Source organism: Antechinus flavipes, chromosome 4 (assembly GCF_016432865.1).
Source record: "Antechinus flavipes isolate AdamAnt ecotype Samford, QLD, Australia chromosome 4, AdamAnt_v2, whole genome shotgun sequence".
Classification (NCBI taxonomy): Eukaryota; Metazoa; Chordata; class Mammalia; order Dasyuromorphia; family Dasyuridae; genus Antechinus; species Antechinus flavipes.
Window position 1 is genome coordinate 129,668,487 of NC_067401.1, and position 144,179 is coordinate 129,812,665.

The following is a 144,179-nucleotide window of genomic DNA, read 5'->3' on the forward strand; positions in this document are numbered from 1 at the left end:
AGATTGACTAATATGACAGAAAAGGAAAATAACTGCTGAAAAGAATGTGGAAAAATAGTTGGTGGAGTTGTAAGCTGGTCTAATCATTCTGGAGAATGATTTGGAACTATGCCCCAAAGTCTATACTGTACATTCCTTTTGAACCAGCAATATAATCAACCAGTCTGTATCTCATAGAGATCAAAGAAAAAGGAAAAAGACCTATATGTATAAAAATATTTATAGCAGATCTTTTGGAATTGAAAGGGTTGCTTATCAATCAATTGGGAAGTGGCTCAAAAACATGTGAATATAATTGTGATGGAATACCATTGTGCTGAAAGAAATGATGAGAAGTGGTTTCAGAAAAACATGGAGAGACATATGAATAGATGAAAAATTAAGTGGGAAGAACTGGGAGATCTTTGTGCACAGTTGCAGCAATAGTGAAACATTGATCAGCTGTGATTGACTTCCTAATTCTAATCGATGCAATAACTTACTGTAGTTCTAAAGGAATCATTATGAAAAAGCTATCTAGCTTCAAAGGGAGAACTGTTGAATACTGAGTACAGATTGAAGTATTTTTTTCACTTTCTTTATTTTTCTTGTTTGTTTTCTTGCAATATGGCTGATGCAGAACTATGTTTTGCATGACTTCACATGTGTGGTGTATATTATATTGCTTGTCTTCTCAGTGAATGGGTGAGAAGCTGGAGGGAGAGAGAATTTGGAACTCTAAAATAAAAATAAATGAATATGATAAAAAATTTTTTTAAACCTTCAAAATATCTCATTTGATCCTCATAACACCCTCGGAAATAGATATTATTATAATCCTCATTTTACAGATGGAAAAACTGAGATAAAGAATAATAGGCTTATTTGCCCAAGGTTACACAGCTAGTAATAGTCTGAGGCAAGATTTCAAGTTGGGTCATCCTGACTCGAAGTCTTATACTCTATCCACTCCACCTTCTAATTGTTCCTCTTTGCCCTGTGTTCTGGTTTGATCTGGTAGTGAGGGCATGACTATTACAGAACTGGCCCACTGCTGTCCCTCTATGTCTCTAAGATCTAGCCAGTTAGGGCTGAATTCCTTTATTCTGTGTTGGCTTTGGTCTTGTCATCAATGGTACTAGAGCTGAGAGGAGGAGAGAGGAGGATCCAAGACTCCAAGTTAGTTCAATACTCCTTCTTGGGACTAGAGTTGATTAATGGTGCTTAAGATGGTGCTTAAGTATAATCTTATGACTAGAGCCACTGATTTATGGGTCTCAGACAGACTCCATAGCCTCTCCTCTTATCTTTGCTTTTTTAAAAATTAAATTTAAATTTTATTTTCATAAAGATTTTCCTTCTATCTCTTAAACTCTCCTTTCCTCAATTGAGAAAACAAGAAAAGAAAAACCACTTCTCTTGCAATCATGTATAATCAAGCAAAAGAAAATCCTCACATTGGCTATATTAAATATCTAGCTCCTTCCTCCTTTTTCTCTATTATCTATCAATCTATCCATCCATCCATTTAGCTAGTTAGCTATTTCCTTTTCTCCTTCACTCTATCATCTCTCTATCCATTCATCCATCCATCTATATCCTTTCCTCCTTCCATCTATCTATTTATCATCTGTTCATCTCTCATCTCCTTCCTTTATCCCTTCCATCTTTCTCCTTTTCTTTCGGTCTTTCTAGGTATCGATCTGTTTCTCTCTCTATATCTGTTCATTTATTATCTCCTTTCCTCCTTCCAGCTCTCTCTTTCTCTTTCTATATATCCATCTGTTTGTCTTCTATCTCCTTCCCTCCTTCTATCTATCTATCTTTTGAATACACTATCTTTTTGTACTGCTCTTTAATCTCCCAGGGATGGGCTGAGCATCCCAGTCCTGAAGTCTTTGGGGAGAGGTGATGGTATAATGAAGGCAGGAAATAGATTGGGAGTCAGGGAAGCTGATTTCAGAGCCTAACTTTGCTATTTACCTTGTAGTACTGAACAAGCCATTAAAAGCATTCTGGTCTTCTGCTTCATCATCTGCAAAATGGGGAGGTTTGATGGGATGGCTTCAAAGTTCCATTTCAAGTCTAGATAGTATTATCCCATGTCCAACCATTTCATTGTTACAGCAGAGAGCAGAACTCAGATCTCTTGATGTTTTCCCCTCCCCAGTCCTATCCTTTCCCCACTATATCCTTGAGGAATTTGGATTAAGAGCTAGGGGATCAGTTCAGGTTCACCATGTAGAACTCTGATGCTGAAGGCCTGTATCTTCTCAATGAACAAACATTTATTTTTCTCTCCATCCCACATCCCACATCCCTTTCTCCACCAAAACAAAAAAACAAAAACAGCCTCCTCCAAAAAAAGAGAAAAGAAAAGAAAAACAAAACCCTTGTGACAAATATATTTAGTAATATGAATCTTGCCTTGGTCATGTCCCCTCCCCCAAATTTGTGTCATTCTGTACTCTGAGTCTGTCCTCTCTCTAATAGGTGGGCAGCATGTTACCATTAGTTCTCTGGAATTCACATAGTATTTAGGAACCTTACTATGACCTGTATTCTTGATTCCAATCCCTCCTGACTTCTTCAATAGATGGCCCCCATAATAATCCCTCCTTTCATTCTAAACTTAGTTTTTCCAGATCTACAGGGATCATTCTCTGTTGACTATAAACATGCTCTGGTCACTCCCTTCCTGAAAAAAACAAAATAAAGGCCTCTTGCCTGACCTCATCTCCCCTTAAGCTTTCATTCCATATTTCTCCTCTCTCAGCCAACTCCTGGAAAAAAAATCTGTCTGCATTCCATTGTCTTCATTTGCTTTACTCTCACTCATTCTCAACCTCTTACATCTGACTTTGGACCTCACAACTCAAATGCAAATCATCACTTGTAATGACCAAATCTGACAACCTTTTCTTGGTCCTCCTCCTCCCTGACCTCTGGGAAGCATGTGAGACTCTTTATGACCTCCTCCTGGACATTCTCACCTTTTGGGGTTTTCATGAAGCTCCTTTCTCTTGGTTCTCCTCCTCCTCCCAGTTTGATCTCTTCTCAGCCTCCTTTGTTAGATTATCATCCATATCATGAGCTCTATGTCCCATGGCTTTATCTTGGGCACCTTTCTCTTTTTCTCTACTTTCTCTTACTTAGTGACCTTCTTAGCTCCCCTGGGTTCAATGACCATCTCTGTGAAGATTTCTTGGATTTGTATCGAACCTTAGTCTTCCTTCTGAGCTCCACTCCTCTATCACCAACCACTTTTTGAACATTTTGAGCTGGATGTCCCGTGGGCATCTCACACTCAATATGACCCAGACAGAACTCTAACTTTCTCCCCACTTCTTTTCTTAAAACTCCTGGTTTCCTTTAAAACTCAGCTCAAAAGAAGGCCTTGATTTCTCTAATTGCTAGTAATTCCTCCACCAAACTGCCTTGGATTTGTTTTACATATTTATAAGTACACACATATTATCTCCCCATATAGGATATGATCTCCTTCAGTGCAGAGATCTTTATAAATATATATTATAATATATATATATTCACATATACACAGCATATATAGATATAAATATATGCTAGGCAGCTTGATAGGTGCTAGGAATATAAAGATATATATGTGTGTATAATATAGACACACAATACATATATACATATATGTCCACATGCATACCTATATATCTCTTTATAGCCTGCAATATATTTACACACACATTTACTTTTATATATATATGTGTGTATATATAACTATTTCTTTATATATACATATACACACATATATACATATATATGTCTTTATAGCTCTCTCTACACAAACATAAATATATATCTTTATAGATCCCTTTCTCTATGTACACATATATACATATACATTTTTTTAGTTTTCTTTTTCTCTCTATATAATATATACTCACATATACATATATATATTATATATATACATACAACATGTCTTTATGCTATCTCTCTCTCTTTCCCCCTCTCGTTCTCTCTCTCACTCTTTCTGTCTCTCTGTTTCTTTCTCTTTCCCTCTCATTCTCTGTCTCTCTTTCTCTCCCTGTCGCTGTCTCTCTCGCTGTCTCCCTTTCTCTGTCTGTCTGTCTGTCTCTGTCTCTCTCTTTCTCTTTGTGTCCCCAGTACCTATCAAGGTTCTTGGCAAATAGCAGTTACTTAATAAATGATTGAATGATTGAGTCTTAGTTGCTTCATTTGTCATATGGAGATAATTATCCTTGCCTATCTCATAAGCTTGTTGTGCTGACCAAATGAGATAATGTATAATCAATCTTCAACATTTACTGATTTCAAGCATTTATGTGATTTTTATTAGTAACTTCATTTTCATTTTCTTTTTGGTAATCATGGTAGTGGAAAAAATGAAAGGTGACTTGTGGAAGTTTGTGGAATGGCTTGTTTCCTACTAGGGTAGCTTGGCAAATTGACCAACTAGCTGGAGATAGTGAAGCTGTCAATCCCATCTTAGATTGAAGTCTCAAGTTCAAACATCAACTTGCTTCTGTTGATCTCCCATATTTCTAGATTCTTACGGATCTCAAATGGTAAGCAAAGCAGATGTCATGGATGAATTATTTTAAGCTGTTCTTAATCTCCAATTCTGTTTTTCATGATCTCCAATGCTGTTCACGAATTATGAAGGTCAGAAAGTTGGAGATAATTTCAAGATCCCATCAGTCTTGATGTCTTCTGACAACAGTGACTATAGTCCCAGCAGCCTTTCCCTTGGTTTTCAGAGGGTGGCCAAGGTAGAGAGATTTGTAGTAGTATATTATACAGTAAAATGCCCTCATAACGTCATCTGCCACAATGGAAGATTAAAAATGTTTTAGTTTTAAGGATTTTATTTGCTATACAGTATTAATAATACTGTAGATTTCATGTATTATAAAAAGTGAATATTGCCTAGAAAATGTTTTAAAATTGAGATGTAAACACAAAAGATCACAGAATTCTAGGGAATTTTGCCAAAGAGAAGTAATGTTTTACATTGTTTTAGCTGACCCTTTGTGACCCCATTTGGGGTCTTCTTGGCAAAGATACTGGAGTGGTTTGCCATTTCCTTCTCTAGCTCATAATACAGAGGAGGAAACTGAGTGAAATAACTTGCCCAGAGTCACACAACATGTGTGAACTGAGGATAAGGAATCTTCCTGACTTAAAGCCTAGCACTCCATCCATTGTGCCATCTTGCTGCTCTGAAATTCATGCTACCAATTTTATTTTGTGTGCTATATTTTATGGCTTATTTTATGATTAATGTGGTAGAAAAAGTGCATGTAATCTGAATTAATATTTTTGTTAAAAATTAGTGTATTTTCAGCAATCTCTGGCCAAAAAAACTGCAATTTTTGGTGTCTGAGAGAACCTAATCTCCTATTTCCCATAGATTTAATTCCCTTTTTTTGACTTTCATGACATTTTCTAGAAATGTTACCCTTGTGTAACTGTATATAAAAGCACTTTGTGAAGAAAATTGTCCCGAAAAATGAAGTATTTACTGTTTTCCTTGTCTTTTCTCTTCTTCTTCCTTCAGGCCTTTTAATGGCACCATGGGGGTGCTGCTCAATCCTGAGACTGATTCTTATTGGACAGAGAAGTTGCAAGGACATTATTAATTATCACTTTGACTGTTCTTCCTTAGAGATTCACAATCTTATAGAAGGCCAGAGCTACATGTGACTTTAGAGACGATTTATTCTTTTCTTTTCATAGAAGAAACTGAGGTTCTTAAAGGGAATATAGAAAGTGCTGGGTCTCTTAATAGCAGTCTGTGAAACATATTCCAACAGTCACATTTTCTGGAGTCTGGTAGAAAGAATGGGAATTTTGGGAATGGGGCTGCAGGTATCTCTTCTAGGTATTCTGAAACTCTCACTAGATACTTTTTCTATTTGTTACTTCTAAGTCATTGATCAACATCTCAAATGTGCTCTCTGTCCCCAGGAAATAAGGTTAAAGAGTGACATTCCTGTGTAACTAATCGACGATGTACCAGACCAAATTCCAATTCTACTGGCTTCCTTTTCCTTGCCTTCCCTCCCTTGAAGGAGGGGGTTCAGAACCCCCTTTCAACTTGGGGGAGGGGGTTCAGAAATGCCTAATGTAGAAGTCCCTTTGAAAGAAATTAGAGTTTCTAAGAGGCAAAGAAAGGTAAGGAAGGAGGGCATTCCAAATATGGGATAACAGCTTTTCAAAGGCATAGAGCCAGGAGATTGACTGATCAAGAACTGAATAGAAAGGAAGTTGCCCTAAATCCCTCATTTTTTGAAGCCACTTTTGACCTTGTGGTCTTTCCTATGAAAAACAACAGCTGTTTCCTCTTGCTGCCCAAAATGCCAAGAGTGTCTCCTACCCCCACCTAAAGCTGCATCCCAAGGGTTATCAGGGATCTATATCTTTTGTCTTTCTCAGGCGCCAGGAAAGAAAGCAAAGTCCTTTTAGTCTCCACCTTCTCTGGAAATGAGGTGTGAGACAGGATTGTAAACAACCAAAGGAAGGGGGATAGGAATGTAGGGAAAAGTGAGAACGTTTTCTTCTGAAAACTGAAGTTCTTGGATTCAGGACTGGACGTCACCTTAAAGAACATCTAGTCCTGCTCTCTAAATTTATACAATAGCAGAATCTGAGGCTGGGATAGGGGAAGTAGCTTGCCCAGTCATTTAGTGAGTAGAGGAGCAAAGATAGATTTATAATTCTACATCTCCTGGTACCTGCCATGAAATAGGTATTCAATAATCTTGTCAGCTGATCCCCCGAATATTGTGACTTCCTCAAGAGCATGGGCTTTTTGCCTCTTTCTGTATCCCTAGGACTTAGCACAGTGACTAGTATTTATTAAGCACTTAATGTATGTTTACTAATTGACCGAAGGAATGACTCTGAATTTAGGGATATTTTGTTATCTTGAATAACCTTTTACTTTTTACCTGAAATTGGAGTGACTTTCCAGCAAGGGAAGGTGAGAGTTCTACTAAAGCATCTGCTTCTAGCAATGGGGATGTTTGAATTACCCCTGTTCTTTGATCTCTGCCAGGATTCCTTGGCTCTGCCCAAGTCTCTAGGGCTTATCCATAAGCAAGGGGAGCACTGGATGGAGGAAGACATGTGGGAGGGATCAAGCCCTGTAGGGAGCATGATCTTGCATATCCTCATGTACTCTTTAGGGCTCTTCCTATTTCTCTGGACCAGAGCTCTTTGCTTTTGATATTTCTGTTTCTTTCTCTGGTTTCTTTTCTCCTTTGGGAATGTGTTCCATATAAGAATATAAGTCCTTTAAGAGTAGGAATCAATTCACTCTCTATGTATCCCCATAGTCTAACACAATACCTACCACATAGTAGACACTTCATAAATCAGATTGATTGACTGATCAAGGAATTGGCCAATATTCCCAGTCACCACTCCTCCCTGTTGAACTCCTCTTCTTGATGTTTCCTGTGGGTAGGAAGAAGGCACTAACCAGCAACCCAATTTTTTTGTCAAGAAATCAAGGGCCAATAATCATAGCCAACATTTAAGATTTACAAAGCGTTTTATATACAGTCTCAATGGAGCCTCACAACAACCCTGTGAGGTAGGTACTCTAGGTATTATCTAGGTATTATTGTGCTATTTTACAGATGAAGAAACTGAATGAAGCTCAGAGTGGTTAATTGATTTGTCCATCTTTACACAGCAAGTAAGAGGTGGAGGTGGGACTCATTCCAAAGCCAGCTCTTTTCCTGACCCACTCATGAAGCCCAAAACCGCAGAAGGTGTCCAAGTCCTGGAGAGAGGAATCAGTGGATGGAATCCAGGCATCTGCTTTTAGGACTCCAAGAGTGGGAACCTTTCAGCGTGAGAATGCTGTTGGATTGGGTATCAATCTTGTGATTCCTTTACTGAATTTGAGTAGTGAAACTGTCCATTCTTTCCTGATTCCACTACAAGTTGAGCTGAAAGAGATTCCAGAAGTAGAAGGCTAATAAAGACTGCTCTGAGAGGAGTGGCAAGAAATCTCAGGTAAAGTTTTTTTTTAAAAACTTGGAAAAATAAGATTATTAAGTCTACCTCCAAATGGTCAAATTTGGGGGGTTTTGTGCTTCTCCTGGTACCAAGGGAACCTAATGCTCAATTCAGTCCAGACCCCCAGGAATGGGTTATCCCAGCACAGTCTGCTTGGGGCAGTGTCTATTCCTCTTTTTCCAATCCTATTCTATCAACCTTAGACTCAGACCTCCTGTAGCTCAAGCTATATGCCGGGATATCTGAGATAACTGCCCACATCTGCCTGCCAAGATAGGACCTACAGCAGCAATCCCAAACTTGAAGCTACTCCAACCTTGCTCAGGCATCTGTTTAGCAGAGAACTTTGTACAAAGTAGAGATTTAATGTGTTCTTTTGGCTTAATTGGAGCTAAGAAGAGATCAGAGGAATCACATAGCTTGATGCTGAAGATGTCTAGATGGTCCCTTCAAAGGAGTCTTGCCTCCATTACTTTCCTCTCTCTCTGCTCCCAACAAATATTTCACCAGGGTGATAATTTTCCTAATCCCATGCCAGATGAGAACCATAGAAATCAGAGCTGCAGGGCATGTTGGAGGTCCAGGTCAAGAATCCATTGCACTCACCTTTTTTTCTTCTTGCTAACAGGATCAGGAGGGTTGCGATAGCAACCACCAGTAGCAACAGGAGGATGATGCATGGAGCCAGAATACGGATCAATGGGATGGAAATCCTGGGAACAGAAAGAGAGGGATATAGAAAAGGGAGAAGGGAGAGAGAAAGGGGCATAGGAGAGTGAGAGAGATGGGAGATGGGAGAGGGAGAATCCTTTTCTGACCTTCACTATCAGAGTGAGAGACAAGATAGGTCTGCAACCCTCAGGGAGGAAATCTCAGCTCTGGAGCTCACCTGGATCTTGGATTCATATCCCTGGGGCTATAGTGGGAAGTGACCGTCTGGACCACATCTTCTTGGGTTCTTGTCTGAAGAGTCTCTTGGCCCCTTCGAAGGACTGCAGCCCTGGTCCCCACATTTGTGAATGTTGATGGCTTTATCTTTTCCTGGGTGGGAGTGATCACTCCTGGGCGAACTTTTGCTCCCTGCTGGACCCTTCTTGTAAAGAGAGGCTGAAGGGAGGGTTTGGGGGACACATAACTCCCAATTCCTATAAGAGAAAAGAGAAAGCAGAATCCTGTCTTTGGGCCAATAAGCATTAGAAGATGCTACAAATGGAAAAAAAAAGATATTTTAATCTCATCCTTTCCCTTATCATCTTCTCTGTACTATTTCAAACAGGAGTTGGCCCAGATGGGCTCAAAGAAGCCCAAAATCCAACCCATTCTGAATGGTCCACATTTCAAGAACATCTGACCACATCTGGACAGAAGTACTTGAGTTCTTCTATCCATATCACTCCTGTTTATGATCCAGGATAATAAGTTACTTCTCATTCTTATCTTCCAAATATGCTGCATCAACACACACTGCATATGTACATAGAATTTCTGCCTCTAGAGTCCCATTGTCCTCTTATACCCAATCACTCCACTGATTGGGAACTGTGCAACTGAGCTCCATCTCCTGTACCAGGAACAAATCATAGGTTCCTACAGTCATAGATTTAGAGATAGAAAAGACCTTAGAGATCAGCTGGTTCAACCTCCATTATATCATAGAAGAGGAAATTGATATCTAAAAAGGGATATGACTTGCTCAACCCAGCCCCTCTGACTCCAAACCCTGTACTATGACCCCAGACCTTTGCGTTGTTCACCCATAACTAGGGGAATGTTGGTAAATGTTTAACCACAGTTCTCTGAAAAAATTGCACAGAAGATACATTTAAAGTTTAATATGCAATATTAACATTTATCTCACTACTTTCCCAAGTCTATAAATGTAAAAAACAATAAATCATCCCTTGAACTGTAGTATTTCCCTAATTTTGAGGTATAAATACTCCCACTGAAAAATTGAACAATAGGGTCTTGAGCTAATACAATTCAGTACATCATTGCACACCTCCTCATTCAATATCCTTTGATTTTATGTTAATGGACACACTGATCAGGATCATACAGAAAAGGAAGATGGGGGCTAATAACAGGCAGCATCCCTTTCTACTTATCCTGCCCCCTATCGACAGGAACAGGGGCACAGTGCACTGCCTTACTGATACAACACTTCTCTAGCATAGAAGTCAGTCCCCATCCCACCCCAACCCTAACCCTCCAAATCAATCACTCACTCAGCTCTGGAGACCGAGTTTCCCAAACCTTTACCCCTTGTTGGTCACTCCTTGTAGAGGGAGGCTGAAGGGAGGGGTTTAGGGAGTCAGAACTCTCGAGCCCTATAAAGAGAAAGAAGAAAGCAGAATCCTGTCTTGGACTGATAATGATTGACCATCACAACAGATATGGAGAGCTCAGGATTCCAAATGAAACTTTCTATATGAGGAAGTCCCAGCTCCTCCATCTCTCAGTCAAGGGCAGTCAATCTCTTGTGCTCATTGGAAGGGAATAAAGACACCTCTCAGTTTTCCTTGATAGAGAGGGAATCCTAGCGGTGAAGCCGATAATCCTCAAATACCAGGTCATTGATTCATAGATTTATATCTGCAAGGGGTTTAACCCTTTTATTTTATAGAGGGGCATCTTGAAGTCCAGAAAGTTTAAATTATTTATCTGAGGTCACACAGGTAGTTAAATGGAACAAGAAGTTTACAATCCAGATTCTCAACATCCAAGTCTAGTTTTCTCCACTACAACACCACCCTTAATCTCTGCCAGTGTCCCATTTGATTCCTGGAAGCTTTTCACTTGTTACCCAGGCTTAAAACCTTGAATCATTTATGATTTCTTGCTCTTCTTCTCTATATCCCAATCAGCCACCAAGTCCTTGATTTTGTTCTTTCAAAATACACATGTAAAAACATCCATTCCTTTCTCTTTATTCTGCCAGAAATCATCCTCATTTGTGTTCTTATGTTAATAATATAAACTCATATCTCAAATGTTAAAAATTAGAAAAGGTTGGAGAATCATTGGATTTATATCCAGAAAGACCATCTAAGCTAACCTAGGTCAATCCCTACAGATGAGAAAATTGGGGCCTGAAGTGGTTAAGAAAGTTGTTTAAGATGTATATAAACATTACTATCTATGCATTTATAGATACATTTATAGATTATAGATGAGGAAACTTGCTTAGGCTCATACAGATTGCTCATTCTGCTGCTTATTCCATACTTGCCTTTCCATCCATCACTATGATTGCTTCATTAACTTGCTGGTCTCTGAGGATCCAGTCTGTATCACCTCCTGTAATCTATCCTGCCCATAGCTGTATAATCTTTGTGATCTTCTTATGATTTCCATTGGATAATGTCATTCTCTTGTTCAAAAATCTTCCATTGTCCTCTCATTTCTTATTCAGTTGTAATGTCATCCCCATCCCAACCAAAACTGATGCATGGACTTCTCAGTTGACCATAGCTCTGCCAAGCTAACATGTGACATCTATTGGAAATCTAGGTATGTTTTGTCCTATACAAAAAAGAAGCCTCATTTCTTCTGACCTCTGACCAGCCCTACCTAATTTCCCTTACAGTTTTAGCTCTAAGCCTCTGTATGACCCCTGCCCCCTTCCCCCGTGAAATCAATGAGGAGGCAATTGGCAGTTAGGTGGCCCTGTATCCACACAGTTCTGGGTCTAGACTCAGGAAGATTTGAGTTCCAATTTGACTTCATATATTCATTAGCTGTAAGAGCCTGGGCAAGTAACTTAACTGTAAATCAGAGATCAACCTATCACCCATCTCTCAGCATTGTTGTGAGGCTTAATATGTGTATGTGTTAAATATTAAGCATTTATGAAGTGCTTAGCACAATGCAGAATAAATAGTAATTTAATAAAGGCTTATTCCCTTCCTTTTATAGGTGATGAAAAAGTATCCTGTAAGTATATTTGAGTTATAACTGTATGTTCTCAGATGAGTCATTTAATAACCCCTTGAGATCTTAGAGAGGGAACTTTAGAGAAAATTAAGCCATAAAGTCCCTTAAAACTAAAAAATTCAAAAAAATTATGACCCCTATCTCAAATTCTTCCCTCTCTCATATCCCTCAGGGGCCCTGGCTTCAAGTATCCAAGGCTATTCATGACTCCATCCCCACAACTCTAAATGACTCTTGTCAATCCACAATCTTCTCAATGGCTCAGACTACTCAAACAAACTTTTTAGGATCCTCAGCTCCAAACCAAAAAACCTCATTATGCTTGGGGTGGTGGTAGAAAGCTGAGAACTGCAAGAATAGTGGGTCTGTGGTGTCCTGAGGAGAGTAGAGGGGGCTTTATTTCTGGGGACCTTGTGTGGAATACAAAGAGCACTCTTACTCTTATAAAAGATCATTACCTCCTTCCTTTACAGTTGGGGAAATTGAAGTACACAGAGAGTACAACATACTTGCTCAAGGTCATCTTGGTGAGGAAAGTTCAAAACTGCACCAAATCCATCACTCTCAGAATACATTATTCCTTTTCTCTGATCATCCCCATAGCATCCTTCCCACCCCAGCTCATCTTAGACTCAGTCCTCTCAGTTTGGAAAGAGAAAAGATTACCTGAAAAAACAATCACTGTCACCTCAAAAGTCTCATCAGGTCCAAAAATGGAAATCCCGCACTGATATTTCCCTGCGTCCTTCTGGGTGACTTTCCTCATGATCACAGTGAATGTTCCATTTTGGGGATCATCCTTGATGGACATTTCACCATTTGTCTCTTCTTTCCCTGCCTCTGTGCTGATGACAATGGCACAGAGATTAAAAATTAATCCATTGTCTTTGCACCAGTATTTTTTCCTTTCCCGATGCTTATCCTCATAGGAGCACTGCACAGACAGAGAGCTTCCCTCTGGCCCACTGACTTCCTTCGGACCCACCATGGCTCCATAACCTGAAATCAAGTAGAGTCAAGTTGGCAATTCCTGCAGTTACTCAGGCTTAGCTCCTGCAGGGAAGAAGGAATGAGGTCTTTTCCCTCAGCATTTCTCTGATTCTTCTTCTTAATACTCTCTGAAGGCCCCCAGTTTCCTGGAGTCAGGAATAGGGGCTTCATTGTCACAACTGGGAGAATAAAAGATGTCAGACAAAGAAAGCAATGGACTCAATTAATTGTAAAACAGAGCCTGGTAACTTGTCCAAGATCCTGAGCTCAGGTAACCTTCTGTAAGGACTGAGCATCTCTCCTCAGGAAACCACTAGGACCAGTCCTCCCTTGCCATCTCAAGATGGAAAAGGGAAAATGGATATTGTTGGTTTGGGAGCTTTTGGGTGAGGAGAGGAAGGCTGCCGGTAGGTTGATCAGACTTGGCCTGAAAGGTTGGTAATAGGGGAGGAAGATACAATGCCCAAACACAAACTCTGGATGGGCTGGGGTATCTTGCAGATCTACAGCCCAAACCCCCAAATCCTGGTCCCTCCTATCATGTCAGGGGCTTTCTGGGAAAATCCATTCTATTCTTACCTGGAACAATGATCCACCCCCAGAGTAGCAGAAATCTCATTGTCTGTTCTAGGGCTGACTCAGAAGGGATGGGCAAGGAGATTCTTTGTCCTGGGCTTATAGAGAAGGGTTTGTTGGAGCTAGGTGAGACTCTTGCTGATTCTCAAAGTGTTAGTGGGAGAGTGAGATCACAGCAGTCAGTTTTCCCTTTTATCTGTTTCCCACAGAAGCATCATTTCCTCCAAAACCCCCCCTGGCCCCATATGGTAAAGCACACACCCATTTCACTTTCCAAAGAGTGAGAAGGAATGTGGAAAAGGATTGTGCTTGCCCATATGGGGGGGAGGGATTTCTATCCGCTGATTCTTCAGGTTTCTTTTCTGTGACTGTCCATAGATCTACCCTCTGTCCTAGAACTCACAGAAACCAGGAGCTCCCCTCTTTACTCCCTTGTTGCCCCCCTCCCAACCCTGCAACTGGGAAAATACCAAACCTTTTTTCCCCTGCATTTGCTAGCCCTAAATAGCTACCACACAGTCTGCAACTAGCCCTGACTCTTGACTGCTCAATTCCAGCACAGCCTCATATCCATCTCCATTCAAGTTCAAGGGCCCTGATTGAATAGTATATGAAAATGACCACGGGGTGGCAGTAGAAGGTTGATAAAAAGACCCTAAGTAGCCTCTGTCTTGTTTCTGGGCTGGTTTTAAATTATGGGGAGGGGAAGAAGAGAAGAGAAGGGTGATGAGAAATGTGGATTTTTGTTTTTGCATTTTGTCCAGGAAAACCATAAACCAATTTCCCCTATTATTTCCCAGAGACACTATTCCAGTCCTTTTACTCTTTCTTTGATCTTTTCCTCTCTTTCCTCACCTCCACTTAAAGCATTTACTTGTTCCCCTTCTTGGGAATGAGGAACTGAAATGGAAAAACTCTTGAATTTTTTCTGTTCCTCCAAATTTCTCTCTTTGCCTTTTCTCCAGTCTTGGACAAACTGGCCTACCAATTGCTCTTGTACATGACCTTTCATTTCCAATCTCTGTCTTTGCATAAGCTGCCTCAAATTAACAAATGTTTATTAAATGCTCACTATATGTCTTATGGGACTGCTAAGTCATGGAGTAGGTAGACCATGGGGCTAGACGTCAGTAAGATCTGAGTTCAAATCTAGATTTGACACTTACTAGCTTTGTGAGCCTGGGCAAGTCATTTACCTTCTACTTGTCTCAGTTCCTCATCTGTAAAATGGTGGCATACTGGAGAAGGAAATGGCAAGCCATTCCACTGTTTTTGCCAAGAAAATCCCATGGACAAAATGGGGTTGCATAGAGTAGGATATAACTGAACGAACAATGCAATGAGCCGTATCTTCCAAATACAGGAGAAAAAAAAAAGATTCTATCATTAAGGAGCTTACATTCTAATGGAAGTACAGGATAAAAAAAATCATCATTCCCCATCCCTCTTAAGTTAATTATCACTTTATTTTTCTTGTTTTTTATACGACATAGCAAATGCAGAAATGTTTTCATGAATATATATATATACACACACACACTTACATATATGTGTGTGTAATATCATATTTCTTGCTTTCTCAAAAAATAGAGGAAGGGTGGGGGAATAGAGAAGAGAAAAATGCAAATAAATATTTAAAACAAAATTTAAGTCTCAATAATTCAGTAATTTTCTAAACTCACATGGGACCCTTGGAAGGTCCAGAGAATGCCAGAAATCAGGATCAATGGGGCTCAGAAAGGGACTTTCCAGTATAATGAGGTCCCTAACACTATACAGAGATATGATAAAGGACTCTCAATATTCAGTGCCCTCAACCTTAGAGATCCAAGTATATTAATGTAGTGACAATCCCTAGAGATAGATCCTGATTGAAGGTCCTTAGTCTCCTTCTCTATCCTTCCATATGCATATGGGTCACCCACTAAAACTCTGCTTCCTCTTTCTGCAACTTGAGTTCATTAACTTGGTCAGGACACAGATGACATATTCTTTTGTCCTTTTTTTTTTTTTTTTTTTTTTGCTGAGGCAATTGGGGTTAAGTGACTTGCTCAGGGTCACACAGTCAGGAAGTGCTAAGTGTATAGTGTCAGATTTGATCTCAGGTCCTCCTGACTTTAGGACTGGTGCTCTATCCACTGCACCACCTAGCTGCCCTCTCTTTTGCCCATTTCTTATAATAGTGAGGTTTATCTGATGCCTGTTCCCTTATTCCTTCCATTTCTTTTTACCCCTCTGCCTCCAAGTATCTCAATGATGAGAAGTAATAAGTTTCATTCTTTTATTTTCCCTTTCTACATTATTCTGCTACTGACTAAGAAATAGACGGGTGGATCAGTGGTATTGTTTAGGTACAAATTACATTATAATAAATGACTATACAAATCCAGTATATGATAAATCCAAAGATCCAAGCTTTTGGAATAAAATCTCATTATTTGAGAAAAACTGGAAAATAGGATGATAGAAACTAGGCATAGACCAACATCTCTCACTGTATACCAAGATAAGGTTAAAATGGGTACATGATTTATATATAAGGAGTGATATCATAAACAAATCAAGAGAGCATGGAATAGTTTGTCAGATTTATGGATAAGGTAAGAATTAGGACCAAAGAAAATATATAGAGCATTTCAAAATGTAAAATAGATAATTTTGATTAAATAAAATTAAAAGGTTTTTGCACAAACAAAATCAATGCAACCAAAATTATAAGGAAAACAAAAAACCAGGAAAAATGTTGCAAAAAAATTTTCTCTTAAAGGTCTCACTTTTCAAATATATAGAGAAGTAAGTCAAATTTATAAATTTTTATATTTTTAATATAAACAAAAGTCAAATTTATAAAATATTTTGTGTTGTTATAAAAACACAAATCATTCCCCAATTGATAAATGTTCAAAGGATATTAACAGGTAGTTTTCAAACAAAGAAATTAATGCTATCTACAATTCACATGAAAAAATGCTCTAAATCATTTATTGATCAGAGAAATTGAAACAACTTTGAGGCACTACTTTATACCCATTAAAGTGGCTAATATGGCAAAAAAAAAAAAAGGATGTTGAAGGGGATATGGGAAAACTGGGACACTAATACATTATTGGTGGATTAGTGAGCTGATCTGACCATTCTAGAAAGCCATTTGAAACTATGTGCAAAAGACTACAAAACTCTGTAGTTTTATACACTACTAGGTCTATATCTCAAAGACATTCAGAAAAGGGAAAAAGCATCCATTTGTAATATATATCTGTTCATGGGCTTATTCAATACTGGTCCTCTATACAAATAGCTTTAAATAATGACTGTAAACAAATTTTAGAGTGTCATATATATTAGCAGCTCTTTCTGTAGTGCCTAAAAATTGGAAATCAAGAAGCAGAGCCAAGATGATGGAGTAAAGGCAGGGACTCACTTAAGATTTCCCCAAAACTCTTCCAAATATCTTGGGGTCCAGATCCAGTAAATACTGAAAGTGTGAATGAGAACTAGGAGCCAGGCAGAAGATATGCTTTGCAATTTCCATTTATTAATCTGAGTATCAGCATTTATATACTTTTTAGATTAGTGTTACAAAATTACTAGCTTCTAGGGCATTTTTGTATCCACCTTAATGGTCAATACCAAGATGCTTATCAACACAGAATTGTAAATGTAATAGTTGTGATGCTTATCAACATCAACAGAATTGTAAATAGTTGTGATATTTATCAATACAGAGCAGAAATGATTATACTAATGTATTTACCTCAAGCATTTTGATTCATTATATAGTTAAAATGCCTTGTTCCTGTTGCAAACACTCTCAAGATTATCCTGAATTTACTAAGTATGTCTTTACAATTGTTAAAGAGATGGGGAGCAGATATAGTTTGAATAGTTTGCCCTAATAGAGACTAGGTCTCAAGTAATCCCTGGACCACACTCTTGGTGTTTGTGGACTTATTCCATACTGGCCCTCTACACAAATAGCTTTAAATAATGACTCTAAACAAATTCTAGAGTGTTAGGACCCAGAAAAAGATGGCATGAAAACAATTTTCCAGCCTAGGACAATTTGGAAAGTTGTCAGGAAAAGTCTGTTACACCAGGGTGAGGGATGGAATGCAATTCAACATAGGCCATGACAGAACAGCCCAGGCCTGAGCAATTGAATCCATGGCAACAGTGGCAGTTTCCAGATCTCTCAGCTCAAAGACACCAAAAGAAACTTGGAAGATTGACAGGAAAGGTTTGTTTCACCTACATGAGACTGGAGCACAGAATGCACCAGGACAGCCCCAGCAAATCAGGAGTAAGCCTTGGGAGCCATTGAATCAGTAGCAGCATGAGCAAATTAGCTTCTGGAGCTCTCAGCTTACAGATGGTAAAGAGATTGAATACCTGGTCACAAGGATGTTACAGGGTTTTCTTTGCTAGCATTGAGTCAAGACTGTTGCTTTGCCTATTTTGAATCAGATCCCAGTTTGAAGTGTTAGTCCCAGCTTGTAGCTACAGTGAAGCAGAGATCCACCTCACAGTTCTAGGACAGAAAAGAGTGCTTGTGGTCATTCAAAAACCAGAGTATTTGCCAGAAAAGTAGTAAACACATCTCTTCTTAGATCATACACTTTAGAAGAACTGAAAACTTACAGGGCCCTAGAAGTATCTCTGAAAACAACTGCACAAAATCCCTGAAACTTAGGTCAGTGTGCTTGCCATCATGGAAGCAAAGTCCTACTTTAACATCAAATTAGAAGTGAAGTAATGGGCTGGAAAAAAAAAAAAAAGAGCAAACAACAGAAAAAGATTCTGAACATAGAAAGTTACTATGATGACAAGGAAGATCAAAACTCATACTCAAGAGGATAATAAAGTCAAACCTCCTACATCCAAAGCTTCCAAGAAAAATATGAAGTAGTCTCAATCCATGGAAGAACTCAAAAAGAAATTTGAAAATTAAGTAAGAGATGTAGAGGAAAAATTGGAAAGAGAAATGAGAGTGCGGCAAGAAAATCATGAAAAACAAGTCAACAGCTTGGTAAAGAAGACATAAAAATACTGAAGAAAAAAACTTTTAAAAATAGACTAGGCCCAATGTTAAAGGAAATAGATAAAGCTATGAAAAAAACCTTTTTATAAACTTAATTGTTTTATTGTTTTTCTGGTTATACATATATATTAATGTTGTGTTCAGCTTTCTAGAGCCCCCAAGGCTCAACCCAAGTTGAGGTGACAAAACATACTGTGCTTTCTAGACCCCCCATGCTGGGATGATTAAAATATACCATCTTAGTGGAGGAGTGATGAGGTGAGACTCCTAAGGATGGTTAAAATATGGAGTTCATTTATTCCAAGTTCTCTCACCCTTATATATCCTTCTACCTTTATATAACCAAAACAACACTGAACATGAGCTAAGTATTTACTGTGGTGGGACCACATAAACAACTTGCTATTGTATGTAGATTGCCACCTGGTATCACTCTTTACCACCTGGTATCAATTACAACACAGGTTGTCACCACCCTCTGACTTCTCAGGAAAGCTGAAAGCCCTTAGGGAAGATGGGGAGCTGAACCAGACATTGTTAGCAGTTTCCCTTTGGGCTGAAGGGTCTTCCCCACTGACTGGGACCTGCTACATATTAACGTTTAAAATACACATTTCTTTGTTAATCATCTTGGGAGAGAAAAATCAGAACAAAAGGGAAAAACTATGAGAGAGAAAAAACAGAAAAAAGTGAACTTAGCATGTGTTGATTTACATTCAAATTCTCTAGTTCTCTTTCTGAATGTACATAGAGAAGTCTTAAAAAAGCGGAATTGGCCAAATAGAAAAATATCCAATTAAAAAACAACTCCTTTAAAAGTAAAATAGACAAAAGGATAAAGAAGTATGAAAACTCACAGAAGAAAATAATTTAACAAATAGAATTGCGCAAATAGAAATTAATAACCTTATGAGAAATCAAGAAACAATAAAGTAAAAGCAAAAGAATAAAAAAAATAGAAGACACTGTGAAATATCTCATTAGGGAAAAAAAAACAATCAACATGGAAAATATATCCAGTTTAAAAATTATTGGACTACCTGAAAGCCATAATCAAAAGAAGAGCCTAGATATCATCTTTCAAGAAATTGTCAAGGAAAACTGCTTTAATACTCTAGAACCAGAGGGTAAAATGGAAGCTGAAATAAACTACTAATCACTTCCTGAAAGAGATCCCAAAATGAAAACTCCCAGGAATTTTATATCCAATCTCAGTGTTCTGAAGTCAAGAGAAAATATTGCAAACAGTCAGAAAGAAACATTTCAAGTATTCACAGTTAGAATAACACAAGATTTAATAGCTTCTATGTTAAAGGATTGAAAGGCTTGGAATATGTTATTCTGAAGGGGAAAGGAGGTAGAATTACAATCAAGAGTCTCCTACCCAGCAAAAAAAAAAAATTCTTTGCATGGGAAGATGAAAATTCAATGAAAGAAGAAATTATTAAGCATTCTTGATGAAAGACTAGAGCTTCAAAGAAAATTTGATTTTCAAATATAAAACTCAAGAGAAGTATAAAAAGGTAAACAGGAAATAGAAATCATTAAGGTTAAAACGATTTACCTTCCTACATGGGAATATGATATTTGTAACTCATAAGAACGTTCTCATTACTAAGCCAATTAGAAGAAGTATATATAGACTGAGGGTACACATGTTAGTTGAATGTGAAGGGATGATAGCTAATAAAATAAAATTAAGGCATGAGGGAGGAATCTACTTGGAGAAGAGGAAAAGGAGAGGTGGAATGGAGTAAATTATCATACTAAAAGAGTCAAGGGGGTAGAGGCAGCTAGTTGGTTCAGTGGATAGAGCATCAGCCCTGAAGTCAGGAGGACCTGAGTTCAAATCTGGTCTCAGACCCTTAACACTTCCTAGCTATGTGACCCTGGATAAGTCACTTAACCCCAATTACCCCAGTGAAAAACAATTAAATAAATAAAGAGTCAAGGAAGCTTTTACAATGGAAGGGAAGAGTGGGGAGATAAGAGAGAATGAGTAATGAATTCTCATCAGACTTTACTGAAAGAGGGAATAACATATACACTCATTTGGGTATAAAAATCCAGAGGAGGAAAGAGGATAAGGGAAGGGAGGGCAGATTCGGGGAGAGTTAGAAGCAAGACACTTTTGAGAAAAGACAGGATCAAAGGAGGGACAGTATAGAATAAATAAGGGAGAAATACAGTTTGCAAGAATAATTGTGAAAAAAATTGAAGCAAGTTTCTCTGATAAAGGCCTCATTTCTCAAACATATAGAGAAAAGTCAAATTTATATAAAAAACTGATAAATGATGAAAAGATAAGGTCAGTCTTCGAATGAAGTAATCATAGCTTTCTATAACCATATGAAAAATGCCCTAACTCACTATTGATTGGAGAAATACAAATTAAAACAATTCTGAAATATTATCACATACCTACTAGATTGGCTAATCAGACAGGAAAGAAAAGTGACAGATGTTGAAGGGGATATGAAAAGAATGAGATATTAATGCATTGATGGAATTGTGAATGGATTTGACCATTTTGTAGAAAAATTTGAAACTATATCCAAGGTCTATAAAATAGTCTTGTGAGACAAGGGATCCCTTTCATAGTGCCTGTGGTCTGTTGGGTGGCTTTTGGGGAGTTCCAGGATGGAAAAATTACCTTACTGTAGTTTCTCATTAGATTTCTTGATCAAAATTATTCAGTCTGGTACGAATTCCAAGTTTTTGCTAAAGTGGACAGCCTGCTTCTTTTTCATTCCATTTTGGCCAGAAGTTTTTGGGAGCACAACTTTCTCAAAAGCTATGAGAAGTCACAGAGTTAATTTTTTCAACAAGGCCTATGGTGATTTCCACAGGAGAACCTGTGAACATTGAAAATATTTATAAGGTCATTTTGAAGGTAGAAAACAGCTGGGAAAACCAGCTCAAAGAGTGTGCTAAAATGACCAGTGCTGTTGGGGCCTGATCTGGGCAGTTAGTAGAGCTGGCTCACATTAGAAAGGATCCCCCTAGACATTTTGCAAAACACCAGGCTTCCTGTAGTATCAATAAACATTTATCAAATGAGTACTAACTGCCTGGAGTCACAGAAAAACTACATACAGAAAAGGTACATATATATTAAAGATGCTATTACTTGTAGACCAGTGGAATTTATATCCTAGGTGGCTGTAGCTTCAGAGGAAGAAGTACTAGATACTCAAGTTCATGAAATGTATAACCCTTCTTCTAGAAAGAGAGGAGGGTCCATCTAGCTCAGAAGGTATAGAGCTGAGTGCCTGAGCTACCAACCATGATTACAACATATTCAATGAAGATAGCTAGCTTCAATTAGGAGGTCCCCACCTCCTGGTTGACAGGAAGCTTCTTCATGGGCTTCAATAGACATGGGGTGCTACTGGGCCCCTGTGACCAAGACACAGGAATTTCATTACCATCTACCTGAACCTGCTCTACCTTGAGGGAAAAGTCCTGGAAGAATCTAAGGCTGTCTATCTGCCCCATCCCATGAATGGGATGAAGCCATGGAAAGCAATATTCTTAGGACATCAAGGATGAGGATTGAATTCTTCTCTAACTGCCCATGCCCTCTGCACCATTGCCTTTAGATGTATGCTCTCCATAGCCAGGAAGGACACAGTGGTTCTTGGGATTAATTCCTGATCATAGTTGTAGCTTGCTCACAGCAAGAAACCAAGCTAGACACAGTGAATGGGGGACAGAAGGGCACTGCCCAGTACAATACTCTACTTCCAACCCAGGCAAGGTAGGGAAATGAGGTAAGAGACAGAGAGACAAAGAGATGGAGAAGAGGTAATGAGAAAAGAAAAGATAAGAAAGAAGAGAAAGAAAATGAAAAAAGAGAAGAAAGGAAAAGAAAGGAAAGAGAAACCTTGAACCTACTGCCTATTAGAAGATGCATTCCAACAAGCACTGTGGACTTTTTTTTATTTTTTATTATAGCTTTTAATTTACAAAATATATGCATGGGTGATTTTTCAGCATTGAATCCTTTTGTTCCAACTTTTCCCCTCCTTCCCCGCATCCCTTCCCCCAGACGGCAGGTTGACCAATAATGTTAAATATGTTAAAGTATAAGTTAAATACAATATATGTGTACATGTCTGTACAGTTATTTTGCTGTACAAAAAGAATTGGACTTTGAAATAGTGTACAATTAGCCTATGAAGGAAATCAAAAATGCAGGTGGACGACAATAGAGGGATTGGGAATTCTATGTAGTGGTTCATAGTCGTCTCCCAGAGTTCTTTTGCTGGGTGTAGCTGGTTCAATTCATTCCTGCTCTATTGGAACTGATTTGGTTCATCTCATTGTTGAAGATGGTGTGGACTTTTTTTTTAAAGGACTTGTAATTTCATTGCTATGGAGAGCTCCTAGATAAAGGAACTTCTATCAACAAAGATCAGTATTTTCTTTGCAATTTATAATCCCAGACAGTTGCCTAAAACATCAAGAAACCATGTGTTGCTCCTGTCATTCGGAAAGTCTATGTCAGATTCTGGATTTGAACTCAGGTCTTTGTGATTTTATGGTCAGCTCTCTACTATACCATGACTCTTAGAATTGTAGGTTTTAATAGAAATTTATTTTCTATTTCTATTTCTAAAAAGTTTTACCAGTTTGCTAAAGATTCATTTGGGTCTTTTCTGTCTCTGGGTAAGAAGCATCTTACCATCTCCTTTATGAAATGGAGTTAGAGGGAGGCAGCTATGTAGCACAATGAATAGAACATCAATTCTTGGAGAAGTAGGACCTGAGTTCAAATCTGACCTCAGATACTTACAACCAATGTGACTCTGGATAAGTAACTTACCTTCATTTGTTGCCCCCTCCCCTATACATAGAGTAACTATGTCAAGACCTTACATTGTACAGCAACTAATAATTTCACTGCCTACTTAAAATTGTTGCTCCAGAGGGTCACCATAATAAGCTCTATAATACTTTAATTCTTCCTCGTCTTCCTTTGTCGCTGGACTACTTGAGAACCTCAACAGGAAAGTTCAAGATGTTGAACACATTAGTATAGGATGTAGCACCCATCTCATCATCCAAAAACTCTTTCATTTTTATGGCGATTTTCCCATATTATATGTGTTTCATGTGTTATCTCATAATTTTTTACATGTATTATCTTATTCTATCCCCAGAATAACTCCTGAAGAATAAGTCTTAACACTGCCATTTCCTGATTAAGATTAGAGAAGTTAAAATGTGGTTGCCCAGGACTTTTTTTTTTTCCAGATGCTATGCTGGGATCAATTAGAGAAAGAGAGAGACACAAAGCGAGACTGACAGAGACACAAACTTAGAGAAGGATGAAGCAGCAGCAGCAGCAGGAGAGCAGAAGCAGAAGATAAGAAGAAGAAGAGGAGGAGGAGGAGGAGGAGGAGAAGGAGGAAAAGGATGAGGAAGAGGAGGAGGAGGAAGAGGAGAAGGAGGAGGAAGAGAAAAAGGAAAAGGAGAAGACAAGAGCAGGAAGGAGGAGGAGGAAAAAGAAGAGAAGAAGAAAAAAGGGAAAGAGGGAAAGGAGAGAGGGAGGGAGAGAGAAAAGGAGGAGGAGGAGGAAGATGTTGAGAAGGTAGAGGCAGAGGCAGGATAGGTGACATAAATTTTGCTTTAGAAATTTCCCCAACTAATGGGACACAAGGGACTCTTAGAAATTAGCTTATTGAAGAAGCAGCCACTCTTTTTTGTGGCCTACAAAATTAAGCTGAGCAGACTCTTTGGGGCTCTCAGCTCTTGAGGACTTGCTTTTCTTGTAGTCCTTTGTTACACTTTGGAAGAAGCCACAGGGGAATAGTCAAAGAATGAGTTCTGAAGAGGTTAGGGCCCTAAAGAATCTGCTCATCTTAATGTTATGGATCACAAGAAAGAGTGGCTGATTCTTCAATCAGTTAATCACTAGGAATTCCCTGTGCCATTTGGTTTGGTGGAACTTTTCTTTTTAACCAGAAACTAACAATGGCCAACATGTCAACATCAGGTAGACTGGGTATTTTAAATTTATGTAGGAGAGTCCCTGATCAATTCCCCCTTATAGGCAAAATATAAATGAAGCAAATTCAAAATAATTTGGTAAGGGGAGAGACTAATAATTGAAGGATCAGAAAAGAGATTATAGAGGTGTGGGCATTTAAAAAAAATTCTTTGACGAAACCTCCGAATTCTAAAAGGTGAAAGTTGAAAAGGTTAAGATATTCCAAGCATGAAAGATGGTAAGTGCAAAGTCATAGAGATGAGAGATGGAACTTGTGGATGAAGATCAGCAAAATGCAGCCTCAGAAACGTACTAGTTGTGAGACCCTGGGCAAGTCAGTTAACCCTGTTTGCCTCAGTTTTTTCTTCTGTAAATTGAGCTGGAGAAGGAAATGCAAACTATCTCTGCCAAGAAAACCTCATATGGGATCATGAAGAGTCAGATATAATTGAACAACAACAAAACCATAAGGTTTGCAAAGTACTTTACAAGTAATTTCTCATTTAATCCTCATAATAACCCTGGGGAGTAGGTATGATTATTACTCTCATTTTACAGATGAGAGAACTGAGGTAGATAGAGGTTAAAAAGACTTGCCCAGGGTCATATGACTAATAAGTTCCTTTCTGACTCAAAATCTAGTATACATTTTGACACCTAGTTTATTTCTAATTGAGTTAATCAAACACCTGGCCCCACTTTAAATAACTACCTCAATCAGGTAAGAATTGAATCGAATCAATGAATCAATCATTAGAAATCCCTGAAAGCTATTCAATGAAATGGAATGACAGTTCAGGAAATATAATTGGATTGGCTGGAGAAACTTGTTCAATCTTTTGATCTTTTATAAAAGAGCAATCCAGTTTGGAACCCAGTTTTGAGAAACTGTCAAAGCAAAGGGGAGCCATTTCAATCAAGTCCCTTCTTAGGAAATTCTCTTAGGGGAAAGGCAATGAGCTTCAATCCCTTTCTCCTCTTCCCCCTTCTTTCATTCAGTGACCTGATGATCTTAAGAAAGTCAGAATATTTGGATTTCTCATCAGTATCTTAGCAGCATTCCCAGAATATAAATAACTTTCAGTAATACTTGCATTTTTGCTTGAGAACAAACAATTGACATTGAGAAAAGGCAATTTCAGGACTCTATAGGAACCCAGTAGAAAACTACATCGTATGAGATTGTGAGACGATGGCAGAATTAGGCAGGAAATTACCTGTCTCTTCCAAATTTCCCTCCAAATAACTTAAAACAATGCTTCAAAATGAATTTTAAAGTGGCAGAAGTATTAAAAAGTCAGGATAAGTAAGTCATCCAGACTAGCTTTTTAAGCTGTGGTTTGTAATCCTATATGAGGTCATGTAACTGAATGGAAGTCATGAAATTCACTTATCAGCATATGCTAAATTTGTATATCTATTTTATATGCCTATATACTTGGGGTAAATTTCTTGGGTGAAAAGGAGTCACAAGTGGAAAAAGATAAAGAAATCCTATCCAGACTAAGACAACTTGGAATGATGCTAAGGAAAGATCTGATTTACTGAGGTGGCTTACTGAAGCCAAATGCAGATACCACCTATCAGTAAACAGCAAGTATTGGGGACAGTTGTAATGATGGCAGCCAGAGCTTTGAGAACTTTTTGTCTGACTAACAGTGGAGGGATCTGGAAGATGATCTTGGAGGAAGATCCTGGGGAAGAACCTGCTAGCAATAGCTAAGAGACCCAGACATGTTGACTGGATTGTGGCTATGGGAGATGAATAAGTATATTCTGTTGAACTGGGAAATATGGGGACCCTGCTCAACATTTCAGCATAGAGAGGACTGAATGCAGTCACTCACAGAAGAACAGTCTTCGGTTCTTGTTTCAAGGCAGAAACATGAACTGATGGTAGGGGTAAAGGAGAACTGAGTCTGGTAGTAGATTTCTGGGATTGTGAGGGAATGAGAACATTGCAGCAGTAATGGAGAGAGTGGGGCTAGTAGTGGCTCAAGGATGGAGAGGAATGTCTGAGATCACTCATAAACCAAGACAGAAGTTGGAAGAGCAATGACCACACCTGGCCTTGGATCATAGCACGTTGGATGAAACAAAAATTTAGAGCCCGCAGATGGAACTCTAAAAACAGCATCACAAAACACACATGCACAAGAGAAAAGACATTATCCCCTACATCCCAAGAGTAGAATTTGACCCAGAGTAGATTGTTAAAAAAGCAAATAACAGAAAAAGAACCTGACCTTGGATAATTACTATAATGATAAAGAAGATAATGGTTTAAAACCCAGAAGACAACAGAGTCAAAACAGCTACTTGTAAAACTTCAAAAAATGGCCACAAGCCCAAGAGTAATTTTTAGAAGAGCTTAAAAATTTGACAAAACAAAATCAAAAGAATGAAAAAAAGAAGAACACATGAACTATTTCATTAGGGGAAAAAACTGACCAGGAAAACAAATTAAACAGAGATCATAAGAATTCTTGGACTACCTGAAAGTTATTATCAAAAAAAAAAAAGAGTTTGGATATTATACTTCAAAAAATTATTGAGGAAAATTGTCCTGAAATTTTATAACTAGAAAACAAAATAGAAATAAAAAATCTACCAATTGCTGCCTGAAAGAGATCCAAAATGAAAATTCATGGGTAAATTATAGATGTTTCAAAGTTCCTAAGTTAAGGAGAAAATATTATGAACAACTAGAAAGAAACAATTCAAATATTGTGGAGCTGCAGACTGGATAACCCAGGATTTAGCAGCTCCCACATTAAAAGACCAAAGGATGTGAAATTCTATATTTAAAGAGCAAAGAAACTGAATTTACAAACAAGAATAACCTCCTCAGCAAAGTTGAATGTAATCCAACAAGGGCAAAATGGATTAGACTAGAACTGAACAGAAAATTTGACTTTCAAATATGAGAATTGGGAGAAGCATAAGAAGGTAAACATTAAAGACTAATCATGGGGCAGCTAGGTGGTGCAATGGATAGAGCACCAGCCCTGAAGTCAGGAGGACCTGAGTTCAAATCGGCTTCAGACACTTAATACTTCCTAGCTGTGTGACCCTAGGCAAGTCACTTAACCCTAATTGCCTCACCAAAAAAAAAAAAAAAAAAAAAGACTAATCATAAGGAATTTAATAAGATTAAACTGTTTGCTATATTTTATAGGGAAATTATATTTATAATTCTTAAGAATATAACCATGATTAGGATAGTTAGAATGATTATTCATAGATAGAGAGTTGATTATGATGGGATAATCCTAAGAAATAAAATTGTGTGGTGAGAGATAAAATAGAGCAAATTATCTCATACAAAAGAAGTATGAATAGAAAATATTTTTTATTTGGGGGAGGATGGAGTGGAGAGCAAGCAATGAGGGAACTTTATTCTCTTCAGAAATGGGTTAAAGAGGAAATAATATATACATCTAGTTGAATATCAAAGTCTTTTTAACTTACAGGCAAATAGGAGAGCATAAAAAGAGGATGAGGGAGAGGGACTTAGTAGGGTTAGGGAAGCAGTGTAAAATACACTTAAAATTATTTTATTATTATTTTTTAAATAATTATAACTTTTATTGACAGAACCCACGCCTGGATAATTTTTTAGAACATTATCTCTTGCACTCACTTCTGTTCCGACTTTTCCCTCCCTCCCTTCACTCCCTCCCTCAGATGGCAAGCAGTCCTTTACATGTTAAATATGTCACAGTATATCCTAGATACAATATATGTATGCAGAACTGAACAGTTCTCTTGTTGCACAGGAAGAATTGGATGCAAAAGGTAAAAAGAACCTGGGAAGAAAAACTAAAATGCAAACAGTTTACATTCATTTCCCAGCGTTCTTTCTTTGGGTGTAGCTGCTTCTGACCATCCTTGATCAATTGAAACTGAGTTAGATCTTCTCTTTGTCAAAGAAATCCACTTCCATCAGAACACATCCTCATACAGTATCGTTGTTGAAGTATATGGTGATCTCCTGGTTCTGCTCATTTCACTTAGCATGGGTTCATGTAAGTCTCTCCAAGCCTCTCTGTATTCATCCTGCTGGCCATAAAATACACTTCTTAGAAAGGATAGGGTCAAAAAAAGAGAGAAAAGAACAGTGAGGAAAAATAGGATGAAGAAAAATACATGGCACAATTATCACAAACTTATTTTGGTCATTCCCAAGGTCCAGAACTAGGAGTGGTTAGTAGAAGTGACAAAGAAATGTATGAAAACTTCTTAACAATTAGAGCTATCCAAAAGTAAAATGAGTTGTCTTGGAAGAGAGAAAATTCCATGTTAATGAGAATATTCAAACTGGGGAAGAATGACCTTCATTCAAGTTGATCATCCTTCCTTCTGGAAGAGGACCAATAACATCACTAGAGTAATGTTTTGACTTGCTACTGAATTGGACTTAAGTGAGACAGGATTGCAGCAACTCAGGGAAGAGAGGCTTCCCGTTCAGATGGATCTTTGAGGTCTCTTCTATCAAGTATTTTGTGTAATGCAAACCACAGTTTGGGGGATTTATCTTTATCTTCCCATATCATTCTCCACAGATTCCTGCCCAGTTTCTCCTTTTTAAAACATCTGGCTTTTGTGAGTTTAGGGATACTAATTCAGGTGGTGTGTGCTGCTGAGTGTTTTAAACTGAATCTCAGGAGGGAAAATGTACTTTTAAGTCTGGACAGTCAACAAAACAATGATCCGTAATTTGTAGTAGTGATGCTCACAACGAAATTTTACACTCCTGCTGGTCCCAAATGTATTGCATTTGCCCACGTGCTAAGGATTCCATTCCTGTTGATTTTATTTACCTCCACGATATCTTCCATGCAAATTCTCCATTCCTTTCCCTATGACGCGACCCCAGTTTAGTGTCTCTGTGAGTTAACATCCTTGGGGGACCCTCCCCAACTTTCCTGTCATATATTTTGGACGTCTTCCCAGATACTACATTCCTTTCCTTCCTAGACACACACATACACACACACACACACACACACACGTCAGCTGCTGGCGTCCTTTCTGCCCACCCTCTCCCCAGAATATTATTCTATCCCTCCCTTCACAACCCTGCCCCACCCCCCTCCACACATCCACCTGCTCTAAGGATGCTTCTCCACCTTCAGAGTATCAGCACATATATGCTTTGCAGACCTTTGCTAACATTCGCTCCACTCACACCTCAATGCACACATTCTCCAGTCCCCCGGGGCTTTCTTTTCAAGTCCTCCTCCACGTCCTCTCTTTCATTTTTTTTTTTTTCACCAAGAATTACACATCGTTCTCTCCCCCACTCTCTCTCCATAAGCACCCTTCTCTTCCCCCGCTCCGTCTCCGCACAAACATACATAACAAGTAGCGGCCTTGATAAAATTAGATTCTATTTTCAGGTCAGCCTGACCCAAGTGGGTTGAGGATAGGCTTGAAGAAATTGGGTTTTCTGGGGCCAGCTGTGAGGGGGAGGTGGGCGAAGAGTATGGTGAGGAAGGAACTGCAGGGGTCTGGATGAGGTGTGAGTGTATTGAGGGATAGAGGGTAGAGGATACGGGTGAGAGGCTCTTTCGGAGAAGAGCAGGGAGGAAAGATGGGGCGAGCTAGAGGGGCGGCGCCACACTCTGTGGGGGATCAGATCTGTCTCCTACTGTTCCGTTCAGCTCTTTCTCCTCCTCCACCCACACGCTACCCGACGGCGGCAGCGCAGGGAGGAGCCAGGGAAGGCGGAGCGAGAGGCTGGAACGGCCTGGGCAAAAGAGCAGCCCCAGCTTTTGGACAGCAGCCCCCAGCGCCTGGATCCTGGACCCCGACCCCGCTTGGCAGAGCTCTAAAACTGAGGGTAGGTAGAATTCTCCGGTGGGAGAACTAAGGAAGGAGGGAGAGGTCCAGGGCACTGGAGAAGAGGAGAGGGTCTGCGGAGAGTAGATCGTATGGGCCAGCAGCTCCCGATCCTCACACATTCCCGGCTTCATAGAGAGCTTGCCTCTCAAAGAGCTCCTTGCTTGGAGAGGGGGCCAACGGGGCGCTCAGACCCTTTCCGCTCTGGACCCCAAGGAACCCTGTTTCTTTCCTTTAAAACATACTCCATTCTCTCAATCTTTTTTTCCTTCCCTCCCCTTCCCCCCCTTCCTTCCCGCCGCCCCTGCATCCATCCTTCCCAGGCCCTCCCCTTTGGCAATCTCCAGGACCCTTCTCCTCCTTCCTACAACCTCTTCCCGGCTACAGGTTTTCTTTTTCATTCCCCCAATTCCAAAGAGCTCTGGACTTTCTAATATCACCCAGGGAAGGAGTCAGGCGGGATGAGAACTTTGGGAAGAGGGGTGCAGAGGAAGATACACACATACCTGAAATCCATCTCTGGTTGCTATGATTAGAGGTTGGGGGGGGGGAGAGTATCAGAAGGTACCATTCCCTCCTCCTTTCCAGCATCCCCAAGAAGGGATATGACTGCCACTCCATTCTTGAGGGCTATTAGTGGTAGAATCCTAGGTTGGGTGACTCATTGGTTTGATTTACAATTTTCTTGTTTTGTATTTTGCCTTCATCCTAGAGCTTGGAAGATTGGTAAAATGAGGGAAGGGAAAAGAAAGGGAAGGTAGGAATGTCATGATGAACATACAATAATTACTTGTTGATTTGTGACTGGTTGATAGAGGGCAGAGGGTACATTCAAGGGTATCTTAGGGAGATGGCAGAAGGAAGGACAGTGTCTCCATAGGGAAAAACACTGAATGGTCAGTTAGGAAACTAATTAACTTGTCTGAGCCGAAGCCTACCATAAAGAAACACAATACATTTTCATCCACAGAAGAAAAATCTAAGAGCCATGGAATGTTAATGTTGGATGGGGGCCATCAAAGGGAGTTTCTTCATTTTACAAAGAAGGAAACTGATGACCTTAGAGAAGAGATTTGCCTAAAGTCACATCAAGCCCAAGATCTTTAGTCTGAGCTATCTCTTTGATCCATGTCCTAGGGCTTAATGAGAACTAAACTTGAATATAGACACTTTTTAGTTATTGGCCGAATGAATCCTGGGGCAGAACCTCCTTCCCTCTTCTCTTCCCCATGTTAGGCAGTAGAAGAAGAAGCCTCATTTTAACCAGAAAGTTTCCTTTGGGAGGACAAGCATGCCAGTGCTGTCTGAAGATTCAGGTGAGTTTCTCTCCCAGTTGCCCATGGGATTGGGGTGGAAAGAAATCAGGCAGTGAGAAAATTAAATAATAGTGGAACCTATTAAAACCTTTAAACCTTCCAGCTTTAAAGATCTTAAGGATCCCCTTGGGCAGGAAGGCACCGTGGATAGAAAGCCAGGATGAGTCATAAAGACATCTTCTAGATTGCAAACTGGCCTCAGACATTTATTAGCTATGGGACCCTAAGTCACTTGATCCTGTTTGCCTCAGTTTCCTTATTTGTCAAGTATGTGGAGCAAATACCACTGGAGTATCTTTGCCAAGAAAATCCCAAATGGGGTCACAAAAAGTTGAAAATGACTGAAACAGAATGTTCCCAGATTTAAGTTTAGATCAGAACACTGTTGAGGGAAATATAAGTTAGAAAATATTTACGAGCTTAATTGGGGAAAGAGCCTCATACAAGGTGTTTTACACTGACTTGGTATAGATGAATTTGGGACTCACCTCGACCTACACTGAATCTCCCCAGTCTTATTGGTTAGATTGTGCATTTATTTTTCTTTGTAGGTGTCTCAGTCCCAGTTAAATAGAGTTGGGTGTTAGTTAAATGGAGATTTAGCATAAAAAGAATAGAACTAATTCTTGATATATCTTAACTAGTGTATGATTGTCCAAAATCTTTTTGCAATCTGAAGTCTTTTATGTTACATTTAAAATTTTCATTTCTAGTAAAAGGAAAAATGGAGGTTACCCTGAAAAATTAATAATAGAGATTAGAGTCAGAGGTTCAAATCCTGTCTCTGCTAATTATTAAATCTTCTCTCTTCTCCTGTATTTCAGTTTCCTTATGTATAAAATGAAAGGATTAGACTAGATGACCTTCAAGATAGGGGCAGCTAGATGGTGCAGTGGATACAGCACCACCCCTGAACTTTGGAGGAGCTGAGTTCAAATCTAGCCTCAGTCATTTGATACTTCTTAGCTCTGTGGCCTTGGGCAAATCACTTAACCTCTATTGTCCAGCAAAAGGAAAAAAAAAAGAAACAAAGTACTTTCCTTATAATTCTGAACTTTGTAGGAAAGGAAGTTCCCATTTTAGTTTTCATTTTCTACCTGTCTCTTTGTTTTTTCTTCCTTTTTCCTCAGGGTTGCATGAAACCCTGGCCCTATTGACCTCTCAGCTCAGACCAGACTCCAACCATAAAGAAGAAATGGGGTTCTTGAGAGATGTCTTTAGTGAGAAAAGCCTCAGTTACTTAATGAAGGTAAACTTTTGTTTCATTCCCACTACTTGTTTTTTTTTTTATGCATATTATAAGTCTTTGAGGGCAGAGCTATTTCATTTTTTCCCCTTAAGCAAATTTTAATAATCTTTTTATTATTTTTTCAATCATTGAAAATACACCTTCCCCAATTGAGAAACAAGAACAAAATTCTTGTTACAAGCATATTTCATTTTTGTATCCCCAGTGCATGCCACATAGAAGGTGCTTTAATAAATTCTTGTTCTTTTTTTTCAATAGTTTTATTTTTCCTATTATATGTAAAGATAGTTTTCAACATTCATTTTTATAAGATTTTGTGTTCTAGATTTTTTCTTCCTTCCTTCTTCCCTTCCTCCTCAAGACAGTAAATAATCTGATACAGATTATACATGTATAATCAATAAATTCTTGTTCAATTAAATTTCATGTGGTCCAGTTGGAATATCCAGATGTTTTTGGCTCCCTGGGCACTTCTAAAGGTCATTCATTCATTCCTCTGTATTCAGGAAGCTCTGTTCTTCCCCGGGCTCAGAAAGAGTTCTGTTATAGAGTGACTAACCTTGTGCAACATGCTTTGGGGCCCAGACTACAGTTTGTTCTCCCCAAATCCTTATTTTTTTGGTGAGGGTGGAGGGCTTGGGGAGCTAATTGGGTTTGTATTCACTCTCCAGAACCCTCACTTGTCATTTCAGATTCATGAGAAACTTCGCTATTATGAGAGACAGAGCCCAACTCCTGTTCTGCACAGTGCCATGGCTCTTGCAGAGGATGTAAGTGTCCCCTCTCTGGTAGATTCCTGCTCTCTGCATTGGAAGTTATCTTTACCTAGAAGGCATTCACCCTGGAAACTAAAAAGCACAGAATGTTTCTCCCCTTTGTTTCTCTACTGAACCTCTCACTGTCTAATGGAGAGAGAGCCCTGCTTGTGAGTCCTCCTAACCTCCCATACTCTGTCTTTGCCTTTCTATTTGTCCTTGGACAAAACACTCATCCTTTCTGCACCTCATTTCAGAAATGAAAGGATTCTACTAGATGATCCCTAAGATGTTATGTAATCATAATAGTTGGAGACTTTATGGAAATTGGATTTTAAAGTCCTGTTTCTTCCACTAGCTTGCTCAAAACAATGGGGAAATCACTTAATCTCTTCCCAATTTTTCCCTCTAAAGTAGAGAGGTTGGATAAGATCTTTCAGCTTTAAGTTTGACCCATTAACTTTTATTAGTAAGTTCTTAACTGGGGAGCTGTGATCTAGAACAGGGCTCTCCCATGTCTACATCCCAGAGCCTGGGATGTTTATAAAGCCTAGAATTGATCCCCCACTTCCTGAGCAAAGAATGTAATAAGTCTCTTTTGTTGTACAACTGGTTTGGGGGTGGACCATGGGTCAAAAGTCCCAAGAGCATTTATTTTGACCAAAAAAACTGCTTAGAAACAATTGGAAAAACCTATCATTAGTTGGAAATTTTTTTTAGCATTCAGCTAATTCCCTTTTTCCTGTGGTGTTCTCTCTGTGTTTAGGTTATAGAAGAGCTACAAGCTGCATCAGTCCACAGTGATGAGAGGGAGTTGCTCCAGCTGCTATCTACTCCCCATCTCAGGGTACTGACCCCTTACCCAGATAATTTTTTTTCTTAATGGCATTAATATATTTTCTTTTAACACAACAAACACCTTCCTCCCCTCTTATTCCTATTCATTCTCCCATATTCTTATCTCATCTTTTCCCTTTTTCTCTTATCTCTCATGCTCCCTTCCTCCCATTTCTCCTCCTCTCCTCATTCCCCATCCTTCCATCTCTCCTCATCTCTTTTAGCCCCAACTTGTCCTCTTCTTAACTCTACTCTTTCTCCTCTCAAATCTAAGAAACATTTTTTAGAAAATACTTTCCCTGTAAATTTATTGACTGGCAACAAAAAGAAAGGATCAACTAGTCAACAGCATTTATTAAACACTTACTATATTCAAGGCTGGGCAGCTCGATGATGTGGTGAATAGAGCACCAAGCTTGGAGTTAGGAGCATCTAAGTTCACATCTAGCTTCGGACATTTACAGGTTTTGTGATGTGATCACTTCACCTCTGTTTGCCTCAGTTCTCATCTATAAAATGGGGATATACTAGAGAAGGAAATGGAAAATCACTCTTGTATCTTGTGTATGGGCACATGAAGATCCAGGCACAATTGAAATGACTGAACAACAACAGCAATGTACAAGGCACTGAGGATACAAAAATGAAAGATGAAATCATCCCTGTATGCATTTAAAAACCTGGCATTTGACTGAAGCTGTGTTGTTTCCTCTGATGCCTTTATTTACATTCTTGTCATTATTGTGCTTTGGTAGAAGTTTCTTCACTGAAAGTTTCCTACACTGATGGAATTACAGATTTGGTTGAAAAAAAATTGTGTTTATTGTTCTGTATACTGGCTTTGTGATCTTGTATAAGCCATTTAAGTTCTCAGTGCTTTAGGCAAGTCTCTCAAGGCTCTAAGTTAAACAGGGGTACCAACTTGCATTAGTAGAAGGATTGTTCTCATTTGGGAATTCTCTGTACCAGAGAAAACACAAGTCTCCAATCTTTAACTGTTCTGTTGGTTGTATTTTCTTTGTTCCTTGTCATTTCATAGAAATATTCCTTTATATTCTTCATTTCCATCATGACTTATGGTATAATAATATCCTGTTTTATCTATATACCATAATTTGTTCAGCCATTCACTAATTGCTGGGCACATATTTTGTTTCTCTTAAAAAAAGTCACAGCTCATTCAACTCATGTATTTTTTGCGTGATGTTTATGTCATATGGGGAGAATGGGCCACAGCCATGCCCTGAAGGGCTACCCTTGCTACAAAGTCGGGGACATTTCTGCTGGGAACATCCCTAGGAAGCCTTTCCATGGTGGTGGTTTTCTGATGAGTCTATGAGTAGTGGCTGCCACGGGGCCATTGTCTCTCTCCTCGGGGTCCTAGCCCTCAGTTTTCCTTGGTCCCCTGCAGGCTGTGCTCATGGTACATGATACTGTTGCTCAGAAGAATTTTGACCCTGTTCTTCCCCCTCTGCCTGAGAATATCGAGGAGGATTTTAATGAGGAGTCTGTGAAAATTGTCCGTCTTGTGAAAAACAAAGAACCTCTGGTATGTATATTGCACTTCCCCCAGCTATCCCCTCATTACACTCTCCCCTAAGCCTTCTTTCCCCATCCTTTAATAGATCCTCTTCCTATCACTCTTTTCCCTTTTCCCATCCTTTCATCATCTTTTTTCCATCTTCTCATATCCCATTTTCCCATATTCCTATCCCCGTTCTCTCTTCCCTTCGTCTCCAATTCTCTGCCTCCCCTTCCATTTCCTCAGCTTCCTCTCTTCTCATTCTTCCTTCTCATTTTCCCATTCTTCTCTTCTCATCTTCCACTCATTCTCCCATTTCCCTTCTCTCATTCTTCCTTTTAATCCCTTCCTTTTAATTCCTCCCTCTACTCATCTCTCATTCTCCCATTCATCTCTTCTTCCCATTCCCCTCCTCTCATTCTCCCATCCCCTTCCTCTCATTCCTCTATCCTTTCCTCCTATCAACCCCCCCATCTTCCTCTCCTATTCTTGTCTCTCCATCCTCCTCTCCTATCACCCTTCAACCCCCCCCTACTCTTATTTCTCACTTAATTCCTTTTAGTCCTCATCTATCCTTCCCCTCATTCCTCCCTTCTGGCTTCCTCTTCTCCCTTCTTCCATCCTTCTTTATCCCTTCCTTCTCTCTTCATTCTCATCCACTCTCTTAGTAAATTGGGGAATAATTTTTCTATTCCCTTCTTTGAAACATCAGAAGACACGTTACTCACCAATCTCCCACTCTCCCTCAACCCTTCAAACACATTTGAAAATATAGAGCCCTGATTATCCCTCTCTAATTCTGCTGATGTGATTGTTGATTCTGGCTAAAATTTGTTCTCCTGCTAAAAATTTAGGGGTGAGATTTAGGGGTGGGAGTGGGTTCTAGCTTCAGTTCAGGTCTGGTGCCTGACTTGATGATTTTAGAGAAACCATTTAGCTAGAGAGATGGAGATCGCTCCTGTTTCAGTTTTTTTCCCCTGAAAAATGAGTATAATATCTCACAGGCATGAGAAACAAAATAACAGGTATGAAAACATCAACCAGGGGTCTTTAAACTGTAATCCATAAACCTTAAAAAAGTGTTGAAAAAATTGTTGATAATTTTGTTTCATTATAATTGATGTCCTTTGTAATCCTATGGATTTTATTATATGTATTTAAAAAGCTTATGCTGAGAAGGGATCCACAGGCACCAGAATTTCTGGCTTAACCTTAAGATTTAATTTAATTCATTCTACCAATACTTTGCACTGAGAAAAACTTAATAAGTATCTGACTGACTGTATAAATGCAAGATAGTGATAGTGGTATTCTAATTTTTCTCATTGACTTTTCCTGTTGAGGGATATCTTATGTAAGGGAGAACTCTTTCTCCTCTCTGTGTTGGAGAATCTTTTCCCTCCCCCATCCTCAACCCCAATTCAATTTGCCTACCCTTCCCTGGAATCAGAAGAAAGGGCATTCAGGGATCTGGACTTTGATATTTTCACCTCAGTGATTTGTCTTCTCTCTGGGGGTCTGATTTAGGGTGCTACCATCAGGAGGGATGAACACTCAGGGGCAGTCATTGTGGCCAGAATTATGAGAGGGGGTGCAGCCGATCGGAGTGGTAAGTGATGGAGTCATTCTCCTTAAATGCTATACTGTCCCCTAAACTTCCCAGGGGAGACATATACCAGCAGTCTCAGGAGCATAGGTTTCCTGTCCTGTTGAAGGAAACTTCAGTTTTCTCTAAGGCATGAGTCCTTAATCTGGGTTCCACTGGCTCTCAGGGTTATATGGATAGATTTCACTAAGTTTGTAAACCTGGATAGGGAAAAACAACACTTTTATTTTACTAGAATTGTTTTCCTTTGCAATCTTACATATTTTATTTTATGCATTTAAAAACATGATATTGAGTAGTCTATCAGCTTCACCAGATACCAGTGGGCTCCATGACCCAAAAAAAGGCGAGGTATACATGGAGTACTTATCAAAAGTCCAAAAAGAAAAAAGAAATTTATTTTAGGTAAAGTAAGCATAGACCACAAAGAACTTTGAGGATGAGGGGGCAATTTCTATTTAGTAACTAGAACAAAGGACAATCTGTCATCCCAGCCCCTGAGAGCATGGGGATCCTAGCTTCAAAGGTTTTTAAAACTTGGTGACATTTTTTATTTTTACTGACATAGAGGCAAAGAGATGGGTGTGTATTAAGATATCTTTAAAAATATCCTTTTCAGCCTTCTCACAGGCTGGCTCCCAAAGCACTTCTTAACCTTTGCCTCTTAATTTCCTTCAGAGCTCAGGGTATTTGTCACCTTCTTTAGAAAGCCTTTTCTGACTTGCCTTCTTGTTAAGACTTTATTCTTCTCCCCTCCCCCCCTCCACTCCACTCCAATTACATTATCTTTATTTATTAGTTTGCTTGTACCCTTCTAGTAGAATGTAAGCTTTTTGAAGGCAGGGATATTTTCATTTGATCTTTGTGCAAAGACAGTGCTTTATAGTTTTTTAAGTTAAAACACTATGATTTTATTGATGTAGAGAAATCCCTGTGTGGAAACCTCTTCCACTAGTGTGGCTCAGCAATTCCTCTGGCACTTGGATAGTGATGTGTAAATTACTTGGGAAAAGTAAAACATTTAAATGAGTGGTTCTCAACCTTTTTATTCTCAAGTCCCCTTTATACTCTTAAAATTATTGAGGACCCTCCAGAGAGCTTTTGTTTATATAGGTATATATATATATATATATATAGTCATATAGATAGGTATAAATATAGGCATAGATATCTCTCTATAATCTCTATAGCTATATGTAGCTATTTATATGGGTACAGATATACACACATATATTATAATGTATTATATATTTATTTTTTAACTTATATACAATGATGTGATTGATTTAGAAACCAGATGATGGTGGGAACCAAAAGTTGGGGTTTGGTCATGTGAAGAATTCACAATGGCCATTCTCTTTGGCAAAAGGTAGATTTATTTAGAGCAGTAGGTTACAGACAAAAAAAAGGGGATAAAATAGACATCAGGAATGGTAAATAGGAAATAGAGTTGGGTGAGCAGAGAAAGGCGTTTTAATAATTAGTGAAGGAAAGGGCAAGTTTCCTAGTGGAATTTGCCATTTACCAGGAGAAAGGAAACACTCCATGAGGTTGAGACATGCCCTTAGCTGGCAATTTTAGTACCCCAAAAGAGCTAGCTAGCAATAAGAAGGAAAGTGGGGTCAGAAGAGACACCACAAAGCATGGTGGAGTTAAGACAGACACTATAAGGTATGGTGGGGTTAGGAGAGAGCACATGGCATGGGGGAAGGGTAAAGGGAAAGACAGTATTGGAATAGGGAAGATTCATCCTCAGGGATTTCTGACAGGACATGGCAAGGTAAGGCTGCCCACAACCCCGCTAGAAGGTGAGCTCAGGAATTTGACATAACGTGGATTTTTGAGTGGATGACCTCCCCAAAGGGTTATGATTTTCTTCAATTATTTCAAGACATTATTGTGAAAAAGATTTCTAAACTGCCCATGGGTTCAATAATATATATATAAAAAAATGACAACAAAACCCTGACTTATGCAATCAGCCCTATTTCAATAAGCGGTTTCATCCAGTCAGGGGCAGCAGATGTTCAGCCTCATGTGCCAGTAGGGATACAAACTCATGACCTTTGCTGTCATAGAGTGAAACTCTATAAAAATGTTGCTTGCTGCAAGTAATTCTCTTACTACTGTATTCTTTTTTTTTCACATTAAATATATCTTTATTTATTTTTTAAAATAACTTTTTATTGATAGAACGCATGCCAGGGTAATTTTTTACAGCATTATCCCTTGCATTCACTTCTGTTCCGATTTTTCCCCTCCCTCCCTCCACCCCTTCCCCCAGATGGCAAGCAGTCCTTTACATGTTGAATGGGTTACAGTATATCCTAGATACAATATATGTGTGCAGAACCGAACAGTTTTCTTGTTGCACAGGGAGAATTGAATTCAGAAGGTATAAATAACCTGGGAAGAAAAACAAAAATACAAGCAGTTTATATTCATTTCCCAGTGTTCTTTCTCTGGGTGTAGCTGCTTCTGTCCATCTTTGATCAATTAAGGCTCTCTTTATCAAAGAGATCCACTTCCATCAGAATAAATCTTCAAACAGTATCGTTGTTGAGGTATATAATGATCTCCTGGTTCTGTTCATTTCACTTAGCATCAATTCATGTAAGTCTCGCCAGTCCTCTCTGTATTCATCCTGCTGGTCATTCCTTACAGAACAATAATATTCCATAACATTCATATGCCACAATTTACCCAGCCATTCTCCAATTGATGGGCATCCATTCATTTTCCAGTTTCTAGCCACTACAAACAGGGCTGCCACAAACATTTTGGCACATACAGGTCCCTTTCCTATACTACTGTATTCTTAAAATTATGCTTGAGGCACTGAGAGATTAAGCAACTTAAATGCTTAGAACAACATCCGACACTTAATTGGTGTTTAATAAATGTTTATTGATTGACTTGCCCAGGATTACAGTTAGTCACATTATGTTTGAGGCACAATCCTAGATTTTCTTCACTTCTACACTGGTCCTCTATCGATCTTATAATAGGTGCTTAATAAATGCTTGTCAGTGAATGAACCTTCTACTTGTATCTCTAAACTTGCTCCCTTCCTTTGAGTTGAGAGTGTGTGTGTGTGTGTGTGTGTGTGTGTATGTGTGTGTGTGTGTGTGTAAGCATGGAATTTATTTGTAAATAAGAAATAGAATAATTGTTATTTTTCAAAACATTAAAGGTGACGTTATTACAAGTGCTTCATGGGACAAGGCAGTGTCACTGGTGGTTTGATTAAGGAGGTGGAAAATGAGGAATCACAACTCCTCCTCCTTCATCCATTACTTCCTCTGTCTTTTTCCAGGTTTGGTACATGTTGGGGATGAGCTGAGGGAAGTCAATGGGATTGTGGTCCTGCATAAGCGGCCTGATGAAATCAGTCAAATTCTGGTAAGTGTTTCTTTGGGGTTTGGAGGGTGTTTCATCTTGATGACTTTCTGGGAACCCAAGGGGCTCAAGGTGAATATTTTAGCTTTCCTATTTATAGTCAGTCAACAGTAAATAAGCATTTATCAGGTTCCTGCTGTGCTCCAGGCATTGTGCTAAGTGTGAGGTATACAAAGAAAGAAGGGCAAAAACCAGTCCCTGCCCTAGAGGAGCTTACAGTTTAAGAGGGAAACAACATTGTAAAGGGCTATGTACAAACAAGATATATATGGCATGAATTGGAGGTAAGGGAGTATTTATAGGATACAGTCTATGTAAAAGGGGGGGCAAGCATCTTACTTAGCTAGGGGACTGGAGGAGAATTTGGATTCAGATCTTATAGATTTCTTATTCCTCATTCCCCCCTCATCCAATCTTATATCTCATCATCACATCCAGCCTTAGTAACTCCCATTTTAATAGGAGAGATGTTACTGTGAACTCTTTGACGAAAGCTAACTGCTGCCCAAACTGACATAGGATTATTTCATCTTCAAAGCATCCCTGTGAAATAGAAGGACAGTTATTGCTGTTTTTCTTAAGTCTTATTTTTTTTCCAACCACATGTTGGGATGTTCATTTAAAATTTTTTTGAGTTTTAAATTCTCACCTTCCTTTCCATTCATTAGGAAGGCAAACAATTTGTAAAAGAAATCACAGACCAACGCCTCTCCCCCCCCCAAAAAAAAAACAACCCAAAACCCAAAACCAAACCCTTCAAAAACTTTTTTTAAAAGTATGGTTTGATCTGTATTAAGACTTTAATAATTTTTTCTCTGAAGGTCATTTTTCATCATAACCCCTGTGGAATTGTCTTGGTTCATTACATTCCTGAGAATAGCCAAGTCATTCACCATTGATTATCTTATGGTATTACTGTTACTGTGTACAATGTTCTCCTGGTACTGCTCATTTTACTTTGCATCAGTTCATGTAAGTCTTTCCAGATTTTTCTGAGAGCATCCTGATCATCATTTATTATAATACAGTATTATCCATTATGATCATATATTACAATTTGTTCGGCCATTTCCAATTAATGAGCATCTCCTCCAATTCCAATTCTTCTCTATTACAAAAAAGAACTACTATAAATATTTTTGTAAATACAGATCTTTCTCCTTTTCCTTTCATCTCTTTGGGGTACAATCATAATTGTTCTATTGCTAGGTCAAAGAGTATGCACAACTTTCTAGCCCTTGGGAATGGCTCTAAATTATTCCCCAGAATGGTTGGATCAATTAACAACCCCACCAGCAATGCAATAATATCCTATTTTCCCCACATCCCCTTCAACATTTGAAGGACAGGTACTATTATCTCCATTTTATAGTTCCACAAGTGAGGTGTGGGGAAAATTCCCCCAGATTTCTAGCTAAGTGACTCCCTGGAGAACGTAAAAGAATGAGGAAGGCAGCATGATATATTGCAAGAGTATCATCCTGGGAATCAAAACACTTGTTTCTAGTAACTGTGTAAACTTGAACAAATAATTTAACTTCCTTGGAGCTCAGTTTCCTCATTTGTAAAAAGAGGGAGTCTGACTAAATGGTCTCTGAGATCTCTTTCATCACTAGGTCATTGCCCTTCTGTCCCTCCTGGACTTTTCATGTCAATGATGTGAAAGTTAGAAAGATTTTGGAGATATCTGGTTGGAAAGCTTGGTATTTGAAGGGATCTTGGACTTGATGGACCCTTTACAAAGGTCTCTATCTCCCTTCCCCAACTCCTAGAAACTTATCTATTTCCCTTGGGGAAAGTGACCTAATTTACCCAATTTAAATTTAGACTTGGAAGGCATCTATTATGAAATCATCTGATCTAACTCCCTTGGGTCACAGATGAGAAAACTGAGACCCAGAGGAATGACATACAACCAAGGTCACAAAAGTAGTGCCTGTTTCATCTTTTGCTTCCCAGGTCTAACCCAAAATAGTAAGATACTTTAATAAATGCTTGTTGATTGAATGAAATAGCAAAGACAGGATTTGAATCTAGATGATCCAACTTTACTCACAACCAGTGCCCTCATTCTAGCTGTGACTCTTAACCTGAGACTCAGTTCTCCCATCTGGAAAATTGGTGTAAAAAAACCTTTCAAGGTTGTTATGAAGATCAAGTTAATAGTTGTAAAATGTTCAGCATGGTACCTATGACAGAGTATGGAATCCCTCCCCCCCATCTCTCTCTCTCCCTTCCTTCCTTCCTTTCCTTTCTTTTTCAAGTTGAGTTTTTAGGAATGGAAAAAATGGAAATGAACTCCATTTAAGAAGAAAACCTATTTCCATATACTTTTCAGGCCCAGTCCCAAGGATCCATCACTTTGAAAATCATTCCAGCTGTCAAAGAAGAAGATCGATTAAAAGATAGCAAGGTATAAACTGTCCCCTGAGGTGGGGATTGAGGTTTGGGGGTAAAATGGCCTTTCAACAAATGGCAGAGGAAGTGAGAGAGATCCTGAGCTAACTAGTAGCATGTGCTAGTGTCTCTATCACTGTTACCTCACCCAAGCCCTTACTGGTTAGCGTATCATAGAAGGTGACTTGACTTTGTTACCAGTGGGGTGAAACCACCTTGGCCACTGAGGTAAATGAGATTTTCACTTGGAAACAGTGCATAATTTCATTTTTCCCTCAGGATCTCTACATAGGGGAGGAAACATATCAGAGTAAAATGTAAGACTGACTACAGCATCAGATAGTTGAGATGAGACAGGACAAAGCTGCTAAAATGCAGTATTTCAAATGAATGTTAGAGATACATTCCTGAAAGCTTGAGAGGATTTTCAAATCCAACCTTTCAGACCTACTTCCTGTGTGACTGTGGGCAAGTTTTATCTTATCTCAGTCTCACTTTTCCAATCTGTAAAATGGGGATGATAATAGCACTTACCTCCCAGAGTTATGATATAATGTGTGTCAAGTGCTTAACAAACCTTTAAGTGCTTTCTCCATTAATAGCCATAATGATAATAGTAATAACTATAACAATAAAAATAATAATCATTATTATTAATAACCAAGAAATGATTATATTCCAGCAGTTATATTTCTTATTTGTTTATTTATGTGGTAGCTTGGGGCCACAAGTGGCACAGTAGATAAGTGTTTTGGACCTGGAATCAGGAAGACTCCTTTTTGTAAGTTAAAATCTGGCCTCAGTTACTTACAAGCTGGGCAAGTCACTTCATCCAGTTTGCCTCAGTTTCCTCGTCTGTAAAATGATCTGCAGAAGAAAATGGTGAGCTACTCCAGTATCTTTAGCAAGGAAACCCTAAAAGAAGACACAAAGAAGGGGCAGCTAGTTGATGTAGTGAATAGAGCACCAGTCCTGAAGTCAGGAGGACCTGAGTTCAAATCTGGCCTCAGATACTTAACACTTCCAGCTGTGTGACTCTGGGCAAGTCACTTAACCAGAATTCCTCAGCCAAAAAAAAAAAAAAAAAAAAGTCACAGAGAGTCAGACATGACTTAACAACTGAACTGGCTATTAGTATATCAGAAATAATTTCTGAACTTGACAAAGTGATCATTTGTGCTTGGGATTACTTTTTTGCTTTCATAGCTACTAATTGCCTTTTTAAAATATCCTCTTTTGGTATTCTGAAAATCCTTAATGAAGACTGCTGTCATTTCTTTAAAAAAGAAAAGAAAACTAATATTTATGTTGGCACATTCTTTTTACTGTTCTCTCAGTTGGTGAAATTAATCTATGACTGAACTGAACAATAACTGATGCCCACAAGAGAAGAAAGAACAGTCAGCAAATTCATACATTGTGTTTCTGCTTAATTTTCTATTCTCAAAGCTAATCCATCTCTTCTAGTGAATATTAATTACAATTTGGTCTTAAGCCGGAATATATGCGTATTTTTCAAGATTGGAAAATATTGTTTACAAGAGAAATTGTCATGTAAATCTCAGGAGCCCGGCCATTAAAAACAAAACAAAACAAAAACCAGAGTGGTAAGTAATGAAGACAAGGCAGTAATCTCCTTGAGGATCCCCTCGATCCTTTTACTTCTGTTTAATCCAAAAGTGTCCCTTTATTATTATAAAAGCCAGAGCTATTTGACATTACAGCCAAATGCAAGTTTTTTCAGGACCATTTAGACAAGAGATTGTGTAGATGTTGATTTTTCTCTCCCAAAGGCTGATCATCCAGGTAGTTGTATCTTTCTCTTTCTTCCTCCCCTTGCTTCACCTTGGTTATGAAGGAGGTTTCTCTTGACAGAAGGGTCTGGGACCCTCACTCCAAAATGCTTTTCCTTTTTCAGGTATTCATGAGGGCTCTTTTCCACTACAACCCCAGGGAGGACAAAGCTATCCCCTGTCAGGAGGCAGGGTTACCCTTTCAGAGACGACATATCCTTGAAGTGGTGAGCCAAGATGACCCCACATGGTGGCAGGCGAAGCGTGTGGGGGACACCAACCTCCGTGCCGGTCTCATTCCCTCCAAGCAGTTCCAAGAAAGGTGGGTCTATATTATCAGTCATCTGGGACCTAGCAGAGTTGGGGGGAGGGAGGCTGTGACTGTAACATGCAAGAGTGGGTAAAAACACAGGGCTTACAGAAAAACCCCAGTTTGAATTCCTCCCTTGATAGTCCTGGCCATGTAAGTATCAAGAGCATTAGCTAGTCACTTAAATGTTCTGAGCTGTGGCTTCTTCCTCTATGAGAATAATGTTATCTTTGGTACTTCCCTCCCTCTCCCCCATTACCTTTATTCATTTTATATACATCGTATATATGTATGGTACTGTATGTACACAATTTATCTATTCTGATTGCATGGAAGCTTGGTGAAGATGGGGTACATTTCATCTTATCTTTTTGTCATTGTATTCCTGATTCCCGGCACAGTTGCTGAAACACAGTAAATGCTTAATAAATGCTTGTTGGCTGCTTAGTTAAGGGCGCTGTACACACACAAGCCATTTAACCTGTTAGCCTTGACTCACTGGAGAAGAAAATGGGCAAATGACTCCAGTATACTTGCCAAGAAAAACCCATGGACAGTATCAGCATGCTATGGTCTATGGCTGGGCTTCTTCAAATTTTTCCACTTGTGACCCTTTTTTTTTGCCTAAGAAATTTTTATGTAACCCTGGATATATAAAGTAGGTATACAAATCAAACATTTGTTGATAATAAATCATAATTTAGTGATCATAAATTTAGTTATGAGACCCTATATGGGATCATGAACCACAGTTTAAGAACTAATGTCAATAGGATCATGAAGAATTGGACACAACTGAACAAATCCAAGAGTGGGAGGTGGCTGGTCCGGATGACTTCTAAGATCTCTTCTAGTTCTAAAGACTAAGAGATTTTGATACTTGAGATATAATCAGATATAATCATGATATAATCAGTCTGGGTGCTCTCTCTATTGATGTAGATTGTGGCTCTCCTTCAATTTAATAAGATTTTCTCTGTAGATCTTGGATGCCAGATACATTGTCTGTTGTCAGGACTATTCTAGGAAAATAATAAATTGTGTTCTTTTGACCCATAATTTCTCCCTTCCTTCCTTCTTTCTTTCCCCCTTCCTTCTTTTCTTTCTCCTTCCCTCCCTCCTTTTCTCCTTCCTTCTTTCCCCTCTCTCTCTTTTTAAAGAGGTGAGAATAATCTAACCTCATTTACTTAAAAAAAAAAAAAAAAGATAATCAAGGTAAGTGATTTGCCTAAGGTCACACAACTAGCAAGTTTTGAATAGGCTGAATTTGAACTCACATCCTAACTCCAAGACTGGTGCTCTGCTGACCAGCAGTAACTTTTAAAAATATTCTTTAGATATACTATGATCGCTTCCTCTTTCTGCATTTGAATATTTCCCCTCTGTAAAGTGAGCATATTAAACAAGATAGTTTCTAAGGTTCTTTTTAGCTATTCTAGCCAGTGACTTATTTAATTCTTTGTAGCTGCTTCCTAGCTGTGTGACTCTTGGGCAAGTCACTTAATCTGTATTTGTTTCAGTTTCCTCATTCGTTAAATGCAGATAATAGCACCTACTTCCCATAACTGTTGTGAAGAACAAATGAAATAAGTGTAAAGTGCTTAGCATAGTGCTTGGCAAGTAGTAAGTGCTATTTAAATCATTATTATTATCTACTGCATATGGAGCAAAGGAATGCTGGACAAGATTTAGAGGATGAGGAAGTTTGAATCTTATCTCAGATACTTATTAGTGACCATTAACCTCTCTGTCTCAATTTCCTTATCTGTAAAATAGGGATAATAGTAACATCTACCTCAGGGTATAGGAACTGGTATCTGGTGGAACCGTTTGTAATTCCTGCTGATAAGCACGAGCTTTGGTTGATCTTTTGAGTTTAGAGTTCTGAGCTGCAGTAGGATTAAAGCTAATCAGGGGTCTGAACTAATTCTTGCCCTAATATGGTATGAGGGCCCCCCCACTTCCCTTCTGCCCACCCCCCTAAAAAAAGCACAAGGCAGCCTAAGGAGGAGTGAACTGAGCCAGGTTAAAATTGGAACATGTCAAAACTTCCAAGCAGATCAGTACTGGGGGCTGTGGGCGGTTGTTGCACTTCCAGCCAGGGAAAGATAGGAGATCCAGTCTCGAAATAGTAACAACAGTATTTATGTAACAGGATTATTGTGATGATCAAATGAGCTAATATTTATTAAATGCTCTTCAAGTCTTAAAGAGCTATTAATATTAAAGTTATTAGTAATATTAATTAAAATTAAATTACCTAAAGAGTTAGTAATATTATTATTATTATTTGGGATATACCTGATTCCTGTTGAAGAATGATTTCCTGATTAATGGATGGGTTCCTTAGCATCCACTCCTGGAACACTTAGCTAGGATAAGATAACCAAGTAATAGGCCACAAAAGGAGCACTTGATTACCCCCCACCCCCCCAATTCTCTCTGCCCTGCCTCTATCAGCATTCTAAACAACTCTCTTGAAAATTGTCTTTTGATGGTCCAAGGAAGGTCGATTAGAGTTCACTCCACAACAAAGGCAGGTAGCAGGTGTTTGCCACCTGGTCTTCAGCTCCTTAGGGCTTTTCTTTCCACTGTCCCTCAATCCCAGGTAACCTTTTCATCTTTTCTATAGGCGCTTGACCTACAGAAGAGCCATGGGTACTTTGCAGAGCCCAAGGAGCATCAAAAAGCCATCGTGTAAGTTGGGTTTGCTGGGAGAATCTGACCAGAGAATGCTTCTGCCCCAGGGGGAGACACCCTTGGGGTTTAGGTCCAGGGGAGGGAGCCCAATTTAATGAAATGGCAAGAGCTTTGGACCCGGAATTAGGCAATTTTTCCACCAGCTGGATCAATCAACAAGTATTTCTAACACACCTTTTATGTGTTAGTGATTATGACACTGGCTGGGGATATAAGTATGAAGAATGAAATTCTTATTCTCAAAGAACTTATACTCATAATGGATGAGTGTACAAATGCCAACTCTGACACTTCTTGGCTTTGTGACCAATTAGTCATATCATGTTTCTGAGTCTTAGTTTTCTCATTTCTAAAATGGGCATGATGATACTTGCATGACCTTTAAGAGGTTGTTAAAGCTGAAACTCTGCAAAGGTATGAGTTACTATATGAACTGGAGAAGAAAGCAGGAAGTAGATAATAAATCCCCCCAATTTGATTTTCACACAATGGGAAAATCAGTGGATTTGGGGTTAGGAGATGTGGGTGCTTGGTTTTAGCTATTCACTCAGCTAATTTTATAAACTTAGACATTTCTCTCCCCTGTAGCAGAGGGAAGAAAAGATTAGATCTGTAGTATGAAAGACTTGAGTTGCCTCAGATACTTACTAGCTCTGAGATTATTGTCAGGTGTTTTAATTTTTTCTGTCTCAGTTTTTTCAACTGTAGAATGGGAATAATAATGGCATTTACCTCCCGGCATTGTTGTGAGGATAAAATAAAATAATTTTAGAGAGATTTTCAAGCCTTAAAGTCTTATAGAAATACTATCATCCTCATCACCATCAATCATTATCAAATTATAGGATTGGACCAGATGGGTTTTAAGTTTCCTTCTAACATTCTATGATTGGATGATTTTAGATTTCCCGGCTCTCTTCCTATGAGGTTTTGGTGGGAAGTACAGGAAAGGATTGGAAGGGAGGAGAAGGAGGAAGTAATTTACAATTGACTAGAAATCTGGTGTTTGTGAGGGTCCCTAGATAAAAGTTGATAGAAATGTGAAGATAGGAGCTAAGTGCTTTAAAAATACTATTTCATTTGTTTATTATCCCCGATCTATAGCTGGGCACTAGTGACTTATTGAAAGAAAGGTTGTCTCTTTTTTTTTTTTTTTTTTTTTTTATAATAAATTTTATTTTATTTAATAATAACTTCGCATTGACAGAATCCATGCCAGGATAATTTCTACACGACATTATCCCTTGCAATCACTTATGTTTCGTTTTTTCCCCTCCCTCCCTCCTCCCCCCCCCCCCCCCCAGGATGGCAAGCAGTCCTATATATGCTAAACATGTTGCAGTATATCCTAGATACAATACATATTTGCAGAACCAAACAGTTCTCTTGTTGCACAGGGAGAATTGGATTCAGAAGGTAAAAATAACTCGGGAAGAAAATCAAAAATGCAAATAGTTTACATTCATTTCCCAGTATTCCTTCTTTGGGTGTAGCTGTTTCTGTCCATCATTTCTCCAATGAAACTCAGTTAAGTCTCTTTGTCAGAGAAATCCACTTCCATCAGAATACATCCTCATACAATATCGTTGTCGAAGTGTATAATGATCTCCTGGTTCTGCTCATCTCACTTAGCATCAGTCCATGTAGGTCTCTCCAAGCCTCTCTGTATTCATCCTGCTGGTCATTCCTTACAGAGCAATAATATTCCATAACATTCATATACCACAATTTACCCAGCCATTCTCCAATTGATGGGCATCCATTCATTTTCCAGTTTCTAGCCACTACAAACAGGGCTGCTACAAACATTTTGGCACATACAGGTCCCCTTCCCTTTTTTAGTATCTCTTTGGGGTATAAGCCCAATAGAAACACTGTTGGATCAAAGGGTATGCACAGTTTGATAACTTTTTGGGCATAATTCCAGATCGCTCTCCAGAATGGCTGGATTCGTTCACAACTCCACCAACAATGCATCAATGTCCCCGTTTTCCCGCATCCCCTCCAACATTCATCATTGTTTTTTCCTGTCATCTTAGCCAATCTGACAGGAGTGTAGTGATATCTCAGAGTTGTCTTAATTTGCATTTCTCTGATCAATAGTGATTTGGAACACTCTTTCATGTGAGTGGTAATAGTTTCAATTTCTTCATCTGAAAATTGTCTGTTCATATCCTTTGACCATTTATCAATTGGAGAATGGCTTGATTTTTTATAAATTTGAGTCAGTTCTCTATATATTTTGGAAATGAGGCCTTTATCAGAACCTTTAATTGTAAAGATGTTTTCCCAGTTAGTTACTTCCCTACTAATCTTGTTTGCATTCGTTCTGTTTGTACAAAGGCTTTTTAATTTGATATAATCAAAATTTTCTATTTTGTGATTGGTAATGGTCTCTAGTTCATCTTTGGTCACAAATTTCTTTCTCCTCCACAAGTCTGAGAGATAAACTATCCTATGTTCCTCTAATTTATTTATAATCTCGTTCTTTATGCCTAGGTCATGGACCCATTTTGATCTTATCTTGGTATGTGGTGTTAAGTGTGGGTCCTTGCCTAATTTCTGCCATACTAATTTCCAGTTATCCCAGCAGTTTTTATCAAATAATGAAATCTTATCCCAAAATTTAGAATCTTTGGGTTTGTCAAACACTAGATTGCTATAGTTGACTATTCTGTCTTGTGAACCTAACCTTTTCCACTGATCAACTAATCTATTTCTAAGCCAATACCAGATGGTTTTGGTGACTGCTGCTTTATAATATAATTTTAGATCAGGTACAGCTAGACCACCTTCATTTGATTTTTTTTTCATTAATTCCCTTGAGATTCTCGACTTTTTATTGTTCCATATGAATTTTGTTGTTATTTTTTCTAAATCATTAAAATATTTTCTTGGAAGTCTGATTGGTATAGCACTAAATAAATAGATTAGTTTAGGGAGTATTGTCATCTTTATTATATTTGCTCGGCCTATCCAAGAGCACTTAATATTTTTCCAATTATTTAAGTCTGACTTTATTTGTGTGAAAACTTTTTTGTAATTTTGCTCATATAATTCCTGACTTTCCTTTGGTAGGAAAGGTTGTCTCAAAAGCATTAAGCTATCAAAGCTTTTGAATTAACCAATATAGAAATGCTGTATGGGGCTTAAAGTAAACAGCCAACAGGTTTATCACAGTCACATGAGAGCAGTAAAATTTCTACCTGGCTTTCTTCTGGGTCATTTACCAGAAGGCCTCATTTAATTTCCCTCAGTTGAAGAAACTAAAACAGAAGTTAAGGGACTTGCCTAGAGTCTCGCCGCTAGTAAGTATGTAAGGTTGAATTTGAACTCAACTCTTCCTGACTCCAATGCTTTATCCATTATCTGACCTAGTTGAGAGGGGAGAGTAAAAAAGGAGGTGTGTTTTATTATTTCCTTTTACCCCTGAATGAACATTGCCTTAGCCATTTAAGACTCCCTGGGTGTTGGGGATGGGTTGGTGTGATCCTCACTTGTTATATAGCAAACACACTTACTTTCTGATCTGTTGGCATCTGAATTGGTGACAAGTTCAGAATGGAAACAGGTGCTCTGAAGTCAGTAGTAATTCCAGTCCCTGAGGAAGGAGGCAATATGATCTCTTTTCCTTCTTCAGCCACCAAAGAGCAGATCTCCTTCAAGTTTTTGCTTGTTTTTAAGGCCAGCATTGAAGCCAACTGCAAAGTGTTCCTGGTTAAAAGCTGTCCCCAGGAAATTACCGACAAACAAAAGGTGCCCATGAATAAATTAGCTTCAATCAGGCTGCTTAAGATGCATGTAATGAAGTTGGTTTCCTCTGGGTTTTTAATGAGCCAAACACAGGCAAACTAATTAAACCAAAGCTGCTGGGTTTAATAATCCATTTCAGTTCAGGTCACTGGTTTGCTGGGGCAGAGGAAAAGGGGACATATGGAGAGTTCCTCAGACACCCAGGGAAGCTGATGCCCCTCAGCTGTGGGCTGTCTTCTCCACATTTCTGCTTTCTAACTCTGCTTTATCTGTCTTTTGTGCAAACGGAAGATGATCAGTCTTGTGATAAAGGTAGGCTCTGTGTTTGTTTTGGTGGAAGGGAGAGCTAAACTCTGGCCTCCTCTGTGTTCCCCTCAAATGTCTGACAGCTGTTCACAAATTATGTGATATTAAAAAAAAAAAAACACCTCCAATCACTATCCTGTGCTTGCTTCGTATTCTCTTCTGCTATTCACACATTTTTCTCTGGAGAAACAGCATCACTGGATTCATGTCTGACTCTGAGTTCTGCTTGGTACATGTATGACTTTGGACAAGCTCTTACTTGTAAAATAGAGATTTAGACTACGTTTTTCAGTAACCTTCCTGCTTTAGATTCTTTGGCACTGGAAGCTCCTCTAATTTCCTAGCAAGCAGAAGGTTGCCTCAACCTATCTAAATGCACTGATGTCCCTCCTGTTCCCCTGCCCTATCTCCCAAAATCCTAAAATGTTCTCTTGGATAATTAGAAGGGATCAGGAAGGAGTGTTAAATAGAAGACTTATATTTCCCTCTGTATTAAAATTCTTCTTTAAACCTGACTTGATTCCTTAATTCTGCCAAATGGGGGAGACTAGGAAGTGTTCTGTAACTCAGATAGGGGATGATTAAGCTAGCTACTGATGACCTCTTGAAATATAGATCGTCTCAAAAGCCTTAGTATAGCATTAAGCTATTAAAGCTTTTGGATAACCAATTTAGAAATGCTGTTTGGAGCCTAAAGTCAGAAAAATCAACAGGTTCACCACAGTCACGTGAGAGCAATTCAGGCTGCCAGCCCAGCAAGATTTCTACCTGGCTTCCTTCTGGGTCATCTGCCAGAGGGCCTCATTTAATTTCCCTCAGGTCCTGAGCAAATGAGCAGAGTTGGAGTGATTTTTTTGTTGTTGTCCAACTTTCAGCCCCTACAAACCCTTCTGGGATATGAATTTGTCCCTCCCACTGCAGGGGAGATGCATCCTCTCCTGGATCTGGATCTCATTTCCTTGTTCTTTTTTCTCTCTTTGATTTACAGAGAACTGTGACTGTGAGGGTTACTACAATGGACATTACATTGGTAAGGACCCCATGCCTCTTGTTCATGACCCAGGTGTAGCCATTGCCTCATATAATCAGTCCAAAAGGGAGCAAAAGCAGAGCTACCAGATGAATCTGGGAGACTCCCTTCCTTTCTCTGATACCTCAGATGATGAGCTGTATGACAGACTCTCCCTGCTTGAGTTCTCATAATTGAGTTCTGAGTTGGTAATTTTGTATGGCCCTCAAATTATGATATAAATATCTAAATGCCCCTTGGCAAAAAAAAAAAAAAAAAAAAAGGTTTCCCACCCTGATCTAGACTTTAAGATGTAGGAATTACTTGAAGGAATTTGGGATGGACCAATGTTTAGTTACTTGAAGCAGAGAAAATCAAGCTGATGCTTGTTAACTGTTTTAAAAGAATTGGAAGTTGTCTCTGGGAAGAGAGATTAGATTTGGTGGATTTAGCCTCAGGGAGCAGAACTAGGAGGGAGATGCAAAGAGGTAAATAAACACAGAGATTAAGGGGAACAAAAGTCCCAGCCATTACTGCTGTCCAGAGTTAAAATGGACTCCAATTTTGGGAGGTTATAGATTTTCCTTCCTTGTAAATTGTTAAACCAAGGGCTTCTAACCTAAGGTCCATAGATAGATTTTAGAGAATTCATGGATTTGAAGGAAAAAAATTTACATCTTTATTTTCACAATTTTCTAATTAAAATTGAGTATTTCCTTTAATTATTAAAAATGTAATCATTAAATTTTGAAAAAGATTTCATGGGTTTCACTGGGATTCCACAAGGTCCATTACACACAAAAAGTGAAGGACCTCTGAGCTAGCTTTCTTCTGAGATCCTTGTGATCTCAGACCCAGGCCCCATGGGTGTAAGAAGAACAATCAATCAACATACATTTTAAAGTGCCAGCTACTGTGGTAGGCACTGGAGATAAAGAAAAAGGAAAAAAAAAAAAACAACACCTGTTTTCAAGAAGCACGTAAGCTTTGGAAACAACATATGCACATTTATATAAATACAAAATCTGTATAATGTCACCATAAAGTAATTACACACGGGCAGGAGGTACCAGCAAAGGTGTCTTGTAGGAGCTATATTTTGGTAGAAACTAAGAATTTTAAGAGGTAGAAGTAGGGATGTATGTATTTTAGGGATAGGGCCCATGAGAAGGTTTAGAGCAGGAGGTGGAATTTATTGTAAGTGAGGGGAGCAATACATAGTCTGGAAAGGAAAGCTGGAGCTGGATTGTAAAGGGCTTTAAATGCTAAACAGAAGAGTCTGTAAATTAAGCTATGGGGAAAACTATAAGGAGGTGCTGGGACTTTCTGGGCTGGGAAATGACATGACCAGCTTTGGACATAGAGGTGATCCATGTCTTGATGGTTATATGAAGAATGTTTTAGAGAGGGGAGTGATGTTTGAAGTTGGGAGACAAGTTAGGTGGATATTACAGTCACCCAGAAAAAAAGAATATAGATCTTTACTAGGGTGTTGAGCTAGTTGAACAGAGAGAAGAGGACAGGCTCTGAGAGATGTTATGGAGGTAGAATCACTACTACGTGGCAGCTGATTGGATATGAGGTATGAGGGAGAGGGAGAAATCAAGTATAAATGATCCTCAGCTTGGTGTGGGGAGGAGGTGATATAGGAGGTTTGAGAAAAGAAGAGATTTGGAAAGGCTGGTGGGGAATCTGTTAGACAAATAGGGAAGCGTAAAAGGATTTCCATGCAGTAGGGAGATAAGATAATATAAATTTATGAAGGACAAGTCAGCACAATTAAATAATTTCCTCCAGCATTGCTCCAGCCCAAGAAGAGGGGCTAAGATAAAAGGGGAGGTTTTTAAATTGATCATAGAAACTCCCATTCCAAGTGGGATTCCAAGAAAAGAGATTGGGATGATTCTATCCAGTGGGAAATAATCTCTTTGGAGTCTCCTCATTCATTTTCACACTTTAGCATAGTAAGCAAGTTGGTATCTTTTGCCCTAAGATTGTTTTCCACAGGAAAGGCTGATGGGTGTTGGCTAGGAGAATTCCTTCTGGGTTGGATTCAAATTAGTGTAATATTCTCCTCTGACTTCTCAGCCGGGCTCCGGAGGAGCTTCAGGTTGAGCCGCAAAGAAAGACCTAGCAGTCAAAACGAAGGCAAGGTACCAGAGCCTCCTGAGCTCCTGACATATGAAGAAGTGACCAAATACCAGCATCAGCCTGGAGAGAGACACCGACTCGTGGTCCTAATTGGTGAGTGATTTTCATTAGAGGATGGGAAGATTGGGTTTCAAGAAAGGGGGCTGGGCCTTTTGTTAACTTCATGTTCATTTTCTGCAGGTTCTGTGGGTGCCAGACTGAATGAGCTAAAACAGAAGGTGGTGGCTGAGAATCCCCAACAATATGGCGTGGCTGTTCCACGTAAGGGGGTGTTTGTGGGTGGCTTCTCTGTCCTGGTTCTGGAACAGCCTTGCTTGATTGCTACCTGACTTACATGTTATCTGAATGACAGGAGATACCAAAGTCAAGTACATTCAAAATATATGACAATTCCAGAAAATCCATGGAAATTCAATGTGGAAAAACATTGTCTTTTGTATGCAATGGTTGTCTCAAAGATGCTGGGTTGTCTCAAACAGAAGTTGGAAGACTGTCAGGATATTGTAGAGTAGGGGATTTCCTACATTAGCAATAGTATTTTATTTTTCAAAATACATTCATCTTTATAAGACTTCATGTTCCAAATTTTCTTCCCCCCTCCCTTATCTCCTTCCTCCCCAAGACAGCAAGCAATCTGATATAGATGAAGTATGTTCGATCCTTTTAAACATGGGTTCCTGCATCAGCAAAAAGGTTCTTAGACCTTCTCCCACATACTTACATTGGGTACAACATTCTCTTAAGATGCAGGCTTAACAAAACTGTACTATATTTAGTGGTTTGCAAGCTCCACTTGAGTCAATATTAGGAATATTGTGTTCAGTTCTGTACAACACATTTAAGTAAAGACCCTGATAAATTAGGAAGAAGGTAGACAAGATGGCCTTCAATCCACCCCACATAAGGATCCGTCAAAGAACGTGGGGATATTTAACCTGTGGAAAAGAGGACTTGGAGAGCACATAATAATTCTCTCTTAAGTACTTGACACATGCTTAAGTGGAAGAGAAATTAGTAGTATTCTACATGATCCCAAAGGAGCAATATGTGAAAGTTTCATAGAGGCAAATTTAGGATTATTCTTTTTTTTTTCTTTTTTGCTGAGGCAATTGGAGTTTAAATGACTTGCCCAGGGTCACACAACTAGAAAATATTAAGTGTCTGAGAGCAGATTTGAACTCAGGTCCTCCTGACTTCAGGACTGTTGCTCTATCCACTGTACCAGCTAGGTGCCTTGCCTGGTAGTAATATAAAAGCTTATAAAAATGTGTTTTCCTTTCCCTTTCCCTCTAACTTTTTTAATACATAAGGAAACAGGATCATAGAGATTAAGTGAATTGCCCTGGACCACTCAGGTGAAAAGAGACTGAGATGAGATTCCAACTCAGGTCCTTTGACTTCAAATCTAGTTTTCTTTCCTTTAATGGCACCACACCATATATTAAATTGATTAGGTGTTCCCCAGTCCATGGACACCAGTTTTGGACTACTATAAAAAATTCAGCTTTTCTTCCTTTTCCTTTTTCTCTCCTCTCCCTCCCTCCCTTCCTCCCTCTCTCTCTTCTTTCCTTCCCTCTCTTCCTTCCTTCCTTCCCTCCTTCCTCCCTTCCTCCCTCCCTCTCTTCCTTCGTCCCTTCCTTCCTTCCTTCCTTCCTTCCTTCCTTCCTTCCTTCCTTCCTTCCTTCCTTCCTCTCTCCTTCCTTCTCATCCTTCCTTCCTTTTTTCTTTTTATTATCATCATAATAAAGATGGTGTATGTTCACTTAAGTGGCTGCCTTACCATGTTTTAATATGGCATAGAGGATTGTAGAAGGTCATGGGTAAGTAGCTAGCAAGATGGAACTTCCAGTTAGACCCAGAAGATTATTTTGCAGTCATTATTTTGTTTCTCCTTTATATCATGGATTGTATTCTTTATTATGTGATTTGGTTATACCTAAGAGTTAGATTTTTTGAGCCAGAGGAACATATCCTACAATTCTAATGAAAGACAATGGGAAAGAATCCTCATTTTTTATAGTAATTTTCTTTAGAACTAGTTTGCTAGAAAGTATCTAGTTCTTAATTCTTAGGGGTTGATGGATAGATTTCAAGGGATCCATGAAGATGGACAGGAAAAATCCTATCTTTCTTTCAACATAATTGGTTCTCTTGATAATGTTTTATTTTAAGTATTTATATTCATCTAGATTGTGGGGGTTGCTCCAAGTTTTAGAAAGGATTAGGGAGCTGGGTCCCTAAAACTCTCACTCCATGATCTCTCACTTTGTGTTTTAGATACAACCAGGACCCGGAAGAGTCATGAAAAAGAAGGAGTGGAATATAATTTTGTTTCTAAACAAGCATTTGAGGCTGATTTGCACCATAACAAGTAGGTTGGTGGGTCTGCCGAATAGTCTGCCAAATAGATATGTGTGTGGTGGGTATGTGTGTATGTGTTCGTATTTCTGTCCTGCACTCCCACATCCCCTGCAAATTGAAAGTATTTCTTGAAAGGAAACCAAGAGAGTAGTGGAAGAGAGGTCAGTTTTGAATGGACTTCCTTAGTTTTCTTTGACTATATCAGAGATCCCAGGAAGTAAATATCTTTCCCCTTTAATGTTTTAGATTCCTGGAGCATGGAGAATACAAAGAAAATCTCTATGGTACCAGCCTGGAGGCGATTCAGTCTGTTATAGCCCAAAACAAAGTTTGTTTGGTGGATGTGGAACCTGAAGTGAGTTATGGGACCAGTCTTTTAACAACTTTTTATTCCTGCCATTTTTTTTTTTTTAATGGAGACCTGTTTTATGGACTTGGCAGTTCAGGAATTACAAACTAGCACCCATGGAGTGTGTGATTAACCAGAGGGTGGGGAAAACAGGCTGCATTCTATCTTCTCTGCTACAGGGGGTCTTGTCTCTAACACAATTGCCCCTCCTTTAACCCCCTTCTCTACTCCTACTGCAATAGAAGCTCCCCCACTCTTCTGAGTCAGGTGTGAGGTGGCTTAGGACAGTTAAATCCTGAATTAATTGCTACCCTCGGCAGCTTCACAGGTGATGGAGTTTCCTATCTCAGTGCTGTACCTACATCTTTTTGTGACTCTGACAGGTGCCCGAGAGAGGGTGGGTTCTGCAATTGAGACAGTGCAGGTAACATCCTTCCTGCCCACTTTTTATTTTGAAAGGGGCAGAGAGAGTTACACAGGAAGAGTAGATATGGATATGGATAGATTAGAACCCAGATCCCATTATCTTTTCCTGCAAACTCCCTCCTCTTCCAAAATTTCAGTAGGCTCTCATGATTGTCATTTTCAACTGCTCATCCCAATGCCATATCCACAGATCCAGTCAGTTGCCATATCTTTTTTCCTTCTCCTCCACACCTCTCACATCGATTTCCTCTATTCATATAATTAACACTATAGATCAGGTCCTTTTCCCCTATCCTGTGTTATTGCAGAAGTCTCTGATTGATCTCTTATTGCAACAAGCCTTTCCCCTTTCCAATTCATCCTTCTTCACACAACTGAAAAGGGATGTCCCCTAAATGCAAGGCTGACCATATCACTACCCTACTGCTAATTCTAATATCGCCCCCCCACCCCATTACCCCTCAGATTAAGGCAGCTAAGATGGCACCATAATGCATAGTGAATTAAGAAAGCTTCATCTTCCTGAGTTCAAATCTTGCCTCAGACACTTACTAGCTGTGTGATCCTGACCAAGTAATTTAACCCTGTTTGTCTCAGTTTCCCCATCTATAAAATGAGATGGAGAAAGAAATAGCAAACTATTCCAGTATCTTTCCCAAATAGGATCATGAAGAATCAGACACAACTAACTAACAACAATATGAAGAATCAGACTTTAAGGATTAAATATTGTGTGACTTACCCCAAATCACACAAGTAATAAGAAGCATAGCTAGAATGTGAATGCATACTGGAAGATAAATTCTAGGCGGGTCCTTTACTAGATTGCTGACACATCTCCTCACCCTCTCTGAGGGTACACTTTGTGTCAGTGGTCCCAAGTTCAAAATTTGTTAGTTATGGATCCTGGATCAGGAAAAGTGAAGGAAAAGAAAGAAAAAGGAAAGACAGAAGGTGCTTCAGAAGCATGGCTAATACCAAACCTCTGCCACCTAATGGTTTTGCCATCACATTTTTTTTAAAGATGTTAACCCAGTCTCTCTTTTACACTCTCCCCCTTCTCATAGGAACACGTATCTTCCCTAACAGATTTCAATAGGAAAGTAGAATCCATCTTACTTTACAAATTTCCTGAGACATGTTTATTGTATAAAGCTGGGGATGCTGATAAAGTAGGAGGAATCTGTCCTTTAGGGGACTGGCCAAAAGAATTAATAAAAAGTCTAAGTTATAGGTTATATTAAAGACATAGATTTATTATTATTAGGCACCCATAGATTTTAGCCCTTTCTGCCAAAAGATTTACAAAGAGAGACCATTAGTTTTGGTGAATAAATAAGATTCATTTATATTTAATACCATCATTTGTAGAGAAACCATAACTAGTTATATAGCTTTCATCAGTTCTTATACTTAAATTAAAAACTGCCTATTCTCCTAGAGGTCTTATTTAATCTTTCCATTTGCCGTACAAAAAATTGTAAATTTTTTGAAGGCAGAGACTGTTCCATTTTTGGGTTGGTTTGTGTCTTTAGCACTGGTGCATTGCAAGTGTTCAATAACTGCTTATGGATTTTATCCATTCATCCATCCATCCACCTATTTATTACATCTAAAAATCTAAATTTTTTAATAGTTGTTCATTTCCATAATGTTATTGCTGTATACATCTTTTTCTTGGTTCTGCTCACTTCAATTCATCAATTCATATATCTTTCTAGATTTCTCTGAAACTATTTTTTGTTATTTCTTAAGGCACAGTAGTATCCTATTATATTCACATACCATAATTTGTTCAGCCATTCCCTAATTGATGGATTTACCCTTACTTTCTACTTCTTAGCTAATACAAAAAGAACTGCTATAAATATTTTTTGTACACATAGGTAGTTTTCTTTTTTTATTAATCACTTTGAGGCATGAGTTTGATAGTGATATCCAGGGAATAGTCTAGTAAATTTTGGCTATAAGTTTTCATTGTTTTGCAGAATGTCTAGACTAATTCATAGGTCTAATAACAGTACTTTAATGTGCCTGTTTTCCCACATATTTGAACATGTGTCATTTTCCTTTTTGGTGGGGGATTGATTTTTAGCAAGACTTGTCCTCTTGGAAAAGCAGAAAATAAAATGTCATCCAGGGTTGATCATGATGATAACACTATGATGATAATTGATAATAGTTAACATTTATGTAATACTTTGTTGGATTTTTTCATCTTGTGACAAGTCCTACATTAGTGGGGTACAGTTTATTAAGTTTTGTATTCACATACATTTCAATATTTTAGAGATTCTGTGATCTCCCTAATGTGAGTGTTTCTTCCCATCTGTGCCTGCCTTATCCTATGTGTCCACATCCTCCCTTAAATATTAGCAGCTAAGTGAATATTTAAAGCTAGTCTGATGACTGTTTTTTAAAGCATGTTCTGTCCTCCTTTCTATCACTCTGCCACTGTTACTGGGGTTTAGGAAATATAGGATTGAGGGATATTTTGTATTTTCTTTTATTCCATGAATTGCCATGGCCAAAGAATCCATCACCAAGTATCCCAGCCTACAGATACTGAACTTCTCTCTACTTGGTTGGACTGGTCCAGTTATAGTTGCCTCCAGGACCATCCTCAAAAACCTTTCTGGTTTGGTAGTACCTCCCAAAGCTTGTGTTTTACTGTCACTGCCTTTAAGAACACATGGTCAACTCAATATCACAATGAGGCATAAGGGTAGGCCACATACAAATAAAAATAAACATCAAGGGATTTATTCCATGGGGGACTGTGAAGAGACATAGGGAGAGGGTTAATTCATCTTTAAATTACCAGCATTAATAATAGCTCTCATTTATAAAGTGCTTTTAAGTTTACGAAACATTTTACATTTATCTCAATTTACATTTTACATAAATAATCTCATTTTACACTACCAGGGTAGTATGACATAGGTGTCATGATGTTCCCAGTTTTACATGTGAAAAAACCAAGGCATAAAAATAGATTAAGTGACATGCCCAGGATCACACACTTAAGCTTTTTGAGGATTGGTTTTATTGTCTATAAAATGAGGAACTGGGACTTAAATGACATGGCCCCTTCCATCTATGATTCTGTAATTATTGGTATTTTGTCACCTGTGATTTAGACATTCATCAGGTCTTTCAGAGAATATATTCTAAAAAATAGACATGGGGGTGGTTGATGGTATACTAGCTCTGGAGTCAGAAGAAAACTTGAGTTCAAATTTGATCTCAGACAATTATTAGCTGTGTGACCCTAGGCAAGTCACTTAACCTAAAAACCCAGATATAGGACCAAAATCAATGAAAATTCTTCAAAAGCCTCCAACAAAAGCAGGCTTTTTGTTCTTTTAGTTCTCTGATTTTGAAAGTCCTATTGCTGAGGGAAAAGAGGTTTGAAGGGGACTAGAAATGTCATTGTCAGGGAGCTACTGACATGACCACTGAGTTGAATGACATCTTTGTCTTGGTGCTTCTGCCAAAATGGTATGATTAAAAAATCCTGCTTTGTAATCATAGCCCTTCCCCCTTTTCCCATTTCCATTTCCCAGGCAATAAAACAGTTGAGGACTCCCGAGTTTAAACCCTACATTATATTTGTAAAACCTTGCATCCAAGAAGGGAAGAGGAACTCATCAATGTCACCAGCTTCTGAAGAAACTTCAGGTCCTCTTGTAAGTTAACCCTTTTGTATTCTCTCTTCTGGAGGTCAAAGTTTTCCTGAGTGATCTTATGTTGAAAAATATCCCAGAGGTCCCCTGGAAAGGAAAGAAAGTTGCTTTTTACACAAGACCCCTGTCTTCAGTATGCCTCAGTTTGCTCAAAATGATTATAATAACACCTAATTCCCTTTCCCTAAATTCCTAATTTCTTATTGTTGGAATATAAAGAGATTCTTTACAAAGTGTTCTTTGAGAGAAGCTGAGAAATACTGACTTGTTCCATCAGAGAAAGTTAAAGGCTTGCTGCTCAGGGCCTCTCCAAGAAAAGGATGAAACTTTTGATTTTGAACTTCTTTACTTTGCCTTAAAGTAAGCTTCTTGGTTTCCATGCTGAGAGGGAACAACAACTTTCTGTTATTATGTGAGTGTGTGTATATATGACTTTTTCCTGTTTTTCTAGCTCAGATACTTGAGCTTTTTTTTGGCTGAAGTAGTTGGTGTTAAGTGACTTGCCCAGGGTCACACACAGCCAGGAAGTGGTAAATGTCTGAACCCAGATTTGAACTCAGGTCCTCCTGACTTCAGGGCTGGGCCTCTATCCATTGAGCCACCTAGCTGCCCCCAGCTAGCTAGCATTTTATATAGCACTTTAAAGTTTGCAAAACACTACACAAATATTATTTTGATTTATTCCTCAAAACCACCCTAAAAGGTAGAGGCTATTATGTTACAGATCAGAAAATTGAAGCAGACAAGGGTTAAGTGGCTTGCTCTGGATCCTTCAATAATAAATTTCTAAGGTGGGATTTGAACTCGGATCCAGGTCCACTGCTCTGGACACATAGGATACGCTGCACCACCTCAGTGCCTCTGCACCAGACTGCCTTCTTTTAAGTCTTGGGTAGATGACTTCTTTGGGGGGCTTATTTTCATCCTTTTAAAAAAAGGGTTAGGACTAGATGACCTCTCAGATCCCTTCTAATTTTTAAATTTTAGGAGGATTTTTAGATTCCCAGAATATAACAAGCTATAAATGAATGTGCTGAACTCTATACCAAAGTCAAATGTAGATTCTATTCTGAATCAATACTTCAACAAACTTTCAATTCTACACTGACAGTCTTCCCCATAGGATATTGTAGGATATTATAGGTCTTCCTCATAGGTCCCTGTCTACCCCACAAATACATACATATGATGTAGGCTTCTTGAGAAGGAGGATGGTGGCTTTGTTTTGTTTATTTTTTCCTTTCTTTATATACATAGTGCTTGATACATTTCCTTATATTCAGTAAGTCCTTAATAAATGCTAGTTGACTATCTCTTATTTCCTCTCTGTCTCTCTCTGTGTCTATCTCTTTTTGTCCGTTTCTCTCTTTCCACTCTGTGTCTATGTCTGTCTTCTCTGTGTGTCTCTGTCTCTCTGTCTCTGCTTTCTTTCTATGTGTCTCTCTGTCCCCCTCTCTCTTTCTCTATCTTTGTCTTTTTCTGTGTATCTCTGTCTCTATCTCTGTCTCTCTCTTTTTCTCACTGTCTCTATTTCTTTCTCTGTCTCTTTGTCTCTGTCTATGTCCTTTTCTTTTTCTCTGTCTCTGTCACTCTCTGTCTCTTTATATGTGTGTGTCTCATCTTTCTCCGGCCGCCCCTCCCCCCCATCCAACTGGGACCAGAATAAAGTCCTCAGCTTTCTAAAATAATCTACAGCATCAAACTGAAGTAATAGTCCAAGAATTGAAACTGGAAAAGGAACCATTTAGCCCAAGCCCCTTATTTTACAGAGAAAGAAACTAATAACCAAAGAGAAATGAATAACTCATTTCAGGTTTTTTAGGTAATAAGAGGAATGGGATTTAAACACAGCCATACTTGTGTTCTTCTTCCTTTTGCTATATTTGGCTGAAATCCCTCTTTTATCCAGATGCTAACATAACCTTTGCTGAGAAGCCTAATGCTTTGGCAGAATTTTCACTGAAGAGATTTAAGCATCGTTTCTGAAAAATCAACACTGAAGAGATTTAAGCATCGTTTCTGAAAAATCAATCAACAAACATTTGCTATGTAGCTTCTACTTTGTGTTAAACCATTGTATTGGGCTTTGGGGATAGATTAGAACTATAACCTCAGACTCCAAAGTCTCAAACCAACCCCTGCTCAAACAGAGTTTATCACTTCTTGGGGGGAAAGGAACAAGATATACAATCAAAAGAAAACAAAAAATTCAGAGTAAATGCAAGTTATTAAATAATTCCTTCATAGATTTGTGGTTGGAGTGCTGCCATAGTCAGGAGCTGCCCAGTTTTAGTAATGGTGATAACTGACTTTTATGTAGCACTTTTAAGTTGTTAATCAATAATTAAAACTCCATGTGATATAGATAATAATTTGATTTATTACACAACAAAGATTCAAGGGACCATATAGAGATTATCTCATTTGAGATCTCAACAATCCTGTGAGGTAGTTATTATTTTAGAGGTAAGGAAATTGAGTGTCAGAGAAATTATCCAAGGTCATTTAGCTGGTAAGTATCAGGGGAAAGCTTTCAAAAAAGATTTCTTCACTATAGTTTCAATATTCCACCCACTACACCATTCCTTGCTTCCTAGCTTAAATAGAACATCTCTGTTCTAGCTTAAGAGATCTGGTCATTAACTTCAATCCTATTCACCTAAAATGCTTTTTTTTTAAGTTGTCTCCCCCAACCCCCATCAATATTTACCGAGTGGGATTATCCTTTTACTTACTACCCAAGGAGAAAATTAGAAATCTGATTCCTGAAGCACTTGAAGGTCTGATATTCAGAGAAATTGGCATTTGCATGGAGAAATGTGGTCTCCTACTGCCCCAAAGAAAAGAAACCTGGCTCAGGGTCTTCTATGTATCAGACCGAAAACCTACATTTTTCTTGGTGCAGAGGTTTCTCAGAATCTCATTTAGAGATGCTAGAGCCTCTGTGGCTAAAGGACCAAGCCTGGAATTGGAAAGATCTGAGTGCAGATCTAACTTCAGACTAAGCTATCAGATCCGGTCAAGTCATTTAACGTTGTCTGCCTTAGTTTCCCCAAAATGATTATAATAACACCTACCTCCCAGGATTATTAGAATCAAATGAGATAATATTTGTAAAGTACTTAGGGTAAACCTGGCACATAGTGAGATCTTAATACTCATTCCCTTTCCCTTCTCTTCCCTGGCATTCCCTAGGCATTGTGCTAAATGCTAGGATTACAAAGAAAGGCAAAAACAGTCTTCCCCCTCTGTGCTGATGATCAAATGAGAACAGATTTATAAAAGCACTTAGCATAATTCCTGGCACATAAGTTTTCTGCATAGTTACTTTCTAAAGCTTTTTTTAAAGTTCATCATTTTTGATAGGTTAAATATTCCCTTTAAAATTTTATTTGCTTGGAAGCCTTTCTTTATGGGTCTGTCTCTGTCTCTCTCCCTCCTCCTTCCCTGTCTTTTTTTTTCCATCTCTCTCCTCTCTCTCTCTCTCTCTCATTACTTCAGAGTACAATCACACAATTAGTTATTATATTTTTCCTTTATGAAAATGCTAATGCTTTTCTTATTTGGGATTCTGCCTATTTCTTCTCTTAAATTTTAAATAATAAATCCTACTGAATGAATTTATTAGATATCATTGACCCTCCTTTCACATGTGAGTGAGTGGAGATTGTCAGAGATTTGTGCAAGGGAATAGATAATATCTTTGGAAATCAGATGGAGAAATCTAGATTAAAATCCCCTGTATTAGCTGCTAAAAAATGTTCACCTACTCATGGATCCCAGCAGACAGAAGACATGTGATATGATGGAAATAGGCCTCAAGGATAAAAATATACAAAACAGAATTGCAACCTAAGGTAATCATTGGAGGTAACTGAACAATGACAATACTCAAGAGAAAGGAACAAGAGTTTCACAAAAACCAAAGAATCTGCTGACAGGATATTTTATGATTTTATAAAAAAAATAAAAGTTGACTTTTTCAGAAGAAAATAAAATGTGGCTTTGAAGTTTGCTTGTGGGTTCAATGTCACGGCCCCCTCATCTTACCTCAGCTCTTTTTTTCTTAAAAGAGGTGAAACTGTATTATTGGATAGAGACCTGTGTTCAAGTCTTGCCTCTGATCCTAACTGTGTGACCACAGTTGACTCACTTAATTTTTCGATGCTCTTAAGCAACTTCCTATAAAGAGGAGGTATCAATCTTTGTTGTCTGAGGGAGTTTTCTTATGTTGGAATAAGGGATTTTAAATTCTATCACTGACATTTCAAGTTGTGTGATGATCAAGTAACTTATCTGCTCTCAGCTTTAGTTTTTTTAACTGAAAAATAGTATCCCTCTATTGTCCCACTACTAAAATCCCCTTCTAATGCTAAATCATGACTGGGGATGGCTCTAGATTCAAGAAGGCTACCCTAGCACAGTCCAAGCTCTGCCAAGATGTGTCAAGATTTAAAAGTGGGTATGAATAAATGTAGAAGGTCTCATACTGGAATTGGCTAGAGCACAGGGTGGGGTAGGAAGAGTAGGGGAGGATGGGGGAATGCAATGAAATCTTCAGCCACAACCACATTGGAAGACCAGTAGTGGCTTCTGAGATAATTGAAGTCATAATTGAAGTTTGTTATTCTCCTAATAAACTAAACTAAGTCATATATAATTGAATCAATCCACTAATCAAGAAGCATTTCTTAATAATCTACTATGGGCTAAGCACCATACTAAGCCCTGGGAAAGCGAAATTAAAATAATCCCTTCTTGAGCTCACTTTCTTGAAGACAAGACAACAGATGAATAGATAATAGCTATCATATGGAAGCTAGCAGTTGTGTGGGGTAGGTATTATTGTGCTGATGATCAAATGAGAACAGATTTATAAAAGCCCTTAGCATAGTTCCTGGCACATAGTCGGCACTATATGCTTATTCCTCCTCCCCAGCTCCCATCCCTGATGAGCAGGGGACATGGGTAATAACTTATCTATTTTCTTTTCCATCGGTCTGCCATGTTACAGAGGAAATCAAAAAGGGTTTGTAGAGCCATTTTGTCTTTTCCTTTGTTTCATGGATTGCCATGGCCAAGGAATTTGTCCCCAAGTGGCTAGCCTATAGATGATGAACTTCTCTCTACTTAGCTGGGATGGTCCTCAGAGAGCAGTTATGAATTGTCTTTAGGACTATCCTCAAAGCCTTTCTAGCATGATAGTACTTTCCAGAGCATGTGTTTCCTTGGCAATGCCTTTGAGATATATCAATTTAATACCAGAATGAGACACATATAAAATCAAATGATTTTAAGAGGTTTTTGTTGTGGCCGTTGAAGTCTGTGAGGGGAAAGAATTCATCTGAGTTTTCTTTTCCAACCTCCACCTTGATATGGGCAGCACCAATCTTTCCTAGTTCTCTCCTTCAGGGACCACTTTTTTTGTCAAAAAACCCTTGGCTCCATCTCTGAGGGAAATGATTTTTCTTTCAGATTTTCCAGGGGAAGACAATTGAAAGAAGGGATGTTTGAGGCCACTAACTCAGCAAAACCAGTATCCACATGGCTCACCCTTCCCCTCTACTAGAAACTGCCAAGTTAATCTTGTCTAGAACTGGCCTAGATCCATCTTTTCTTTCTCTGATTTTGGGAAGCTATAAAAAACATAAATCAATCCTTTTTTTTCTTCTATAAAACTCTGAGCCCCCATTATGGGAAAGTCCCAGTCATTATAAAAATCTATCCACTTCTCTCCTGGATACTTTACCACCTGTTACCTCTCTCTCTGTGCCAGAATTGAGTAGGATACACACACACACACACACACACACACACTCTTCAGTGGTTAAATACTTTATATCAGAGAAACCACAAAAGAGGAAACAAAATAAACTCTTTAGAAACAGTGATTGGGAAACAAGCTTAATTCTCTCCCTGGAGGGAATAGGAATAAAACAAAGGATAGGAAAGTACTGATTTACCAGTTCTGTTCTTTCCACCTTTTCCATATTACCTCTGCAAAGTTTTTGTCTTAGTATCTGGGCTTCCTTTCCCCTTAGCTTGTTCTGTTAAGTCCTGTGGTTCATTTCTCCAAAAAGTTGTTCCACATATACTGCAGTTAACCATCTTGGCAGATGGGCTAACCCAGGTTGAGGGTAATAATTGGCAGTTCTCACACCTGTGGGTGAGTTAGAGTTCTGTCTGCCTCAAACACGTGAAGACTTCTCCCTAGGAGAATAGGCGGATGAGAACAATTTGCTTGGACAGCCATCTGGGATAGTTGTCCATGGAAGTGACTGAGGCAGACTCAGTCCTGAGAGCTAAGGCAGACTCAGTCCTGAGAGCTTGGTCAGACATCAGAGATGCCAAGGTCGTCCAGTCTATGCCAGGCTATCCCCCTTTGCCTTGGCTTTTGTCCGGAGACTGGACTTGGGTGACTGGAAGAAAGAGCAAAGCTGATGACTTTTGCAGCTCTGCTTCACTTAAATCCAATTCACGCACAAGACATCACCTGTGATGTCTCTGGTCCTCTTCAGAAATGAAGACAAACCACAGGGACAAAATACCCCAACTCTCATGAGCACTTAGGCTTACATAGTTGTTCCATCTGACTGAGCTGTTTGTCTCTTGCTTTCATCCTTGCTTCTACTAACTTATTTTGGATCTTACCACTCTTGCAAGATGGCTTCTCTTCCTTCCCGTAGGATGTCATCCAGGCAAATCTTTAGTTGTCCAGAGGCTCAAGCTGATAAACATGAGAGAAATTCTCTGTCAGTGGTTCTCATTCTGTTCCATTGGTAAGATGCACACAAGGTTCACTAGTGGAAAGAACTAGGGAAAAAGGTTGAATCTTGAAGAAAATCAAGGATTCTAGGGAGATGTTAACATTTTGGGTAAACAGGATAGCCAGAGCAAAGCAGCATTGTGTGGGAAGAATAGGAAATAGATCCATATGGCTAGACTATAGAATGTGAGGGGGAAATTAATATGTAAGGAGACTAAGAAGGTTGGAAGATGCCATATTGTAATGATCTTTGAATGCCAAAATTTCTCAGAGAAATTTACATTTGATCTTAGAAGGAACAGAGAAACCAATGAAATTTATTGAGTCAAGAGGTGACATGGTCAGACCTTCCCTTTAGGAAATTCACTGGGGTAATGGAGATTAGATTGGAATGGGAAAAGACTTGAGGCAGGAAATCTCCATAGAATGATATGTTTTTTCCCTCTCAAATATATGCAAAGAGAGTTTTCAACATTCACCTTTGCAAAACCTTGTGTTCCAAATTTTTCTTTCTTCCCCTCTCCCTCCTCCCCAAGACAGCAAACTATCCAATGGTTAAACATGTGCAATTCTCATAAAAGGCAATGGTCCAGGTAAGGAGTGATGTTGGATGATAACTGCATACATGGAGAGATGCTGAAGACACAGAAGAAACAAAATTTGGGAACTGAGTGGATTTGTGGGGCAGAAAGGGATGGGTCCAGGATGATACTGAGGTTGTAAATCTGAGTAACTAAAATGATGGCAGTACTCTCATCAGCACCCAAGATTAGAAGAACTTTTTTAAAGTAATGAGTTCTATTTAAGTTGTATTGAATTTGAAATGTCAATGGAACATCCAGTTTGAAATGGTGAAGTGTGTTTGGAGCTCAGGAGTGAGGTTAAGGCTGCATATATAGATATCATATGTTTAAATAATTGAATTGAGCCCATGAAAGCTGTGAAATTCTTTTCTACCTACTAGGAAGCTGCTGTCCTACAAGGGAAGGAGGTAGATTTTACCCTAAATTCATGAGTGCTGATAGGTTCAACTGTTTTGAATCTTTATCCTTCAGATATGTATCTTCCTACCAGTATTGCCTGTGTGACTTTGGGCAAAGAGACAACTTTCCTCTCTGTTTCTTAGTTCCCCATCTGTAAAATGGCAAAGATAGGGATCGATAGAAAAGAGAATTCCAGTTCTAACTTCAGCCAGGAAATTAGATTCTTGAAACATACATACTAAAATAATTAGAACAGTTTCTTTGACAAGCTGTGGCCCTTCCCTCTCAGACTTGAGGAGTGAGTGACTCTCCATGTCTTTATTAAAAAGGAGCTGTAAAAGTCAAAGACTTGGTTATAAGTTTATTCTGATATTTCTCCTCTGATTTTGGTGTCTGAATGTATGTCACTTCTAGGGACAGGATCTATACCTATGATTTCACTGGCCTAGGGAATTTTCTGATAAGGAAAACCCTTCTACTAATGCTCATTGGAACATTCTTTGCAGCTTATCTTAGATCCAAGGGACCTTAATCCTTTTCTTACAGACCCACTGGGCAGTATGGTGGAGCCTATGGATCCCTTCTCAGAAAAATGTTTCTAAGTACAAAGTATTACAAAAGAAATCTATGATATTGAAATGTAGTTATCAAAATATTTTAAAAATAAGTTTAGAGTTCCCAGGTTAAGAACACCTCTAGAAAGTTGCCATGATTATTGAGAGGTTACATGACTTCTTCTGAGTCACACTGCAATTATGTGTCAAAGATAGGATTTGAATTCAGATCTTCCTGACTTTTAGCTCAATTAACTACTACACTAGGCTGTCTCTATGTGTAAACTATTGTTGAGTGATTTTTCAGTCATGTCCGACTTTTAGTGATCCCACTTCCCTTTCTAGCAAATGAGCTGGAAATATGAAGAATATATATAAGGAAAGCAGATATTACTTATTATTGCCAATAAGTATCCAAAGTCAGAAAAAGGAGTCTTCCTGACTCTAGGGTTGGCACTATAAGCACCATGGCATTGCCTACCTGCCTCTAGGTGTGCAGGATAGTTTACTAGGAGTTTATTTTGTAGCACATCTTATTTTCTGTTTTCTCAATGATCAGTCAGGAAATACAGAGGCTTTTATTAAGCATCAGTTATTGTCCTTACGGATAGGGTTACAAAGACAAAAAGAAAGCACTGGTGGTATGGATATGATCTTGAGTCTTAGAGCCATATTCTGGGTATTGAAAACTTAAGTGACTTATCCAAGAAAATCACACCTATTGTGTACATGCATCAGAGGCAGGACTTTGACTCTGCTTTTATAGCTCCAAGAGTAGCTCCCTTTTCCCCAGGCAATTATGTATTTCCTAAGGTCAAAACTTTAAAGAGCTATTTTGCCTCTTTAATAATGCAACAAATTTAAAGATCCTAATTATTAGAATATTCTAATAAGGCAATAGAAGTCACTTAACCTCTGTATATCCAAATTTCCTCATCTCTAAAATGAGGGGATTGGATTCCATGGCCTTATAAATCCTTGTAGAGGGTGTTACTGGTACTTCATGCTAATTTTAAATGTGAGAAAACTCAGGCTTCAAGATTGGAAGTTTTGATTAGGTATGAAGGATCCTAGGTATGAATTCTCCTACTTAGCCTGATTTCATGACAAATATTTAGATGTCTAAGAGTTCTGGCATTTGTTCTTTCATCCCTTTCTCTGTCTCGTGGAGGTATCAGGGTCCCTGAGTTTTAGAGGTTTATTTGTGCAGGGGCATCCAAATGAACCCAGAAGCCCTTAATTTGGCATAATTGGGTATCCAATTATGTGATCTGCTTCACATTTATTCCTAATGACCCTTCTTTAGTTGTTTCAAACCAGCACAATTCTCTGTGACCCCATTTAAGAGGTGTTGGCAAAGATGGTAGAGTGGTTTGCCATTTCCATCTCCAGTTCATTTTATAAATGAGGGAACTGAGGCAAACAGGATTAAATAATTTGCACAGGGTAACAGCTAATAAGTATCTGAACTCAGGTCTCAGTGTCTGACTCGAAACCACTGATGCTCTATCTATCTCACCATCTAGCTGTCCCTTATGATTCCAGGACAAATATCATAGATTTAAGACTGGAAAGGACTTTCAGTGTCATTTTAACCAATGCCATCTCGTTACATACCAGGAAACTTTGAAGCCCTGAGATGTTCACACAGTCTAAGATATTAAATGTAAGAGCTGGGCTTCAGACAGGTTCTCAGATTCTTCTACACCTTCCCCCTAAGTCCAGTTCCATTTTATCCCATCCATATCTTGCTTATATATAATTGTTTGCAAGCTCTCTTCCCTCAGATTGTGAGCTCTTTGAAAGCAGGCACTTTTTATTTTTGTTTCTCTTTGTATCGCTATCACTTAGCACAGTACCTGACTATATTAAGAAGGGATTCACTGCTAGTGGACTGACTAATTTGGGTTAAGAAACTTTGTGAGGATTTAGCTTTTTAATTTTTATTATAAACACTAACCACCCATATTCGTGAATTCTTGAGCTTAGTCATTTTCATCCTTTCTAGGGCTTGAAGAAAACTTAGAAATCATCTACTCCAGCACTTTATAAAGGAACACAGCTAAAGGTCCTCAAAGTTCTAGTAACATGATTGCAACTTTAAAAATAGGAGGGGAACACTGTGGGGCACTGAGTCCTTACGGGCTTTGTGTGGTTGATTTTCCCATTTCTAAAAGTGCTAGGTGGTGCAATAGACTGGGAATCATGAAGACCCGAGTTCAAATGTGGCCTTGGCTACTTTTTTTGCCATCAGACCCTGAACAAATCCCTTAGTTTCTTCAACTGTACAATGGGATTAATAATATCTATTTCCCAGGGTTGTGAAGACAAAATTAGATGGTTATAAAACATTAAAGCACTACATGGATGCTAGCAGTGATCATTACTAAAGTTTTTTTCCCTGTTCTGCCATAATGGCTCCTTTCTTTGCAGAGTGAAGAGCAACAGGACATGCTCTCCTCAGCAGCCTTCATAGATCAGCATTATGGCCATTTGGTGGATGCAGTCTTGGTGAATGAAGATCTCCAGAGTACATACAATGAACTGAAAGGGGTCTTAGAGAAGCTGAGCAAAGCCTCTTACTGGGTTCCAGTCAACTGGGTCAGGTAATTCCATCTTGCATCGATGTCTGCCATCATCAACCTTGTACAGAAGAAGTTTATAAGTGGGAAATAATCTTTTTAAAAAATTCAAACCTGGCCCCCTTTGGATCAGGGCAATCATTGGAGATGAAGGTGTTCTAAGAACAACATGTTTTTGATCCTGAAAATATCAAAGACAAAAGTTGATACTGATGCTTTGTACCAAAGTTCAGTAGCTATTCTAATTAAGTTGGAAACCTTAATTAAATTAATTAAATTTGATATTGGATGTTTAAGCCTGACAATAAGGTCAGCCTTCATTTATTCAACACCATCAAGAAAAGAGGTGTTTCTAATGAATGAATTTTCCACATAATTAAAAAGAGGCATCCCTCCTGCCCTTTCAACAAGAAAAACTATCAGAATCATGTTGAATGAATGTCTTAATAAAAGGTATTACACATTTCCCTATTTTACTAAACCATATAGAAAGTAAAGTATTTCTCATGAGTGAATTTTCCACATAATTAAAGAGTCATCCTTCTGTCCTTTCAACAAGAAAAACTATCAGAATCATATTGAATGAAATGTCTTAACAGCTATTTTACATTTTTCCTATCCTACTAAATCATGTAAAGAAATTGCATGGAATAATTAATGTATATAGAGGATGACCTGGGAGAAAGGACCTGGGTTGTTTCTGATACAGGGGCAAGACATATAACCTCCAAGTCCTTGAGGCAAGGATTCTCTAAGATTTTAAATTGCAGAAAAGGTAAGAGAGCTGCATGAGAAGAAGTCCTTTCACCTGAGAATTCCCTTTACCAATGAAATGTCAAGAACAGGAAGAATCTATGGTTATTGATGCCCAGCAATGAGGGTGCTTTATGCCCACTTCTTTTCTCATGGCTTAGTATTTGAGTGGAGCTCTTTGCCCAATTCTAATCGGACTCAGTCATGATTTTTGAAATTATAGTTTTTTCCTCCCCTCCTCCTCTAAAGTTGGCAGTTATGTCGAAAGTACAAATAAGAGTCAAGATGATTCCAATGGAGTTGTCGTAGGCCCAATGAAATACATGCTGAATTTAAGATAGAGGGACCTGGACTGAGATCATTCCTTCTATTACTAGTTTGGGCAAATCAGTATGGACTTTTAGGTGGTGGTGAGAGTAGATGAATTCCAACATTCCTTCTGACTCTGTATGATTCTGCATAAAACACGTCAACTAATCTTGAGTATATGAACTTTCTTTTGACTTTTCAGAAGCATTTCCCCCCATATTTCTGAGTTCTTGACTATGAATTTATAAAATTGTGGGTGCCAAAAAATAAATGAAATACTGCTGGATTCTTCTCAATAATATTGAGACTGAAAAAAAGAGCTGGAAACCAAAACAAAAGCAAACATTTTTGACCCTTCCAGAAGACTTCAACTGGCTAATAAAAGTAAAATAAATCAGAGTGGGAAAGGTAATTATCCTAATTTAGCCCCTTTGTTTTTTTCTTAATAGAGGGGTTTTCTATATTGTTTGTGCTCTTCTAAGAATACTTTACAAAACCTCTCAGTTCAGCCACACACACCCCCCTTCTCCCCCAGTTTCATCACTTATTGTGTGTGGATATATGATAGTGTGCTGCATTTGTACATCTATCTCTTTGAGCTAGGTTTTGTAAGCTGCTGTCCCATTTGTTCTCTCTCCAACATGCTTAAGAGTAATACCTTATTCTGACAATTTTCCAGGAAAAAAAAAGATTTCCTGAAGTTTCCATTCATTCAATGAGAAGAAAATGCTGCATTGGATTTCTAGTTCTTTAATTCTATTGCTACCATGGTGGTGATTCTGATATACATACATATATACATATATGTATGTCTCATATATGTGTGTGTGTCTCAGATCTGAAAATAACTGTTATTTAAACAAATAAATCCCAAATAATTTTCTGATATATTCTCAATTAAAAAAAAAAAACTGTTTCATTGATGTTTTTTGTCAGAATGCCATATAGACCTCAGATCCTAAAATAGTTGTTACTGGTTTGATTTTTTTATTTTTTTTACCACAAGTTATTTTCTGCTATATTCTCAATTTTAATAATGTTTTATTGATGTTAAGAGTGCCATCACTTTTTCCTAATTCCTTTCATCCCAGTGATAGAACTTTCTATTGTAATAGATGTGGACTTGACCAAAACAAACCTACCCACTGATTGTTTCAGGCAGTGTATGCCTCCTCCTTGAACCTATAGGCTGACATCTACCTTTCTAAAAGAGGAGCAAACGTGTGTTTCATCACCAGTCCTCAGGAGTCAGGGCTGGTTGTTACATTGATCTGAATTTTGGTGTCTTGTAGTGTTTTGTCCCTTTATGTGTGTGTATTACTTTCTTGGTTCTTCTTCCTTCAACCTCATTCTCTTTATCTTTACACAATTAAATTAACTGACCTTTGTTTTTGAGAAGTATGCATTAATACACACAAACACTGTATTAAATGTAGTATCTGTTTTGTTGCCTATGAAATGTTAAGGTTTTTTTTTTTTCCGCTAGCATTTTATAAAAAAAAAATTCTAAAATAGCATAGTCTCTTTTTTTAAGCCTGGTTATTTTTTAAAAAAAATTTATTTAAACAATTTATTGTACACTTTTAAAAATACAGAAACAAATATAAATACATTTACAACTCTTTATACTTAAAAAATAAATTTCTACATATAATATGGGACCATACCAATTTATTAGGTTTTCTTCTATACTTTTTCTTTATTCTTTATATTTATGTAAATATTTTTCCTTTCAGTATATATACTATTCTGTTGTTATTTCCTTGGCTTTGTGTTACCTTCATATAATGTCTTTTCAAATTTCTTCATGTTTCTCATACTGGTTAATTTTTCATGGCAGTGTATTATTCAATTGCATACCAGAATTTGTCCTGCTGTTCACCAACAGCTGAACATTTACTTTGTTTCTAGGTCTTTGCAACTACAAATAAAGTAGCTTGATTTTTTAAAAGTCTTCTTGACAACAGTTTGAGTATTATTAGATATGCGAATGAGAAAACACTGGATGAGTTCGTTGGGTCTGGCAGAAGAGTGTCATGTGAAGACAGAGCACCCTACGATCTCATGCCTCACTTGTTGAAGATAGACTTGAGATCAGGGGCCAAGCTAAATCCTTCTTTATAACTAGAAAGTATATTTAAATTCTGGGCTTCTAAAGGAACACAGGGCAACTGCCCCATACTCAAGCTCACTAAAGCATTCTCACATTCATCCAGTTTACTTCTTTGAAACATTTTAAGAGGTACTGCTTAAATGTTTCTTGAATTAAATTGAATTTGGACAGCTCTCAATTATGTGAAGCAGAATTGAGGATTCCAAATTAAACAAGGTGCTACTCTATTTTGTTTTGAAATGTTTGGTTGTGACTTAATAGACCCTGAACAAGTCAGCTTTGCAAACTGCAACTGTTTTTTAACTTTTTTTTCCCTCATGAAGGCAAAGTGAGTGTGGAGAAAGCTGAATTTGGAACCAGAGGATTTGTGGACAAATATGGGCTCTGCCAACTTTGTATGACCTTGGGCAAATATCCATTCTGGACCTCAGTTTCTTAACCCAAAAGCAGGTTAAGATGAATTCCCAAGGTCCCCACTAATCTTACGTTCCTAGAATCCTACAAGGAGAACAACAGAAAAAAGGCCTCTCTACCCAGGGAGGTAGCCTCGTGCTCTGAGTAGGAGACTTAGGTGTGAACCCCTTGGCAGAAACTTTCTGTCTGTGGAACACATCATTCAAATAAGTCACTTCACTTGTCTCAGCCCGAGCTTTCTCTAGAAGGAAACAATAGTAACCCCTTTACTTCAGATTGAGAGGATCAAAAAAAATATATATCATAAGCAAAGTGAATATCTGCTACGTGAATGTTAGCTATTTCACAAGTGTGCTAAACCAGCTCTGGGTACCGACAATTACATTTTCAGAGTGTCTGATACTTTGGATATCAGCAAATGCTACAAATCAGAACTTGATTTATTTATCATCTGGATTTAAGAAGGTGATAAAGAAAATGTTAAGAATGCAGATTAAATTTATGTCCTGGGCATATTTTTTTTTCCTTCTCAAGAGCAGATTGTTAAATATTTACTAGCATTTCATTGATTGTTGTTATATCCTCAGTGGAGGTGGAGAATATGATTTTAAGAGAGTTGGCTGGGCTCACTGAAAGGTTAACGGATTAGACCCTGACCACAGGAGCTATGTCACCAGCTAGACATGAGTCCAGCTAATTCCAAGGATGGCCAGCTCTTGATCCACTCTACCAGAGCTGTCAAACAGGAGACCACCTGCCCACGTGGCCCACAACACTGGACCAAATTCAGATTGAAATGGAATTGGACAATATTTAACAAAATAAATAAAAATACATCAGAGTATAGAAAGTACATCAGAACATAAATGTTAACATATGCTATTCTAAGTCATTATGTGCCATGGGATTCTTATGTATAATTGAGTAGCCTGTTTCTATTTGCCATTAAGTCATTATAATTATACTTGGCTGTCAACCCAGGGAGACAGGCAATGAAATCTTGAGAATGGGGTTGGGGAATGGGGAGGAGGTTTACCTTGTTGATCTTGTTGCTTAGCAGCCCCCTTATCCACAACACTCAATTTAACATAAGAAAATGACCCCAATTCATCATACTGTACTGTGTCAGTGGTCACAGATCATGCATTGTGGCTACGATGCTAAAATACAGACATGTTTGAAGACATTAGTTTCAAATCCAATTTTTCTATGACCAGTTTAGCCTCATCATAGCCTTGAGAGCATGAGTGGGTGATTATACTCCCAGAAATAGTATCTCTTAGAAATATCTTTAATAACCATGGGGCTTTTTTTAGGGATAAGTACAGTGGCCATTCTCAAAAGATGTAGTTCAGAGCCAACAAACAAGGAAGAATATTTCTGCATCACATAGAATCAATGACATTCAAAAGACAGAGAATAATTTGTATATCCTATAAATAAATACAGGGATGTCAAACCATCCCTTCACTCTAAAAGTCAGGTGTGCTGACTCATATAGTCAGCAATAAAATCTATGCACTGTGGTCTCAATGTGCTTTGATACATTTTCATCATAAAGGAGTATTTCACTGTTACTGCAGGCAGATGCAAGCAGACATACTTGTTCTGTATATTTTAAATGAGATTCTTTTTTCAATTGTGCAAATTAACAGAATTTTTCTAAGAATGGCATCTGTTCCACGTGTTGGTTTTTTAACCTTGATTTTGTCACGAGTTTTTTTTTGGGGGGGCCGTAGAAATCAACTTGTAGCTTGATGATCACCTTTTTCTTTTTCTTTTTGATCTATGTCTAAAAGAGTGATACAGTCTGAATGTGAAATGTCTTTTGTTTAAAACAAACAATAAAAATGTACTTGCATCTTTTTTTCTGGTGGCAGGTTGCATTTCTGTCTCTAGATGCAGAGTTGTAGATGTAAGTTATTGTAGCTTCCGAAGGTCTAATCATTCATCCATTTGGGAATTCCATGATAATCCAAGTTGACGAGATCACCGCACCTTTTCTGGGTTTTTTCCCATGTAGACTTTTCTTTTCATTATGAAGAAAAAAAAGACGGGGAGAGGGGGGAGAGAGAGACTCTTCAATTACATAGAAAAATTATTTAGGGAATGGTGGCCTTGAAATAAAGATGACTTGGGTACACAGCCCACTTCTAACACTTATGTGTATGACCATAACAAAGTCACGTATTCTCTTTGAATCTTGGTTTCCTTTTTTTGTAGAACTTATATTTCCCAGGGTTGTTGTGAGACTTGAATGATAGATTTCTCGAATCCATCTATCTCATAGCTACCTACCTAAATTTTATTTCTATGTCAAATGTGAGATATATACATATACCTATATATGTAAGTGTGTATGTGTGTGTATCACTTTGCAAATCAAAGCACTAGGAAAATGTCATCCTTGATTTGTCTCTTTCTACCTGATATATAATCATTGCTAATAATGAAAGAACACTAAAAAAAATAGTGAAAGAACACTGATCCTGGATACAGATGGTCTGGGTTTAAATTCTGCCTTATAACTCATGTGACCTGTGTCAACTTAATCATTTTTAGGCCTCACTTTCCATAGATGTAAAAAAGGTAAAATTTCCTACAAAATGAAGGAAAGTTGGTCTAGATGACAACTAAACCCTATAGGACCTCCTACAATAAAAACTTCACAAACTGTCAAGTTGATGGTATCTTGGCACTCCCAGAGATCTAACATTTAGTCAGCATAATTGAAAGAATGATAGAATTTCGAGAAGAGGAATTCATTCATGTCTCCTCTTTGCACATTTCCCCGAAACATATCTTCTTGCTTTCTTAAGTCTCTATGATTTATGGAGCTTATTACTTATAATTGGATTTTAAAATAAAGAGGAAAGGGACAGGGACATACCTAGTCTTTTTTGTAGAGAAGGTATCTTGTGGTATTTTTTATATATCGTCTGGAATTCTTGAAGGAAAAAGGCAGAAATAGTTATGTCAATAAACTAGCATTTTACAGCATGATTTGATACTGGTACAGAAATTGGACACACTGTGGTCCTAATTCCTAGGTGGGTATGACTTTCCTGACTTCTTCCAAGTGCCAGCTAAAATTCCACCTTCTACAAAGAAGCCTTTCCCAATCCTTCTTAATTCTAGTGCCTTCTCTCTGTTGAATATTTCTCATTTATCCTTTCTGTATCTTGTTTGTATAGAGTTGTATAGTTGTTTGCATATTGTTCTCCTCTTCCCCCATCCTCTACTGCTAATTAGACTGTGAGCTCCTCAAGAGCAAGGATTGTCTTTTACCTGTTTTTACCTTGAGTTTAGTATAGTACCTGGCACACAGGAAGTACTTACCAAATTGTTTTTAAATGGAAAATACTTTGTGGTATTTCTCATGTAGCATGGTGTCATGGCATTGATAATCGTGACATGACATGATAAGATGTACCACTGATTATCAGAGGGTTTGCTTTGCAAATTATAAAGCACTTTATTAAGGGCTGAAATTTATGATTGTGCTATTAAACAACAGGAAAAATACTAACCAATAAGCCTAAAGCTACATTCATCTCTCTGGTTTGCTCACACCTTCTATTTTACCTTACTAAGTTAGAAGCATCAAGGTTAAGTGGTGAAGAAAGCTTCTGTTATTTGAAACTATCTGAAGCCATCCCAAAAAGTCCTTAGAGATGACTGGTTTTATTCTTTTTTTTTCTCCTTTTTATTTCCCTGACTGTTAAGCTCAGCTACATGGGAATTCTATTGAAGCTTCTCCTCACTTGGAACCTAGAAGAAATCTGTATAATAAATTTTCTACAATGTATAACCCTTCTCCCCACATGCCTGCCAGTCTATCTCTGATGCCCTTCGGTCATAGTGAGGTTTACGATCTCCAATCCTCCGAAGAATTCCTTGATTCTCCACAGTGATTCTCACTAATTCCCTGTTGCGAGTCTCTCTATTTAAGCTGAAAAAGAAGAAAAAACAAACAAACCACAAAATACCAAAACCAGTGCAAAGTGACAACCAAAAATTTCTTATTGGGTTAGACTGAGGTATCAGGAGTGCAAAAGTTTGAAATTTCTGGGTGCGATGATCTTAGAAGGATTCACCTGCCATTTCTTGTGATCTCTTCATACTTATTGGATTAGAAAGATTGCTAAAAAGATGTATGCCATGATACCTTGCAGTCAGATGATAGGGAAATTCTCTTCTTGGAAAACTATCAGCCAGCAACTGAGTGACTCAAGGAGTTACAATGGAAGGAGTGCTGGTTCTGAGTCAGAAATCCTGGCCTCTAAACCACATACAATAAATAGAAGTAGAAAGCAAAGGTTCAAACTCCTGGCGCCTTTCCGCCTTCACCTTTTTGGTAAACAAACTGGCACAAGTCGAGTGATTGCCTAGAAATGCAAACCTCGGATGGGTACCTTAATGAAATACTGAGCTGCCCAATTCTCTAGCAAGCCCAGTGGTGGACACACCAGAATGTTATTCACAGCTTGGAGAAAATTGCATTTCCCGGTCTGTTCAGAAAACTCTCTGGTTTGTATGGTGCCCATGAAAGAAAATAAAAGGAAACCTTTGCTTTGGCTATTCTGGTCAGACCTAGGTTTACACTCTACTCTGATACCATCTGTATGTGGCTTTCGGAACTTAGCCTCCCTGACCTCAGTTTCTCCATCTGTAAAATGAGGAAATTATATGAGATTAACTTCTGAGGTCCTTGTAGGCCTTAAATCCATATCCTATGAATCTTCTATTAGATTTTAAGGAAACAACATTACCTACTCTGTATGAGGAAGAAACAGTCTTATTTCTGTCCTCAAGGAGGTTATAATTTAAAGAGATGACTATACAAACAAGTGCCCAAAGAGTCATCTTGCTGTTCTGTGTCTTTGAGCATCCTGCCTCATCTTCAAACCCTTCTCCTCAGAACCCCTACCTTCCTTCAGAGCTCATCTCAGCACCCCAACCCTCACAAGGTGCTTCCTGATTCCCTCCCACTCCTACTCTCTTTCCTCAAAATTACCTTTGATATATATTTTTAGATACATGTTATATACATGTTCATACATGTTTTGCCTCCTTCAGTAGAAAATAAGCTCCTTGAAAGTAGGGCCTGTTTCATGTATAGTTTGGGTTCACGCATAATAGGTACTTAGTTAATGTTCATTGACTAATACTAGGCAGAACATATTAAAGGAACTAAATGCTGCAGGGAAATTTGAGGAAGGGGAGATTTGTTTCTTGGAAGGGGAGGGGGGATGGGAGGAGGTACAATGGGATTGGTGATTAGGGAAGGCTTCCTTAGCACCTAAGGTAGACCTTGAAGAGGCAGCGGAGGTAGAGAGATGGTGAGAAGTAAAGCTGATGGCAGTCAGCAGATTCAGTAACATGAGAGGGTTGGACGATATGGTCTGTTAGCTTCCAGAACTCTACTACTTTCTATCCATGTACACTAGATAAACTGCTGAGCCTGGGATCAAAATCTAACCTCGGATACTTAACTAGCTGTATGACTCTGGGCAAGTCACTTAACCCTATTTGAATCAGTTTCCTCATCTGTAAAATGTGGAGAAGGAAATTGCAAACCATTCTAGAATCTCTGCCAAGAAAACCCCAAACGAGGTGTCAAAGAGTCAGGCACATACAGGCAGACCTGCATGAACTTGGGAAGTAGCTTAGCTTTTCATGGGTCTCAGTTGCCTTCTCTGTAAAATCAAGGTCAACAGAAATTGGACTAGATGAGATGGCGTCTGAAGTCCCCTCCAGCTCTGAACCATAGAACTGAGTTCTATTTCAACAGGGAGAAAAGTGAAGGAAGGAAATTCCAAGCACAAGAGAGGTGCCTGCCAATAAGTTGAAAGGAGTGTGGGGTGTAAAATCAAGGTCTCCCACATGCAAAGGTGTACTGGGAAGTATTTAATATTAATAGGCTCTCTCAAAATGTACATAATACATTTAATCTGACTTGTTAATATTTTTCTCTATCACTTAAGTCTAGACAATCAAGCAAAACAATAAATTGAGCCCTGATTAGTAGTAATGTTTGCCTATTTCTAAAGTGTAAATGCTTAGCCCCCAAATTTAACAATCAGTTCAGCTCTGTATATAACTGCTGAAATGCCATACTGAAATAGAGATGGAATCAATCTCTTTCCTAAACAGCAAAGAGTCTTAGTTAAATCTGTGCATTAGGAAGCTTGTTTTGGCAGTGGTGGGTGTTAAGAGACTAGAAGCAGGAAAACTCAGCGTTAACCATCCTGGCATTTACAGAAAAGTCTCATGGCAATGTCGGAAGGGAAAGTGAGAATAATACCTTTTGGAAAAGTATTCGTTCCAGCAATCCACCGAGGGACGACCACGCTGAGCATCGGCAATTTTTTGACACAGTTGCTTGTTTTCATATTCGATTTTATTGAATCTTTTTTGTTCACCCTGGTAATAAAAATGTCGTCATGATGGGTATGTTGTTTCTGCACAGGGGCTGAACTATATTCAGGAGGGACACATTATTCCTCTAGCAACAGTGGTGGGAATTTAAGAGAAAGGCCCCTCTCATTTGATAGAGGAAGAAATAGGGCTGGTTGAGGGGGAAATGAAAATTGGGAGATGTGGAGTTTTTAGAAAGGGAAGAATTTCAGGTAGAGATTAAGATGTTCATTAAGATGCTTTGGGATTGAGTAACATGATTGGCAAAGTTCTGCGTAAATGGTTCCCTTGAAGAGTTTAATATCTATCTCAGCTGACATAAAAGAGATTCTGAAAGTAGTCAAATTACCACATACCTGTAGTTTGCTTAGTTTTAAAATATGGTGTGTATGTGCCACTGGAGGTTTGGTATCAACTGTAGGCTTAGCTAGAGAAAAAGGATAAAATAAATGAGTTGTTGTATCATAATTGTAATTACAAAATTTGAATAAACACACTAAACTCTTAAGTTAGCTACCTGCATACTTTACCTTTTCTCTTTATAAAAAACTTTATCTCAATTTTACATACACATATACACATATATGTGTGTGATTTAAAATTTTATTTCCCCACAATTACATGTTAAACAATTTTTTAAACCATTTGTGGGTTTTTTTTTTTAAGTTTAGAGTTCCAAATTCTATCCTTCCCTCTCCTCCCTGAGACAATAAACAATAGATTAGACATATGCAATAACCGTGTAAAGCATTTCCATATTAATAATTTGGTACAAGAAGATTCAGATCAATTATATTTAGAAGATCAGACAGATTTAGTTTGGTTTGATTTCCTAAAGCAGCATTAGATTGCCTTGCTGTGACAGAAAATGTTAAGATCTATAAAAAGAAACCCTCAAACAGAAAAACTTCTTTCTGGTGTTTGTAAAACTGACTTTTATAATACTTCTACACCACACAAATCTAGAAATAAAGTCACTGACATCTTATTTTCTCTCTTTTTTATTTCCTTTCATTGAGTATTTCAGGCTCCTCCATTTCTATGAAATGGACATTTTAGACATTCTCAGGAAGGACTGGCTAATAGCCTCCATTGCATTTTTTAAAAAATAAAAATCATTAATAACATTTTTCTTTTTTATTATGAGTTTAACAATCATCAAGAAACATGAACATACAAGTAGGAACAAAAATAATTCTACATGAAATTATGTACTCTGTTAAAGAGTTTTTTTAAAAGTACCTATTAAATTTAACATGGCAATAATAAAACTTACTCCCCTTCTGAACTTTTTTTGCTTTCTTTTGTATATTTTTAATGCTTTTCTTTTTTCTTTTTTTGCATCTCTATAATTACCCACTTGTTGCTATGTGTTTTCTCTTCCACTCCCCTACCCTTTCCCAAGTTCATTCTTTTAGAAAAAAGTCCAGGCAAATAAAATCAATTCATAAGTCACATCTGAGAAGCCCTGTGGCATTCTGAAGTCATGAACTGCTTTATTTATTTATTTATTTTTAGCATCACCCCCAATTAGGAAAGCCTTTTTTAGCATCTTCACGATGAGAATACTCTCTGACTCAGGATATTTACTAACACCTTCTGATCCCCACACATACCTACTTCCACTCTGTTCTTATGAGCTTCATGGTGCCCGATATCCAATTTCTTCTTAAAGGCTGTAGTTTGTCTGTGATTAGCAACAATTGCAGGATATGCTAAGTATTCTAAGGAGTTGTTCATTGTCTCTTTCTTAATTCAGAAATGAGGCACCTACTTATTAACTCTGAGGTCTACTCAGCTTTACCCATTAATGACTGTCATAGTCAACCTGTTGTGACATCAGTGAAAAGCACAACCAAGTTGCTAAGAAAGAGGGCTGCAAAACCCACAGAGCAAGTTTGTGTTGGCTTGGGGTAATAGCATTCCCTAACCTATCTCTCTGAACTGCAGTTACCTGCCCTTTGAAATGGAGATGATAACAATTACACAATTTTGATGCTCACTTCACAGGTAATTCAAGAGATAATAAATGTTAAAACTTTCTTTGTAAAGTTCCCTGCAGAACTTTATGCCATAGTAATAATGAGTGGTGAGCTGTTTTTCTTTACTGCTAATTGTTACAAAGTATGAATAAGAGATCCCACATGGTTTCAGATTTTTAAAAATCTGTATTATTTAGGTGGAGAAAGGGAAGGGAAAAAAAAGTATCTTCCTTTGTGGTTAAGAAGGGAACAGGGCCTTTAAAAAAGAAAACTTTTTAATCATTATAATCTTTTATAAAATCCTTAGTAATCTGGAACACAACAAACCAGAATTCTCTCTGTTTTCATCTACTTAGAATCAAGGGCAATATAAGGAGAGTATTTAATGCTTCCAATATTGGGGAAAATAGTATTGATATTAAAGATAGTTTAGCTTGTTAGATATTCACCCTGTTTGGCTGTAGGGTATGTAGGGGGAGATTAGTAAAAATAGAAAGGGGATGGGAGGGACAAAGAAGTCAGTACTTAGATTATATCTATCTATGTATCTATGTAGCTATCTATCTATCTATGTATTTATCATCTGGCCTCAGATATTTACTAGCTGTGTGGCAAGTAATCTTTCCTCTATTTGATTGTTTTCTCATTTTGTAATACAGGGATAATAAATAGCATCTATCTTCCAAGGTAGCTGTGAGGATCAAATGATATATTTATAAATGCCCTTTGCACTGTGTCTGACACATAATAGGTATTATATAAATGTTAAATATCTTCTTCTTCATCATCATTATTATTATTTGATTTGTCATTTTTATGGGCAGCAGTCAGCAATCTTGGGAGATAGACTAAGGTTCTAGGTTTATCTCTGCTGCCTTTAAGTCATGTCACCTTGGATACAAGTTCCTCTCCTTTTAAAATGAGTTGATGGGAGGAGGGAAGAGATGGACAAGATGACATCTAAGGGAGCCCTGCCAACCAATTATGTGTATTTAAGAGTCTTATCTGTTGTTTAAGAGTTTTGTTGCTAAATTTGAGCTAATTTTGTTGTTGAGCTAAATTTAAGCCAAATTTATATTATCCATTTCTACTAGTAATTTCAGGCAGAATGGATTAGAGATGCTGGTGTAAAATGAGAAACAAATTTAAATGCTTTTTAAAATTGTCACTTTCATGATCTTAAATACCTTTCTAACCCTGAATACCATGATCCTGTGATTTGTTAAGGTCCATTCTGATCTGAAGATCTATTTCTTTTTCAGATATTCAATTTCGTTGAGTGACTCCAGTTACACTTTTCAAAGACTGATGGTCGCTGTGGATGTAGCTTCCAAGGCAAGGGGAGGGAGTACCAATGTTACCTTCAGACACATCGGGCCAAGTCATCAACATTCATTGATTGTTCTATTAAGTGATTTTCTATAAAGTTGTGACATATTCTTTTCTGTCGTTCTGTGCCCTAACCTTGCACTGGTCAGTTCCCTCTTCTCAGGATTTTTAACATTTTTTTTTTTTTTTAAAGTGGACCTGGGATAGAACAAGAGTTCTATCAAATGCTATGCCTGGTCACCAATTTCCTTCCAGGAGTTAGCAATTTTCTGCCACCCTCTTTTTTTGGGACGGAACCATAGATATTGAAACTCTACCGATATTTTATTCTGGTGCCTTACTCTCTCTGTTCATAACCTCCAATTTATCCTATTATAGCTTGTTTATAGAGAGCTGTTTGCATCTTGCCTCCTCCTAAATTATGCGTGCTTCAAGAACAGAAACTGCTTCCTTAATATCCCCAGCTTTTAACACAAAGTCTAGTACATAATAGGTGTTAATAAACATTAATTAAATGACTGACTTACTAGATGATCATTTTCTTTCCTCCAGGTGTTAGCAATTTATGTTCTCCTTTCCTTTTGGGGCAGAATCACAGGTATTAGGAAATCTATCAATACATATATTGATTACTCTCCTCCCTTCCATAGATTTTCTTTCTTTTCCTTCTCTCAGTCCCTCTCCCCTCCCTCCCTCCCTTCCTTCTTTCTTTCCTTCCTTCTTCCCCTATTATCACAATGTCCTCCCTACAGGAATTAGCCATTTATCTTTTTCTCCCCCCTTTTTTTATAGGACCTCAAGTTTTCAGAAATGTATTAATGACACACATAGTCCAGTATCCTCTCTAGAGAAGTTGACATTTTACCTTTTTTTCCCTCTTTTGTTTCCCCTATAGGCAGTTCCTACATAGTCCACTGTGCTTTCCAGGGGAAGTTAGCAATTTACCTTTTCCTGGAGGGAGGGCAGACATTTATTAGAAATCTATTAAATCAGATCAGCTTCTGGTCCGTAATTGACGACCTTAGAGTTGCCCCTCCCCCTTTATTGAGAAGTTACGTAACTTGCTCAAGGTCAAAAGTCAGAGAGCAGAACTAGAACTCAGACCGTCCTATTTCCGAGAGAGCCACTTCGGGAAGCCTGCCTAGACCGCCCCCTCCCCCCCAGAACCTATCCACAAAGCCGAACCCCCAAAGCTCGAGTGTGGGTCCGATGGCATAGTCGGGACCTTCGACAGTTCGACCAGTCCGCCCTCCACGCTGGATCGCCCGCAGGCCGGCCGCCAGGCTGCCGGCTCCCTACTCCGGCGCCAGGTCCTCTGGGCTCTGGTGGCGGCTGCCGTTGCCGCCGCCGCGGGCCCAGAGCTGGGACACGCCCAGAGGGCGGCCCCAGCCGTACCTCGCCGGAGGTGGATGAGCTCCCTGCTGAGCCACCGCCTCGCTCGTCTTGGATGGTCAGGGGCGTACAGCTTTGGGGCCTGGGCTCGCGCTTTCGTCTCCGCCTCGTTTTCCAACCCTGACCCTGACCCCACCTCCGAGCCCGCCCCCGAACCGGACATGGACGGGCCCTACGGGCTGTCTGTGCGGGATTTGAACGATCTGCTATCCGAGGGCGGCTGCTACAGTCTCCCGAGCGAGTCCTGCAACGAGGTGCTCCCCAGGATCTACGTGGGCAACGCGTGAGTCACGAAGTGGGGTGGGGGCTTGGGCCCAACCGACCCCACCCCCCTACACAACCGGGGCATTCTCCTCCCCCTGTTCCCCCGTGAGGCTGCATCCTCTCTGGGGGAGGGGAGAAGCCCAGCCCTTAGCCCCGTATGGTCTAGTGCGTTTCTCATCCCCCTCCCCCCCCCCAAAAAAAAAAATCTCAAGAAAGGTCAAGTTCACTGCCACCCCTCGGGCTGTAAAAGTCAAGTTTATTGACATCCCTCTAGGCTGGAAAGGTCAAGTGCTTTGCCAGCCCGGGTCTGGGAAGTAAGGGTGGGTCTGTACTGGGCCGGGCAAGGTCGGGTGGAGGGAATGTGAGCTGGGAGCTGGCAGGGGTCCTGCCGTCTCGAAGCCGGGGTGGGGCAGGTCCTTTTTTGGGAGAGAGGTGCAGGTTGGCATTTTTACTAACAGGTGACCTAGAGAGTCCGCTTCTTGGTTTGTCATGTGATAATTGCTGCCAGGATCGGCAGTGAAAGTCACGACAAATTTCTGAAATTCTTGCCCCAGCTCCTGTGGGGACTGATGTCATAGACAGAATTAGAACTTTGCCTGCCGGAGTACTCTAAAAAAGAGACTATGGAAGGGCGCCTCAGAGCTGGGCCAGTGGGCTGCCCTGGACCCACCTTTCCTCCCAGCCAGGAGGGTTTTTTTGGGGGGGAGTGGAGGAATGAGGGCGGGAGGAGTGGAGTAGATTCCACTCTCTCCCTTCTTTTTTCTACTCCCACCACACACAATAAGATAGAAATAATGGAGTGAAAGAAACTACAGAGTTTATGGAGTTTGAGCAAAGTAAAGCAGTAGGAAGGAAAGAAACAAAACAGTTGTCAAGCATCTACCAGTATCACTAGCTAATGTTTACAAGGGGCAGCTACCCTTTATGTAAATGATCTGAGATGACTCAGGTGCTATTTCCCTCTCCTCTCTCTCCCCATTTTACTGATGAGGAAACTAAGGCTGAGAGAGTCTCAAGATCACACAGCTAATAAGTGTCTTGGTCAGGATTTGAATTCAGGTTTTCCTGACTCCCCAGTCCAGCACTAGAAACACTGCCATTTAAATTAGATTGGCAGGCATATGAAGGTCTCTTGGTGGTTCCTCTCTGGGGAGAAGGAAGAGAGTGGAGACAAAAGCACCTGGTAGGAATCTTTTCTACAGAGCTACTCAAGTTAGTTTTCAACAAACATTTAAGCTTTTTACATTTGTACAAGACATTTCTAAGTGTTAGAGCTACCAAGACTGATATTTCATAAACCCCTTTTCATCTCATGAGAAAGTATCTTAATTTCAAGATCAAAGAGAATAAAGGGGAAATGGGGAAAGTGCCATGAGAAATCTGAGGAGGAAGAGGTCATTTTCATGTGGGGGAAGATTTTTTTTTTGGAGGGGGGAGGGAATTAGGTTATCTAATAAGTTGGGTCTTGAGGAGAAAGAACGCCCAACAGCTAGAGATGGGGAAGTCATGCAGGGTACTGAGGAAGAGAAGAAAGGATGAAAAGGGATGGTGGAAACAGTGGTCCAGTTTGGGAAGAGTGAAGGAGAAATAGAATGGAGGAATAGAATGGTCTGCAAAGGCCCAGAGATGGGTGACGTATTCTCACAAGTGAGGAACTGGAAGAAAACCAGTGGGATTCGTGAAAGGATAATGAAAAAGGAGGGTTTAGGCAATGAGAGGAAAGGTACTAGGCCAAGAGAACTGAGATTGATCTTATAGAAGTCAGCCAAGATTTTTTGAGTAGTAGAAAAATATAATGAAGTCAATAATTTAGGAAGACTTAATCTGGAAGTAGTATTATAAAATGTACTAAAGAATGAGATGCTAGAGGAAAGCCCATTTCGAAGGCAAAACAGTCCAGGAGTGAAGGAATAGGGACCTAAAACTATAAGGTACTAGAAATGAGAGAGATGGTAGCATTGCAACAGAAAAATGGACAGGATTTGGTGACTGAATGAATGGGTGAAATAAGGAAAAGATCAGGAAGTGAGCGTTTATGAGTCAGTAGAATGAGGGCCTCAGTTTCCTCATCTGCAAAATGAGCAAAAACTCAAAGACCTCTGAATCTCCTTTCATCTATAACTACTTGTATGATGAAAGGTTAGGACACATCTGCTATCAACTGAACTTTGTTATTGCCCATCATTTTCTTTGCATCCTTTGTTATTTTTCCTTTATTGAGATGTAATTGTTGCTTAGAAATACTATGTGTTTGCTTCAACAAATGAGTCCCTTCTGATCACTTTTAAAAAACCCATTGAGATTATAGAATATATGAAGGTGGGGAGTAATTTGTAAAAAAAACCTAGAAAAATAGATTGTGACTAGCTTTATAAAAGGGGTTTTTAAATGATAATTTTGTTCAGTTGTGAGCAACTCTTCATGACCTCATTTGGGATTTTCTTGGCAAAGATAATGGAATAGTTTGCCTTTCCTAATTTTATAGATAAGGAAACTGAGGCAAGCAGGGTTAAGTAACTTGGCTAGGATCACACAGCTAGTAAGTATCTGAGGCTAGATTTGAACTCAAGGAAATAAGTCTTCCTAACTCTAGGCCCAGCACATTATCCATTGCACCCCCTAGCTATTCCTAAAATGACAATTAGAAAAATTTTAAAGTTAATCTTAGGAAAAGCAATAGGGAGTTACTGTTGTTTAATGAATCATGGTCAGCATTAGGAATTCACATAGAAAAAGTGAGTTTATGCTCTCAAGGAGATCTCATTAATTGAAGTCAACTTTATATTAAAAAGGTCAGCTTTAGGACTCATGGCAAGACCCCAGATCCACAAGATGGACCAGAAGAACAGACTGTCAGTACTTGGACAGGAATGGAGTGTCCATGGTTAGGTAGATGATAAAGTCTGATGGTCTTCCATCTTACTGAAAAACTATTAATGACAAATCCTAGTGGTGTAAAAAGCCATGTTGTTCCTCATAGATCATTGAATCCATGAAAATAAGCGAGATCACTGCTTAGAACATGGAGAAGAGGGTCAGGGACAGAACTTTAAGGAATCACTCGAATTTAAGGGCTGATAGAAGATGAGGAAGAAATGAGAGGATTGTGAGAAAGATGAAGCAAGTCTTGAGACTGTGTTGCGTTGGAAACTAAGGGAGAAGAGAAGATTAGCTACTAGGAGAGGATGGCCTATAGCACTAGATCCTGCAAAGGATATAGATGGCCTTGTATTTAGTGATAGGCAATTATTAGTGACCTTGGGGGAAAGTTTCGGTGGAGTGTTGGGGAGAAGACAAAGTATAAGGATTTGGATGATACAAAAGTGGAGGAAACAGATGTAAATTACTCTCAACATTTATCAGTGAGGGAGAGGAGAGAGAACTGTAATTGAAGGGGAAGTTGAGCCAAAGGAAGTTGTTTTTGTTTTTAAGAATATAGATTTGAGCATATATTTTAGGCTGAATGGAAGGAATCCATAGAAAAGATGATGTAAACAGTATGTTACAAAGAGAAGAGGATCAATAGAGCCAGGTCACAGAGGAGATAGGAGGGAAGGAATCCAAAGTTTATTTTCATCAAGGAAAAATTTCACCCTTTGTCTAGAAACTGGAAAGGAGAGAACCACAGTATTCTTAAGTGGGTGGTACCCACAGCCTATACTGGGATGGTAACATTGGGAATAGAAAGGAGGGGATGTCTTGAAAAAATACTGCTGAGAGGTGGAATCAACAGATTGAATGTGGGAGGTAAAGGAGAAGGAAGAATAATTCCAAGACTATGAACACAGGAAGTTGGGTAAATGCCAGTTCCATTGGACAAAAATAGGGAAATCAGGAGGAGGAATAGGTTTTGGGGACAAGGGAATACATCTATCAATTGATTAATATTTATTAAGCACTCTGCACTAGAGCATCAAAGAAAGGCAAAAATAATCTTTGCCTTCAAGAAGCTTAAAATTCTGATGGGGGAAATACACATGTAAACAAATCAGTACATACAGTATATATGGAAGGTAGCCTTAGAGGGGGGAAGACTAGCAAGTGGGGGATATATTATGGTTGAGTCATTAGCCACATGTCCAGACGGAGATGTCATATATATGTATTTGAAGATATGGATCTGGAGCTTAGGAGATAAGCCTAGAGATTTTGAGAGCCATCTATTTAGGAGGGATCATGATAGAAGTCCTAGAAATGAAGAGGACTGCCAAGAGAAAGAATAGACCGAAATTGGAGGAACACCTGCCTTTAGAAAAAGAGACATAGGAGAAATGACTAGCATACTAGGAAGGGAACTGGAAGAGTATAGGGCTATAAAAGGAGAGGAAGGAGTGGGATTCAAGTATTACATGCTGTAGAGGGGTCTAGAAGAATACTGGGAAATGGCCACTGGATTCAGGTCTTTGGAGACCTGTTCACCTCAGAGTACTCTACATAGGGAGAGAGGAGGGTAGAAGAGTTAAGAGTATTGGACTTAGCATCAGAGAGATCTAGCTTCTCCATTTTTGTGGAATACAAGGAAGTTGGACTCAAGGGAATCTTAAGGTTCCTCCCAGATCATGGCTAAGTCACTTAACTTTCTGAGCCTTTAGCTAGAAAAGGAGTGGGAGTTTGGAGAGGAGGAAATTGTATCTCTACCCCAGTTTACAGTAACAATAATAGTTAAGATTTATAGAGATTTATTAAGGTTGGTAAGGTTTTTTAAATGTATCTCTTTTGAATCTCACAGTAAGCCTAAGGCAGAGCTATTATTGTCTTCATTTTACAGATGAGGAAACTGAGCCCCAGAGAAGTTAAATGACTTTACCCAGAGTGATCTAACAAATGAATGTCTGAGGAACAGAAATCAGACCTTCTTAATTCCAAGTCGAGCAGTTCATGAGAAATGTCAGGTGCTATTGTTGCTTCCAAAAAATGGTGAAGACTGGAAGCCAAGGTGCAAGGTGTTGAAGAGAGAGGATAGGTGGAATGGAAGCATTGGGTGTAGACTATTTTTCTTTTTAAAAAATTTATTGATAATCTTTAGTTTTTACACAGTTTTCATTTCTGAGTATCTCTCTCCATTTTCCCTTATCATTCCTGTAACAAAACATAAGAAGAGGAGAAAAAGTAGCTCAGTAATACTAACCAAAATATCAACTGATGAGCACTTTTTCAAGAAATTTTAGGGGTAAAGGGGAAAGAGAGAAGAGAGAGGAGAGAGGAAAAAGGGAAGAGAGGAAGATAGGGAGTTGAGAGCATGAAGGGGGGTGGAGGAAAGGAGAGAGACAGAGAAAGGAGAGTTGGAGATAGAGATTTAAAAAACATTTATTATGTTCAAAGTACTGTATTAACCACTGCAGATACAAATACAAAAAATAAGACATTCTCTGCTCCCAAATGCTCCCATTTTAATAGGAGCAGATAATTTGTAAAGGAATTTTAGTTGCAAGTAAGGTAAAGTATTTGTTTCTTCAGAATAACTGGCAAAAGACATGAGAGGTAGCTGCTGAGTTTTATTAACAAACAGAGGCAGAATGGAACCTGTGAAAGCACCCTCTCCTTCTTTTTCACTCCTGGGCTTGTGCAAGCTGTCATATTAATGATTCATTCTCCGGTCCTCCTTGCCTTGCAGGTCTGTGGCACAGGACATCTCCAAGTTACAACAACTGGGTATCACACACGTGCTGAATGCTGCTGAGGGGAAGTCTTTCATGCATGTGAACACCAGTGCCCAATTCTATGAAGGTACCGACATCACTTATCTTGGCATCAGAGCTAACGACACCGAAGAGTTCAACCTCAGTGTTTTCTTTGAGAGGGCAGCAGAGTTTATTGACAGCGCTCTGATCCAGAATGGTAAGTTCCACTTCAGCAGCATCATTACTGTTTCATGTATAGGTAATGATCTGGTAACAAGTGGGCCCCAAACCTCCAAGACCAATGAACTTTATCTGTAACTTAGAATTTAAGATTCTAGTCATCACCATCGCTTAAGTAATGCATTGCCCAAAGACTCAGTGTACAAGGTGAGACACGGCATTGGATATGACCAGTGTGGACATTTAGTTTGTTTGACTATGCATATTGGTTACAGAGCTTTTTTTTTTTTTTTTTCTTTTAAACTGGGGAAGGAGAGATAGGTAGAGAAAATAAATGGCTGAAAACTGAAAAAAAAATTAATGAAAAAATAATGGACTGGTTCAGAGATGTTCTCAGTGACTGCCTGCTGGTATAATTGCAGAAACTCTTTAAGCCCTCCAGGGTCTCCAGAAAAAGCACAGCAGTCATAGTGACAGATAAGCAACAGTGCCTCAGGGAAGTCCCTAGGTGGCCAGAGTGCAAAAAGGTCACCTAATCCTGCTCAGCCATTCTCAATTTACTGTTGTGGTTTATTTGTGTTGCTGCTTTTTTCTTGTTTTTTCATCATTGCCCTCAAATCACTTTTCTCCTTATGATCTTCTCTAATATAGTATAATAAGCTTAACAACTACTTAAGAAATTTTCAGCCCTATTCCAATTCCAAGGCAATTTAATGAGCGTTTATTAAATAGCTTTTATGAGCTAGGCACAGTGCTACACTTGGAGGGATGAAAAGACAAAAGGCAAAGTATCCCTATCTTCAAAGAGCTTGCTTTCTGGGACTGGGGGAAAATACACCATTAATACTATGCACAAATTTGGAAGAGGGGCACCTGAATTGGGTCAGGAAAAACCATGTATAAAGTTATTTTTGGAAGGAAACTAGGGATTCTAATAGGTGGATGTGAATGTAAGAGTGCATCCAGGTATGGAAGGCCGCCACTGAGAGAATTAGGGCTAGGTATGAAGATACTAATCAATCCAACTCATGGGAACTGAAGTGGTCACTGAGAGAGTGTAGACAAAGACAGAGGGACTTGGGGCAGAACCTTAAGATGTAGCTACAGTTTGGGACCATAGTATGGATGATAAGTTTCTTAATTTGTAAAATAAGAGATATAAACTCGATAGACCTAGGGTTCCCTCCAGTTCTAAATTTTAAACATCCTTGTCTTTTTCCAATCTTAAAACAATTAGTTCCATGTTTGATTCTAATGTTGTTTCTTGATTGCATATATAAGATCCTTATATGGGCTGGTAGTCCTATTTCTTTTAAAACTTGCCACATTTTGTTGTGAACCACACAGTTAAAGATTTTGTTTAGTCAAGGAGGCAAAAATAGATATATTTGTGGCTCTCCTTTCCTTTCTCTATAATCCAATGAATGATGGAAATTTGGTCTATAATTCCTCTGCTTCTTTGAAAATCAGTCTGCTCTTCTGGTCATTCTTGGTTCATATATTGAAGAATTTTAAGTATAACTTTTTGATATGTGAAATGAGCACAATTGTTTAGTAATTTGAATATCTCTTAGTGTTTTGCTTCTTTAGATTGGGACATAAACTGATCTTTTCCGATCTACTGGCCACTGTTGAGTTTTCTAACTTTGCTAGTATATTGAGTGCAGCACTTTAATAGTATCATCTTTTAGGATTTTTTATATGCAGATTAAGCAAGCCATTGTTGTGCCTAGAGACAGTGTTAACACTAAATATAAGTAACTCCATAGATTGCTTGGAGACTTTGAAAACCAGATAACCATTTTCTACTGTTTTTGGTATAGTTGAAAGGACATTGGTTTCAAGGGGCCAGCACACAGGCCTGCTGCTTCCTTATTGAGTAACCTTGGGTTCATCATTTCACTTATGTGACCCTCTGTTTCTTCATCCATGAAATGGAGGCAGCTGGACTGGTACTACATCATTGAATCCCAACAACTGGGGTGGTTGAGGCTGGTGGATCCCTTGAGTTCTGGAGTTCTGAGATAACTTGGGCCATGCTGATTTGGTGTCTGCATTAAATCAGCACCAGTATGGTGAGCTCCCTAGGTCAGGGGTCCACCAGGCTGCCCAAGGGTGGTGAATCAACCTTGGTTGGAAATGGAGCAGGTCAGTAATGGGGTTGGGCTGGAGTGGCCACTATACTTTCAGCCTGGAATAGGGAGATCCTGTGTAAAAAAAAAAAATGTTATAATAAAAATACTGACACTACACACCTTACAAGGTACTTAAGAGAATCAAATGAAATAATGGATATGAGAGGAGGGCAGTATAGTGCAGTGAGAAGAGTTTCTGGCATTAGAGTTAGAAGGCAAAAGTTTAAATTCTGGTGCTATCTCTTATTACTTGTGTGACCCTGAACGAGGGTCTTCATTTATTTGTAAAATGAACAGTTGGATTAGAAAGACTATAAGGCCCCTTTCTGTTCTAAATCTCTGCCAAGAGCCAAAGAATGGCATGGATATTGGTCTGTCTCTCCTTTCTATATTGATGGCATTTTGGGCTGGAAAGTTGCTCCTGAACAAAGGAACCAAGATGAGTCCCAGGACTAGTTCACCTCTGTGGCACTGAAATTAGGGGCAAGAAATTCAGTTCTTGATTAGTTTGCTTGGGAAGGAAGTCATTTGGCTTGATATTTCCTTGAAGCAATTGTCTGGGAACTACTTTGGATTTATGTTTCAATTTAGAGAAAGGGAATATGCACGCTTTTGAGCCGCTTCCCTCTTTTCCTGGATTTGTGGATAAAGCTCTTGGAATATGTACATATTTTTGGTAATTACATTCAACATGAGTTTTCTTGGTAATTTTGTGTATTTTATTTTATGCTTTTAAAAATATTATTGTGGGAAGAAAGGGTCTCTTAAGCTTTACCAAACCCAGGGTAGTTAGGTAGTGCAGTGGATAGAGCACCAGTCCTGAAGTCAGGAGGACCCGAGTTCAAATCTGATCTCAGACTTGAGATCACTACCTGGCTGTGTGATCCTGGGCAAGTCACTTAACCCTGATTGCTCAGGAAAAAAAAAAAAAAGCTTTACTAAACTATGACACAAATCAAGGTGAAAAAGCTTTTCATTTATCCCTAGAAACAAGTAGTGCTGGGTTCAGGGTTAAGTACTGTTGGGTAGGATGTCTAATCCACTCTTGAAAACCCATTGAGGGGGGATTGTTTTGAATTCAGATCTAGATCTCTTTCCCATTTGAAAATGGCTGGGTATGGAAACATCATCCTGGAGTCACCTAGAGGATAAATAGAATTATACAAACGAGTTCTGTTCTGATCCCTGTCTGAACAGAAATTGCAGCCCATGGTTGAAGTGGGGCCAGGAAATAGGCAGTGTTTGTTTTTTCCATGTACACACTGACAGAAAAAGAGCAAACTATGCCATGCACAGTTTGATTTTTGAAATATATTAATTAGTGTCATTAATGAGTAAATGACATTTTATTTTATTTGGTGAATGGAGGCAAAATTTAGAACTTTCAAGTTAGGCAAAGTATAAATCCCCTAAAGAGATTTTACCTTATGACTTACAAAAGCAATCTGAAATGAGTGAAATGGGAATGGAGGTTAATGGCAAAATTCCCCTCCCCAGAGAAAAATGCTGCAAAATACATCTTAGCAAAAAGATGCTCAGAAATATTTGTCTTTTTGTTTGGTGTTTTGATTAGTGCAAAGAATCCTAGTGGTGTGAAACTACATTTCACCAATGCAGATAGGCAGGCAGCTTGGTCTTAGAGGACTGCCTGGGGTACCTAGGTTAAGGCCTTTCTTGTGTTCCAGAAGCCAGTGAGAGTCTAAGTAAACTAAAAACCTAGGTATTCCTGACTCTGAGAACCAGATCTTTATTTATTTACTGGCTCTGAGGCTTCAGGGTGAGCTCCTTCAGCTGAGCAGTGTTCCCTGGGACTTGGCCTGGATATTAAAGACTAGTCAGCTGCATTTAAATCAGGAAAATCTCTTGCCAGATGAGCGTGAGTGGTCACTGATCATGAGGGGGTGGATCTCTGGTCCTATTTGGTTTCTATCCCATGACCTAGATAAGTCCTGTTGGTGTGTTGGGTTTTGTTTTTTTTTTTTATAATTTTTTCAACAAAGGTGAGGTGTTTGTTTTTTCCATGTACACACTGACAGAAAAAGAGCAAACTATGCCATGCACAGTTTCATTTTTGAAATATATTAATTTTAACAGTGGTTTCAGTACTGCCTCTGTGTATCTTTGTGTATCTATGATCCTTTTCTGAACTTTTCAACTCTATTCAGCTGTATTTTTTACATATTTCACTGATAGTTTTCTGCCTTTTTTTTGCATTGCTATCATTCTCCCCCCAATAACCTTTCACCACCCTGTCCTCCTCCAATAAAAGCTCTCAATTGAAAAATAAGCACAGTCAAAGTTTATATTGTATTGATCTTGACCCAAAATGTATGCCTTCCTCTGTACCTCTGGTCCCTCACCCCTCTGCCAAGTGGTGGGAAGGCCCTCCTCATCGGAGGCCTTTGGAATTGTTTTCTCTGAAATCAGTTCCTTTTGTCATTTCTTCTGGTGCCGTAACATTCCATTCCTGAATTTGATTCCATGCCGATGTGGTTCTCCTTCTTCCTTGCAGGCAGGGTGCTTGTCCATTGCCGAGAAGGTTATAGCCGCTCTCCTACTTTGGTCATCGCGTATCTCATGCTTCGCCAAAGGATGGATGTCCGAACTGCACTGAGCCTTGTGAGACGCAACCGAGAGATTGGCCCCAATGATGGCTTCCTGACCCAACTCTGCCAGCTGAATGAGAGACTAATTGAGGAAGGAAAGTTGTAGCCCACTGAAAATCCGAGACTAGTCTGCCAGGGGTCTTGGTCGGGGAGTTATTGAGTGAATCCCAAAAAAGCTGCCCCACCAAGTTAGGTTATACAACAAGCACCTTTCCAGCTACTCATTTAAGTACCTTCCAGTGAGTCTTTCTGAAAAGAGGTCCTCTGCCCCAGGGGTATCTGCAGGAGGCTTCAGGGGAGGGAGCTGCTGCTTTAGAAGTTATTTCTGGTAGCTTGAGTATTCATTACTCTGTGTGAATTGTAATACTTTCCCTTTCCCCAGAGGTGGGATGCTAACTTGACAGACTGGTGACGTTTATTTTCACCTCAGGAGGGTGCCTTTCTCCAGAGTCTTGCCCTCAGCATTTTCAAGCCCTGGATAAGCCCTTCCACCAAGGCATTGGTGGCTCCTTACAGTAGGTGCCCTTCCCCTGCTCTTTACCCCCAGGCCTGTGCATTCACATATCAGCCAAACCCATCTTTACTCTCTTATCTGGGACGCAAAACCAGGTTGTACTCCCCTGCCCACTTTGGTTCAGAGGGCCCCAGGACGCCAGTGATTGAGGGATTCCCACAAAAAAACCCCATAATTCAAAGGACCCTAGAGGAAAAGAAACTGGAGGAGTAGAAATCATTAAAAAAGAAGAGAAAATCAAGGAGATTTGTTGTCTTTTTTCTATAATGTTTATGCTAATTCTTGGAATGTCTGAATCCAGAATTTGTTTCATTGGAATCCGACGTTCCTGGCATGATTTATATTAGTGCTCCCAGGCTCAGCCTCTATAAAAATGTTTGGAGAGTTTTGCAGCAGGTGATGGGGATGTCAGACATCTGGATGCTCTTTTTGGCTTGGTTTCTGTTCAGAGTTTAGAGGGAGGACAGCAGCCAGTTATAGAAGATGTGCATGCGTCTGTCATCTTTACGGAGCGTGACAGCAGGAAGAGATTGCTGAAGTTCATTATAACAAGGGCTTATTCCCCTCTTGCTCTCAGGGAGTTTTGGAAAGTTCTTCATGCTTGATAATTTGATCTTTAAGATTACCAGAACCTTTCAAGCAGCCACCAGAAATAAAATTTACTGTAGTGTCTTAAGGGGAGCCTTAATTAACAAGCAGATTACATTTCTCTCCTTGTCTCCCCAACCTCAAGAAAAAAAATCACATTTTCTCATTTTTTTAAGCATCATAGTGGCGGTGGAGAAGGAGCTGGGGAATGGTCACATTACACACACACTCCCCCTCATACATTGGTGCTAGAATGAATGAAAGGGATATGACCTCACTTAAATGGCTGGTTTAGGAATTAACCTGTGTAGTATACTAATCTTTCTTCTTGGAGGTCTAGAACATCTGTTCCATTCCTGATAAACAGCGATGTGACTTCTGTGTGTTCTTTGGATTTGTCAAACCAAGTCAGGCTTTGAGGTTGCTTCCTTTGGAATGGCATCCCAGTCACGAACTCGGCATTAATTACACCGGCATTGATCCCTCAATGCTCTTTGTCCTTGTTGCCTGAGCATTTGACTAAGGAAGACCTGCTGTGGGTGAGAAGAGGGGGATGGCTCCAGGAGCCAGATGGCGCGCTCCCAAGCCATATGGAGCTTCTAGTCGCCAAGCACTCTCAGTAGGGTCACCCCGCCAGGTGTGCCAGAAACATTCCCCGAAGCATATGGCAGGGAACTTCTTTGGATTTGTGTTTCAGTTTAGAAGAGGTAAATTGTGCCTTGTTTCAAATTTCACAGTGGAACTTTCTGTTTCTAGAAGTGTTCAAGAGGAGGGAAGGACTTTGAGCTCATCTTTAGATGGTCTGCTTTATCTAATGGTGGAATATCATCTAATCATTAGCTCACTGAATGCGCTAATACATGGAATTTAGGAATATACTGTAACTTTGAGTTTGCAACAGCTGGGACTGCTTTGGAGAAAGGAGGATTAATAAATAGGTATATGTGTGCTTGTACACATATATACACACATGCATGTGCATGTACACACTCATATATAAAGGTATATACACATTTACGCACCTGCATATGTATATATAAAGGTATAATACAATGATACATATATACACACATCCCATGCATGTATATATATAACCAGAAAAAAATTATCTAAAATCTCAAAGAACCATTCTACAATTCAGGTGGGAATGCAAAGGATTCCAAGAGTATTTGCCAACAGCTGTGCTGCCTGGGGCTTGGCGTACATTCCATTCTGTTCTATTCTATCCTATTCAGTTCATTTTCATTTGATCCAGTTGTAGGACCAGCTGAGTTGTGCAGTGTACAGAGCCCTGGGTAGGTTGGAAGTCGGGGGCATCTGGAGAATTGGAGTTCCAAATCCAGCCTCAGATGCTTCCTAGCTGTGTGATTGTGGAATATCACAACTTTGATCAGCCTGTACAATGAAAGGAGATTAGACTCCTTTGAGATTAGAGATTAGAAGATTAGACCTCTTTGAGGTCCTTTCTCTTAATCTATGATAGATGATTTAACAAGCATTTACTAAGTGCTTTTATATATTAGGGAGCAGTGGGGCTACAAAAGACTAACAGAATTGTCCCTGTTGGAAAGAACTTTCATTATCTCATTTACCCATATATTCTTATGTGCAAGACACTTGATTTTGTTTTTTTTTAAGGTCACAAATTACATGCTAACCCATGTTGATCTGACTTCCAGAATGCTCTCTGCCATAGACCACAAGGGATGAGGGGTGGGGATGGGGAGAAGAGTAACACCTCTCTTTTCCGCTTTCTAGATGGCTCAGAGGTTAAAGCTCTGGGCTGGGAGATGGGAAATCCTGATTTCAAATCCACCCTCACTTAGTCACTGTGTGACTCTGGGCTAGTCATTTAACCTCTGCCTTAATCCACTGGAGAAAGAAATGACACACCTTGCAAAAAAAAAAAAAAAAAAAAAAAAAAACAACGCACCCCCTCACCCCCAAGAAAAGAGAGTGAACAACAGTGTTTGGCTTTTAAGCTCTCAAAACCGTTCCTGACAACAGCTTTGTGTGGTAGGTGACAAACAGCCTCAGACACTGATGTAGCCCTTTATGGTTACTGAAGCTTTTAATAGCTATTATCTCACTTGAAAATTGGGTGGTGAGTACTGAGAGTTGTGAACAGCCATGGGATCAGAAGAACCTGACTATCCCACCAGCATGATCCTGGGCAAATTACTCATCTATCCCAAGAACTCTTGACTACTTCCTGAGAAAGATTTTAGAAGTGAAATTTCATCAGGACTCCCATACAAATGACACTACAGGTTCAGTAAATTATAATGTAATAATTCATTAGTCATGTGGCATGGGGGGAAGGGAGAGAACGGGGGAAGAGAGAGTGGGGAGGAAGGGAAAGGGGGAGAGAGAGAGAGAGAGGAGAGAATAAAGAGAGAAGAGTATTGGATTTGCTGCCAGAAAGTCCTGGATTAAATGCTGCCTCTGAGATGCTTACTAGTCATGTAACCATAAGGATCACTTCAGTTCTTGTTACTCCAGGCAAATCAAGGAGTAAACAGGAAGGGGTAAACTACAAGTCTGTGGTAATTGGGTTTCTGGGGGTCCTGATCACAGGGTGTGGAGGACTTTATTTACAAGTGATTTTTATAAACTGAACCTGTCATGCTAGTGATACAGGATAGCAGTGAATAGACATCAGATTCACTCTCCAGCATAGACTGAGCCAGATTAAATATAATTGGGAAATAATTTAACAAATTGAATAAAAATGCAATATAACACATACTATTAATTTGTGGCTTTTTAGCAGGGGCCTGCAGGATCTGTTTTCTATTTGAGTTTGACACTACTGGTATAAGAACGCCTTACCTTAATTTAGACCTGCAACTTGGAATCTTAGAAATTTTGCTGACAAAGTGTGAAGGTAGGTAACTTGCCGATGGTTACACAGCTGGTATATATCAGAAGTAGAAGTTGAATGCAGGGTCTCCACCTTCCAAAGCTGGCTTTCTGTCAACTGGGTCACCCTGCTTCCTTTTGCAAAGGATCATCAGACTCAAATGCTTTAAAAGATCCGAGGCTTATCAGCAGAATGACTCTCACTGCCAGTGTGGACACGATGGATTACTATGGCCAGAAAAAATTTGGTCCCTCGACCAGTCTTCTATTGATAATCCTCTTGACGCTTAGTGAGGCTGGACCTCAGAAGGATGGATACATGGTTCTTTGCCAGGGCCACATTTGAAGCCTTTGCAGTCCAGTAGGATCTTTCAGAGCATATTCTTTGCTGATGAATCTACTAGATCTAGAGGCTTCTGGAGGAGAGAGTGGGCATCAGATGCAAAGTAGAACCTATCAATACTCTTATCCCAGCTGTTGCACTTGAAAGCAGGGGTTACAGGATGTAGGGAGGAGCAAGGGAGGGGGGGGTGGCAGTCTATAAATTTTGATTAGCAAAAGAAAATCTTATTTCCATATAATTGGTTTCCTTTGCAATGTCTATTTGATGCATTTAAAAGCATGATTTGGAATCATTTATGAGATTTGCCAGATTGCAAAAAAAGTTCCATAATTCAAAAAAGATTGAGAAAACCCTAAAGATAGATTATTTTGTTAAGACTGTCTTTTCAGAGTGACTTGTTTTTCATTTGTTCCCTTATTCAAATAGATGACAAAAGCTAGCATTTATATAGCAATTTAAAGTTTGCAAAGTATTTTACATGTTGATCTTCACAATCTTGTGAAATAGGTGCTATTATCCTCATTTTACAGAAGAGGAATTAAATGATTTGCCCAGGATCACATGGCCAGTATGTGTCCAACTCCAGTCTTTTCTCTTGGACATCATCCTAGCTCTCAGGGCTGGATTAGAATGTTTTAAGGTGATTTCCAACCTTAATAATATATGATAAACAAATGCAGAAAGATAAGGTCACTCTTTAGGAAGTAATTGCACATGAAATCAGGGGCTCTCTTCCTTTCTCTTCCCTCTCCTCCCCAATTTAAGTTGCTGCCCAAAGCAAGCTTCACACACCATTTGTTCTTTTAAAAATTTTGCTGCATTTGAGCAGTATTTCCAGAGCAGGAGCCACATAAATGAAACATTCGACTGGCCCCACTGAATAAGCTGTGACTGTCCTAACCCTTGACTTGGTTTCCAGCTATTACGATGTTACTTACGTGAATTTGGGGAAAACTGGGTATTCCAACCCCAGGTTATTGACTAGCTGTGTAATCAAGGGTAAATCACTCCTCTCAGTTTGTTTTCTATAACAAGAAAATTAGACTAGATGGTCCCTAAGGGTCCCTCTCAGCTCTGATATTTGATGATCACTCCTTGTAATAGCTTAAGGGAAAAAAAAACCCAGACAAGAAGAGATTAAACTTGTGTCAGTGTGTCTTTAACTTTTCATTCTCACAAGCCAATATCCATTGTCATATTCTGTTCATTTCACTTCATCATTTCTAGCATAGGTAACAACTACCCTAATCTAGGTGTCTCATCAAATGAATCCAAACTTTCTCCCCTAGACTATCATACAGTATCATACAAAGTCATTTCCCAATCCATCTGCCAGACAATTATCAAATTAGATATCCCTAAAATATAGATCTCACCATAATACTCTACTAGAGAAGTCTTGGTGACTTACTGCTGCCTTTAAAATACAGATTCTATCATTTGGCATTTAATTCCCTTTATAATCTCTTCCTCTCTTATTTTATTTATCCATCACTTGTCCATTCTGTCTTTCAGCAAAACTAGCCAACTGATTTGTTCAAACTTGTTCTGTTTTCTCTTTGTCTTTCTGCAAGCTGTTCTTGCCTAGATGCTCACCTTTTTCGCCACTGCTTTTTGGAACTACTATGGAACTCTCCTTCAAGGATTGATTCAAATGCTATCACCTTCAAGAAGTCTTCTCTGATTCAGTTTTTGTCCTTCATTCCCAAAAGAAAAGACTATGTAGGTTTTTTTGCACATATCTGATATTTTCTCATCTGTGTAAATATATCTGCTTAGATGTAAACTCCATGCCGTCATGGGCTTCCTCACATGTTGAATGATTCATTGATTATATAAAGGACATAAATGAGAACATTTTAACAAATTTAACAAATGCCTCTTTAACAAATGCCTTGAACATTAGGTAGATATTCCAGGGAGTGTATATGTGTATGTATATATGTATGTGTGTGTTTGTGTCTGTGTCTGTCTGTGTGTGTGTGTGCGTATCCCAGGTACCTCATTAAGATTCTAAACTGGTAACCAAAAGTATATAATATGTATGATAAGTACATATATCTTATAACAAAAATAACTGGATTTTTATTCTACGAGAAGAAAACCAGTGTTGGTTTCACAGATGCTTTGGACAGAAAATCTTAAAAGAAACATTCAATTCAGGATTCTAGTTGGGGTGAATTTGTGTGTGTGTGTGTGTGTGTGTGTGTGTGTGTGTGATTCACATGAAAAATGGTTTTTTACTCCTTTTATTATGATTTCTTTTCAATTTGGTTGGTTAATATGTGCTCTTCAAACTGCTTTTCATCAATATTCTCCTTTTGTGTTACTGCCACCTATTGGTTAGCCTCAAAGAGTTAGTTACTATTATTTAAGAAATCTTTGGATAGTGTCAAATTTTTATACTTCTCACTCCCCAATCTTATTTTAAAAATGGCTTCTTCTTAATACTCAGACTGCTATTGACAGATACTCTAATCTAGCATATAATTATCTGAGAACAGTTTTCATTTTAATGCTCTATGAGAGAAATGATCTGTTACTGCAGTCTTTTTGTTTGGTTGTTTGTTTTATGGATGCTTTTTGTTTTTCACAGTATATATTCTTCTCTTGCATTGAACCCTCTTGTAACAAGGAAAAACCGATTCAGCAAAATTAATGGACACATCAACTGCACCTGCAAAGGTATGCTACATTCTGTATCAGTAGTTCCTCACCTTTCTTCCATAAAGATGTGTCTTAAAGTCCCTTTTGGACTTCAGATAGAATGTCTATGTGAAAACATTAGATATAAGCTAAACTGGTAGAAGAGATAACGTCTTCTAGGCTTAACCCTGTCTCTTATGTTTCCCTTGTCTCCTCTTTCCCAAGAATTAAGTTTGAAATGGGGATCCCTGTACCCCAGATCTCTTTGATTACTGTTGGGGAAATAAATCAGTTGTATAATGTTGAGGTTATTATCCTACATCTGGTATAATGATCATTCAGGACCAGAACCAATGTTTAATTCAACATTCCTTTTGCTAAAATCATATTCCAATATTCTCAAGGAGAAAGAATTCTCAAAGCTTCAAAGCAATTTAGAGGATAAAAATAAATAAAAATTTCTGGCAAGAAGATTTATTTTTCAAAAGGCAATCAGCAAAGAGGTTCCCCAGGAAAGGAGTTCATTATACCCCTCTGCTATCTTAAGGCTTTCTGAACTCTGCCTCAAATAGCCATATTCTAGTGGGTAAATACCCAAAAGAAGCCTCCTTCTCTTCTTGAGGGCCTTGGTGTATACTATATTGACAATAAAATGTCCATTGGACCAGATGAGTCCATGGTGACAGAGACCCTAGATTAGATGGTGGTCTGTTTGAGGAAAAAGAAAATCCAAGGTCCAACGTAATCAAGTTTGGGGGAATAGAATAGATGGGAGAAAACTTAGAGTTTTACATGCACAAGCTTGGAATAAGCTACTGACTCTCACTCCTCTCCAATCTAAAAAGGAAGTCCAAAGGCTTACTCTTTTAGAGAATCCACATTCCCCACTTGGGCATCTTAATGGAACTCATTTACTGAGTCACATTCAAGTCTACCTCTTTCAAGCAGGGTCTAGGATAGACTATATCCCAGCAAGAACAGTATATCTGGTATCTCTTCCCTTGGGCTTTTATGACTGTGGGAAACTCCTTCACTCCATCCCCCCTTTTTCGGAAGTCTCCATCCTTAAGAGCTTAGCCATATGGAGCCTTTATAGGCACCAAGAAGTGTACAAAATAAGTAATCATTAGGCTTTTGGAGCTTCAAGTTCCCCCAAGAAGATTTCCTATACCATTTTTAAAAGGCAGGTTTTTTATTTAAACCTGTTCCTTAGTCTTTGTTGCAGCTGAACAGATGAAGTAGAAACATAGAATCATCATACATTTGAGAATTATCTATTATGAATTGGATAATACAAGATGGCCCCTCGGACATAAGGATAGGGTGCAGAGGGCCTCTATTGTTTGGTTTTTAATTTTAATTTAAAATTTTCTAATGGCATATTTTCCAATCACATATAAATATAATTTTTAGCATTCATTTTTACACAAATATGAGTTCCAAATTATTTTCCCTTCCCTTTTCCTAAAAGAGTAAGCAATTTGATATAGGTTATACATGTGCAATTATATAAAACACATTTCTATATTTACACAATTGTGAAAGAAAAAACAGATCAGGTGGAAAAAATCATAAAAAAGCAAAAATAGCATGTTTTGTTCTTCATTTAGAGTCTATCAGTTCTTTCTCTGGAGATGGATGGCATTTTCCACGCCAAGTCTTTTGGAATTGCCTTGGATTACTGTATTGCTGAGAATAGCTAAGCCATTCACAGTTGATTATTGTTATAATGTTGCTGTTCCTGTGTACAATGTTGCTCTGGTTTTGCTCACTTCACTTAGCATCAGTTCATGTAAATATTTTCAGGTTTTCTGAAATCTGCCTGCTTATCATTTCTTTGGGCTCAATAGTATTCTATTATATTCATAAACCACAATATGTTCAGCCATTCCCAATTGATGAGCATCCCTTCAATTCATGATTTTTTTCTACCTCAAAAAGCTGTCATATCAGAAGAATTATACATGTTTAATCTATATCAAATTGCTTGCTCTCTAGGGGAAGGGAAAAAAAAGTGGGAGGGTGAAAAATTTGGAATATAAGATTTTGCAAAGGTGAATGCTTGAAAACTCTTTGCTTGTATTTGGAAACATAAAAAATTATTTATCTTAAAGAAGAGCTGCCATATATATTTTTGTACACATGTGGCCTCTGTTGTTAAATGAAAATAAATTTCTCACTGGGTCCCTCAAGGATTACTACCCTTCACATACAGAGACTAAAGCCTCTAGTCCAGGTTCAGAGTCTTGCCTCTCCCTTTTACTAATCTAATGAGCTCTAATCCATAAGGACCTTAAAAGAGTTCTGTAACATTAATACATTGTTGATGGAATTGTGAACTGATCCAACCATTCTGGAGAGTACTTTGGAGTTATGCCCAAAGGGCTATCTAACTGTGCATACTCTTTAATCCAGCAGTGTCTCTATTGGGCCTGTATCCCAAAGAGATTATGAAAAAGAAAAAAGGACCCACATCTGCAAAAATATTTGTGGCAGCCCCTTTTGTAGTGCGAAGGAACTGGAAATTGAGTGGATGCCCATCAGTTGGGGAATGGCTGAATAAGTTATGATATATGAATGCAATGGAAGATTATTATTCTATAAGAAATGACCAGCAGGATGACTTCAGAGAGGCTTGGAGAGACTTACATGAACTGATGCTAAGTGAAGTGAGCAGAAACAGGAGATCATTATACACAGCAACAATAATCAATTCTGATGGATGTGGCTCTTTTAAACAAGTAATTTAGGCCAACTCCACTAGACTTGTGATGGAAAGAGCCATCTACATGCAGAAAAGGGAACTATGGAGACTGACTATGGATTACAACATAGTATTTGTATTTTTTGGTTGTTTGCTTGCCGTTTTTTCCTTCTCATTTTTTTCTTTCTTTCTTTTTTTTTTTTTTTTTTTGATCTAATTTTTTCTTGTACAGCATGATAATTGTAGAAAGATGTATGGAAGAATTGCACATTTAACATATATTGGATTACTTGCTGTCTAGGGGAGGGGAAGGGAGAGAAAAAAATTTGAAACACAAGGTTTTGCAAGGGAGAATGCTAAAAATTCTCCTTGCATGTATCTGTAAGAGGGCAAATATTTGGTATTGTTCTGCTGATGGTGGCTCCTGGGGTGAGAGAGTTTTGGTATATTAGAGAAGAAATACTGAGCAGACAGCAAGGTGACACAGTGGGATAGCATGCGGGATTTGGAGTCAGGAAGACTTAAGTTCAAATGTGGTCTGAGACGTTATGGAATATTATTGTTCTGTAAGAAATGACCAGCGGGATGAATACAGAGAGGATTGGAGAGACTTACATGAACTGACGCTAAGTGAAATGAGCAGAACCAGGAGACCATTATATACTTCAACAATGATACTGTTTGAGGATGTATTCTGATGGAAGTGGATCTCTTTGACAAAGAGAACTTTAATTGATCAAAGAATCAATTTCAATCAAGGACAGAAGCAGCTACACCCAAAGAAAGAACACTGGGAAATGAATATAAACTGCTTGCATTTTTGTTTTTCTTCCCGGGTTATTTATACCTTCTGAATTAATTCTCTCTGTGCAACAAGAAAACTTGCACACATATATTGTATCCATTCTGCACACATATATTGTATCTAGGATATACTGTAACCTATTCAACATGTAAAGGACTGCTTGCCATCTGGGGGAGGGGGTGGAGAGAGGGAGGGGAAAAACTGGAACAGAAGTGAATGCAAGGGATAATGCTGTAAAAAATTACCCTGGCATGGGTTCTATCAATAAAAAGTTATTAAAAACAAAACAAAACAAAACAAAACAAATGTAGTCTGAGACATGTACTAGCTGTGTGACCCTGGACAAGTCACTTAACCCTATTTGCCTCAATTTCATCATCTATGAAAATGAGCTGGAGAAGGAAATGTCAAACCACTTCAGTTACCTTGCTAATAAAATCCCAAATAAGGTCATAAAAAGTTGGACATGAGTAAAAAAATGACAAAATAACCGAGTGGGTGGTGGTATGAGGGGAAGCTTTAGTATTACCTTAGTTCCCAGTACAGGTTGCATTTAAGAGGCTTCTGACATCTTAGCTAGTTTATTATAAATGACCTTGATGTGGAATGACTGTGCCAAAGGTGTCATCATCTATGGGGGACCTTGGTGTTTCTGGTACTGCTCCTTCCCATTGTCATCAGTTTATATCAGGAGATTCCTTATGAACTTCAAAAGATTCAGCATTACCTATCCCATGGCCCAAATTGTTGATATATAGAATTAGGCAGGTTTTTTCTAGGGAGAAGGAAAGTCCAGGATTTCTGGTCTTTGCTGTCTTGGGTTTTTCTTTGCTACTACTTATGGTCAATGCTAATTTTGTTGTTATTGTTGTATATTTTGCTATATATTTAGTTTAGTTTTTAGTTCTGACTTATGCAGTCTCCACTCATCTTTCAAACTAGAATTATCTAGTAAAAGTCTTAAAGACTTTTAAATGGAAGATTTAAATATTTAAATTATCTAATAAAAGTCCTAAAGACATTTAAATAGAAGATTTAAATATTTAAATAGAATGGAAGATTCTAACAGATGTTTAGAATCTTGCTGCCAAGGGGTAGGACATGGCAGGACCTCTATCTACAAGGTTTGTGACATGGGTTGAGCACATTTTTCTCGTAAAAGGTTACAATATTGTCCCTGTGATTTGATTGGCTGAGAGAGCTAAAGTTCAAACTGTGCCATGCTTGATACAATCTCCAGGTAGCCTCCAGCCATATGGGCATGACTTCCCTGTCATCTAAGGGCATTACAAAAGCCATTCATGTGGAAGCATGGCCCTTCAGATTTGGCAGGTCTCTCAAGACTACATCAGTCACCAACACTCTGCCTTACTGATTGGGAGTTTCTATATGGAGTTACATAGTGGAACATATCTATCCCAAATTGAGTCCTGGAATTTTCTTGTTGAAAATCACTTCTGTGTTATTACTAAGTAAGCCTCCTTTTGCTAATTAAAAAAAAAACTCAGCAGGGAGTTTTTCTAGGGTCTCAGGGCTCTCAAAAACTACTTGCATATATTCCAGTTGGGAATTAGGTGTGATGATGCAGTGAATAGAGCACTGAACTTGGAATTAGGAAGTCTAATCTTCATGAGTTCAAATCTTGCTTCAGACAATAACTGTGTGACCCTGGTCAAGCCACTTAACTTTGTCTGCTTCAGTTTTCTCATCTGTAAAGTGAACTGGAGAGGGACAAACCACTCCAGTATTTTTGCCAAGAAAACTTCAAATGAGGTGATAAAGAGTTGAAAACAGTTGAACAATAATAAATTATTCAGTTGTCCTAAGGTTCTACAGCTTGGTCCCAAATTTACCCCACCAGGGGACAAATTTAATTCCAAATGTCTCAGATTTATAATCACAACTACATTGCTTTCAGCAGTCCCATCTGATTTGAGGTAAGGCTAAGGGTCAATTCACATCAATTCACAGGTCCATCGGTATCTTGGACCACAACATATGGTTTATAATTGAACCTTCAGAGACTAGCAATAACAATAGCATAATTAGAATTTAGTGGCTTATGTTATGAATTGTCTTTGCATGCATTTTCCCTAGTAACATGTGTTCCTTCTGTGTGTGCCCTTCCACATGTTTCATGTAGTTAATTTTTTCCTTACTGATTATTATACTTAATATGTCTTTTCATTCACTTATTATTCATTCATTTAGTATTGAGGGTTGAGAATCTCTTTCTTGGGAGTTAGGAGACATCATCTCTAAGACTTTGAGGAAACAAGACAGGAGAATACAAGGACAGATTTTTCTTATCCCAGGCAGGGTTTTTCTGCCTTTTAAAAAGAGTTGTAGTAAAAACAACAACAACAAAAATAATCCTAGGTGGCACAGTAGATAGAGTGCCAGGCCTGGAGTCAGAAACACCGGAGTCAAATCTAACCTCAGATACCTACAAATTCTGGGACCTTTAATCCCATTTGCCTTAGTTCCCTCATATGTAAGATGAGCTGGAGAAGAAAATGGCAAACTCCTTTAATATATTTGCCAAGAAAATTCTAAATGTGATCATGAAGAATCAGACACGACTGAACAGTAGGAGGTGTGTGTGTGTGTGTGTGTGTGTGTGTGTGTGTGTGTGTGTGTGTGTGAATTTAATGCCTCTGCTCTATTAAAGACAAAAGGATGCTAGTAAATAATTAACAAGTAGCTCTCCAAAAATGTATACACGACACATTTTAAGTTTAATATATACTATTAAAATTTTTTCCACTAAGCCTAGATTATCAGCAAAAACAATAATCAAATCTTGATTTATAGCATTTGCCAGTTTCCAAGCTCAGGTTTTAGAGGATGTAAACCTTGAACTTGGAATAGTTGTGTTCTGGATGATCTCTCTTATAAGTAGTGTTGGGACAGAGGGATGGAGAGGAGGAAGCAGAGTTTTACCAGGAACAATGTTACAAAAAGGAGGGAGGTACATTTTATTATTTGGGACCAAGAGGGACTATTTCAGATATTTAGGATTGGGTTATTAGTTGCCCTTGAGCTAATCTTCATTTACATCATTGTGGTCTTGGTGTGCATTGTTTCTCTGCTTCTGATTTTTCATTGAATTCCTAACTTCTTTCAAGGCTCACCTCCATTACTATCAGGACCATCTTGATTTTCCCAATTGCTTCCCCAATCCTGGAAATTACCTTGTATAGGTCAGTGTCTATATGTTTTGCTTTAATATACATATTTGTTACAAGGGAGGGTTTTGCAAGGGAAAGTTAGATGCTAGATAACTAGCTAAATATGGAATAAAAGAGCATCAATACAAAGAATGAATCCCAATTGGGACCAAGAGGCAGTGACTAAAATTGTTGAGATGTTTAATCTGTTGAAATTAATTTGAGTGTTAATAATCACTAAGCAAGGTTTTTGGTTCAGTAGTTAAAGAGCTAGATTTAGAGTCAGAAAGATGTGCGTTAAAATCCTGGCTTATCTATGTGATCCTGGACAAGTCACTTAACTGCAGTCTCAGTTCCCGCTTCTAAAAAATGGGGATCACAATAACACTTACCTCCCAGGATTCTCTGTGTTAACCTTTTATTTTTTAAAAATTGCAAAATAGATATTTGCCTAATGGTATTGAATCAAAATTAGGGGTTTCCTCATTGCAGCATCTCTTTTTCCTTTGTTGAATTTGTGAAATCATAAGGGAGTAGTTTTGTGGGTTGCTAGGAAATAAATGTCTGAATGGAATAGGAAACTGATTGGTCCTGGTACCCACATACTCCCTAGATCCCAATTTCTTCATCTGTAAAATAAGAAGGTTGGACTAGATCACCTCTGGGATGATAGAGAGCTAGAAAGGTCCTCAAGAGTGATCTAGCCCAACCTTTATGTGTTGCTTGAATGTGTCCCCCTCCACACATTCCCTATGAGCATCCATTCTTCCCACTGAGGTTGTACATACATTTGGAGAAAATATTCCCCAGATTTATGGAGAAAATTAAGATATCCCCTCAACATCAGAGGGGTTGGGGAGCAGCACCTCTTTGATCTGAAAAATCCGTGTAGAATTTTTTGACCTTCCCTTCATACTTGAAAAGGAAGTCTGATTTTTTCTTTTTCTTTTATGGATTGTTTACTGCACTTTATTATAAAATTTGGGTTAAATATTTGGTCATAGGCTCTGTGTTATCTGTTGGCCTTTGAATGGCACCTGCAGCTTCTGCAAAACTCCCCCAAAGTTCCTGTTTAATTTCTTATGTTGATTTGAGATATATCAAAACCTCAGTGGGGAAAGTTGCAATGTGGGAGGGATAACTATGTTTTATTTTTACATTAAAAAGCAAAAAAGTTTGCTTTGAACAAACTGTATCTTCTGGCTCAGAAGGCAACAAACTCAAAGCCGGTGCAACCTCCAATGTGGCTCAGATGAAAACATAATTGGAAAATATTTAACAACATAAATAAAAAATATCATAGAACATAGATAACAACCCTCATGAGTGAAATTCCATTAGCAGCAATGTAATGCTTCTCATTAAACATTCTACTCACCTGTCTGGTCCTTTTATTCCTGGAGTAGATCTTTAAATCCCTAACAACTTTCATATGAATTAGCTTGTCAGATCTGTTTCTCTCAAATCAAATGATTGCATGAGACAATGTAGAAGTGTTTTGTGAACACTATAGAATTGTAGCCATTCATTCAAGTGTCCTACAATGTGCCAGACATTGTGATGAATTAAAGATTCAACGACAGAAATGAAATATAGGCACTGCCTTCAAAGACTTTATATTCTAGAGGCAGAGAAATAGAGACAAAGAGACAGAAAGTCCACAGAAGGTTTCCCTGAAAACTGCTCAATCTTCACTTGCAATTATTCAGTGAATCACCACCCCTGACATTAACTCAAACAGAAAAAAAAAAAAACTCTGAGAAATATTGAAAGACTTTGGGGACCGTGAAAAGAGAGACATAGGCAGGAAAAGGGGGTAGTTTTGTCTGCAAAAACAGACTAGTCAGTTTAACAATCTGGGTTTGGGCTGGCCCTCGACAGCTTGATGGGGGGTTCCTTCTTTTTCCTTAACCCTGAGCTGTGCCTCTGGGTAATGTTAATTAATTCCACCAGGAGGCAATGTTGATCTGTGATTCTACTACCAAGGGACTCCCCAGGAAGCATGGCTCTGTCCCTGGTCAAGTAGAGTCAACTTATAATTGTCCCTTTTAAAAACAGGGATTCTAAACTCGGGGTCTGTGAGTTTATTGTTCTTTAAAATGGATAACAATTTCATAGAATTTATTTCCTTTATAATAAATGTGTATTTTATTTTATATACATTTAAACAATATTTTTCTGAGAAGAGGTGCATTAGCTTTATCAGACTCTGCCCAAGAGGGACCTTGATACACAAAAAATTTAAAGGGAAATAAGAGGGGGAGGTATATCATTGGAAGCTTGATTTGCAAAAATGTCTTATAAGAAAATCACACTTACCATGTTAAACATGTAATGGATAATTTGCCATCTAGGGGAAGGATAGGGAGAAGGCGGGGAACACAAAACACAAAAACACAAGGTTTTGCAAGGGTTAATACTGAAAAATTATCCATGCATATGTTTTTAAAATAAAAAGCTTTAATAAAAAAATAAATAAGATTGAAACATTGAAAAAAAAAAAAGAAAGAAAATCACACTATGTTATCTTTCATGCTCTTCCATACTCTGTTCTCTCCTAAGGTTAGGAAAACAACTGGATTTGCTTTTAGAGGAAGGCCCTGGGTCTGGGCCTGCCATGATGATCTGTATGACTGCCAGGTTAAAGATCTAGAACTGCAAAGGATCTCAAAGGCCATCTAGTCCAACCTCCTCATTGTACTGAGATGAGGAAACCAAGGTCCAGCTGAGTAAAGTGACTATCACACATCCTAGAATCACATTTGCTATTGAGGATTGCTAACAAACTTGTAATCCACTAGGATACCCAGGTTTTTTCTCCCTGAATTGTTGTCAAGCCTATTGATTTCTAACAGAGGTAAGGTACCTTACTTTCTCTTGTGGAACCATTTGCTTTCTTACTGTGCAGAGATGGCTCATTCTCCCTCTCCTGGATCAGCCAGCTGAACACAAGGGATGTACAAGGGGATGATTCTAGACCTAAGGAACAATGGGGAGAGAGGGACAGACAGACAAAGTGATAGAGACAGAGACAAAGAGAGATGGACAGGGAGATAGAAATACTGGCAGGCAGAGACAGACTCAGAGAGACAGGCAGACAGAGATAGAGAGGGACAGGGAGCAGATATTAGCAGACAGAGACAGAGACAGAGGCAGAGATATTTGTAAAGAGACTGAGAGAGAGATAAGCAGACAAAGAGATAAAGACAAAGAAAGAAGGATGGGGAGACAGATTTTGGCAGACACACACACAGAGAAAACAGAGACAGAGATAATGACAAATAGAGACAAATAGAGACAGGCAGACAGAGACACAGACACAGACACATAGAAGGGCATATAGACAAAGACAGAGGAAAAGCTGAAAAAGGGACAGAGAAATAGACACAGAAATACAGAGATAGTGACAGAAAGAGATAGAGACACAGACAGATTCAGAGATAGAAATGATTCACAAAAGGATGGGTTTCAATTGCAATCTGCTTTTCCTCAGCCTCTCCATCTTGGCTCACATCATTTTTCTCATTCTGATCTCTGAAGTCCTAGGGAGTCATTGTTTTTATACCTGCTATTATTATTAGTAGACTTCACTACCTGCATTCAGACCAAAACACACGTTACCCTGACCACTTTTATTTGTGTGACACTGGTTAAACTACAACCTTTCAGGACCTCAATTTCCTCAGTGTAAGTGGTACTCCCTTTGGGTCCCCTCTCTCCAACTCACAGAAGTTTGGTTCTTTGGGGGATGACTTTTCCAGGTTCAAGGTACAGAGTGGGCCCATTCTGCTAAAACTATGGCTCATAAGTCCTCATTAAAGCATTTATATTTTACTAGTTAGCCAGAGGACAAAATTAGCTCAAAGCAAGGCATTTTTTGAGATCACACTACAAAAATAGTAGCCATAAAACATGCCCCACCCATAAAACTAGTTTGCACTGTCCCACAAATAGATATAGCACCAGTGGGAAGAGAAGCATACAATACACCAGTAAAGAGGCACACATTTAGGGAACACACATAGCCCAAGCAATTTCCACCTCTTGCATAGACGTGCCTTGACATCTGGAAAGGGGCTACCTGATGCTGATTCCATTTCTGCCAGATGGGTCACTCATGTGAATTCAGCTCAACTCTCAATGACCAGGGCTAACATGCTCTTCTTCATAAGGCATCTCTATTCCCATGACAGTTAAATGATAATGGTAGAATATTAGGGTTTAGACTCAGGAGGACCTGAGTTCAAATTAAGACTCAGAGAAATCACTTAAAGTTTGCTTTAATTTCCTCATCTACAAAATGAAAATGACAGCACATGCCTCTCAGGGTTTTATGAGGATCAAATGAAATAATAACTGTAAAGTGTGCTTCCCATAATAACCTAGCACTTAAGTCCCATATAACTATTCATTTTTTTTTATTGTGCCTTGACTCACTGAAGTTGCTCCTTTCTGGATTCATGTTTCCTACTGAGCAAGTAGATTCTGCAACAAGATATCTTGGTCAATGAGGTTGATAAAGTGAGGAGAGAAGATCGGAAAAGAGAGAAATGTCCTCTCACCAAGAATGATTCCCTCTCAATGCTAAGTTCTTTTTCCATATCTGATTCATTTCTTTACTGTCTGAATGTACCCTACTCAGGATCATCAGCTAAATGTTGCAGCAAATCTAAACCATTATTGATCAGAGAAATGTAAATTAAGGCAACACTGAGGTACCACTATACACTTCTCAGATTGTGAAGGGAAAAGATAACGATGAATGTTGGAGGGGATGTGAGAAAACTGGGACACTGATACATTGTTGATGGAACTGTGAACGGATCCAACAATTCTGGAGAGCAATTTGGAACTATGCTCAAAAAGTTATCAAACTGTGCACACCCTTTGATCCAGCAATGTCTCTACTGATCCTAGTGATTTTAAAGGAGGGAAAGGGACCTGTATGTTTGTGGCAGCCCTTTTCATAATGTCAAGAAACTGAAAACTGAATGGATGCCCATCAATTGGAGAATGGCGGAATAAGTTATGGTGTATGAATGTTATGGAATATTATTGTTATGTAAGAACTGACCAGCAGGATGATTTCAGATAGGCCTTGAGAGACTTACATGAACTGATGGTAAGTGAAGTGAGTAGAACCAAGAGAACATTGCATCCAGCAACAATAAGATTATACAATAGACCAACTGTAATGAACGGGACTCTTTTCAACAACAAGATGATTGAGGCAAGTTCTAATAGACTTGAGAGCCATCTGCACCCAGAGAAAGAACTGTAGGGATTGCATGTGGATCACAATATAGTATTTTCACCTTTTTTATTGTTGTGTGCTTATATCTTGTTTTCTTATTTTTCCTTTTTGATCTGATTTTTCTTGTGCACCATGATAATTTTTGAAAGAATTGCACATGTTTAACATATTGGATTACATGCTGTCTAAGGGAGGGAGTTGGGGGGAGAAGGGAAGGAAAAAAATTTGGAACACAAGGTTTTGCAAAGATAAATGTTGAAAATTATGCATTTGTTTAGAAAATAAACAGCTTTAATCAAAAGAAAAAAAGAAAAATTGTCACATAGTTTTAAAAAACCATGCAGCAGACAGAACACCAGACTTGGAGTCAAAAAGACCTGAGTTCAAATTTAACCTCAGATTTTTTTTTGTGCCTTGACTCACTGAAGTTGCTTCTTTCTGGATTCATGTTTCCTACTGAGCAAGTAGATTCTGCAACAAGATACCTTGGTCAATGAGGTTGATAAAGTGAGGAGAGAAGATCGGAAAAGAGAGAAATGTCCTCTCACCAAGAATGATTCCCTCTCAATGCTAAGTTCTTTTTTCCATATCTGATTCATTTCTTAACTGCCTGAGTGCACCCTACTCAGAATCATCAGCTAAATGTTGATTTAGCCTTAATCCTTGCCTCAGTTTCCTCATCTGTAAAACAAGATAGAGAGGGAAATGGCAAGCCACTCCAGCATCTTTGGCAAAAAAATCCCAAATTGGAGTTATGAAGAGTAGGACAGGACAGAAAAATGATTGAACAACAACAACCCTGATCAGAAAGAAATGTCTTCTGCATAGTCTGTTGGAGTGATTTTGCTTGAGAGTGTCTTGATTTTTAAATGACCACTAGGGGGCCCCCAATGGCCAGTTGCCCTCTAATTCCACAAAACTTGTTTGAAAAAATTCTTTTCACCTTATATAGGAATAACAAAGTGTAAACACTTCTTTAATGTATTTAATAATTTGATGTTTCATTGTTTCTGAATATTTTAATTTTTTAAAATGTATTTTAATGTGCTTCGCAAATCTTAATGCAACATATAAATGCTAGTTATTGTTATAATGATAATAATCTGCCTCTTACAGTCTACAACTGTAAAATCAAACTAATCAGCTGGGTTGGGAGATCAGTTATTCAGAGACTTCCTCTGTTCAATCCCCATTGAAATTTAAAAGGGAGGGCACTAGAAGACTTCTAAGATCTTTTCCAGTTCTAGACCTATATTACATGGGGAAAGCAAAAATCTAGGCATGTGACACAGAGATTTGAGATTTTCTCATGGATATTACCCAAGTAAGGTTGAATGAGATACAGAAAGGTTTTAGTAAATATATAGCTCAATGTACCCCACTTTGGCTCAGACATGCTATATGCTCACCCAGAAGAGTCCCAGATTACAGAAATGGGACTTCTTCAGAGATGGGACTCTGGAGAAGTAGAACCTGACTTTGAGATCCAGTTCTTTGGAGGCCAACTGAGGGAAATATTTATGATAACAAGGATAGAAGAATTGTATACATAATAATAGCTAACATTTATAGAGCACATTAAGGTTTTCAGAGCTCTTTATAAATATTATCTTCTCTGATCCTCACAACAACCCTAGGAATATTATAAAACATTTTACAGTTAGTGGAAATGAGACTAATAGGTTAGGTGACTTGCCCAGGGTCACATAGCTAGTATGTTTACCATTATCCTGTAGGATAAAAAAATAATAAAATAACATCTTACTATAGCTCTCTTAAATAGAAACTTTGCTGGTCTCTTTTTCCCACAAGGTGGCAGGAGTGTTCAAATCATAATTTTACTTGGCCTCTAGTGTCCATTTGATATAGGATAAAGTAGGAAGGGCTCTGGCAATCCCAGACAGGTGGACCTGGAGACCACAAGAAGGTTTTTTGGTTTTGGTTATTTTTAAATATCAAAACATTTAAGTTGTCTTGAACCTGATAGGATTAACATAACCACAGTCCTGAGGTAAAGGTAAAGAAGAATAAAGGTTCATTGTAGGAGGAATTCACAGATCATCTCATGGGCACCAAAGGGCCCCCTAGGTAGTGTGCTACATAGAGTGCTGAACTTGGAATCCGTAAGACCTAAGTTTGGAACCTTCCTTCTTTAACCAATTATTAGCTGTGTGTGGGCAAGTCACTAGCTGCTTTCAGCTTTAGTTTTGTCATCTATAAAATGGAATAACAAAAGCTCCTACCTACTTCAGTGTTATGAGGATCAAATGAAATTTTAAAAATGTACATATATAATGCTTTGCAAAACCAAAAGCATTTTATGTATCATTTAAATATTATATATATATATTTATATTATATGTATTTAGAGGATAATCTAGTACAATACCAGATCTTTAAGAATTAATTCACTATAAGATGTTAGTAATGACATTCAGTGGGTTAATGTTTTGCCCTTCCTGGGGCTACATGCACTCTCACAGAAAGTAATTTGTCAGTCCAACTGAAGTTCTAGGGATAGAATTCTAACTTTGTGTGGTAATATGTAAATACCAACTATTATTATCATCATAATCTAGTCCAGTCTTCCCCTAGATAAATAAAAGATAAATAAAAAACAGGCACAGAGTACTAACTTAGTGTCCAAGATCACAAGGAGTATGAAGGTGGGATTTGAATCCAGATCCTGTGACTTTCTGATGAATTCCATTTCCATTTGGTAATCATGGGTAAAGAATAGTGGGAGTGGGGGTGGGGGAGGCTCTGTAAAGCTTCTCTGTAAAAGCTTCTATGTAAATACATAGAAGATATGTATCATCTTTTCCCCTTCCCCTAATAACAGCAAACAGCAACAGCTGTTTTTACCTTCCCTGCAGGAAATTAACTCGGAAAACAGGTATGGGAGAAACTCCTTCCTGAGGGGGCTTCTGTCTGTCTTATAAAACTGTCAGGGAAGCAGTATTCAAGCACCTTAAATGATTGATCTGGAGAAGGAGGGACAGAGGTGTGGGGGCAGAATGGTCAGACCGACTTTGCAAGTTGTGGCAAGTGGCAAAGGATGCAACAGATGAATTTGGGCTGGGGAGCTATACATACTCTCCCCAAGTAAATGCCCTAAATACACCACTGCAATTGTTTTGAGATTCTCTGCCTTGGGTGATGGGGAGTAGTTTGAAACCATTTTCTCTATTCCAGCTTTTCTCTTCTTCAGCATCTAGTTATAAGCTCATTCTTTATTTGGGATGGGGGTGGGGGGGAGATTGGTGGAGATAAGCTCAGTCTGAAGGAGGGGCTAAGGGAAATGGATCAGCCACAGGTATACAATGACATGGAAGTGAGAAGAAAGAGCCTGGACCGGAAATAGAGATTGAAAAAAAAATCTCATCAATAGAAAATGTTAGTCATGTCCCTGGCTGAATAAAAGGACTTATTTCCTCCTCTTCTTTAGAAAATGTCTTCTGAAAGCAAAACTTTTGGGGATCATTTGCATTTGACTTACCTATGGGGTTTGGAATAACTTAGTTTAAAGCTGACCTCAGCCTTAACTGGCTGTGTGACCTGGGGAAGCTAGTTAATACCTTAGTTTCCTCATCTGTGAAATGGCATACTAACTAAACCTACTCCATGGTTGTGAAATAACAACAAAATAATGAATGTAACAAATTTTGCAAACTATACAATGATAATATAAATGCCAGGTTTGATTACAGGGATAGAAATCTTTTAATCTGGAAACAATTGTTTTTATTATAAGGTTTTTATTTACAAGATATATGCATGGGTAATTTTTCAGCACTGACCCTTGCAAAACCTTCTGTTCCAACTGGAAACAATTGTTTTAGACATTTCAATCATCATAGGATCAGATTTAGGGTTGAAAAAAAGCTTAGAGATCACTTTTGTAATTTTACAGATAAGAAAACTGAGGCTTGAAGAGGTTACATAATAGCAGTGTTAGAACTTGAATCCACCTATGATTCCAAATCCAATCTTTCTGCTGCTTGGGCAAACTGCTTCCTACTCATGGAACCTATCCAAGGTATCCAAGAACTATAATTTGTCACTTGGACCTCATGCCAAAATTTGGGATATGTAACTATTCAGCTCGAAAATATGGGGTTTTAAACTTGGGCTTCAGGTCGGGGTGGGGAGGAGGTTCTATGACCGTGTAACTTTTTAATATTTTAAAAACCATCTTGCAACATAATTGGATTTCTTTGTAAGCCTATGCATTTTATTTTAGAAAAATACCATTCTCAGAAGGAATCCATAGGTTTTACCAGACTTCTTTAAATGAAAACTAAAATACATCTCTGAGATATCACTTCACACGCTGGAGAGGAGTCATTCGTGCCCTCTATTTTCCTCATGCCTCTGAGATTAAAATAGAGAAATGCTTTGAACTAGGGGCTCCACATTGGTTCAGGAGCAATGATAATATTAATAACTAGCATATATGTAGTATACAAATCACTTTGTGGCTTACAAACTCGTATGTTCTTCACAAGAACTCTGTAAAGTAGAAACTTGTTATAATCCCCATTTTACAGATGAGAAAACGGAAGTTGATAGTTAAGTGAGTTACTTATGATCACAGAGATAGGAAGTGTCTGAAGCAGGATTTGAATTTAGGTTTTTCTGACTCCAAGCACTCTCTTCTGTTAGACCATCTATCAGTATTGTTTTAAAGCCCTGAGTCTTTGGAATTTGTAACTGATATTGAATACCTTTCTTTCTTCTTTCAAAGGGGCAGATCCCCACTCTGTAAGTGATTTAGATTTGTTGATGATAGCTCTCTGAATTTGCATACACTAGGAAAGAAGGACTTCCTCAAGGAGACTTGGAAGATTACTTGTTAAACTGAGTTCCAGTTTGTTTTGAGAAGTATGAAGAGGTCCAGAGAAGTCATCAGTCTGAATAGGGAAGCAGCTTTTGAATAATTGAAAAACAACTGTTTCCAAGGACTAGTCCCTCAAAAGGACCCCTCTTCCTTACAGATCTGCTGCTCACGCACCCAGACATTCCAAGTAACCTGGGAAGAGACTGGGAAGAGCTATTTGGAAGTTTGGATAGCATGGGGAGAAAAGTGATGGGGTGGGTTGGCTCTGAACACACCCTTTTGCCTTCCCTCCCAGCTTCCTACCACCCCTCCCCCAAGTGAAATGTGGGGCTGGCCCTTCTCTGTCTGTGTCCCCATTGGCTGGCAAAGCAGCAAGGGGGGATTTAAAAAAGGAGAAAGTGCTGGGAGAGGGACTGGAGCCCGGGAGTGCTGAAAGGTTTGGTTGCCCCCACCCTAGCTGGCACCATGAAGTTCCCACTGGTCCTTTGCCTGCTGTGCCCACTGGTCCAGGTTGCTTTCCACTCTGTGCAAGGGTGGCAGGCCTTCAAGAATGATGCTACGGAAATCATCCCTGAGCTCAGTGAGCACCCTGAGCCTCCACCTGATCTGTCGAACAGCAATAACAAGACGATGAACCGGGCGGAGAATGGAGGGAGATACCCACATCACCCCTTGGAGCCCAAAGGTATTCAAAGTACAATAACCCAAGACAGAAAGGGGGAGAGGGTTGTCCTTTATGAGGGCCCCTGTGTCTAGATGCTGTTATATTCATCAGGGTTTCAGAACCATTAATGATATTGGGGAAGCCATTCTTCCCATCACTAGGGGATGTCTAACTGCCTAACCATAGTTAGTGCCATAGTTCTCCATCCCACCACTCCTGGGTGGTCTGGTAGCTGGGAAAGTTGTCAAATTTCCTTCTTTATAGAACTTTTAAAGAATGGAGGAGACAACCCTCTCTTTTAGACCCACTAAATGCTCCAGGGGAGCTGGCAAGGGAAGCTACCTGCAGCATCAGGGTTTGGCCACCACAATATGAGGTAGAGCAAAGAGTTGTCGCCCCAGGACACAGCAACTATGACAGATGTGCTTCGCAGCATAATTATTGGTTGCTGGTGAAGATGGAGTAAAAGGAATATAAATGGTGATAGGAACTTTAGAACTGGGAGGAATTTCAGAGACCACCCAGTCCATTTTATATATGAGAAAACTATGGACCACAGATGTGAATTAACTTGCCCATGGTTACACAAGTAGTAAATAGCAGGTTTTCTGATTCCAAATTTAGAGTATTTTTTTATTATACCTTGTAACTCTGAGCAAAGTACAGGAGCCAGAAGCTCAGCTTCTGAGAAGCAGAAGACTAGTGGAGTATAAGGATCAGGACAAAACAAACCAACAAAAAACAAAATCCCAACACAACAACAATCCTTTCTTTACAGGCAGGGTAGAAAGAAAAAGTCTACCTTAAAAATCTACCTTAGTGAACTAGTGCTAGGGGAGGGAAACATGGGGGGAGGGTCTGGGTCTATCCAGTATTCAGTGAGAATTTCAGATTTTGTCTTAGCAAGATCAGAAAAGTAATCCTTTGTACTTAAAGGTTTTTTCCCATGGTTCCTGGCCTCTATGGCTTCTCTTCCTCCCTCCCACCCACAGCATAAAGATATTTTAGCAGTAATTATAGTAAGCATGGGGCATGTTGAATTGTGTTCCATTTAACAAATCCTCAAACTTAATCTAGGGCTACAAGTCAGAAGGAAATCTTATCTGAGAGATTGTCAGATTAGCAATCAGAAAGACTGGGGCTGTAAGGCCCTATGAGATCAGCCACAGACAAACCATCTCAGTGGAAGAGAAGGAATTGCAAGTGATTTCTCTTCCATGTATGTTTGGGATAAGGGGATCCATCTAGCCATATTCAGAGGTCTCCAGGAAAGGGAAGCCCACAGGATGGGATTGTTCTGGTTCTCAACTTCCCTGGGCAGAAGGAAAACAGGAACAGGAAAATAGTTCTAGATCCTGAGGATACAGCATTTAGGAATTAAGTGGGGCAGGAGATGATTTCTGAATTCTGCCCAATGTAGTCCAAACTCCAAAAAGGCCTTTTGAAAATGACCATAGCTGCCATTTTTTAGTGTACTTACAAAATGCCTTATGTACAACTTCAAACCCCTGTGAGGTCAGTGCTACAGATATCTGTATTCCCATTTTACAGATTCTGCAAACCTAAAGTCTAGTGGAAGAGGGGTCTCTGGGTTTACATGAGTAAACATGCTTGCCCTGAGAATCCTACCACTCAAAATACCATCTCCTTCTCTACAGAGGAGGAAGTACCTAAAGTGGACTGCACTATTCTTAGCTCTAGAAGCCTCTTTCCCTAGGCAAAAACAGGCCACCCCCACACTCTGCAACCCCAGCTCTTAACTAGGAAGGAGTACAACCTGGTGAGGGAAACCAAATAAAAGCACTTAGGGGCTAAAGCTAACACTACTGCCCACAGGTCCTCTCTCTGGCTTGAAGCTTCTGGGTTTCTGGCATAATCTTGGGGGAAGACTTTCTCATTCCCTCTTGCTTTCAATCCTGGGGATCATTTTTCAATACCCCCTCTCAGCAATCAGTTCAGCTGTTCTTTGTCTGAAAGAGTTCAGAGCTCAACCCAAAAGCAAGAGGTATGGCCATCCCACAGAGAAAGCATCACATTCCCGGCCTTCCCTGGGACTCAGACACCCCATTTTAAAAAAATAAGCCTCTTATTACTACAGACCTAAAGATATGAATTCAGATCTGGAAGGACCTCACAAGCCTAACCCTGTCATTTTACAGATAAGGAAACTGAGGCCCAGAGATTAAGTGACTTGCCTTAAGTCACACAGACAATAAGCTTCCAAGAAGAGGTTTGAACTCTGATTCCAACATATCATTCATTGGTTTTTAATCAAGCTCAGCTCCCTTTCTTGGTTTTAGCTTATGATTTTTAGAGTGCTTTACCTGTTTTGAGCCTTGCAATGAGACAGGTACTACTAATACCTTTTTTCTTGGAGACAGAGAGGTTACTTTTCAGGTAGGAAGTGTCTGAGGATTATTTTGTTCACTATGCAACCAAGATGCCTATACTTGGAAAGAATGAAGTGCCTTCTTCTTCAACCCTGGGACTTGAAACCTTAATGTTTCTCTCAGGGGGAATAAACAACTCTCCCCTATTTCCCTACCAAGTTCATCTATAGAACTTATATTATTCCTAAAGCCCCATTTCTGTCCCCTACTTCCAGCTCCCACTCTCATAGCCATCAATCTCTGTATCCTGCTTTGCTTCCCTGTACAAGTTCAGTTGCTCCTATGTCCATAATGATTTCCTTTCTCTGTTTTAGTTTCCTGTGAGACTTTCAGGACAGAATAAACAAGGCTGGATTCTCTCTGCCTTGATGTGTAAAGGAATAGAGGGATTTGGCACCTTTAAAACTGGGGAAAAGAGTTCAGCTAAACTGGGCTGGGGGGAGGAGAGGATGCTCATAACACACCACAGTAAACATTTTCCCATTGAAATGGTTCCCACATCTGCTGAACAACCAGTGCTAGAATTCTGTCCTTGATAATCCTTTTTTATCCCTTCTCTGGTGGACAGGAGTCACTGTTAAGTTAAATCCTCTCGGCATCTGGGGGAAGGGATTTGGGAGCAGGCTAGAATCAGGCAAGAGGGGCTTGGTGCGCCCAGAAAACTATCTGAGGCAGGATGGATGAGACAGGCGTCATTAGCTGGTTTGAGTGACCCAAAGTGGTTTGCTTTTGGGACTTTCCCAAGATGTTTTCGGGGACAATCCAGTTAGTTTCAAAAACGCAGTGGTCACTGACAGCCCTACAGCTACACAGGTCAAAGTGCAGGGCATCCTTTGACCAAAAGGAAATAATGTGACTTGAACGATGGGCTCGAGGAAAGAGGCTCCTAGGGTTGGTGGGAGGGGGCAGAGGCCGGTGGGGAGGGCAGCGCTTGCTGCATGCAGTGGTCAGTGGAGAGGTCAGGGAAGCTCCAGCCGTCTCCGGCTCTTCTCGCCTGTCACTAGCGCGCTCCTTCCCCTTGTCCCCACAGACGCCTCGGATTACAGCTGCCGGGAGCTGCATTTCACCCGCTACATCACCGACGGGCCCTGCCGCAGCGCCAAGCCGGTCACCGAACTGGTGTGCTCGGGCCAGTGCGGGCCAGCGCACCTGCAGCCCAACGCCATCGGGCGCAAATGGTTGTGGCGCCAGAGCGCCGCGGACTACCGCTGCATCCCGGACCGCTACCGCACGCAGCGCGTCCAGCTGCTGTGCCCGGGGGGCGAGGAGGCTCGGACTCACAAGATCCGTGTCGTGATCTCCTGCAAGTGCAAGCGCTACACCCGTTTCCACAACCAGTCCGAGCTCAAGGACTTCGGCAAGGAGGCCGCTCGGCCCCCCAAGAACAAGAAGCCCCGGCTGTCCCGGATCCGGAGCGGCAAGGCCAAACAGCCCGAGCTGGAGAATGCCTACTAGGGCGCCCGACACCTTGCCCCGGCTCGTTCCACCCTCCCAACGCGCCAGAGCCGAAGCCGCCCTCCAACGGCGTCGGGGGCTTTGTTTCTTTGTTTTATTTTCTTGCCTGAAGCCCGGGTAGGCAGGGTCTGTCTCCCCAAATCCCGAAGCCAGAACCTTCTGTCGCAGAGGCTGAGGTGGACAGGTAGACAGTCCACTGGACACCTGGGAGGGGATCGAGCAGCGTGGAGCAGCCACGTGAAGGGGCGGGAGGACTCCTGCCAGCCTTTCTGGGAAAGGGAGTGCTGGGCCTCCAAGACACCCCCAGACCCACCAGCACTACCATAGGAATTTGGAGGGGAGATTCTCTTCACTGTCCCATCTCTTCTGCCAACTTGCTCATACCCCAAGAATTAAAAGAGAGGGCTTTGGAACGAATAAAGGGTATATTAAGGTTGGAACTTTGCAACCTTCAGCAGTATTTATCATCTACTGATTAGAAAAGAAAGTGACCTGAGATTAGTCCCCCTTTGGCTCCTGGTCCCAATTCCATTTGAAGGCCTTTTTGGTGCAATATCAGGTTGTCAAAAAGGAAAACTCCACCTTTAAAGAGGAAGGGGACAGAAATTAGCCCTGTAAGACATAGACAACTTTAAGAATCTAAGCTATGAGATCATCTCTCCCTTCTTCCAAAACCTAGATAAGTTCACTAATGTTCACAGAGGATGGAGAGAAGGTCTCTTTCACAGCCTGCTTTCCAGTTCAGTTTTAAGCAAAACCTTCCCACTCCAGGGGAATATAGCTTGCAAAGCTTGTGAACTTTCATTTTTAGCCACCAGTGAATTGTCAGGGCAAGGAGATAAGCTAACGCCCAACACTAAGAGCAGGGAAGGGGAGGAACAAAATATTAGGTTTTTTGGAGTAAGCCCAGAGTGAGGGGTGTTGGGGAAAACAGCTGGAGAAATCTGTGGCCCTCTTTCCCCAAAGAACAGTTCTATTCTGACCTAACACTTTCTTTCTTATGGTAACTTCTGCAAAGTTCTCTTGTGACTTCACTACCCTCCCAGCCCTTTCCCTTCCCTGCCCCACTACCTGGGGTCTGTCCACAGGCCTTCTTAGCAGAGACCAGTGTTGGTTCAATGTAAAAGATGAGCCAGTTGAAAGGCCTGGTCCATGCACATGTAGTTCACTGGCACACTCATATCCTGAAAATAGCTTAACACCATGCATACATGTGTTGACGCTCCTTTCATTAAAAGATTATTATTGGAAAAGAAAAATAACAAAAAAAAATTGCAACTGCTGTACATATGCTGAAAAACCACAAAATGAAATAACTATAGTCCAAAAATCTTTTGACAAAACATTTTCAAAATTTTCTGTATAGTTTTAAAAATGTTTTGGGGTGTGTGTGTGTGTGTATGTGTGTGTGTTTGTATATATATATGTGTGTGTGTTTTTTAAGTGTATTCAATGTGAAAGCCTGCAGGTCTGGTAGCTTGCATTTGCAGTCCCTCCAGGTGGGACCCTGACGCAGGAATGAAAGTAATTGTTTTTAAAAGAATAAGTTACATATTTATTTTCTTGTTTAAGTTATTTATGCAAAAGTATTTTTCTCATAGAGAAAAAATTAATATTGCTTTATGAAATAACAGTCTTGTCTTTCAGGATTCCAAATGTATTGTTAATAAAGACAAATGATTATTAAAGAAAGGATGTGTTTCTTTTTTTAAAAAAATCACACAAATCTTGTCAATGATACTACCCTTTTTATAGTCACCTAAGCTTGACACCTTAAAGTCACCTTCACTCCTCCATCACCTGAATCAATTCAGTCACTGTTTTGCCAATTCTTACTTTGAAATGTTTCCCTTTATCCACCTCTAACCTTCCCATTTTTCCTAATCTCAGACCAGTTCTGGGCCTCACAGCCTCCAGCCTGCATTACTGTAGAAGTCTTCTAAGTGGTCTAAGTCCAGCTTTTCTCCCTACCCAATCTATCCTATCCTCTGATGCTAGATTAATCTTTCAAAGGCATCCCTTTCATCTTGTTAGCTCCTTGTTAGATGCCTCCAATAATTCCTCTTTGCCTAAAGGGAAAACTTCAGCTGTGCATTCAAGGCACTTGACAACAAAATAGCCAACCCCCATTTTCTCTATGTAACTTTATCTTCTTTACCCCCAGCCAGAAATCTCTCTAGCAGATCGGATCAGTGTTATTTCTCAGACAGGCCATATTCATTCCCAATTCCATGTCTTTGTTCTTCCCCCACCTTGTAATACTCCTCCCCATAACTATTTTGGAAAGCAATTTGGAATTATGCTAAGAAAGTGACAAAAATGACTATACACTTTGACTCAATCAATCAATCAAACAATCAAACAATCAAACAAACATTTATTACTTGCTTACTGTCAGGAATTGAACTTAGTTCTGGGAAACAAAGAAAAATAAAAGGTAGTCCTTGTTCTCAAGTAGCTCATAACTTAAAGATGTAGCCAGTCTACAAACAACTATATGCAAACGATTTATAAATAAGAACTAATCAACAGAAGAAAGAAATTAGAATTAAGAAATATTCCGACAAGATTCCAATAGAGATCACACTGTCAGGCTACCCTATGGAAGTCAACAATAGAAAGACTAATATACATCAAAATATTTATAGTAGAACTTTTTGTAGTATCAGAGATCTAGAAACAAAGTAAATTTTCATTGACTGGAAATGGCTAAAGAAATTGTGATTTATAAACATTACTAAGCTTATAGCATATAAGAAACTATGCTATAATAAACATTGAATATGAATAATATAGAAGCATACAAAACATATGAACTGATGAAAAGTAAAGTTAGCAGAACCAGGAAAACAATATATACAATGACTACCACAATGTAAATGAAAGTATAGGGGGTTAGGGATTGGAGCTTGGATTTCACAGATACTCAGATATACGTCTTCTACTAATATGATCAGCATCTTCTTGCAACTTGTCCTCTTAAAGAACTGTTACTTAAAACACCAGCCAAATGAGCTGGTGAGGATCACAAAGTCAGTATGTATCAGAGTTGGACTTGAAACCTGGTCTTCTTTTTAAGCATCTAAGCCCAGAAGTTCTAATCATCACACACACACACACACACACACACACACACACACACACACATACATCTACATCTATATATATATATTTGTATTTTTTTGGTGAGGCAATTGGGATTAAGTGACTTGCCTAGGGTCACACAGTTAATAAGTGTTAAATATCTGAGGCTGAATTTGAACTCAGGTTCTCCTGACTTCAGGGTCTATGCTCTATCCACTGTGTTATCTAGTGGCCCCTTTGGTATATTTTTAAAAGATGTTTTATTAACATGCTATTTTTTTCTTTTTGCATCATTACTATTCTCCACATGCCAAAACTGTTCTTACTTTTCCAAAAACTAGTATTCCCCTACATCAAATAACTATAGTCAAGCAAAGCAAATATATGCATTGGCTATTGGGGAGTGGCTCTGGTACTTATATATTTGAATCAATTCTCTATGTTTCTTGGATATCAGATATTTATCAGAAAAATTTGCTGCAAGTATTTTTGTAGCAAGTCATATGAGAATGAATATCTCATTTTGGGAAGGAATAAGTATATAGCCTCTACTGTGTGCAAACACTGTACTAAACACTTTTACAAACATTATCTCATTTGATCCTCACAACTCCCATTTTTACAATTGAGGAAACAGACAAATGTTTAGAGACTTGCTCAGAGTATCTGAGCAAGGACTTAAATTCAGGTCTTTCTGCCTCTGGACTAAGAATTCTATATGCTTCGACATTAGCTGCCTCTACTTTGCCACATTTCTGTCAAGAAGTGGCAAGCATGTTTCATCTTCAGTTCTCTAGTCATAGTTGCTTGTTGCAATTGATCAAAGCTAAGTCTTTCAGAGTTGTTTTCCTTTATAATATAGTTATCATCATATGAATTATTTTCCTGGTATTCTTCATGTCACTCTGTACCAGAATATAATCTTACATTTCTCTGAATTTGTCTCACAATTTCCTATAGTGCAGTCATCATTACATTTGTATTCCATAATTTATCTAAACGTTCCTCAATTCATGGGACCTTTCCCTTTCTTTCATGTTCTTTGTTATAAAAAAAGTGCTGTTAAAATATTTTTGTTCACATGTGTTTTTCCCTCCTTTCTTTTTTCTCTTGGATGTAATGATATTGGGAATAGGGTAAAAAGCACTTTATAAATATTATTTCACTTGAGTTTCATAATGACCAGCAAGGTTAGTACTATTACCCTTATTTAATAAACAAGGAAACTGAGGCTGAAAAGTTAATATAGCCAATAAATGTCTGAGGATGGATTTGAACTATCTCTTCTTGTATTCCTCCCTTTCCTCCCTCCCTTCCTCCCTTCCTTCCTTCTGTTTCTTCCTCCCTCCCTCCCTCCCTCCCTCCCTCCCTCCTCCCTCCCTCCCTCCCTCCTTTCTTTCTTTCTTTTCTTTCTTTCTTTCTTTCTTTCTTTCTTTCTTTCTTTCTTTCTTTCTTTCTTTCTTTCTTTCTTTCTTTCTTTCTTTCTTTCTTTCTTTCTTTCTTTCTTTCTTCTTTCTTTCTTTCTTTCTTTCTTTCTTTCTTCTTTCTTTCTTTCTTTCTTTCTTTCTTTCTTTCTTTCTTTCTTTCTTTCTCCCACAGTTCTCTCTCTGGATGCTGATGGCTCTCTCCATCACAAATCTATTGGAATTAGTCTGAATCACCTCATTATTGAAGAGTCACATCCATCAGAATTGATCAGCATATAATCTTGTTGTTGCTATGTACAATGTTCTCTTGGTTCTACTTACTTTTCTTAGCATCTCATGCAAGTCTCTCGAGGCCTTTCTGAAACCATCCTGCTGATCAAGTCTTATTGCTCAATAATATTCAATAACATTCATATACCATAATTTATTCAGCCATTCTCCAACTGATGGGCAGCCACTCAGTTTTCAGTTTCTTGCCACTATAAAAAGAGCTGTTGCAAACATTTTTGCACACATGGGTCCTTTCCCCCTTTTTTTAATGATTTCTTTGGGATACAGGTCCAGTAGAGACAGTACTAGATCAAAGATTATGCACAGTTTGATATCTTTTCCTCTCATCTTAGCCAATCTCAGAGGTGTGTAGAAGTACCTCAGAGTTGTATGAATTTGCATTTCTTTGATCAATAGTTATTTAGAGCACTAAAAATGTTCTTTCTGTAGATGATTATATGATAAGGGACAGCAAGAGGAGTAAGAGTACTAAAGAACATGAGTTAAACAGACTACATTTATATCTCCTCTCCATGACTCTCCTACCTTTTACAAGCTGAGAAAGTCACCCAGTTTCTCAGTTTCAGCTTACTCATCTGTAAAATGGGAATGATAATAACACTTATGTCATGGGATTGTTATGAGGATCAAATGAAATAAAATGTGTACAGTGCTTTGTAAACTTCAAAGCATTATAGAAATCCTTCAATAAATAATTTTTTAAAATCAAAGAACATTATTTGACATTGTTGACCACTACCTCCTTTCTGAAATATTTTTCTTTTGGAAGTATAAAGGACTGTTCCTTTACTGGGGAATAGTTAAAGAAAATATGACTATATGCAAGCCATTACCCAACTGATAAATGGTCAAAGGATATGAACAGACAATTTTCAGACAAAGAAATTAAAGCCATTTCTAGTCATATAAAACTGTTAAATCATTATTGATTAGAGAAATACAAATTAAGATAACTCTGAGGTACTAATACCAGGAAAAGGAAATGATGAATGTTGGCGGGGATGTGGGAAAACTGGGACACTAATGCATTGTTGGTGGAATTGTGAACAGCTCTAACAATTCTGGAGAGCAATTTGGAACTATGCTCAAAGGGCTATACAACTGTGTATATTCTTTAATACAAGCAATGTTTCTACTGAGTTTATATCCCAAAGAGATTGTAAAAAAGGGGAAAGGACCCACATGTGCAAAAATGTTTATAGCAATCGTTTTTGTAGTGGCAAGGAATTGGAAACAGAATATACCTTTCATTTGGGGAATGGATGAATAAATTATGGTATATGAATGTAATAGAAAATTATTGTTCTATTCAGAAAATCCTGGAAAGATATAAACTGATATTTAGTGATGTGAGTAGAACCAAGAGAGCATTGTACATACAATAATAAGATTATGTACTGATCAACTGTGATAGACTTGGCTCTTTTCAACAATTAAGTGATTCAAGGAAATTCCAATAGATTTATGATGGAAAGAGCCATCTGAATATAGAGAGAGGAATATGGAGACTGAATGTGGATCACAGCATAATATTTTCACTTTTTGCTGTTGTTGTTGTTCATTTGTTTGTTTCTTTTTCATTTTTCCCCTTTTGATCTGATTTTTCTTGCACAGCATGTTAAATGTGGAAATATTAGAAGAAGGGGTGAGGTGAGGAGAAGGGGATAAAAATTTGGAACAGAGGTTTTGCAAAGATGAATGTATCTTTGCATGCATTTTGAAAAATTAAAAAAAACTATTATTAAAAAGAAAACATAGGTATATGAATATAATTAAATGAATAATTTTAGAGTAAACCGGGAAGATGTTTATGAATTGATGAAGAGAAAATCGATTCAAAACTAGAAGAATGAATTATGTAGTAATACTAACATTATAGGGAAAATAACTTTGAAAAATTATTGATCCTTTGATAAATAATATGATAAAGCATGAATCCAAAAGAATGAAGATGAAACATATCCCTCATCCCTTCAAGGAGAGGTGATACACTTAATATACATAAAGAGACATATATTTTTATACATGGTTAATTTGAAAATTTGTCTTACTGGACTATGTAGACATATATCGAGGGATTTTAAAAAATTGCTTAATGGGAGTGGGTATTTGGAGGGATAGATTGATTTTTAAAATATATTACTTAAAAAATTTTAAACAATTTAAAAAAAAGAAATGGTATTTTCAAGATTATTCTTCTCCTCTCCCTTGGGTATTAGCATCTTCATGAATAGCTTGAGACTCTATCTATCAGAATTTAAGATCTCAAATCCCAGCCTCAATGCTTTGCCTCTTCCACTAATCCCTTTAAATTCATGTCTTGGGTCTTGAATAATGCCCTTTTTACATGTTTTACTGATGGCTCTGTCTACCATGAGAGAAATATATACAAATGAACTTCAGCAACCATTAATGAATAATGGGGGATACCCTAAAGGATGGGATTGAAAGGAATGGTCCTGGCAAGTCCTTCCAATGTACTTGAACTATGAGCTCATAGATGGCATGTGAGAGAGCCCTAAGGGATGGCATAGATAAGATTTTCATTTATATTGATTTCTAGGTAATGACCATGGGTCTGGATGAGCAGTCTGGGTCCTGAGGGGGGAAAAAAAACACAAGGCTGTTTGTAGTCAGGATAAATGGAGGAATTTCAATACTATCTCTCACCACATACAGTTGCTGTGAAGATAAACTAAAGCCCCTCAAAGACATTATCTATTTTCTACTAAAATTAATAATCATGGTGATGCCTTCATGAGAATAATAGAGATTGAGGACTGGATTTGGTTATGAGGGATGTGATGCTATGTAATGGCAAGTTCCAGATCATATGACTACAGTAACTAATATAGACTTATTCACTGACTTCGTTAAGCAATGTTTTTGAAATACAGGTATAGTATGACCTGCCTTAGTTATACACCTTTCTCAAACTGGTAAATTAATTTTAATGACCTTTTCCCTGCATCTCAGAGTCCTAGCTTCAGGTGATGCTGATTTAGGTTTTAAACCTTACTTTTACTCAGTCATTTTTAGTTGTGTCTGACTCTCTGTGATGCCATTTGAGGTTTTCTTGGCTAAGATACTGGATTGATTTGCTATTTCCTTTTTCAATTCATTTTGTAGTTGAGGAAACTGAAGCAAACAGAAGTAAATGATTTGTGTCTAATAAGTGTCTAGTCAAATTTGAACACAGGAAAATGAGTCTTCCTGATGTCAGATTCTGTACTCTATCTACTGTGTGACTGACTCAGCTCATACATATTCTCTCTCTCTCTCTCTCTCTCTCTCTCTCTCTCTCTCTCTCTCTCTCTCTCTCTTTCTCTCTCTCTCTCTCTCTCTCTCTCTCTCTCTCTCTCTCTCTCTTTCTCTCTCTTCCTCTCTCTGTTTCTCACACACATTATATGTGTGTGTATACATGTGGTGTATGCATCATATGTATATCATGTATTTTTGTATTTATCTATATCAGTATCTATATAAAATGTATGTATATGTGTGTGTGTAGAGAAGATAGACTTATTCTACATTTGAAATCTGTCATATTTCTGTCATGTTTTATCATGGGTCTTCTGGAATGATGAATGATTGTTGTATAAATCATAGTTCTTACATTTTTCAAAGTTTTTGTTTCTGCATTGGTTTTGCTATGATACAAATTGCCCTGATTAGGCTCATTTTATTCTTCATTAGTTTATAAAGTCTTCAAAATTGCCCAATTTTATAGTATTGATATTAGAGTATAAATAGCTTTCTTGGCTTTGCTCATTTTCTTCTGCATCAGTTCATAGAAGACTTTCCATATCTTCTTGGAATCATTTATTTTCCTTTCTTATATCATGATAGTAGTGCATTACATTCATGTACTACAATTTAGCCAGTTGTTGAACATAATCTTCATTTCCTTTTTTCACCACCTGAAGAAAGAGTTGCTATTCATATTTTTGCAACCAAAAAAAAAAAAAAAACCTTTTTTCTTCCCTTTGTCTCTTTTGGGTACAGACCTAGCAATATTATAGTTGGGTCAATAGGTGTTGTGCTGACTTTGTATATGCTTCCAACTTGCTTTCAGAAATAGTTGTACCTCTTCAAAGATCCACCAATAGTATACTAATGTGCCTGTTTTCCCATAGCCCCCATAAGATTTATCACTTTCCTTTTTTATCATCTTTGCTACTCTGCTTGATATGAGATAGAATCTCATGAATGTTCTAATTTTAATTTCTTTAATTACTAGTGATTTGGAGCATTTTTCATTTATCAATTGGAAAATGATAATTTGCTTTTTTAATGACATATGGGCACGGTGAAAGTGTTTTTACCTAATTATGGGAAAGGAGAATTCAAAAAAAGGAGATCCTTCAAAGCTTTTGAAATGTGGGTTGCCACTCCATATGGGGGTCACATAACTGAATGTGAGCACCACAAATTATGCTTGTTATCAGTAAGTTTTAAAAATATTTTATATTTTGATATGTTTAATATTATTTATTATTTTTATGTTATCATTTATCATTTAATATTTAATAATTTGATTTTTAATTAAATGAAATTTAATTAAACAATTTAATTTGATATTTAATAATATTATTATTTATTTTATTTAATGTTTTAATATTTTATATATTTTAATTTTTTATACTTTTGTACTTATTTTATATACTTATATACCTGGAATTATGTATAAATTTCTCTGGCAAAAAGGGATCACAAGTGGAAAAAGTTTAAGAAGAATTGCTTTAGCAAATCTGGTGGTTATCCTGAGTATTCAGATGAAGGTAAAGGGAACAATCCTTTAATAGAGGACTCTAAAGGAGGAAAATTGATATTATCCCCTAATCATCCAATAGAGAGGGATGGAGGAAGAGGCTTTGAGTGGTGACCCAAGAATTACTTAGTGGGAGATTATATGGCATAAGTTTCTGCACCAACTTAGGCCCTTGGACAAACTGCAATTAAGAATCTAATGTCCTCTTAGCTATCTCACTATAGATGCTCCTGATCCATGATGGGATTTTGAGATGTCACAACTGCTACTATGGCCCTGATATTCCTACTGCTATTTCTGTTCATTGCTGCCACTTTATACCAGATCCTTTATGATTGTACTTTTTAAAGAAGTTATGGTAAATTATTTTGTTTTTATATTTTTGTTATCTAAATTAAGCTTCTTCTTTAATGGGGCCTCTGGTGGGCTTTTTCCTGAAGCCAGAACTATTTTGGTGGAAAATCTATTGGAGGATTGGAAAAGGCTTAGATTTCTTTACACAGACTTTAATTGTTTTCTTTTAAGGATGCAAGGAAGCTGCCCTTGGAACTTGGGCAATCCAAAGGAGTATTATTATTGTTATTGTTATCGAGTCACTTCAATCATGACGGACTCTTCATAACCATTTTTTGGCAAAAATTATTGGAGTGGTTTGCCATTTTCTTCTCTAGTACATTTTATAGATGATGAACTAAGGCAAACAGGGTTAAATGACTTGCCTAGTATCACAAAATTTATAGGTTTCTGAGAATGGATTTGAACTCATGAAGATGAGTCCAGAGGAGTAGGACTTTTTTTAAATCCCCATTATTTTTTTTAGGTCAGAGGAATAGGAATTTTTAAAAGTCCTGAAATTGAACAGAGTTCCCATTGCCTATCAGGGATAGCTTTCTGACCCAATGTCAAGGATGATAGTGTTTTATCTGAAGTAGCTAAAAGTTGTATCCTTTTAGATTTTATTTAAAAATTGTTGTTATTACATTTTATGGTGTACAAATAATTTGTTGTATTCCTGGACACAGGAAAATTGATCAAATCCAGTCACAGATCCTTTGTTTACTTTAGGTTCCTCATCTGTAAAATTAAGACAATAATACCACTTATCTTCCAGAACTGTTTTGAGGACCAAATGAAATAATAGTAAAGCTCTTATTACAGTGCTTGGTACACAGTAAGTGCTACATAAATGTTATTTATTTTTATGTCATTCCCAAACCTGAAGTATTGGATTGGCCTCAGGCCTGGTACAGAATATAATATTATAATAGATATTTCCTTCATTCCTGAATATTTGCTTCTTTCTCCCCTACCCAGTACATGAATTATTCCTTCTAACAAAGAATAAAAAAAAAAAAAAAAGAAATTTGCTCAGCAAAACTAACCAACACATCTAGCCAATCTAAGATGCAATGTTACATATCCATATGGCCTGCAGTGGAATTTCTGGTTTACAAGGTATGGATATTTTATTCACTTTTTAAAAGCATCATTTTAAAATTACTTTCCATAATTGTTAGACTAATCGCAGCATCATTGCTTTTTTAACTAAATGGGTAACTCCAGAAAGTTGAAAGGATTTTTGCTTAAGAAGGTGCCATATAGAAATTCAGTAGTTTATGGAGCCTCAGAGGCCTCTGATAATTCTCTGTAAATTTCCTTTCATGTCCTTGCCCGAGGGGAAGCCTTTGCAACTTCCAGATGCTCAGGACTGGAAGGGGTTGCTTGGATGATAGTTAGGACAATGGCTTGACACCATTTATAGATTCCCTAGATTTCTAACTCTGGTATAGCAAATCCATCATATAACCCAGATGTCAGGAAACTCTTTCTGAAGAAAATAGGTGATAGACCTGAAGTATTAGCCCAACCCACCAACGGGACCTCCTCATCAGATGAAGAAGCAATTCATTTGGATTTTGACAGTTAAAGTTCAGGGCTATTAATAAGTACAATCTGGTTCTCTGCATTCCCAGGTGTGAGCCTTCCCCCTCCAGTCCTGAAAGATCAGATTGCCCCTGTAGAGAGTCACACAGCAACGTACAAGGAAATTAAATGATTATTTATCATGAATATCAAAAAAGAACTATTTAAAAAGTTGGCCTTTAAAAATGTCTCCCAAATTCACAAATATTTATATAGGTCTTCCTGTCTTTTATTTTCTTCTAGTCTAGGAATTTGATTCAATTCAGCTCAATAAAATTAAGTTTAAATAATCCATTGCTTATTTTGTGCAAGGTATTGTGTCAGATCCTGGAGATACAAAGTCAAAGAAATATCCCAGACCTCAAGAAGATTGCATTTTAGGGAGGAAACATAGGCAAATGAAAAATATATAGAGAATAATGATATAATAATGTAAGGGCAAGTCACTGTTGATTATTGGAGGAATCAAGATAGACCTGGTTATAGGTGTGAAACCTGAATTATTTCTTGAAGTAAGCTACAGTCAGAGGTAAGGAAGAGTCTAAAAATGTGGGACACAGTAAGCCATAAACATGGAGGTGTTCGATTAGAATTTCTTCCAAGAGCAGACCATCATCATTTAAGGTCTGGAAGCTAATAAATGGAGTAATTTCCTGAGTAATCAGCATCTATATTAAAAAGTCTGAGCCAGGAGCCTTCTGGGTAATTGGAATTCTATTTTATCCAATCCATCTTGTCAAACTGGAAGTATAAAATGGGTGTATGGCCAGACCTAATCCTCATTTCCAATGTGCTTTCATTGACCACTTCCTTGGGGAGCTGGTTCTGTACATGAAAAAAGCAATAAGGCATAAAGTACTGGTCCTGGGGTCAGAATTCAATTGAACAAACATTTATTATTGAGGTAGCTGGTGATGCAGTGGATAGAGGGTTAGATCTGGAGCCAGAAAGATTTGAATTCAAATCCTACCTCAGATACTTCTTAGTTGTATACCCTGAGCAAGCTTCCACCTTTATCCACCTCACTTTCCTCAACTATAAAATGAGGATAATAAAAACACTTACCTCCCAGGATTGTTGTAAGGATAAAATTAAATAATGTTTGTAATACACTTAGCATAGTGCCTGTGTATATAGTAGGCACTATATAAATGTTTATTCTATTCCATTATTAGAGTATCTATGATATACAAGTTACTGTGCTAGGTAGATGGTAAGAGATGTTAAGAAACAAAAACAAAGTTACCCTTGCCCTCAAGAAGCTTTTATTTTATCAAGGTAAGTAATATAACAACAACAACTAACATTTCTGTTAAATGTAACAATCACAACTCCTGCTGGGTCTAAGGGCATAGGGTAACACCTCTCATTCTCCACTAAGGGGACCTTTTCATTGGATCATATATAGAATGACCAAATTATATGCTGGAGGATAATGGCCTCTTTTTTTGCTGTTTTTTTATTACAGCTTTTTATTTTCAAAACAAATGCATGGATAATTTTTCAAAATTAACCCTCGCAAAATCTTGTGTTCCAATTTCCCCCCTTTCTCCTATGCCTTCCCCTAGATAGCAAGTAACCCAATATATGGGTAATTATGGTAAAATTATATGCTAAGTCCAATATATCCACACATGTTAATACAATTATCTTATAGCCTCTTTTGTTGTTAAGTTATTTCAGTCTTTCTAACTCTTCATGACCCCATTTGGGATTTTCCTGAGAAAGATATTGGAATGGTTGGCCTTATTTTACAATTAAGGAAACTGAGGTAAACAGGATTAAATAACTTTCCCAGAATCACTAAGCTAGTAAATATCTGATGCTGGATTTGAACTCAATTTTCCTGATTCCAGACGTGAAGTTTTATCCACTGCACCATCTAGTTGCCCCCAGTGTCACCTAGCTGACCTCTCTACTGAGACAAACTAAGATTTTTTCCCTTATATTTCTTGGTTCCTTCTTATATAAACCTTATTATTTGACTTGTGTTTAAGGTAGCAATTCTCAAAATGTGGTCTGCAGATGCTTGAGGGGAGTTGCCAAGACCTTTTAGAGAGTCTTTTTAGCTCAAAACTACTTTAATAACAATATGAAGATGTTTTAATTTCTAATTATAGTAAATATTGATAGACATAAGCCAGAAATGAAAGATCTTTGGAAGAGTGGTTCTCAATAATTTTTAGAGTCTAAAAGATGCCTAAGACTAAAAACATGTGAGAGCCTGGGGTTATGGGTCCCCCCAAAACTGTTGGTGGGGAGACATAGATAGATACTCAGCATATACACTAGATGAGAAATAATATAGAAATGCCCCAAACACAAAAGTCTCACAAATGTGTACTCACAGAAAACCTTAAGAAGGCTTAAAAATGATATAACTAGTATTATATTCTTCTAGGAGGCTGCTATTTAAACATATAGACATGATAGTTTACATGACTGCTCAGCCAGCACTGAAATGTGCTTTTGCTGTGCAGTGTGCAAATGCTTTCTTTGTCTTCTGGCAAGATCCAAGTCATCCGGCAATTAGAGAGAGTGACTTCTCATGTTGGTGGCCATCTTTTCTTATCCAGAAACTCCCTGTACCCTGTATTCTCAGTTCTCATCAAGATACCCAAAAGCAGTGCGGTACAAAGAGAAATCTTGCTTCTGATGGACTTCAGTTTCCTCATCTATAAAATAAGGGAATTAGGACTAGGTGACCTTTGAAGCCCCTTCCAATCCCAGATCTAGGATTTAAGATCTCGGGACATCTTCAACTCAAAATTGTTTCCAAGACAGGTATGTTCATCTCAGGATTGCCATTTGGTCACCTATATTCAGTAAAGTTCTGATTATACAAATAATTCCTGTTAAACAAGTATATATACAAATAAATACAAAAAAAGTCTTTGGAGAGAGGCCATTAGTAGCCAGAGGATCAATAAAGGTTTCATGTAGGAAATGGAGCTTGAGCTGCACTTCAAAGGAAATGTGAATCTTTGAGGCATAAAGGAGGAGTTACATATTGCAGACATTGGGAATAGCAAGCAAGACCATTTCATCTGGACCATAGAGTGTGGGAAGAGGAAGTAATAGATAATAAGGCTAAAAAGGTAGGTTAGGGTCAGATTGAAAGAGGCTTTAAAAACTAAACAGGAATTTACATTTTATTCTAAAGGATGTAGGTACACGTTGGAACTTTAAAAATACTTTAGTCAAAACAGCATGTAAGAAAAATCACTTAAAGGAGCAGCTAAATGGAAAAGTGGATAGAGCACTGGTCCTGAAATCAGGAGTATCTGAGTTCAAATCTGAATTCAGACACTTAATATTTCTTACCTATGTGACTCTAGACAAGTCACTTAACTCCAAATGCCTCTCCCCAAAAAAACCTAGCAAGAAGAATCACTTAAAGAGTTATTTGTAGGACAGATTATAATAGGGATAAATTTGAGTCAGGAAGGCTAATTAAGAGGCATTTGCAATTGTCCTTGTGAGAAGTGAAAAATCCAGAGTTAAGGTAATGGCTATTTATAAGAAGAAGAAAGATGTGAGAGATGTTGTGGTGGTAAAAATCATGGGATTTTATAACTGATTGGATATATGAAGCTAAGGATAATGCCGAACTTGCAAACCTAGCAAAAGAACAGAGTTTCCCTCAAAATAGGGAAGTTTAAAAGAAAATTGGGTCTTGGGGAAAGATAATGAGTTATGGTTTTGACATGCTGAGTTTGGGATATTTCTGGGACATCCAGTTTGACATATCCAATTGGCAGATGGTAACTCATCATGAGAGAGACTAGGAATGGATAAATAGATTTGAAAGTCATTTGCATAGAGATGATAATTAAGCCTGGGGAATTCATCAACTGTGACAGTGTAAGAAGATGGTCCAGGATAGAACCTTGAGGTATAACTTCAATAGGAGATGTAATATAAATGATGATCCAGCAGAAGATACTGAAGAGAAGTTGTCACCAAGATAGGAGGCAACTCAAGGGAGGAGTCTATACGAACCTCTTAGAAGAAAAACTATAAAGGAGGAGAGGATGATTAAATGTCAGATGCTGCAGAGAGGTCAAGAAGGTTGAGGACTGGGAAAAGACCATCAGGTTCACAATTAAAATATCATTGGTAACTTTGGAGAGGGAAATTTCAGTTGAGTAGTACATTTAAAAGTCAGTTTAAAATGTGCTGAGAAGTGAGAGGAGAGTAAATGAAGACTGATTCTAAATTTCTTTCTTTAGGGGTTTGGTGGAGAAAGGGAGAGATTGCAGGATAAATTTCTGAGAGGATCTTATGAAACAGTGAATGTTTTTTAGGTATGGGGATACTTGGACATGTTTGTAGGAAGCAGGAAAAGCATCAATAGATTGGGGGAGAATGAAAATTCAAGGCAGGAAGGATTGAGAGAGAACAGGAGAGTTTGGTATCAAGGGCATGTGTAGAGGTCTTGATGTTGGCTAGGAGAAGGGCCAACTCATCAGAGATAAGTATGATAATGAGACTTTAAAAGATATAAGGATATCTTGAAAGAAATGGGGATATTTAGCCTAGAAAGAAGGGGGAAATAAAATGATAGGATAATTGTCTTCAAATATTTTAGAATTATCATATGGTAGAACTTAGTGGAGGGATAATAGATTCAGCAGGTCTATAAATTTCAGCTAGCTATGAAAACAATTATCAACTTCCTAATTAATGTTGTTTCAGAAATGAGATGGGTTGCCAGAGTGAGTAGTAAGTTTCCTATTAGTAAAAGCCTTCAAGTAGTGAATGAATGATCATTTATTTAGAATGCAGTAAAAGGATTCTTATTTAGGACCTCTGAATGATATAGATTCTGAAGTCCATTCTAATGCTGAGATATTGTTGTTCAGCATTTACCAACCCATGGCCATTGTTTAAAGCAGGATTCTAAAACTTTTTCATTCCATGGACTAATTCAAGAAAGGGCTCCCCCCCTCAAACATCACCTGCTCAATTCCCATTGACTACTGTTATTACAATTTTAAAAAATCTATTGATTCATGGATGTGATGGATGATGCAACTTTGATTGAGAAGCAACAATGGGATACATGTCCAGATTTCATGAAGTAGTATGAATTCAAACCACAAGCAAAAGAATAGATGTTGCTAATCCCCTAATCAATCAATTCCAGTGGCTTTTTATTGCCTTTAGGATAAACTATAAACTCTTCTGTTTAACACAACTTGGCCTCAGCCTATTTTTTCTAGCTTCATTAAACATTATTTCCCTTCCTGTACTCTGCAATCCTGCCAAACTGGTCTTCTCTCTGTTAGTCATGACTGCATTTCTCATCTCTGTACCTTTGCTCTGGTCATCCTTCATTCCTGAAATGTATTCCTTCCTTATCTCATGGAATACTTTTCTTCCTTTAAGAGACAGATTAAGTACCATCTCCTAAATGAAATTTTCCAGACCCCCACAGCTTCTAGTTCCCTCTTATCCAACAGATCTTGTACTTAATTACCTTGAATATATTTGTCTTTATTCCCTTTATAGTTAGGCTGTATGTAATATTATATGTATTCATCTCACCCTTTAGGATATAAGCACATTGAAAATATGGCATCATTTTATTCTTTGAACTTCTATCATCAATACCTAGGATGTTGCTTTGCTTTTTGATTGATTGTTACATTATGGATATCAGAGGGACAAAGGACTAGTTCAATGACCACCTAGAGGACCCTTAAGGAATACTAAGTTCTAAAGATTGAGG

The 144,179-nt window shown here is 38.5% G+C and overlaps 5 protein-coding genes and 2 long non-coding RNA genes across 11 annotated transcripts; 4 read left to right on the forward strand and 3 right to left on the reverse strand.

Moving 5' to 3' along the window:
• Positions 1–7,515: 7,515 nt before the first annotated feature.
• On the reverse strand, positions 7,516–13,680 carry CD300LG (CD300 molecule like family member g). 3 transcript variants are annotated; one of them, XM_051994329.1, is made up of 6 exons: positions 13,513–13,679; positions 12,610–12,942; positions 10,236–10,337; positions 8,897–9,152; positions 8,614–8,720; positions 7,516–7,937 (listed from the first exon to the last, which is right to left on the reverse strand). In XM_051994329.1, the coding sequence occupies exons 1-6, from the start codon at positions 13,550–13,552 to the stop codon at positions 7,864–7,866; spliced, it is 912 nt and encodes a 303-aa protein (XP_051850289.1). In that variant the 5' UTR covers positions 13,553–13,679; the 3' UTR covers positions 7,516–7,863. The 3 variants fall into 3 exon arrangements, with proteins under 3 accessions (XP_051850289.1, XP_051850291.1, XP_051850290.1); XM_051994331.1 differs by having other exon boundaries at positions 12,610–12,788; positions 13,513–13,676; XM_051994330.1 differs by lacking the exon at positions 10,236–10,337 and having other exon boundaries at positions 13,513–13,680.
• Positions 13,681–29,717: 16,037 nt separating this feature from the next.
• MPP3 (MAGUK p55 scaffold protein 3) lies at positions 29,718–87,035 on the forward strand. Of its 2 annotated transcripts, XM_051994332.1 has the most exons (20): positions 29,718–30,387; positions 31,623–31,702; positions 32,833–32,951; positions 33,644–33,721; positions 34,473–34,553; positions 35,955–36,092; positions 37,593–37,674; positions 40,988–41,073; positions 43,409–43,483; positions 45,386–45,582; positions 48,203–48,267; positions 52,315–52,335; positions 53,318–53,359; positions 55,427–55,582; positions 55,670–55,750; positions 57,767–57,860; positions 58,097–58,205; positions 62,192–62,314; positions 73,048–73,220; positions 86,450–87,035. In XM_051994332.1, the coding sequence occupies exons 2-20, from the start codon at positions 31,678–31,680 to the stop codon at positions 86,610–86,612; spliced, it is 1,908 nt and encodes a 635-aa protein (XP_051850292.1). In that variant the 5' UTR covers positions 29,718–30,387; positions 31,623–31,677; the 3' UTR covers positions 86,613–87,035. The 2 variants fall into 2 exon arrangements, with proteins under 2 accessions (XP_051850292.1, XP_051850293.1); XM_051994333.1 differs by lacking the exon at positions 86,450–87,035 and having other exon boundaries at positions 29,961–30,387; positions 73,048–78,651.
• Positions 62,212–69,043, reverse strand: LOC127560073 (uncharacterized). Its single transcript, XR_007953272.1, has 2 exons — positions 68,963–69,043; positions 62,212–62,398 (listed from the first exon to the last, which is right to left on the reverse strand). It is a non-coding gene; the product is annotated as an uncharacterized LOC127560073 (long non-coding RNA).
• On the reverse strand, positions 78,540–85,211 carry CFAP97D1 (CFAP97 domain containing 1). 2 transcript variants are annotated; one of them, XM_051994337.1, is made up of 6 exons: positions 84,822–85,211; positions 83,562–83,632; positions 83,093–83,211; positions 80,614–80,728; positions 79,676–79,732; positions 78,540–78,814 (listed from the first exon to the last, which is right to left on the reverse strand). In XM_051994337.1, exons 1-5 carry the CDS (start codon positions 84,943–84,945, stop codon positions 79,676–79,678), a joined length of 486 nt encoding a protein of 161 aa, XP_051850297.1. In that variant the 5' UTR covers positions 84,946–85,211; the 3' UTR covers positions 78,540–78,814. The 2 variants fall into 2 exon arrangements, with proteins under 2 accessions (XP_051850297.1, XP_051850296.1); XM_051994336.1 differs by having other exon boundaries at positions 80,614–80,737; positions 84,822–85,208.
• A 616-nt stretch (positions 87,036–87,651) lies between the features above and the next one.
• DUSP3 (dual specificity phosphatase 3) lies at positions 87,652–99,469 on the forward strand. Its single transcript, XM_051994334.1, has 3 exons — positions 87,652–88,191; positions 93,787–94,010; positions 98,621–99,469. Exons 1-3 carry the CDS (start codon positions 87,926–87,928, stop codon positions 98,818–98,820), a joined length of 690 nt encoding a protein of 229 aa, XP_051850294.1. The 5' UTR covers positions 87,652–87,925; the 3' UTR covers positions 98,821–99,469.
• Positions 99,470–102,208: 2,739 nt separating this feature from the next.
• On the forward strand, positions 102,209–109,348 carry LOC127560074 (uncharacterized). Its single transcript, XR_007953273.1, has 4 exons — positions 102,209–102,703; positions 104,596–104,743; positions 105,618–105,706; positions 108,604–109,348. It is a non-coding gene; the product is annotated as an uncharacterized LOC127560074 (long non-coding RNA).
• Positions 109,349–122,577: 13,229 nt separating this feature from the next.
• SOST (sclerostin) lies at positions 122,578–128,323 on the forward strand. Its single transcript, XM_051992031.1, has 2 exons — positions 122,578–123,125; positions 126,525–128,323. The coding sequence occupies exons 1-2, from the start codon at positions 122,906–122,908 to the stop codon at positions 126,947–126,949; spliced, it is 645 nt and encodes a 214-aa protein (XP_051847991.1). The 5' UTR covers positions 122,578–122,905; the 3' UTR covers positions 126,950–128,323.
• The last annotated feature ends 15,856 nt before the right edge of the window (positions 128,324–144,179 follow it).

What these genes read in the sequence shown, in the direction of transcription:
- CD300LG (XM_051994329.1), bottom strand. Translation starts at nt 13,552, where the DNA reads ATGAGATTTCTGCTACTCTGGGGGTGGATCATTGTTCCAG. An exon ending in GATATGAATCCAAGATCCAG is followed by an intron (nt 8,721 to 8,896) that starts GTGAGCTCCAGA and finishes TTCTGTTCCCAG; the next exon opens with GATTTCCATCCCATTGATCC. An exon ending in GTTAGCAAGAAGAAAAAAAG is followed by an intron (nt 7,938 to 8,613) that starts GTGAGTGCAATG and finishes AATCTCTTTCAG; the next exon opens with CTCAACTTGTAGTGGAATCA.
- MPP3 (XM_051994332.1), top strand. Translation starts at nt 31,678, where the DNA reads ATGCCAGTGCTGTCTGAAGATTCAG. An exon ending in ATATGGCGTGGCTGTTCCAC is followed by an intron (nt 55,751 to 57,766) that starts GTAAGGGGGTGT and finishes TTTGTGTTTTAG; the next exon opens with ATACAACCAGGACCCGGAAG. An exon ending in GTTCCAGTCAACTGGGTCAG is followed by an intron (nt 73,221 to 86,449) that starts GTAATTCCATCT and finishes TTTCTTTTTCAG; the next exon opens with ATATTCAATTTCGTTGAGTG.
- CFAP97D1 (XM_051994336.1), bottom strand. Translation starts at nt 84,945, where the DNA reads ATGAACAACTCCTTAGAATACTTAGCATATCCTGCAATTGTTGCTAAT. An exon ending in TAAAACTAAGCAAACTACAG is followed by an intron (nt 83,212 to 83,561) that starts GTATGTGGTAAT and finishes TTTTATTACCAG; the next exon opens with GGTGAACAAAAAAGATTCAA. An exon ending in AACGAATACTTTTCCAAAAG is followed by an intron (nt 80,738 to 83,092) that starts GTATTATTCTCA and finishes CTTCTTTTTCAG; the next exon opens with CTTAAATAGAGAGACTCGCA.
- DUSP3 (XM_051994334.1), top strand. Translation starts at nt 87,926, where the DNA reads ATGAGCTCCCTGCTGAGCCACCGCCTCGCTCGTCTTGGATGGTCAGGG. An exon ending in AGGATCTACGTGGGCAACGC is followed by an intron (nt 88,192 to 93,786) that starts GTGAGTCACGAA and finishes CTTGCCTTGCAG; the next exon opens with GTCTGTGGCACAGGACATCT. An exon ending in CAGCGCTCTGATCCAGAATG is followed by an intron (nt 94,011 to 98,620) that starts GTAAGTTCCACT and finishes TCTTCCTTGCAG; the next exon opens with GCAGGGTGCTTGTCCATTGC.
- SOST (XM_051992031.1), top strand. Translation starts at nt 122,906, where the DNA reads ATGAAGTTCCCACTGGTCCTTTGCCTGCTGTGCCCACTGGTCCAGGTT. An exon ending in TCACCCCTTGGAGCCCAAAG is followed by an intron (nt 123,126 to 126,524) that starts GTATTCAAAGTA and finishes TTGTCCCCACAG; the next exon opens with ACGCCTCGGATTACAGCTGC.